Raw genomic sequence first — 144,179 nt, forward strand, 5'->3', positions numbered from 1 at the left:
TATCGCAGAAACTCTTCAAATGCATATTGAAAGAATAACCTAAAAATATACGTAAATAATAGGTATACTTTTATTAGAAAAATAAAGGCGAATGAAGATCCGGAGTTTATCACAAGTTAAAAAGTAATCTTAACAACTAAGTTAATTTTTAATGGGAGAAATCGTAGCGCCTAAAATTATACTTTCTCAATGAACATGTAGTATATCTCAGTTCTTGTAATTAGAATTGTATTTAGTTTTTGTTTTGAAAGAATATTTTTTGAATTATTATTAAATAACAAAATCTTCACTTTGGTTTATTTTTGCGCTCGGGTAAATATATTGGTATATGATATACAATGATATAAATAAATTTATATACATATGTTCAATAGAGAGCAGGATGCCAAAGCTACACAAACATAATGACGATGATATACTTACATATATATGTATATAAGTATATTTCTAGAAAAATACAACATAGGGAGAGCATAAAATATTACGCCGGTTGAAAAGAGAACATACTTATTCATGCAAACGACAGATGGGAAGAGCTATTAGGAATATAAGCACTCACACACAGTTGGTTCGAATAGGGAATATTGATGAAATATTATTTATTAACAATTTCAGAGCAATTTTTGTTTCTATTAAATAAATTAAAATGCTGTTTATGTTAGCCAAGTAGTGTGTTGATCAAATTGATTATGATTAAAATAATGCATGCTCTCTGTTTTTGAGATTCCCTATATCTTCTCTACCACAAAATTTTCTGAGATAATTGATACTCTATGTAATCTCTGCAAACATAATAACGGGGCATCTCGACAGGATAAAAATTATAGCATACTAACTGTCAAACGCATTGCTACTGCCATTGCCAAATCTGTATATGGGCATTTGCTATCATAATATAGTATAATCATTTGCCCAAAGGCGTAGGGTAGGTAGGTTCGATCTGATGTAGCGCACGTTTTGAGCTCTTGAACTCCTTAAATCTTTTATGTGGAAAATAAAAAAAGGATAAAGATATTTTTTTCACAAATGTATTTCTGGGAAAAATAAGAAGTCATATTTTTGAACTACTATATAATAATTGCTATTGTACTATAAAATAATAAATTTAAAGTGAGCAATAATATCTTGATTTATGCTTTTATAAGTTTATTAAATACAAGACTTCGCTCATTCCCAACCCAATTTGCATAATTTTTCTGTAAATTAAAAATATTAAACAAAATATTAATTTTTTGGAAAAATGCTATTTTGAAAATGTACTTTATTTTTATAATATAACACAGCCGTCTTAATACTTGCTCTTCTAAATTTCATATTACCGAAAAGAAAATGCCGACGGCATATGTGCAAATGGAATATGTTACCTCTTCGAAATTTTCATAGAAATGAAAACTGCGCTGTCAAACTGCTGAAGTGACAGCTTATAGCTTACAATATATGGCAAACTAATTAGTATTCCATATACAGTAAGCAATAAGCAATGTGGAGTCTCCACAGGCAATAGGCACGGCAATACAGTTAGTATACTATAAATTTTATCCTGTCGAGATGCCCCGTACATCTAGATAGCCGAAAGAGAATATATGAATACACGAATATTATTCGATAAGATAAGGAATGTCATTGAAGATTGATATAGAGTATTATTTTGAGTAATTTCTGCTGAGGCCTAACTTAAGACCTAACGTCTTAGCATATATTATTTACAGAAGTTATCAGTAGCACAATAGAGCAAGATGAGAAGAAAACTCTATGGTGTACTTTTCATATATGTATGTATGTATGTACGTACATATATTGTTGACGGGCCTGGATTTAGATAAGACCGAAATGATAGTCGGCAACATAAGAAAACATTAATTATGTCATGTCTTTGGGCGCTACAACATCAAGAGTACTATATTTAGCCATATCCGTCTGTCCGTATATACGCGAATTAGTCCCTCAGTTTTGCGGTATCGATCTGAAAATTTTCGTACACGCTATTATCTCCTCAAGAGGGTGCTCATTTGTAGGAACCACTCTTATTGCACCACTAAAGTATATTGCTGTCATACAAACTGCACAATCCAATTCCAGTCCTTGTATGAGAGCTTTTTTATTTAGCTAGATATTTTCTCAAATTTTGACTTCAATTACCGCCCTACGATGCACGTTACTATTCTCCGAAAATTGCTCAGATCGGACCACTATTGCATAGCTGCCATACAAACTGTAGGATCAAAACCTTGTATGGCAAGCTTTTTTGTTTGACGAGATATCTTCAGTGGCACAATCTCCGAAAAAATTGTTCACATCGGTCTATGTATATATGTATATGTATGTATATTTACAAAATGACCGATCAAAATCAAAATAAAGTTCTCTTTATACCCTTTTATGCCATAAGAAATGCTCCTATGAAGGGTGAAGTTAACGTTTTTTCTTGCTTTTCATACAAATCTGTAGCTCATCTTCGCGTCGGGCAAGATGACTTCTATCAAACGCTCCCGTTTTTATTTTTTATGTACATATACTTACATGTACATATGTATGTTCATATATGTTTGGTTATGTATATATAATTGAGGTAGGTGTTGTTGTTGTTATATGCAAGGGAGAATACTCGTGCATGCTACTGATTCAGCAGCTGTTTTTATTGTGTCAGTGTCTTCTATTGTTAATCACACGTAATTTTAGTGCTATTTAACTTCAGTAATAGGCAAGCTTTTATTAAAAATCGTTCAATGAAAACGGCAGTCTCGTGTTGTGCAGCGAAAACGAAAGTTAATATTTAATGCCTGTACATAAAACTATAATTGGAATTGCAAATTCTAACGTAAAATTTAATTCGAAATAAAAAAGTACGCAAAATGTGACAGTTGAACAAATACAAAAAAAAAAAAACAAAACAAACCACCATAGGTCGCCCATAAGTCAACCCCTCTATGCATGATAAACAAACCCCTAAATGGATTTAGAAAAATACTCACAGTGTGCTCTCGGCGCTCTATCGCGACAAATAGCGTCGTTAGTGATGACTCTTTTCAGGGAGGTACTCAATCGCTTGACAACCCCAGCAAGCACATAGCCACCAGCGAAAGCATTGTGAGCGCGTCCAAATAGTACATTCGTTCCTGTCGCAGCTGCTGAATGTGCATGCAGGGCCAAGTAGGCTACTAGTCTCTGCCGGTGCTACTGCCGGTTGTGTGCTGAGGCTCGTTAGCGGCGGCCAACGCGAATGCGGGCGTGAGCAAAAGCGAATTGCCGAGTGAATAGTGCACATTAACGGTGTGCGCTTTTTGTTTTTATTTTAATCCCCAACTTTGCATGCAGGGCCAATGCGGTGCTAAACGCGATCATTCGTTCTTCTGTGACTAAGCAAGAGGAATTGATTAATTTGTTGCCTTTTTTCGCTACATTATTTTCTAAACAATAATGCTATTTGAGTTAAGTTGAAATATCGATGAAGTGGAAAGTGGCAGCTAAAGTGAATTCGAATGAAAATATTTGTGTATGCAAGATTAATAGGTGATAGTGGTGGCTGAAAATTATGAAACGTGTGTGGCGTATACACACATACATACATCCATACATATGCATGTATATATTTTCATAAATTATATGCATTAGAAGTGTAGGAAATGCAATGAAAACAGTCAACTGCAGAAACGTGTTAAAAATAAGTGCGTTCGGAGTTTATCGACATAGTATGTACATAAGTACATGTATGTATGTAATGTATATGCATGTATGAATGCAAATATTTCTATATAGTGAGTTGTAAAAAAAATGCAAATAAGCAAATATTGCGTGAGAAAAGTGCCAGTGGACTTTGAGTATAACGCGCTCTTAACGGTACCGTGAAAGTGTTGTGAAGGTGAATGAAAAGATTTACTTAGCTTTCCAGGAATTTATAAATATTGCAGATAAGGTGAGTTCTAATCGCAATAACAAAAATACACGTGTGCATAAAGAAGTCTTTCATAATTTTTTCTAATATCAAAAAGCATGGCATTAAATGCAGTGAGTAAGCATTTTTGCAAACTCAAAAATTCTTCGAAAAGTCGGAAAATTATTTGCAGACAAAACAATAACAATAACGTACATATGTGGTTGCTATACCAATCGCTCTCTTTACTCTTTCTACTCCTTGCCAAAGTTAATATTAGATTCTCTCACAACTATTACCCTGCTCTCTTCACTCTATTGTTTGTATGTGTGATGTGCTGTCAAATTGGTTTTCTCAATTGAGTGTCAAATTATTTGTTGTGTTTACAGTTTATAGAGAAACTGAGTTTAACGCAGTTTATAAGTAATAAAAAAATTATCAAAAACCATACGAAAAAGGAGACCCTAGCTCACGTTATGGTGACTCAACTGTCGATAAAAGTCAATTTGTGAGACATCGGTATACATCTTAGAACAATAATAATAATCGATTAAAACAATTGATAAGAAAATAAAAATGAAGGGATTTACCTAACGGCTGAATAAAAGAAAAACAAGTAAAAACATGTGCTTGCGGCGAAGCTATAATACCCTCTACAAATACAAAAGATTTTATAGAAGAACTTGATTTTGACCCTATAATACCCTTTACAAATACAAAAGATTCTATAGAAGAACTTGATTTTGACCGATCAGTTTGGTTGAAAGCTTAATACCATGTTCAGACCGAAAATTTAAAAGATTAGAGTATATTTAAGCATTTCATGACCCAACAGTGTTCTCACTGCCGTTAGAAAAAACAGCTGTTATTGTCATTCAAGAATTCACATCGCTTAATATTTATCAAAAGAAAAGATTGTCATATAGTATTTTGAAATAAAAAGACGGTTTTTTTTTTTAATATTTTCCATATAATAGAAATAATGGATGCATTTTTTCATTTCAGTCGATTTTCAGATGAAATTAGGTTCATTGCTTTAAAAAAAATTTGTTTGTTTACATTTTTTTCCTTTGTAGTGTCTAAATCAGCTGTGATAATGTAACAGATTTCCAGTGCTGACAAGTAGATTGCGCAAAATCAGAGTCGCACAGAGAGATTTAACGTGGATCAGTTTCAAATCATTTCAATGAAGTGATTTGGAACTGTCATTTTTGTATGGCGAAATCTTGATAAATTTTTAAGATTAGTGGGATAATCCATTTAACAGCCGAAATCGTGTGATTAAGTGTCGGTCTGAACATGGTATTACTCTACCATAAAGTGATCCGATCTTCGAGGATTGTATAGTTGCCTTGAATAACAATCTTTGTCAAATTTCATGATATATTTTATAGGGCCTCCGACGATTCTTTGTGAGTGTTACAAATTTTGTGGCTAAGTTAATATACCCTGTTCAGGGTAAAAAAGATACAATTTGCTGACCAACAAATTCAGGTAAAACGCTATCAACGTTATATACATACATACGTTAAATATTGTAGTCCATATACAGTTTAATATCATAAATTCAAATTGACCTTCTAATATAAAATCGTCATACTCTATGTATAATACTGTAGTCTGTTCGTGTATTGAATAGAAAAATTTTACAAATCAAACGATGTGGGCCAAGTTTTGAGAATCTTTAGAGAACTTCTTTTGCAGTGATTTCAGTGTCATGATGCGTGTACAGCAACGTTAGACCGATCAATCTATTTTAAAGCAAGTTCGTCCTCAGCCATGATTTCATGCGGCGAAGTGGCGAAAAAAAAAGGGTTCAGAGCTCGCATTCGTCACAGGAAGTGTGCGAAGAAAACTATGTATTATGGGGTATAGGTCTACATCGCAGTTCTTCAACGTTTCCAATGCAGTAGCCGCTAAATTTTTGCCTTTTGACTTTTGATTCTGCCGCCAATGGCACTGTCGGTGATCAAGTTCACCTTTGACCTTCAAAAGTCAAACGACGTTGTCATTATCCAAAAGGCCTTTGAATCTATCTAAAGAGCAAGCAATAACATTTTCCATTCCTTTAGTTTTCAAAGCAAATAGAAGCAAACTCACTTGAAATTCATCCAATACTTCTCTAGAAAAGCGCGTCTTCAAATCTTCGCCGATTGTTTGCAATAGAGGAATGTACACTGAGAGCCTGTAGTATTCTTCGCAAGTTCTTACGCAGAAATTTTCGCGTTTTGTTTTCCCCATTTTCCCCTCTTTCCGCCATGGTTGCCATACAAACTGAAAGATCATGTGAAATGAAGTTCTTGTATGGAAAAACGAGTAATCTTCATGAAATTTGACATCGATAAGGCTACCAAAGCAAACTATATCCGAACATATTATTCAGATCGGACTACATATAAACAGGCGGATCCAAATCTAGTTTTTGTATGGAAAACTGTTTTATTTGTGAAGGGTATTATAGCATCAGTACAACCAAAGTTAATGTTTTTTTCTTGTTTTTCAAATTATCATATTCGGCTAGCTTAATATGGTATATACATACATACACACATACTTGTATATACCATACACTAACAAGAAGTACTGCAATATAGCATTTCAATGCCTTAGAAATATTTTCACTCGATTTGATTTTGCTATAATTTAGTTGCGAATTGTTGACGTAAACAAAGTAAAACAATGTACCTACTATTTTCATAACAAAATGTAACTGTTTTCTAAAATTAGTTTCAATTATTTCGTAACTATAAATGTACATATGTATATAACATACAGTCTATCTATGAATGTTATTTATAACAAAACAAAAATAAACAAAATAATTAAATATACATATGTATTTTAGAAGTAAATATGTATGTACAGATTTCATATACATATAAAGGAAATATAGCTAAAAATTACTGATAATTTGGTTTAATCAAATACTTTTTTGCAAATGTGTGAGTGATGACATAAGTATGTATTTGGGTACATACAAGAGTACCTGAGCGGCTAAGGCATCATCTAGTTCTTATCAACGTGTATTATTTATATATTATCAATGTCATTTTGATGATTAATTAACTTAAGTTTAAAAATACTTATCTATAGGTACATAGACATATGTATGTACATATGTGCATAATTCTACATAGGGACGTTCATATACATTTTGATAGATATCTGGTTCATATTCTGTTCACATTTTAATTAAAAATTCAAACATATCTCTTATACTACATACATATGTATATCGGTAGGTATGTAAATAGATTGAGTGTCTGACGACGGACCTAGGCCTTTGGGAGGCCAATTATGAAGCTACTAGGACTAAAATCCTTTTACACGGTTATGTCATCTCTGAATCATCTTGGGCTTCTGAAGAAGTTCATCATTACAAAAAGTCTCATCTGTGTAATCTCCGAAGCATCGTCAAAAAACGTTCGACCGATAGTGCGATTCTTTTCCTATATAAAGTTGTGTATTCGCCTAGAAGATATTTTATAGTCTCCTCTTCTTTTACCTCTTGACAGTCATTGTATGGTGTTCCCAGTCATGTCTGCCAATTAGGCAGTAGCCTGTAAGTACTATTACTAGAGTCATTCCTATTGAATATTAAGAGTCGGCCCATATTTCATTCTTACCACGTTTACCTGCTTGTTGAACAAGCTAGGGACTGATTCCACCGAGACTCAGCTGTATTTACAACATGTCTGTCTATTAAACATCTACAAACCTATTCAAATACATCTAAATTTCCTTTTTTCAGAGTCTAATTGTAGGGCGGTGCCTGCTCTAGGTAGTTCAACTACTTCACCAACGAGCTGTGAAATAGGATGATAGATCCGCCAAGAAATCAAGGCGTTCTTTCACTATCTTTAATTAAACTCTGAAAGACTTTAGTGATTTCAAAGCCGTTTAGCTACTTGTATACCATATACTAACATATATGTAAATATATTTCTTATTGTGAGCGCACTCTGGTCTGTTAGTCGGAAGGCGTTTTTCTAAATTTACTGAAAGACACCACGTCCCACTCAATTATCTAGTTTGGTTCTATCTTTATATAGATAATTATTCCTGTGTCCCATTCTTCTCTGGAAGGAAAGGCAATATTAGGGTGGGTACCGATTTCAAAAATCATTGGGAAAAAACTTACTAAGTATCTTATGGTATGGTAAGATTATTATTGTATTCTTGGCATTTTCCATTACTAAAAATAATTTGTGACCACATTTTTCTAGAATAGATCTTTTCTCAAGATAGTACTAAATCGGTAGAGGGCAACGTTGAAGAGTGTATTATCATAAATACCTGTCTCATCAGTATACGATTTCTCTTTCATAAATCTCGGTTTGTTTCGAAAATCAATTTAGTAAAGACAAAACTCACAGTTTGATTGCTTGCACTCATTGAGTTCGTAGATGGGCGTAATCGGACTACTGCCATGTCCACAAATCGCCATTAACCGAAAACATATGTATGTATGAAGTGCCATAACTAAGCACTGAATTAAGATATCAAGCTGTAATTTCGTACGGAGGATCGCAGTAGCAAGGGGCACCTGTGGACAACAATTTTCGAAAAAGAAGGCGTGGCCTCGCCCTCTAACATTTTTAATCTGCCACAGGCATTAAACTTTACTACCGAGATGGTATGAGAGAGCTTTATGGGAGCCGGTGTGAAAAATGGACAATGGGGGTGGCACCGCCCACTTTTTGTTGAAATCTACTCTGCACCCGACCAACCGATTTCAATTTTTAAAATTTTGTACGTGGCATTCTTGTTATATTCTTATGTCACATTGTGAAAATGGACGAAATCCGACAGCAACCACGCCTACTCCTCATATACATACATATGTAAGACAATTTTAAATTCCACTTGATTCGTTCAGTTTCCTGTACACAAATCAAGAAACAATTAATATAACGGCATAAAACTTTGCACGTATTATGTATTAAGTGTGTTCCACCTCATGGCCAAAAATTGTTTAAATCCATTAAAAACTGTTCAAGCCTTTAAGCACTGAACATTTAGACTCCGATGCCTATTGTTGATTTTTGTTCGAAAATGTGGGTCAATGTGTGATATAAATATATACTGAAATTAAGGGATAATTCTTCTCTTATAATTGAATGTCTTTATGTCAAAAATGGTTTGAATCGGACCAATACTTCCCTTAGCCCTAGTATACTTAATATAAAGATTTTTGAACTTCGGGGTTACTTTGTACCACATACATATATCGGCCAATATGTGAGTTATTCCAATGAAAATATGAGAACGTGTTTTACTCATAATAGTGTATCTTTGTGCCTAAAATAGATAAATTAGAGCGAAAACTTGGCCTAGCCACTATATAACTGATAACAGGATTTTCGAACATTCGGCTGACTTTATTCTATATGATTGGTTTTACACCTTACATTATTTCCCTGGCTTTGATTCTTGCAAGTTACAAGAGTATAAAATGTTCGGTTGCACCCGAACTTAGCCCTTCCTTACTTGTTGACGTTTACGATTTTTTATAGAGATATTAGGTGTAAGTTTTACTTATTGTGTAAACAAGTCAATGGTAGTTAACCTTAATATCACCATGATTAGGATCTTCTGTAAGAGTGGGTCGAAACCGTGATGGCATATAATTCAAATCGAAATCAGGGAGTAACTAGAAATTGTTTCAAGTGAATATGGAGTGTATTTTAACAATTTTAAGGTAACAATACGTCGAAATTACGTACTCATTTTAGCTTACACTCTCAGACTTTCATTTGAATTCAAAGTTCAAACTTCGAACGCGCATTTGCTCAGTCTCTTTATGTCTTTACTTAATATGCACCTCGTAAGGCTAAAAATGAATGAAATAAACAATCTGAGTTCAAAATACATTTCGACGTAACGCCATATTTCCAGTGCTATAAAATAGCGTTATCTTTCTAGGGTTAAATAACGCTATATTATTTACGTTATACTTAATCATATGCAAATGTTTTGATGTTTATTTCGTAGTTGTGTGACTCCACTAATTGCGCTTAATCGACCAAATACAAAATATACAATTTGCGGCTGAAAATACTATTGGTTTCAAATTTCTAATCACTTTTTTTTTTAATTTTTCTGATTCAATGTGCAGTCGAACGAAATTTTATAGCACCTTAATTTGTTTGCTGATTTGTCGTGTGCATCGGATGCAAATAAATAAAAATGTGCGCAAGTATCAAATTAAACACGCGAGCAACGAAGCTTCTATGTACACATGTATGTACATTAGGGTGTGTCAAAAGAAACCTTAAGGTGCTTTGTTTAAAGCACCTAGATCAAAACAATGCGTTGATCAGCGCCCTAAATAATATCTGGTTTTTGAAATTGGTCAGGTGGAAGGGACACCTTTTCCACTTTGGTCGGGTTCGACGCCGATTTAATACTTCTGCCGTGCTGTGGATCCGGCCGCCGGCCGCTGTGCGACTGCACACTGCATTGAGTTCTTCAATTCTAACTGCCTTTATTTTAAAACCATAGCCACCACGAATCTTCCGAAAGGACCAAACTCAATGAGCAGATTGGAGCGAACTCCTCTGGCGCACTGCTCCCGTGGTACCTGATTTAAGTCTCCGGTCAGACTTTGTTTCTCTTGCTACTACCAGTTTAGCACCCATCAAACTCAATGACTGGTGACATTTGTCGCTTGAACTTCAAATGTCTTTTCAGTAGAAGGAAACTCATTCAAAGTATTATAGCCACTATTTCTGTTAAGACTATGAAATTTCAAAGCAAGTCAAAAAATACAGACATAGTGCATATTGGATTTTAGTCGCCTCTTACGATAGGCAAACCTTACCGCAGGTAAATTCTACCCCCTGCCAGCTGGGGGATGTACTTTAATACAATCATAGGTTTCTAAATTGGAGATTTTAAATTAGAGATGATTTTTGTGGATTGATCTCTTTATTTGAAAATGAATAGATCTAATAAGCTGTCACATGTCATGTTAAAAATAAAATATTTTTAAAATGAAATTAGTTTATTTTTAGCTTTTTCGTCTTTAAGTTGCTTACAAAATATAAAAAAGGCAATCGATTAATATCTATGATGATAATAGGATAGATATAAGTCAGTATATTTAAGAGGTCTTTTTAGTTTTGTGACCTGCTAACTATCAGGTGACTAATTTGAGACAATATTTTTTGACTAAAGATTAGAGATTGTATTGTAAATAGTCACAAATTGAGACTTTACTTTAAATAGTTTCAAATAGTGACTAGTGCTTACTGAATTGCGCTATATGAGCTTTCAGCAAATTAAAATGAACTTTTTTCGTTGAACTATAAAAGTCTTTAACAAATATTTGCCTTAAAATAATTAAACTTTAACCGTTAATATTTTTTAAACGGCTATGACACGAGATATTTTTTTGGTAGTTAGAAGTGAGATTTGAATTTTGCTTCCTGATAATGTGGAAAAAATATAAAACTGCAATGACGACCTTCCCGTTACATTTAATAGCTCATACTTGGAGGGACTTTCCTAAGGAAGATATCTTTAAAGATGTCTAAGTAGCTATTTATCAGATTACCAAGCGAACAAAATATTGGTTTTTGACCCACTTTAATGTACATATTTTTATGAAGGTAGGTCGGTATGGTACATTAGAGCAGAACTTTCGGAACGAAGTTTTTAACTATTGTGGAACTCACATATATATTTAACTATTTAAAAGAATAAAAAACTATATTATAACATATTGTAGGCATAGTCGATTTAGGGTTATTAGCTTCCAAAACGAACATGTTTGAACTTTGTATAAATAAGTAATATTCTCTTGTTTTTAGGTAAGTGGTTACATGGGTTTACGGGTTCCAAGAAATCGAACTTTTTTATTATATTATTAAATTATACAACACCTCTAGAGTATTGACCTAAATTTTGAAGTTGATCCAAGTAATAGTTTCGTAGATACAGCCTCGCGAACTTGTGCGCTCGAGGCGAGCTAGACTAAGTGCGCCGTCTTTAAATGCGTTTTTCTCGAAACTGTGTTTTTGAAGTCGTTTGGCAAGATAGAAAATCATGAAATTTTACACAGGTCCTTGAGATAGAAATTTTAAAGACTTGGGAAGGACTTTTTTTCGAACACAGCTATTTGGATTTTTTTATCCTAGGAAACCCATGTATCCCCTTAAGCTGATCGACTGTCTCGAAGTCGATCACGATCTACATATTACTTTACATTACGTAGTCTAAAAATAGCTGCCCTCAATTCCTCATAATTTACAAAGTGGCAAATCGAACAAATAGCTGTATAAAACACATAAAATAAAGATAGAATAGCAGTTTTATAACTTTAATACGAAATATACTTAGACTCCTTTATCGAATTTAACTAACTGTTGTTTTTTTTTTACAAAAAATTTAACCAGGAAGTAGAGCTCTTCCTTCATTTGCGAAGTTGGAGAAGTACTTAGTCGAAGTCGGCTCTTGTATACTTTCAACTAAGGAAAAGTAAGTTTACCGAATCGAACCAAATAACGAATGGTATTTGCCGAAGTTCCTACAGTAGATTAAACTTGAATGTCAAAATAAGTAATATAATACGTATAATTTGACCAAGAAATTTCAAACATTTAAAAACACCCTGTACTAAATTATGGATTCTCCGAAACTTATGTTGGAATCTAAACGTTTATATATATTCCATCTAGATCTTAATCATAGTTGGAAGTAACGGTGTAATATTTTGATAATTAGAACCTCTAACTTATAATGTATCTATGTATGTAGAATGTACCTATTTCGAGCAAAAATTTTAATTAAAATTTACTGAAAACTACTGGATATACTTACATATGTGTATGGTACATCTACTATGTATGTAGTCCAAAAGAAACATTATTAAGTGGACTTTCCAAATAAATTAAAGATGTTAAGAATGGGAAGCTTTGGTTTCTTTTTTTAAGGTTTTGGGATGTTGATCTGCAATTTCGCACACGTTTTTTCCTCTCAAAGTTGCTGCTCATTTGTCGGAACGTCCAATATCGGAGCATTATATCGATGAGTTATAATCGATAAAAATTAAGTTCTGGCATCTGGCCAATGTTATGCGGTTAAAAAGTCAAAATCAAAACCGAAACGATCTGCCGAAAGAGACTAGAAGAGAACAACTGGTTCGCTAGTGGAATCGAAACTCTCGCCTTAGAAGTTCAACAAAAATCGCTTTACGACCTGGAGAAAGTTATGAGTTTTGGGAGCAATAATAATACTACGTATAATATATAGCAAGAATGAAATTCATAAATTCATGAAAGAAGTGTTCTTATAGTTTGAACCCACTTCGTACACATTCATTTGAACATAATCTCTCACTTTTGTCGGCCGGAAGTTTGGTGACTGCTTACGTTTATCATTTTAAATATATAGAGCGAAAATCATAAACGTACTTGTAGAGAAAAAATCGCAACACATGAATTGAATTAATATGTATGTAGATTAAAATAAAATTACTCACATTCAAGTATAACGCTACAATTAAAGCACGTATTAAATAAAGCGCACAATTAGCTGCTAAGTATCTACATAAAGAAATATATGTTGGTATGTATGTATGTGCGGATATAAATAATAACCACAAGTAAGGTAAGCTGAAGCTCGGATGGAACCTCACACCATACTATATTCACTGGTATGTTCAGTATGGGTATGAATATGAGAGACACGCAGTTGATGCAAAGTTCGAAGATTTCTAATTAATTAGATGCCAATTGAGATATACTCGTATATACGTGTTTTTGGGTGAATCAGAATTCAACAAATCACACATTATCCAAGTACAGCCGCTCTGGAGTTATAAATGGATATATATGTAGATATAGACACAAATGCATCGAGGCTAATGATGTACGGCTGTCATCTGAAAACCTGACATTGGTGAACCCATGCATTGTCTGTAAGACAACCTGAACGGGTGTATAGACAGGAAAATCAAAACTCAATGCAACGATTTACCGGGGAAAAATTGTAAAAGTCATGTAAAAAGCGGTAGATCAGAAATGCACAAAGCTCCTGCTGGCAGTCGAGAGAAGGAACTGTAGTAACATAGTTGGAAAGCTCACCGGTCACAGTCTGGTGGTGGCGTACGTCTGTAGAACGGATCTAACATATTGAGAAGGCAGCAGGAAATATCATGAGCAAGGTACCAGTAAAATAATAGGGCACATCTTGTTTACTTCACACACTTCTTCTTCTTCTTTACTGGCGTAGACACCGCTTACGCGATTATAGCCGAGTTAACAACAGCGCGCCAGCCGTTTCTTCTTTTCGCTACGTGGCGCCAATTGGATTTTCCAAGCGAAGCCAGGTCCTTCTCCACTTGGTCCTTCCGACGGAGTGGAGGTCTTCCTCTTTCTCTGTTTCCCCGGCGGGTACTGCGTCGAATACCTTCAGAGCTGGAGTGTTTTCGTCCATTCGGACAACATGACCTAGCGAGCGTAGCCGCTGTTTTTAATTCGCTGAACTATGTCAATGTCCTCATATATCTCATACAGCTCATCGTTCCATCGAATGCGATATTTGCCGTGGCCAACGCGCAAAAGACCATAAATCTTTCGCAGAACTTTTCTCTCGAAAACTCGCAACGTCGACTCATCAGTTGTTGTCATCGTCCAAGCCTCTGCACCATATAGCAGGACAGGAATTATGAGTGACTTATAGAGTTTGGTTTTTGTTCATCGAGAGAGGACTTTGCTTCTCAATTGCCTACTCAGTCCAAAGTAGCACCTGTTGGCAAGAGTTATCCTTGCGTTGGATTTCCAGGCTGACATTGTTGGTGGTGTTTATACTGGTTCCAAGGTATATGAAATTATCTACAACTTCAAAGTTGTGACTGTCAACAGTGACGTGAGAGCCAAGTCCCGAGTGCGACGACTGTTTGTTTGATGACAGGAGATATTTCGTCTTACCCTCGCTCACTGCCAGACCCATTTGGTTTGCTTCCAGTCTGGAGAAAGCAGAACTAACGGCGCGGGTGTTGAGGTCGATGATATCAATATCATCGGCATACGCCAGCAGCTGTACACTCTCATAAAAGTTTGTTCCTGCTCGATTAATTTCTGCAGCTCGAATTATTTTCTCCAGCAGCAGGTTGAAGTCGCACGTTAAGGAGTCGCCTTGTCTGAAACCTCGTTTGGTATCGAACGGCTCGGAGAGGTCCTTCCCGATCCTGACGGAGCTTCTGGTGCTGCTCAACGTTAGTTTATACAGCCGTATTAGTTTTGCGGGGATACCAAATTCAGACATCGCGGCATAAAGGCAGCTCCTTTTCGTGCTGTCGAAAGCAGCTTTGAAATCGACGAAGAGGTGGTGTGTGTCGATTCTCCTTTCACGGGTCTTTTCCAAGATTTAGCGCATGGAGAATATCTGGTCAGTTGTTGATTTGCCAGGTCTAAAGCCACATTGATAAGGTCCAATCAGTTTGTTGACGGTGGGCTTTAATATTTCACACAATACGCTCGATAGAACCTTATATGCGATGTTGAGGAGGCTTATCCCACGGTAGTTAGCGCAGATTGTGGGGTCTCCCTTTTTATGGATTGGGCAAAGCACACTTAAATTCCAATCGTTGGGCGTGCTTTCGTCCGACCATATTTTACAAAGAAGCTGATGCATGCTCCTTATCAGTTCTTCGCCGCCGTGTTTGAATAGCTCGGCCGGCAATCCATCGGCCCCCGCCGCTTTGTTGTTCTTTAGGCTGGTAATTGCTATTCGAAATTCTTCGTGGTCGGGAAATGGAACGTCTGCTCCATCGTCATCGATTGGGGAATCGGGTTCTCCTTCTCTTTGTGTTGCGCGTTCACTGCCATTTAGCAGGCTGGAGAAGTGTTCCCTCCATAATTTAAGTATGCTCTGGGCATCGGTGACTAGATCACCTTTGGGGGTTCTACACGAGTCTGCTCCGGTCATGAAACCTTCTGTAAGCCGCCACATCTTTTCGTAGAATTTTCGAGCATTACCCCTGTCGGCCAGCTTATCAAGCTCTTCATACTCACGCATTTCGGCCTCTTTCTTTTTCTGTCTGCAAATGCGTCTCGCTTCCCTCTTCAACACTCGATATCTATCCTATCCCGCACGTGTTGTGGTCGATGGCACACTAGTATCGTAAAAATTGACTACTCCTAATGAGCTACTTAACGGCATTCCAAAACTGGTCTCTGTGTTGCTTATTAACCTACAAGATTAACGTAATCGAATCTAACAGATGTAGAAAAAAATCGTCCTTTGCTTCAATACAAACTCGCAATCATTATTCGGCACATTCCGAGTACAGCTGAGCAGACGACGGGAATTTATATTTTGAGATATGGAATGTAGGCGTGGTCATGACTCATTTTTGACCTGTGAAACATTAGTACTATTTACAGATTTAAAGAGTTATTTCACTTTTAATGATTGGGAAATCGTTTCGTAACGGGATCTTAGAGGAAAAAGCTTTAGGGTGCCTGCAGAGCGGATGCTTCAAGCCGAGCCGAGCGCATTTTCCCAATTACACAACACGTGAATTTCCGCTCGGCTCGGCTTTAAGCGTTCACTCTGCTGGCACCCTTAGTGTGTTTGGAACCTTATCTGGCTTTCAAACATCCTCTATTCTCAGAGATAGATGGATAGACATTGCCGAAAGAATCCCTCTATCCATGTGATGTAGTTTGTTATAATCCTTTATCTAATCCATTAGATAAACACAACTGTTATACCCATTGTAAAATGTACGTAGGGCATAAAAGCAGCAATAATTCAATTTAAGCTTTTTATTGCCCAACGCGATTGATAAAAAGTATAGTTTATTCAAATATGTATGTATATATATGTACCAATCAGTATGTTGCTTTATTTTGCGAAAATTATCTTATAAGAAGAGAAATGCGAACATACAGAGAAACAGCGGAATCTCGTCTCCTCATACTTATGTCCAATGCTTAATGGACAAAAAGTTAGCGTCGTTAGCGATCAGCCGTTCTCAGTCAAGTACACACGTATGTATATCTATATAAATATATATGTCTAAGAAATGCGGATGTCTGTCTGTATGTGATGGACTCGCTGACAATCCCATTGAGATTCCACTTTGCGCGCTAAGCATTATTCATTTTCGTTGCGATTTGTATGCGATTCGTCGCCGACACTAATCTAGCATAGCTGACAGACAATGGGCCGCTTCATTGCTTTATCAGTGGCTTTTTGTCGAGGGAGCAATTGTTTGAGCCTACACACAGCATTCTTTTGAGGCAGTAATGTGTCTGATACATACATATATATTGTTACCCAGTAGACCAAAAATGTTGTATCTACTACAGAATTCTTTTAAGCTAAAATCGATTACTTTTCGTAGCTGATATTTTCGATCGGAATATGGGCACATGGGTCTGTTCCAAAGTAAACAGGACTTATAAAAAAAAAGAACAAATGGTTTTTCGGCAAAATCAATTTATTTTATTCAAAATAGTCTCCTTCTGCTTCAATACAGCTTTTTGCACGGTCCAAAAGCATGTCGAACGAGTATTTTAGCTTGTTGGCCGGTATGACCGCCAGTATGCCGGTGCAAGCATTTTGAATGACCTCTACGTCTGCATAATGCTTTCCTTTCATGGGCAAATGAATTTTTCCGAAAAGGAAGAAGTCGCACGGTGGTCAGGTGAATACGGGGAGTGGTCAAATAATCGGTCACAAAGCGTCGATCGATGAGACGGCGCATTATCTTCGCTATATTCGGCCCGAAAACGTCGAATACGGCGCACCAAACTCTTCAGAACTCCACCCGGATGAAACAAATTCTTTGTGGACAATACGCTTGGAATCATAACAACAAATCAGCATTGTCTTCACTTTTGATTTCTCCATGATTTTTTGAGTTTCGGCTCGTCCGGTGCCTTCCATTCAGCACTCTGCCGTTTCGTTTCGAGATCATATTGGAAACACCACGTTTCGTCACCAGTCACAACAGTGTAAATTAAGTTTTTGTCCTTCTTGACCTCTTTAACGATGTCCTTCAAATGTTGGATTCTGAGCAATTTTTGGTCGTCAGTCAATTTGTGCGGAACTCACCTTTCGTTAGCCCAAATGTTGGGTCAAAATGCGATAAATCGATGTTTTGGAGATGTTCAATTCCATTTCCATGAATTTCAATAATGATTTCGGCAGATTTTTGATGAATTCACTCACAGTTTCAATGGAATTTCGGTGATCACGGATTTTGATTGGCCCACATGTTGATCGTCATTTATGTCCTCACGACCACTTTGAAAACGTTGAAACTACTCGTGCACTCTGCTACGGGATAGGCAAACATCGCCATAAACTTGCTTCATTAATTGAAACGCTTCGGAAAAAGTTTTACCAATTTCAAAACAAAATTTAATGTTAACTCTTTGATCGAAGCTCATTTTCGCACCGATAACTCAAACATACTGACACTTAAAACGCAATAACTTCTCTTCCAATCAATGAAATGTCATGAAATTCTCACTGGACAATCGATAAAGATAACAGATTCTAACGCACGAATCGACATATAGGTGGCGCCATCAGGGGGCGCAAGATCCTGTTTACTTTGGTACGCATCTTGTATTTGTCTAATGTTTATAGAATTTTTTTATTTGATTTGGTTGGCTGGGAGTCGTGTGCATTTATATTTATTATTCTGGATACGTGAGTATTATGGATATGTGCATATGTGGGTATCTGAACATTTATGTATGTAATGACATATGCATGGATGTAAATATATTTGAATGCATATAATTTTATTCGTGCCTGCTTTTCAAATGCAACTGGGTGGAATGCCAATTTGAAATAAATCACAATTTGAAGGTTGTCGTTATCAACAATACAAATACATACATATGTATGTACTTATAAACATATTTGAATATACATATGTACATATGTATATATAAAAGTGCATACATTTCGTTGTTCAAAATTAAAAATAACTTTACTTTTATTGCGTGTTTTCAGTTAATTCCATTAAGTATTTTGTTGGCATGCCCTTATGTGGGAGTCCCTCATCGGCATGGTCTTTGCGGCGTTCCACTGATAATTGCCTGCAAATTCTTATTGCTTGTTAAATGAAGTGTTGAATTCCAACTCTTCTTCTTTATTTTGTAACTACATGCTGAATGATTTTAATTGAATAATTGCTAATTGCAAATACATATGTATGTATGTATTTATATGTATATATATGTGTGTATTTTATAATGCGTGATATATTTATGTTCTGAGCATATACATACATACATACTTACATATGTATTATATGTATGTATATTTTGAAAATATTCATATGCACATCCATCTATATGAATTATATATTAATTATACACCAACGACTGTGTTTTCCGGGAAACTTTACACATACAATGGTGGGTATGTATGGGCTTGTACTGATGATGTTTATGTATTGTTTATAAAGATTACTGTTAGTGTTCACTCAGCTGAGTTTAATTTAATTCCATCGTCATTTAATGTTCGTTTATTTCCTTTATTTATTGATCTGATTAGTGAGTAAGCAACTAATATCATTCTCGTACATTTCCAGCTGTAACTTATTGGTGTACCTAAATAAAAGCGTATGGCGGCGCGCTAACGCCGAAATCCGAAAATAATTTGAATTTTTTTCGTTAATTACAACCACCTGTTTTGAGTCAACTGTTTTCTTACTGCAAATTACTGAAACGGTTAAAATGAAATCTTGCCAAAATAATAATTGAAATAGTTCAAAGCATATAGAGATTATTAACGGCATCACGTAAGATCACATATAAAAATTGTAAACCATTGGTTCTGCGATCCTCAGCGTGGCGGTATTACTTTTATATTTAAAATTTTGCAAACATCTATTATTTGAAATTCGAAAAGTTAGGTTAATGATCCATTTCCTTAATTAAAAAAAACACAGAAATTCGAAAGAACATTATTTGGCATTTATTTTTTGATGATTATCTCTTTCATCACGGCTACGTCTCAGATTATCCATCCGTTGAGTCCAATTTTCGTTTACTTGTTCGAGCATTTTGACTGTTAACTGGCGAATGACACGCGTGATGTTAGACTTTCAGGAATCAAATAGTGGCTTATCATGTCGCGATAACGGACGCCATTGAAGGTTACGTTCTTACCGGCATCATCTTTGAAGAAATATGGACCGTTCGTTCCACCGGCCCACAAACCACACCAAACCGTTGATTTTTTCTGGATGAAATGGCAGCTCTTGAATATCTTCAGGTTGCTCTTTGTCCAAAATGTGACAATTTCGCTTATTTACATAACCAGTGAAACAGAAATGGGCCCCACGCTGAATAAAATGTTGCTCGAAAACATCAGATCTTCTGGAAACTTTTAAAAGCTCATTTAAGCGAAGCGATGTCGCTTGGGAAGGTCAGTTCTTGTACAAGCTGTACGCTGAACGCTTTCAATTTAAGATCTCGATTATCCAATAATGAATGCTGGGTCTAAAGATGGGTTATGGTGCTGCGAATAGTACACTCAGTACGCCGATTACAGAACGTGACTTTTCGTAATAAAGTTGAACGATTTGTAAACGTTGTGCAGGCGTTAGTCTTTCCTTGTTTAAACACCAAACGATATTAAGCAAAAACAAGAAAAAACGTTAACTTCGGTTGCACCGAAGCTAATATACCCTTCACAGATTACATTGGTGCCTTAGAAAATAATTTATACCAAATTTCGTAAATATATCTTGTCAAATGTGAAAGTTTTCCATACAAGCATTTGATTCCGATCGTTCAGTTTGTATGGCAGCTATATGTTATAGTGGTCCGATATCGGCCGTTCCGACAAATGAGCAGCTTCTTGAAGAGAAAATGACGTTTGCCAAATTTCAAAACGATATCTTAAAAACTGAGGCACTAGTTCGTATATATACAGACAGACGGACAGACGGAAATGGCTAAATAGACTCAGCTCGACATACTGATCATTTATATATGTATATACTTTATTGGGTCTCCGACGATTCCTTCTGGGTGTTACAAACTTCGTGACAAACTTAATATACCCTGTTCAGGGTATAATAACATGACCGTGGTTTAGCTCGTTGGCCGGTATGGCCGCCAGTATGCCGGTGCAAGCCTTTTGAATGGCCTCTACGTCTGCATAACGCTTTCCTTAAATGGGAAAATGCATTTTTCCGAAAAGGAAGGAGTCGGTCGGTGCCATATCAGGTAAATACGAGGAGTGGTTAATGGTTAAAATGGGATTTTTGGTCAAATAATCGTCTTTCGAATGTTGGATTCTAGCAATTTTTGGTCGTCAGTCAATTTGTGCGGAACAAACCGTGCACACACCTTTCGTAAGCCCAAATGTTCGGTCAAAATACGATAAATCGATGTTTTGGAGATATTGAATTCCATTTACATGAATGTCAATGATGATTTCGGCTGATTTTTGATGAATTCACGCACAGTTTCGATGGAATTTCCGGTGATCAAGGATTTTGATTGACCCACATATTGATCGTCATTTATGTCCTCAAGGCCACTTTGAAAACGTTGAAACCACTCGTGCACTATGCTACGTGATAGGCAATTATCGCTATAAACTTGTTTCATCAATTGAAACGTTTCGGTAAAAGTTTTACCAATTTCAAAACAAAATTTAATGTTAACTCTTTGATCGAAGCTCATTTTCGCACCGATAACTCAAACATACTGACACTTAAAACGCAATAACTTCTCTTCCAATCAATGAAATGTCATGAAATTCTCACTGGACAATCGATAAAGATAGCAGATTCTAACGCACCATTCAAAAAGTTCTGTTTACTTTGGAACGCACGTTGTACATGTTGAAAAAGTATAAAAATTTAATTTTTGTTTAAGCTATTTAAATATTTTAGTAAATTGCGGTTTACAACTTTAGTAATTTGTGTGGCTTTTACGAATGTACTAATATACGATATTTATTATTCGAACTCATTTAAAGTGTAATTGCAATTTTTAGATTGCTGATATGAGCATAACCGTATGTATGTGTACAGTTGTGCGGAAATTAACAGCAATGACAAAGAAATTTTCACTAAATTCAAAAACATATTCTATAATTAAAAGTTTAAATACTGATGCTAATGGCAAAGAAAACATAGAAGGAAGAAAGGAGAATAGCTAATGACATAGAAGGTTTTACGGAAATTTCAAAATCCTAATCACTGAAAGACACATGGTTACTGGCTAATGTTTGAATGCCTGAAAGTAAATTATTAGAACTGAGTTTTCTACTCATCATATGAAGCAAACTGCCCAAAAAAATTTTACTGGAATGATTTTCTGAATAAGTGCACGTGATTGGTTTTCAATGAAGTTGCAGACCATTCAACATGTCCTAGCAAACTGAAATCGTACACCATAACTCATTCACTGTATTAAATTCATTTTGACGTCAAACTACATCAATGAACTCAAGCAAAACGATGAATAATTCCGAAAATACTTGCCATCAAAAAAGCCCGATAAGATGTGCCAAATACTCGCCATTTTGGCGTATGCTGATTGATAATTCTAATTCTACTGAAATATTTATAATTCAAAAAAGTAACGCGCCTGCTTTATGAACAAAGTAAGAAAAATTTAAAGTTTGCCATGATGTATGTAACACCTAACGGGAACGTCAGAGACCCTACAAGGTATATACATATATATATATATATATATATATATTAGGGTGTTTTTTTTAACTATAAATATTTTTCAATCCCGTCCTGAAATTTCCTTGGAAAAAATTCCCTGAAAATTTGAGCCCTTAATATTTTTTATCTTAGAATTTTTATAGATGGTAAGTATTAAAAAATCGATGAAAATTCCAAACATCTATTCAAATCTCAATATCTATTAAAATCTATTACCTATATCTATTAAAAATCTCAATATCTCGAGAGGTAGTAATGACAGCGATTTTGCCCTCGGACCTTTTTTGTATCACAAAAAAATTTCCTACAAGATTGTCATTTAGATTTTTTCGATAGCTCTGTCATTTACGAGATAATGGGTTGTCAAAAAAGTCTTGCGGTATTTTTATTGAATTTTTTTGTTTTATTGAAATTGAAATGAATTTTTGATGACTCATGCCCAGCTCTTGACCGATGCTACGGCTGCTACTATGCCGGTTTCTTTCGACCAATTCAGCGATTTTATCGCAATTTTCGACGACAGGCCTTCCGGAGCGTGGCGCATCTTCGACCATCGTTGTGCGGTGGAAATGGAAACTGTATCGGGTCCATAAACTGCACAAATTTTATTGGCGACTTGAGATGTATTTTTGCCTTTATCGTAGTAGTACTGTAAAATATGCCGTATTTTCTCTTTATTTTGCCCCATGTTTGCGACGCTATAACTCACGAACGACTTAGAAGAAACGACAATCAATCAAACACGTGTTAGCGCGTGAAATGAGCCTTCCAAAAAGGTATAGCATGACCCGATGCGACTAGAAACTAGAACTACGCGCTTTCAGCGCCAACTAGCGAAAATACCGCAAGACTTTTTTGACAACCGATTATATACAAAGAAAATGCGAAATTCGTGGAATAATCAGATTTAGACCCCCGTACTACTTCGCCTGTGTGCGTTTCGACTTTGTCGCAATGGGTACTTTTGTAGAGTGTTCAATTCTGAGGAATATGTGTCTAAAGTCAAAGCGATGCCATAAAATGCCTCTGAGCTATAGATATTTAAAAATGCAAAATCACGACTGTCGTGTATTTTCGATGGAAAATTTTGACATGCCTTGGTCCAGTTCTTAATGTTAATATTAAGGGCTCAAATTTTCAGGGAATTTTTTTTAGGGTATTTCCAAGGAAATTTTATGACGTGATTGAAAAAAATTAATAGTTAAAAAAAACACCCTAATATATATATATGTGCATATGTATTTATAAAAATTATCAGCATGATGAGCTGAGTCAATTTAGTCATGTCTTTCTGTCCAGCAGTCTCTCTTTATATCCATATGTATGCGAACTAATCGCTCAGTTTTTGAGAAAATGGTTCAATTCATTCAATTGCATTTTTGTTTTCTCACCAAGAAGTTGCTTTTTTGTCTTATATCGAGCCCCTAAAGCGTATAGCTAGCATAAAAATTGAACGATCGGAATCAAGGGCAAATTTGCGATGAATTATTGTCCAAAGCAACGCCGCACTTTCCGAAGAAATTTTTCAGATCAAGTCATTATGTAGATAACCGATTGCAGTTCTTATAAAGAATATTTTGTATTTGTTAAGATTATTGTATTATTATCGTTTGCACAAACGGTCGAAGAGCTCTCACAAGCAATGCTTAGCACAAAATCGCCTTCACGCACCAACGAGCAATTTGAGAATCTTTCTGAACAATTTGAAGAATTCAAACTGATAGCACATCAAACACTAACCCATATGTATGCCTATGTAATTAGCTATGTTTTAGGGAGTTCTCAATGTTTAATGGTTTGCCGGCGCTCAGACACGAGAGCATTAGTTACGAACTTCTTATCACTAATAGCTGCAGTCAAAAAGTCGACAGCGTGGAGTGTTGGTGCTCGCAGGAGATATCGCAGTAAGTCCTCAGGCATGGAAGTGATAACGACAGTTCTGCGCCATCAACACCGCTGTTGGAGAGAGTGGGGGCAAACGGCGCTGCTTTTCAAACTCAAAGTATATGACTTTGTTGTATAGTTTATCGCATATAAAGCGGGTATGAGTATGTAGCAAATACGTGGGTAACCACTTATGTATATAAAATTACTTTTGTCTGGGAAATTTATTGTACTGTTGGAAATAGGTCTAAAGACTTCTTGCCAAATTGGATGATCATTCAGAATTCAGTTGCATGTCATACAGTTACTATATATACATATATATAGCCGGACAAAGATTTGAATTGATCGGAAAACGTTTTACTAGTTCATTCTAAACACTTTGTTAAATATGTATAAACAACATAAAAGTCAAATCAAGGCTACTTAATAAAGAAAATATATCTCTCTTTTTCGACCTGATCAGTTTTTGCGGAAAGTTCTTATATCGAAACTTCTTTTATTTGACAAATTATCTGTAATATGTTGTTGTTTAAAGCAAGGATCAAGGTATGATAGATAATTTGTCAAATAAAAGAAGTTCCTACATAAGAACTTGATTTTGATCGTTAAGATTGTATGTGATAATTATATGCTATAGTATTTAGTACGATATTGGCGGTTCGAACAATGAATAAATTCTTGAGGAGCAAAAGACATGTGGAAAATTCCAAATTCATATTTCAAAAACTAAAGCATTAGATCGCATATCTGCTGAGAGGTTAGAAACTTCGTTGCAATCTTCAGATAACTTCAGATCTTATTTACGCTCTGTAAGTTTCAAAGAAATTCTACTTATCGAAACCCTAAATTTAAGTGATTACCCTCGTAAAGATTTGTTTTTTTTATTAACGGAATTTGAAAGCGAAAATAGAAATTACACATGTTTTTCAGTTCGTCCATAAAACACGATAAAGTGTGGCGTTATTTACTCGAGTTGTACGGCTAATCATTAGTTCGCTTTAGGGCTTCCCTCAGTTTGTTTTAGGCAACCGCAAGTTATCGGCTGTATTGTGTGAAACAAAAGTTACTTACTAGCACCAAAATAGTTACTAATGGAGTTATATAGTTCTATATAAAATTTTTGTATTATATTTCCATGTCTTGAAACATACATACATATGCCACATTGCATATCGTTTTGTCGTTTTGTAAGGGAAAAAACATGATTAAAATTGAAAGATAGTGTCATTGCAATAATATCTATCTTACTTGGTTTTTTTGCTTACCATTTTTTATGGAAAATACGTGTGTTTACCTATATATTTATTAGTCAGCGTCTCATTCAGCAAAATCGCTTCGGGGTGTTGAGAACTGCGTTTTTCGCAAAGTGATTCTTTTTTCGAGTGAATAACAAGTGAATTTAGTGCAATGCCCGAAATATAAAGTTATGCTATGCATTTTTATTGTTTATATAAGTAATTGCATACATTTTTATAAGAATAAAGTGACAAATTATAAATAAAACGTGGCGTTTGGCTAATTAATTGACAGAGAAGGAATAATTATACGAGTGCAACTGAAAAGCAAGTAAGTTCAAATGTGAGATTTCCGTAAAATACAATAACAAGAATAAACGCTACCTCCGTCTGCACTGAAGCTACGCAGGTTCAAGTTTTCCTTAAAAGAACTAGTTTGGATTGGTCAGTTTGTATGGCAGTTATATAATAAAGTCGTAAATGCTATCACGATCCGATATCGTGCGAACACGTGAAAATGAAATAAAAAAAAAACAAGAAAAAATGTTAACCTCGGCTGTAACGAAGCTGATATACCCTTCACAGGTGCATTTCTTTTAGCAACTATGTGTTCAGTTTATATGGCAGCTATATGCTGTAGTTAACCGATCTGAACAATTTCTTCGGAAATTACATTGTTGCCTTAGAAAATAATCTATACCAAATTTCGTGAATACATCTTTTCAAATGCAAAAGCTTTCCATACAAGAACTTTTTTCCGATCGTTCAGTTTGTAAGGCAGCTATATGCTATAGTTAGCCGATCTGAACAATTTCTTCGGAGATTACATTGTTGCCCTAGAAAATAACCTGTGCCAACTTTTGTGAAGATACATTGTCAAATGTGAAAGCTTTCCGTACAAGAACTTGATTCCGATCGTTCAGTTTGTATAGCACCTATATGTTATAGTGGACCGATATCGGCAGTTCCGACAAATGAGCAGCTTCTTTAAGGGAAAATGACGTTTGCAAAATTTCAAAACGATATCTTAAAAACTGAAGGACGAGTTCGTATATATACAGACAGACGGACAGATAGACAGACGGACTTGGCTAAAACGACTCATACATATATACTTTATAGGGTCAACGACGCTTCCTTCTGGGTGTTACAAACTAGGTGGCAGACTTAATATACCCTGTGCAGTGTATAAAAACAAATATTTTTGTATTATTAGTTTTCGTTGCATCTGGGTCCTACGAACAACCTTCTGTACGTCTGACTCTCCACTGGTTTTTCTAAAATGGTGGGATAAAGTAAGTCATGAAATCAAACGGATTTGGATAATATCTATAGAATCGTTAGGCCTCAATGTCCATTGTTCCGTTGTTCCTTGAAATAGGAATATTTCAATACGTAAATATGAAATGGGAATAATTTCTAGAACTAAAAATTAAAAAAAAATCTTCATTATTGTCGTGTTGTGGTCGGAAATATAGCCAATCTATGTAGTATATACATACATACCTATATTTCTGAAATACAAAGATAGTTATTGCAACCAGCCAAGATACTAAAATTCCATTAACGAGTATAAGTTTGCTTCTGAAACTCAGTGTCTTCTCAAGGTGGATCATCTTTTATGGCATACATTGCACCATCGAAATTTGATTCCGGATATCATATTCCCTGTCAGTCATTCGTGCAGCTATTTGAATATTTTCCTAGAGACGTGGTAATCATACGTTACTCTTTTGTAACAAAGCACTAAAACCTTTTATTATATGCTAACGACATACAATTTTTTAAATCGTATACTTCAACTAATTAAAGGTGTATGTTGCGAATAGACTAAAATAATTTGGTTGCTAAGTATGTGTGAAATGAAATGATTTCCATTTGAATCTCAAAAAAATTTAAGTCGGTGTGCTTTAAAACGGGTGATCCAAATAGCGATATTTTTTTCAATAGCATTTTTTGACAGATCTCCCGTGAGTCGTGTCAAGCTGTCATGTTATTTTTGTTCAGCATTGTTTGGTATTTCATCATGGAAAGACTTACGCCTGAACAGTTTTTACAAATCATTCTACTTTATTACGAAAATTCACCTTCTCTAAAGAGTGTGTTTCGCGCGCTTCACACAATTTGTGGTCAAGATAATCGGCCTGCTGAGCGCACTATATGCAACACCATCACCCAGATTGATATCCAGCATTCATTATTGGATAATTACCGACCAAGAAGACGACGTCCAGCACGCTGTGAAGAAAATTAAGTCGCCGTAGCTGAGAGGGTACACTAAGGCCCCGGAGAGTCGATTCGGCGCGGTTCGCATCAACTCGGACTGACGTATGGAACGACTGGCGCATTTGGCACGAAGAGAAACCTGAAGAGCTGCTATTTCGTCCAGAAAAAATAACAGTTTGGTGTGGTTTGAGGGCCATTGGAATCATCGGTCCACATTTCTTCAAAAATGACGGTGGGATGTCAATGGCGACCGTTATCGCGTCCTGATAACAATCAGAAATTAAAGTTGATCTCGGCGACATTTGGTTTTTAGACGGCGCCACTTTCGGACAAGCACCAATTAATGGATTTGTTGAGAGAACAACGTGTCATTATCCGCCAAGATGATTACTAAAGTCAAAATTTAGGCCAAGACATAACGTGTCATTCGAAAATTGAGTCACTCAATGGATGGACCATCTGAGACATAGCCGTGGCCAACATTTGAATAAGATAATCTCCAAAGAATAAATGTCAAAGAATGTTCCTCGAATGATAATAAACATTCTCCATTAAATTTGAAGTTTCTTTGCTCTTTCTATAAAAAAGTAGGGAACCTCGAAATGAATCACCCTTTAATAAAAAAGAACTCTAGAGGAAGTTTTTAACTTTGTGGATTTCGGATTTACTATGGACTCTAAGTTTAAGTTAAGTCTTCATATTAATACCATAGTTTTTAAGGCAAAAGGTGCTCTTAGTTTTGTTAAACGTTGGCCTAAAGAATCAGGAGATTGGTCTAAAGAATCAAATGATTAGACAGCTTTGGTTAGCTCCAATATTCGAATATGGCTCTGTGGTATGGAACATAGTTGCCAAATTCATTCTGGCAAGTTAAAGTCCGTTCGAAAACAATTTATAATTTTCGTAATAACCTTAACCTTTCCGTTGCATATGTCAAGATTTTAATATTCATTACTGCATTTTTGATTTATCTGACTTTACTTTTCACAATTAAAAAGTCCATATTGCTTTTTCGTAATACATAAAAGAGGAAAAATGTATTTAGGGGTTTCACAAGTCTTATAAAGTTATAAGTTATAACCATTCGAAAACATAGCATTGAGAATTGTAAATCTGTAAGCTCATTTTCGTATGAAATCCAACAACAATTTTTTTAAATAAGTGTAAAAATTTATAATTTTACGATTTTACGATGCTTTACGACGGGTTGTAAGTACCCCAATTATAACATAATTTAAAATCTTAATGGTTGAAATTTATATTTCTGTGTCTGAGCACTTTTGGATCTCGACGCTTAAAAACTAAAATTAGAGGAGGGGCTAATAGTTTGCTTCTGATTATTATTTTTGTAAATTGATGTTTTCAATGCATTTCAAACCAACTCATTATGTTTAATGTTTATGTACTGACATAAAGGTTTATGTATAACAATATTTTCTACAAAGTCAATATTGTTTCAAGAAATCGTTTAGTCGCAATTATATTTACGCAACAACTCTTCCCAGACCCCTTCACAAGTCTAATCTCAACAAATCTCAGTGCTCATTTTTGGTTCTTTATTATTCTAGTAACACATCTTCACCGTAATTTTAATAGCATCATAAAAAGATGTCATAATTGGTTTGTTTTGTTTGTTCCAAGAAATAATAAATTTCTTTACCGAAAAAAGAAGACAAAAGAATTCTTAACTAACAAGTTAGCGATCTATTTATCAAATTATTGTATTTTAGTCTTATCGGAAATTTTCGCCCTGATTGGCTTTCACTGCATTTCAGCGTGCGAAGTGGCAAAGTTATATTTTTTACCAACGGAAGTGTTTAAGAAACGATCGTATCATCACATGTACGTACATGTGTTCACCGATATTTGTACGTGTTAAAAATAATCAAATTATAAAGAGGTGTGTGACTGTCGGAAGGAAATGGATTGTTGTTTTTTATTTGAAGGCGATAAGTTTTTTTCTGATAAGAATGTTTCAAGTCTGCAGAACGCTTTGCTTAACATCTTTACGACTGTGTACTCCATTAAAACTTGCCATTTATGTGACAAAGTTGCAATAAAACTTGATAAAGTAAATGTTATTTGTATATATGTATTCTTATCTCGCATGCAATTAAAAGATTTACGCGTTAGGAAATACTATTCCTATTCCGCAATATGGAAATAAAATAATTTATAGCGCTTTTTATGCGGAAAGAAACTAAAATATGCGTTTGAGAAAGCTGGAAAACTCTTACTTGAAGGTGAAATTGTGTTATGAAGAAGTTAATGATTATGTTGATCTCTACAAAAGCCTTTGACTTTGAAAGTAGAATAGACTGCACAGTAGATGAAACAGAACGGGAGCGATTTTAACGTTAATGTTAATAAACGAAGAAAGAACTATTATAGTTATAAATTAATAAATAATATAAAAACAAGAAAAAATGTTAACTTCGGCTGCACCGAAGCTAATATACCCTTCACAGGTGCATTTCTTTTAGTAACTATGTGTTCAGTTTGTATGGAAGCTATATGGTATAGTAATCCGATCTACACATTTTTTCGGAGATTAAGCAGTAATCCATGTCAAATTTCGTGAAGATACCACGTCAAATGTGAAAGTTTTCCATACAAGAACTTGATTCCGATCGTTCAGTTTGCATGGCAGCTATATGCTATAGTTAACAGATCTGAACAATTTCTTCGGAGATTATATTATTACCTTAGAAAATAATCCGTGCCAACTTTTGTGAAGATACATTGTCAAATGTGAAAGTTTTTCATACAAGAACTTGATTCCGATCGTTCAGTTTGTATGGCAGCTTTATGTTATAGTGGTCCGATGTCGGCAGTTGCGACAAATGAGCAGCTTCTTGAAGGAAAAACGAACGATATCTTAAAAACTGAGAGACTAGTTCGTATATATACAGACAGACGGACGGACGGCTAAATCGACTTAGCTCAACACACTGATCATTTATATATATACTTTATAGGGTCTCCGACGCTTCCTTCTGGGTGTTACATTTAAGTGAATCAACTATATCGGGACGAGTCGAGCAAGAACACGTTTCATACCCAAAATATCCACCAAAATCAATCGAATGGACTCGCGAGAGATGCCGAGCTCTCTTGCCATCTCTCTAACACTTGCCTGTCAATGTTTACCTTCACTTCTTTAATATTTTCATTAGTTAGTTGAAGATCGTCCCGAACTAGACATGTCTTCAAAGATTTCTCGGGCGTTTTTGAAAGCTTTGTATCACTCGTAGGCTTGTGTTTTTGATAAAACTGAATCGCCGTAAGCCTTTTCCAACATTCGCAACGATTCCGCACACGAAATTTGATTAGAAATACAAAATTTGAGACAAATTCTTTGTTCGATATTTTTATTCATTGTAAAAATCGCAACGCACTACTGAAGTGTTGGCACTAAAAGCTCGGTATTTAAATTTTGTTTTGTGGTTTAGTAAAGCTTAACTAGTCTATTGACAGAATGTAAATAAATGTTATCTCATATTTGACACCTTTGATCTATATACTTGTCTGTTACCGTTCAGTATTTTATCAGAAAGCATTTGTTAACACTTGAGCTACACCCGAGATAACCTTAGATAACTTAACAATCCCGTTAGTTTTTTAACGCTTATCGTTATTTATTTTTATATACATATAATACATACATTTTTATTTAGCTCACAATACTTACAAGAGCTAAGAGTCGACTTTCACGAATTCATTGATAATAAATTTTGTTTGCAAACTTACATATATGTACTAGATACGTTATATGTAAGTAGTTCAATGTTTCATGCAATATCAGGCTATACAGTAAGAGAGTATATTGGTGACAAGTTTCTTGTATGTATCCATAGGATTTAATGGGTTTCAAAGTTTACCTTCAAAGACGTGTCTTCAACGAAAGAGCTTTATCAGAGACACATATTGATTTAGTTCAAAGCTCTAACTGTAATGTACAATCATAAATAAATACAGAAATATTTCTGGTTACGAAATTTGTATTGAAATCTATTTAATTTAATATTGTATGATATTTTATATATTTCCAAGAATATATGTCATGGCTAACAAACAGATTCTTGACCTAACCAAAGTTCAAACCTACAGTAAGTAATTGCGCATATTTTGACAATTATATACCGGGCTTTCCTATAGGGATGATAAGATTTCTAAGAATCGTTTCGACATTTTTTAATATGTCATGATCTGTATATTTTTTTCATTGTTTTCAGTAATGTTTACAATTTCATCATGGAAAGATATACACAAGAATAACGTTTACAAATTACTCAATTTTTAGTATCAAAATAATCGTCCTCCAATTGCAACTTTTCGTTCGCTTTTGTCATTTTATAGTCGTAATAATTGTCCACCTATGCTCGATATTCATCGAATTGTTATAAATTTTGACCGTTCATTTTCTTAACACAATGTTCTGTTGCCAATAAGACAAAGAACTGTTCGAAGTCGATTCCAAGATGCGGGAAATACACAAACTTAATTTTCTCATGCGAAAAAAAGAAGTTGACTTTGACAACATCTGGTTCCACAAAAACGTGCCACAAAACACTTGCACCAACCGAATTATTGCGAGAAAATTTTGAAGATTCATTCGATTATTTCAAGAAATTGTGGTATCGAATGGCCTCCAACAAGTTGTGATTTAACATCATTAGACTATTTATTGTGGGGTTATTTGAAGTCATTGGCCTTAAGCAATAAACCAGACTCTCTTTAAGCTCTAGAAGTGAATATTGAACGTGCTATTCATGACATACGACTTGATTTAGTACGAGTAGAAGAAGTACTCGAAAATTGCGATTATCAAATTCGTTCCTGCAAAAGAAGTCATGGAGGCCATTTGATTGTGGCCGAGCGATTACTTGTACTTCACAAAAAAAAAAGTTTGAAATTCCTTAACGATTATTGGTTTGTTTTTTTAAGAAATCATATCAGTCTAAGTGGAAAACCCGATATTTATACACTTTACAGCTGAAATTTGCTGAATATCGAAAAACGACACCTTGGATTTTTGAGTGAAATTGCAGCATTTAAAAAACGATCGAGCGATGCAGTAGCCAACATTTCCGAACAGAATTCCATCATGAAATTTTTCACATTATTGATAAATATCATGGCAAAAATATTCTTAAGTTTATACTGTTAAAAAATTGAAAGCATTAGAAAGGAAATTGTATAGATATCTACAGGTTTCCTTGATTTCAGTGGTGTAAAAGAACAATAATATTGATTCGATTTTTGAAACAGCTTTTAAAGGCTGTTTAATAAATTAATGGAAAGTCTTATCAAAATTACTGAAAATATATGCTTAACAACAGACCTTAGTGTTTTTGCAGCTGATTTTGTAAATTATTTTTATACAAATCTCGCGTCTATTACGAGTTGAGTAGTTCAATAACAGAACAAAATATACGATCAACTGAATCAGTCGATGTCAACATGAAGTTTCTGATATTTTATTTGTAGACGGGGTCACTGTTGTTATTGGCTCTGCGTATTCCTGGTGTTCTGGTGCACCGTGATAGTTTCGTCTAGATATGGTTAATCTTCAATGCTAGTAATTTTCATAATTGTGTGCTCTTTAGATATTCCAACTTGCTATCTAGAACCCGATCTGGGTTGGTCTGGATTGGATTGCAGAGGTAGCATCAGGTGGCACATACTTCAATAGTAGTAATCAGCGTTATGAAAACTTCTATTACTTTGGTTGTGGCGGAGGTGCAAACCAGTATTGTACGCAGGAAGCTTGTCGGCGACATTGCGGTGGCTTATCATGAATACGCAAATTCCTTGCTTTCTTGAGACTAATTAAAAAAAAAAGAAATAAAATGAATATTTTAAGGCAAGGCGATTTGGTCCAAAAACAGTTTTTTTATAGCTCAAGATAATATAAAAAATTAAATTTATTAAAAACAATGGTTGGGGAAAAATGTTTTTTTTTTGAGAAAACCTAAACATATTAATTTAGTTCTTTTTGGTATATTTCGTAGTGTTAAAGTACACTAGCCCCCTCTAAGTGGTTAATATGAGGACGAATTTTCGCCGCAAATCTTAATTATTGTGAGATCTTAATTATTTTAGAGTACATTCAATTGTTAGTATTACTTCATAATCAATACAATGCATCATTAACTATATTTATCAAATTTACTGTTCGTAAAGGCATCTGCAACAAAATGAAAATATTTAATAACTAAAAAATATAATAATTGTATTACAGCCTTTATAGTGTTTATTTGCTTGTTGGATTTAGTAAATATTTATCACTTTATTAACGCAATTTGCTTACATTTGAGTACAGATGGTTGATAAGTTATCAATTTCATTAATTTTCAGACAATTCACCATGATTTACTTTTGCTCTTATTCGATTTCATGTATGTATGTACATATATGTATGTATTTGCGCTACCTCAGTCGAACGAAGACTAACTACTGACAAACTTCTAAAGTACTCGTATAGCCAAGATGTCCATGGCAATTATGTAGTAGAAAAAGCTCAACAAATTATTTGGTAAAGGCAATCAATGTAAAATCTAGCGCTACAAAATGAAGTTGTAGATCGAAGTACACTTTTAGACTTTTGCATTATATTGCTATAGGTTTTTTCACCTAACCATAGTATACATATATGTATATACTATATGCGTATATATTAGGGTGTGTCATTCTGAGTCAACCTTTTTTTTCGATTGAAAAACAGGCTAAAAACTTTCGAAAATGTGAAACAAGAAAGTCACTCAAAAGATGAGCTCATAATATTAATATTAAGAGGTGCCTATTTCAAATTTTCTGTTTTCCATATAAATAACATAGAAAAAAAAAATTTTTTGTGGTGGTTATTGTGCGGAGGTTATTATACATATGTGCACGCGATGGCTGCCAGCAGGGATGGTAAACTCGATTTCGATTCTACTCGAGCATCGAGTTTTCTCGTAAAATAATCGATTTTTCGGAATCGATCTTCAGTAGTCGAAGTCGATTAAGAATCGATTCTTGACATTGAGGTTGACTCAGAATGACACACCCTAACATATATGTATGTACAGCTGTTGACAGCTAATTCTTCTTCTTAATTGGCGTAGACACCGCTTACGCGATTATAGCCGAGTTAACAACAGCGCGCCAGTCGTTTCTTCTTTTCGCTACGTGGCGCCAATTGGATATTCCAAGCGAAGCTAGGTCCTTCTCCACTTGGTCCTTCCAACGGAGTGGAGGTCTTCCTCTTCCTCTGCTCCCCACAGCTAATTAGAAACGCTTTATATTTTGAAGTAAATGATGTTATTTTCCAATAAATCACGTATTTATACTGTGTTTTCACTTATTTTATTAAAACCTATGTCAAAACTAAACTCTAATCGTAAAAATTTTGTTTAAAATTCGTTTTTGTTATGAAGATTTTAAGTAAAACAATTGGAATCAATGATTTGAGTGCGACAACTAATTGGAAACGAAAATATTTTATAAGCAAAAAGAATGATATTACAAAAATGTGCTTACTTTCAGCTAGTATTTTGTTGCTTAACCTTTATACTATAATATGACTCCACATCCAGTGCGAATTGACGTTATTAGACTCTGACAGCTTACCGCTGGTGTTGTTTGCTATGCCGCCCTTATTTTATCAAAAATAACATTAATATTTGGGATATTTTTGGTACTAATGGTTTTTTAACATCACGCCAGAAGTGTTCCAAGTCTGGGCTGGACGATGGCAACACCAAAACATTGATGGAATGGAATATTCATCAAAACACTTTTGTGTCAACTTCGCCGTATACTTTGGATCGTTGTTTTGTTGGAATTTCCATATAACAGGCAAATTTTCCTCAGTTCATGGCAACATGACATTTTTCAGGATGACGACCTATTTCCCCTTGTTTAAAATTCCATCAATTTAATGGAGTGTACCAACACAACATTAGGTAAAACATCCCCACACTTCGCGTGAAAGATAGCGTGGATCAAATTCTTGATTGATTGGACAGCGAACATACCTTCGACCATCAAAACTTTTGCGACTAATTTTTGTTACATCGCTCCATTGATTTGTTGTTCAAGACCAATTAGAGATGACAAAGTCTACGCGCCGTTTCCAATGAATTTTAGTCAGAAGTGGTTTCATGCGTGCTGCTCTGCCGTGAAGTCTAGATACGACCAAACACCGGGAAATTGTTTTCTTGGACATTTGGACATTGTATGCATTCATCTTGAATTTCTAATAGAATGTCAGTGCAACTCTTTTTTGAATCTCTTCGGGATATAATAGTAATTCTGCGATATATTTCTGTTGAAGTTCTGTGAGTTTGTTCTTTGCGTGTAATATTGAAATAGTTTTAAAGTTCTGTATATGCTTAAGGACATTCAAAACAATTTTTTATTGAGCCTTTGACGAAATTTCTTTGGACATCTTTCCCGATCAACAAAGGTCAAAAATGTAGCTGGAAAGTGTATGTGTACAGTTGCAGCTTTTCCTCATAAAAAAACTTGAATAAGACGTTTTATTATATTTTAAACCACAACTTTGAAACACACGCTTACTATAAATCAGTAATATTATTAATAAAATTTAACACCTTGAAGGAAGTTTAATTCTTTAAACAACTATTTCTAATTAGCTGTCGCACTTAATTCATCTTCTACATCGTAACGCATTTACTATTTGGGACAAAATTTACAGAACTTCAACTGCACAACTACAAAACAGAGTGAATTTAATAGTAAATAGAGTAACACAAACAATGCAAGGTTTTTTGGAATATAAATAACGGTATGTAAAACCATTTTAACATTATACTTATCAGCTTCTTATAAAAAGGAAGCGTTTCTAATTAGCTGTCAACAGCTGTTTAGGTTATCCCTTCCGCCTTTTTGTCTTTTGAATTTCACGGCTATGTATAAAGCTCTGCAGAGCTCGTATCTGGCAATACTTAAGACTGAAAGGTCTTGACATAACCTACAAAACGACGCTATGCATGATTAGTCTGGATATTGAGTTCAACAGTTATAGACGTGTAAACATGGAGTTCACTAACGCCGAAATTCGCGCTATTTTAAAATTTTCCTTCGTTAAAGGCAAGTCCGCTAGAGAAACGTTCCGTGACTTTAATGGTGTTTTAGGGGATGGTACTCTATCACTTCAAACTGCGGAGGGTGCAAAAAACCTTCTGGACCGAATCAACGCCTGCGATATGCTGCTGGAACGGGACGAACTCGAGCCATTTTTGAAGCGGATGGTTACTGGCGACGAAAAATGGATCACATACGACAATACCAAGTGAATATGGTCGTGGTCGAAGGCCGGTGAATCGTACAAATAGTGGCCAAGCCGGGATTGACTGCCAGGAAGGTTTTGCTGTGTATTTGGTGGGATTGGAAGGGAATCATCCATATGAGCTGCTTCCATATGGTCAGACGCTTAATTCTACCATCTACTGCGAACAACTGGACCGCTTAAAGCAGGCGATCGACCAGAAGCGTCCAGAATCGGCCAACAGGAAGGGTGCAGTGTTCCACCAGGACAACGCTAGACCACACTCCGTTGATGACTCGTCAAAAGCTACGGGAGCTCGGATGAGAGGTTTTATCGCATCCACCATATAGCCCGGATTACCACCTATGCCTGTCCATGGCGAACGCCCTTGTTGAAGTAAAGTTGAACTCAAAAGAGGCTTGTGAAAAGTGGCTGTCCGAGTTCTTCGCAAATAAGGAGGGGGTCTTCTACGAGGGGGGTATTACGAAGTTACCGTCTAGATAGAAACATACTATCGAACGAAACGGCGCATATTTGAACTAAATCCGATCACTTTAACACTTTTTATAAAGCATTGAATAATGAGCAGAAACACACTTCTTCTATTGTTTGCCGCAACTCAACCATTGTCGTGGATTTCTCTTTGCGCATTTTATTGTTTATTAGGGCATTCTGTAATGGATTGAGATCAGGCGCATAATCGCCAATCCAATGAAGTAATACCTAAATTTTCCCTTATTTTCCAATCTCAAATGTCAAAATTAATGAATTAACTTAATAAAATGATGGGAGTGAAAAATATTCATTATCTAGCTTACCGAGCAGAATTATCCTATAAAATTTGGCCATTTTTAAATTTCTCACCCTTCTAATATTAAAATTGATTCCGATTTGTACTTGCATCACCATACCATTATATGGTATAGGGCGAATGTTTCACAGTAGGAAGAATGCAATTTCCTGCGGATCGTTCACCACGCATGCTTGATAACCATCAGGTCCAATAAAGTTAAACTTTGACTTGTCAGAAAACATTACATATTTCCCTTTGGTTTGCAACTAATTAGGTTTATTTTTGACCTTACTTGACCACTTTTCTTTAATTTTTCTGGTCACGAGTGTTGTTGTTTATAGATTATGTTCTTAGTATTCCCATCTCGTTAAGCCGAAGCTAGTGTTTCTTTTTCGTCCTGAATCTCTCTTTCTCTCTAGTTCCTCAGTTTTACGATGTTTTTTAAAAAATACCTAATACCGTTTGCAAGAAATTTATAAAAAAAACCGTGCTGCGGCTTTTTTTGTTTCGTTGGGTGTATATTCGAGACTTTATTGCTTGCTGAAAAGGGGATCATGTTGGGTATAAATTCCTTGCTTGCTTGGAATGACCGATGTATTTGGGCATTATAAATCTCGGTGGTGTGGTGTTTAATTGAGCAGAGTGACTGACTATGTTGAGAACCCGACTAGTCAGTATCTAAAACCAAAATAGCCACTCAACTTCATAGAGATGTCTCACATATTGTCCCATATATGTATGTATATACCGATGTAAATCAAAAGAAATGGAGAACGGAACTATATTAGGTATGTGAGAGTTGTTGACCAGATTTATGTAAGATTGTAAGTGCTCGCTATTTTAATAATTATACTCTCGCAACAAAGTTGCTAAGGAGAGTATTATAGAGTTGTTCACATAACGGTTGTTTGTAAGTCCTAAAACTAAAAGAGTCAGACATAGGGTTATATATATCAAAGGGTGTCTGTCTGTCCGTCCGTCCGTCCGTGCAAGCTGTAACTTGAGTAAAAATTGAGATATCATGATGAAACTTGGTACACGTATTTCTTGGCTCCATAAGAAAGTTAAGTTCGAAGATGGGCAAAATCGGCCCACTGCCACGCCCACAAAATGGCGGAAACCGAAAACCTATAAAGTGTCATAACTAAGCCATAAATAAAGATATTAAAGTGAAATTTGGGATAATTTTTTTTGGAAAAGTGGGCGTGGCTCCGCCCCTACTAAGTTTTTTGTACATATCTCAGAAACTACTATAGCTATGTCAATCAAACTTTACCGAGTCGTTTCCTTCAGGCATTTCCATATACAGTTCAAAAATGGAAGAAATCGGATAATAACCACGCCCACCTCCCATACAAAGGTTATGTTGAAAATCACTAAAAGTGCGTTAACCGACTAACAAAAAACGTCAGAAACACCGAATTTTACGGAAGAAATGGCAGAAGGAAGCTGCACCCAGGCTTTGTTTAAAAATTGAAAATGGGCGTGGCGCGGCCACTTATGGACCAAAAACCATATCTCAGAAACTACTCAACCGATTTCAATGAAATTCGATACATAATATTTTCTTAACACCCTGATGACATGTACGAAATATGGGTGAAATCGGTTCACAACCACTCCTTCTTCCAATATAACGCTATTTTGAATTCCAGCTGATGCCTTCTCTGTACTATACATTGAGAAATGAAAATACAATTCAATGCTCAAAGTACACAAATTGATCTAATCTAATTAATTTTACAGCAAAATAAAAAAATATGTAAATGTCGGATAATGAAATCTAGATTATCACTTTATCATGCGAGAGTATAAAATGTTCGGTGACACCTGAACTTAGCCCTTCCGTACTTGTTTTTGAGTTATCTTTGTAAGCGACAATACCTGTATGCATAAGAAAACTGTGTTTATGCGAAGTGGATTTGGTTGTGGTTCGAATTAGTTCGTTTTCAAACTACTCGTATGCCTTACGAATCAAACTAGAATATTAAGAGCTCTTCTATTTACTAATGAAAAAACAGATGCACCGAAGCTAATATACCCTTCACAGGTGAATTTCTTTTAGTAACTAGGTGTTCAGTTTGTATGGAAGCTATATGCTATAGTAATCCGATCTAAACAATTTTTTGGAGATTATATTGTTATCTTAAGCAGTAATCCATGTCAAATTTCGTGAAGATATCTGGTCAAATGCAACAGTTTTCCATACAAGAACTTTTTTCCGATCGTTCAGTTTGTATGGCCGCTATATGCTATAGTTATCCGATCTGAACAATTTCTTCGGAGATTACATTGTTACTTTAGAAAATAATCTAAAATCCAAATTTGGTGAAGATACATCGTCAAATGTGAAAGTTTTCCATACAAGAACTTGATTCCGATCGTTCAGTTTATATGGCAGCTATATGTTATAGTGGTCCGATATCGGCCGTTCCGACAAATGAGCAGCTTCTTGAAGAGAAAATGACGTTTGCAAAATTTCAAAAGGATATCTTAAAAACTGAGGGACTAGTTCGTATATATACAGACAGACGGACGGACAGACAGACAGACGGGCATGGCTAAATCGACTCAGCTCAACATACTGATTATTTATATATACACTTTATAGGGTCTCCGACGCTTCCTTCTGGGTGTTACAAACTTCGTGACAAACTTAATATACCCTGTTCAGGGTATAAAAATACGTGTAGCTCTTCACAATTGCAAAAGATTCCTTACAAGAACTTTGCTCCGTCAGTTTGTATGGCAGCTATATGCCATTTGAACAATTTCTTCGTAGATTGCGCCGTTGTCTTGGACAATAATCCGATCTGAACAATTTCTTTCGAGATCACATTGTTGGCTTAGGCAGTAATACATTTCGAAATTCGTGAAAATATCTCGTTAAAAAGAGTTCTACATGCAATCACCCGATTCCGATAGTTCAGTGTGTATGGTAGCCATATGCTATATTAATCAGTTGTCCATTTCGAGAAATGAGTGGCTACTCAGGTGGGAAAGGAAGTGCGCAAAATTTCAGATCGATATCTCAAAAGCTTAGAGACTAGTTCGCATATAAACAGACAGACGTGGCTAAACCGAATCAACTCGTCACGCTGATCATTTATATACTCTCTGACATTTCCTTTTGTGTGTTCCAATTATCGTGGTAAATTTAATATACCCTGTTCAGGGTGTAATTATAGACGTGATGCTGCCTCAATATTTATATCAATTTCCCAACAAGTCTTAGTGTATCATTCATTGCCATTTTTGTTGTGGCACGTACTTTCGTGTTATTTTAAAACAGTTTTTGTAAATTCAGCATTATGTATGTAATAACGGTTCTGCTGTTTTAGAACCACTTTGTCACGATTTGAGTTTAAATAAGCGTTATTACAACAACCTTCATCACAAAATAGTAACCTTGCTTAAGTAAATGTTTGTAAAAAATGTAATTTGACATTCAAACAAACTTGGCTGCCAAGGTCTGTGACCATATTTTTGTTTTCTGACTTTTTAGAGAAGTTATTCAATTTACGTCCGATTCGAATCGATTTACTGCTATTAACATACATAATTAGACATATGTATTCGTAGACACGAGAGTCTGTTAAGCGGCAGTTAATATTTGTTAAACCTCGTTGCTTTTGACAAATAAAGATAATGTTGAAAGTCTGTGTTGGTAAATTCGGTTTCCGGTTTTCCGTGTTGATATTTATGATACAATATATGAATCTATGTACATATATGTCCAATGGTTCCAAGCCTTTGAATCTGGCTCCATAAATAATATGAAATAATACCCTATTCACAATATGCTTGAAAACATTAAAACTTATTTTACATATACAACATGCAGTCTGTCAAGTAAGAGCGTGGTCGTGTTAATTTATCGTTGTCCTCCTGCAAAATCCAATCTTCATTTTTTCTGATGAACCATCGTTTGGCAGATAGCAGTAAAGCCTTTTTGTAGATTTTTATCATTTTCTCGGCATTTAGGTTGCCAGTAAAGAGGTATAAAGTACCGAATCCCTGCTTTGAGAAGCAGCCCCAAAGATGCACCTTTATTCCATGTTTTACGATCCACTGAACAAGCCTATTGGTGGAAGTTGACCAGGCTCGCGTGGGAACAGAACGTGCCCATATAGAACATTCATCAGTAAAAATGACATTTTCAAAATCTCTATCGATATTCTCATGCGCCCAATCGAGTCGCTTTGTCACAAGTTTTTCAGTCAACAGAGGCTTCTTCATTGTGTTGCGCCATTTCAGATCATGAGTATGAAGAAGGGTTCGGATAGCTTCGTAAGATATATCTAAACCTTTTGTCATTAATTTTGCATGTCCTTGCCGCAGTGTTAAAGCAGGATTCGCGAAAACAGATTCACTATTCTTTTTTCATCTTTTTTGTTCACATTTTCTATCGAACCACGTTCTGGTAAATCATCGACATTTTTAGCCTCTATACATATGTATATCGCTGTATCCACTTCTGTACAAATGCCCTCGACTTTCTCATATAATAGGTTGTCAAAAAAGTCTTGCGGTTTTTTCGCTAGTTGGCGCTGAAAGCGCGTAGTTCTAGTTTTATTCGTCGCATCGGGCCATGCTATACCTTTTAGGAAAGCTCATTTCATGCGCTAACACGTGTTTGATTGATTATCGTTTCTTTTAAGTCGTTCGTGAGTTATAGCGCCGCAAACATGGAGCAAAATAAAGAGAAAATACGGCATATTTTACATTACTACTGTGATAAAGGCAAAAATGCATCTCAAGCCGCCAATAAAATTTGTGCAGTTTATAGACCCGATACAGTTTCCATTTCCACCGCACAACTATTGTTTCAACGTTTTCGTTCTGGTGTAAAGGTGGTCGAAGATGCGCCACGCTCCGGAAGGCCTGTCGTCGAAAATTGCGATAAAATCGCTGAATTGGTCGAAAGAGACCGGCATAGTAGCAGCCGTAGCATCGGTCAAGAGCTGCAAGACCTTTTACCGCAAGACTTTTTTGACAACCCATTATTTAGCAGCCGCTGATTGCGACATTTTGGAACCTTTCGGTTGGATGCAAAGGAACACAGCTTCGTAGCGCGACGCGTACTTAGCACTAATTGCGTTTAACGTGATTCTCTTTCAAAAGATTAACGACAACTGAACCTTTGTTGACGATGCATCAAGGACAAAACTTCCCTCTATCAGTTCGCGAAGGAATTAGAGCGAAATCTTTCATTAACTGTCGGTAAAGTCGACCACGCTCTTACTTGACAGACTGTACATAATCTATATTTCTATTTAAATTACTAGAAATTTTTGGGATTTTTAATACTGTATAATTCTAAATGCCGTTTTTTTATTATTTTCAGATAATGTGAACGCTTGAAACAGTATGTAGTCCACACAACCTAACCAAAGAGCCTACAAGTCGTTATTTATTAAGAAATCGTCGTGATACTTTTAGAATATAAGGGTACGCCGAAAATAAGCCGTATACATATATTATAGTTAAGGAAACACATTTTTAAGTCAAACAAATGACTGTCAACGGGCTGCTAGGACGCTCAGTGCTAACTGATGGTAAGCAAATTCTAATAAAATAAGAATGAACGATAACTTCGGCTGCACCGAAGCTCAATATCTTTGACAGATACATTTTTGTAGCATAAAAGGGTATAAAAATATCTAAATCTTAATTTTGATCGGTCAGTTTGAATGACAGTTATACTCGTATGCTACCTTGTTTTTTAACTGACAAATTCTTCTTCTTAATTGGCGTAGACACCGCTTACGCGATTATAGCCGAGTTAAGAACAGCGCGCCAGTCGTTCCTTCTTTTCGCTACGTGGCGCCAATTGGATATTCCAAGCGAAGCCAGGTCCTTCTCCACTTGGTCCTTCCAACGGAGTGGAGGTCTTCCTCTTCCTCTGCTTCCCCCGGCGGGTACTGCGTCGAATACTTTCAGAGCTGGAGTGTTTTCGTCCATCCGGACAACATGACCTAGCCAGCGTAGCCGCTGTCTTTTAATTCGCTGAACTATGTCAATGTCGTCGTATATCTCGAACAGCTCATCGTTCCATCGAATGCGGTATTCGCCGTGGCCAAATGACTGACAAATTATCTTCACTAAATTTGGCACGGATTGTTCTGCCCAAGACACTTGCAGTTTTCTACAATATCCGAATATCAAGATAAAATATCGTTTTTTCTTAATAAATAACCAAAATTCACCCGGAAAATTGTTTATAACAAAAAAAATATAGTTTCAAAGAACTAGCAAAAGGTCGGTTACGATATAAGATAAATACTTATCTCCCTTCCGCTTTTTTGCTCTTTATTCAATGCTTAAAAAAGGGTTACAGTGATCGGATTTAGTTCAAATATGCGCGGTTTGTTCGATAATCTGTTTCCATCTAGACGGCGACTTCATAATACCCCTGTCGTAGAAGCCCCCTCCTTACTTACGAAGAACTCGGACAGCCGCTTTTCACATGCCTCTTTTGAGTTCAACTTTACACCAACAAGGACGTTCGCCATGGACATGAACATGGTGGTAATCACTTGGCGCTACATCCGTTCTATATGGCGGATGCGATAAAACCTCCCATCCGAGCCCCATTAGCTTCTGACGAGTCATCAAAGTAGTCTGTGGTCTGGCGATGTCCTGGTGGAACACTACACCCTTCCTGATGGCCTTCCTGGCCGCCAATCCCGGCTTGGCCACTGTTTGGGACGATTCGCCGGCCTTCGACCACGACTGTTTTCGCTTGATATTGTCGTATAGTATGTGATCCATTCGTCGCCAGTAACCATCCGCTTCAAAAATGGGTCGAGTTCGTTCCGTTTCAGCAGCATATCGCAGGCGTTGATTCGGTCCAGAAGGTTTTTTTGCTTGACGCAAATGCGGCACCCAAACATCAAGCTTTTTTGTGTATCCAGCCTTCTGCAGATGGTTTAAAATGCTTTATTGACTAACTCGATGTTTTCCACGATTTGATCGGTATACGTCGTCACAGGTCTTCCGCTGACTGGCTTATCCGCAGTTCGTAGTGATAGAGTACCATCCCCCAAACCACCATTAATCTCACGGAATGTTTCTCTAGCGGATTTGCCTTTAACGAAGGTAAACTTTAAAATAGCGCAAATTTCGGCGTTAGTGAACTCCATGTTTACACGTCTATAACTGTTGAACGCAATATCCAAACTAATCATGCATAGCGTCGTTTTGTAGGTTATGTTAAGACCTTTCAAAGATGTATAGTACTGCCAGGTACGAGCTCTGTAGCGTATGTATAAAGATAAATAGCCGCGAAATTCAAAAGACAAAACGGCCGAACGGAGATATTTGACTACCTAATAGTTGCTATAAGAAATCCTACAGTGAATGGTATTATAGCTTCGGTGCAGCCAAAGTTAAAGTTTTTTGTTTTCCATATTTTGAAACATAATCTAATAAACGGTCTATAATTTCAATTTTCCCCGAAACAACAATATGATATTGTAATACGTTAGCGCATTTTTATAAGGTACTTTTTAGAGGTAGCAATGCGGAACAGCTGTCAAAACAACTGTCGACAAAAATAATGGTTTAAACATTTATGCTAATTATAACGACGAGCGTGGATTTTGCAGAATCATGAAATATAAGAGATGATTTCTCGACTCCTATTAAGAGAGGCTAGTACAGTTTGGTTTTAATGCTTCTCAAGTCAATAAAGTCTAAATGTCAAATAGTTCTAATCTGATGATAACACGTCATACAGCGGTTCAAGATTTTAAGGCCCAATTATATTTCATGAAATCGGCCTGTTAAAGGTTAGTAATTCAAAGTTGGCTACAATTGACCAGTTAGAAACGAATATTCGGTGTTTTGTGGAAGAAATAAGGTTTGCTATGCTGAAAGAATTTATGCGAAATTTAACCGATACATTTGTATAAAAAATTCTTCATATGACCAGTTTCGTTGGTCGTATACCTGATACTAAAATACTTGTTATTTCTCTCCTTAAGTATCTGTGCTTATTTAAAATAAAATTTAAATATGGATATTCTAAAAATAGCCTGTATATATGCTCATTAGAACCAGGTCAATTTGTTTTTGCATTATTGCGATAAATTTAAATAAATATATACTTCTCTCACCCAAACAAATTTGCAAATTAGAGATCACTTTTCAAAATACGTAAATTATGTGCTATTTGGGTCAAAACACTCTTACGTTTTTATTTTGTGCAAACAAATGTTCGTATTTATTTAATTTTATCTCGACAAAGACATCATATTTGTTGAAATTGTGCTGTCTGAGAATACGACATCAATTTGGATTTGCACTCAATCCAACCTTTTTTATTTTTTTCAAGTGAAACTTCTAAGATGTGTATATTCAATATAATCACTAAAACTATTCTTTAAAATGACGTGTAAATTTAAAATATAAATATTTCGATTTTTTAGTTCCGAAATTTTTGGAGATCTCATTATGGAATACCTATAACCCAGTACTATTTAAGGGTTTCTATATTCTTTGTTATATCCGGAAATACTTGTATGGGTGTTATTTGAAAAACCTTACTGAGTTTCTACTATTCAAATAATGTAAATAGCTTAACAAATTATTATCTTGATAAAAGTACGTCGTATAGTCTTGTTTTTAAGTCGCTTATTGCCGAAGTATAAAATCGGATTCCTAATATCTCTGGATGTTTTCACGACCGATTAATAAATGATATTTGAGAAACTATGCGGTGGTGTGCTAGAGCAAAAATATATTTTTGGCTAATAATAAAAAACAACGTTCTCCAAGAAGAAACTAGTATTACCAGGATACCTAAAAAGTTTCTGTAAATCCTTAAATTTGGCTATACCCCTTTGATTTTTCATCCTTCAGCGTCGACTCCAAGATACGCTCTTTTTTATGGGAACCTGTTTATGGCAGGTAACCTTTGACACTGCCGTCGTAAGGCGACGGAAATGCTAAGGGAAAACATTATTTTTTCGGCAAAATAATTTGTTACGCACGAATTTAGTCCGCTCTTATTTGTCACTTATGACTTTATTGTTTAATTGTCTGTTATTTAATGTCTAATAAAATGAAATATGCTTTGAACAAACCGTTTTTGGATTGCACTATTTTTTTGGCTGTGGACACAAGTGTTAACACGCTTTTTTATATAATTGTTTATTTGATATACTAGCATTATTTGCCTTATACAATATTTCTTATTTAAAAGTTTAATAGACCACTGAATAATCTGGGAATTCGTTTTCAAAAAGTTTTATTACCAATTTGGCATTTGCTAGAACATGTCACAGATATAAAAACAATTTGAAGTTAAAATAAAATTTTCGTTTGTGCCATGAATTCGACAGTTGGTAAAATATATTTTAAGGAGTAGCTGAAAAATCCACATAAACAAACATTTCTATTTATTTGAACTCTTTTCAATAGGATCTCGATCGAATCGACGCTCCTTGGTTTCCCTCATCGTGGGCCTTGTCGTTGGTTTTTGTCTCGCTGAAATGTTTATACTATCGACACCGGCGCGCCACGACTATCTGCCATATGCGGGTCATCAGCATGGCGATGCCAACGATGCACACAACAGCCACGACATGCTTGGCGCGGAGGGGCCGGAAGCGGATATTGGCGCACACCAACATGCATATGAAAATTCAAGCATAGCGATGAAAATGCACAATGAGGTGCGTGTATTATGTTGGATTATGACAAACCCGAAGAATCACAAAGCAAAAGCGCGTCATGTAAAACGAACATGGGGCAAACGCTGCAATAAGCTGGTGTTTATGAGCTCTGAGAAGGATGAAGAATTGGGTTCGGTGGCGTTGCCAGTGCAGGAGGGACGCAACAATTTGTGGGCGAAAACAAAGGAGGCATTCAAATATATTCATGCTCATCATTTGGACGATGCGGATTGGTTCTTCAAAGCAGACGATGACACGTAAGTTAGATTTTGGAGTTGGCTTTATAATAAAAAAATATATTTGTTTGGTATTTTTATGCTTTGCAGCTATGCTGTTATGGAAAATATGCGGTATATGCTGTATCCTTACTCACCGGAGACACCCATATACTTTGGCTGCAAATTCAAACCATTTGTGAAACAGGTAAGAATACCAATAAATCAGTATGAATCGGTTTAAGTCGTTAGTCGTTGGATCTCGTGCCGTCGTTATCAAGTTTCTGTTTACCAAATCTTATAGTGGTAGTTAAATTTATGTTTATCTACAAGTGTTCTAAAGCGCCCGTAAGATCTATATTGTTCATATAGTTTTTAAATGATCCACCTAAGAAAATTTTGTAGACCTTAGACTTTTTCGAGTTGTCCATTCATGGCGAATCTCGTGAATTATTCGGTTACTGACAATATATTATTATTAAATTCAAGCCAATATCTATGTCTAGAAGTTTTTTGATATCGACCTCCCAACATAGCTCTAAATAACATAGTGGTAGGTCGTAGAGTTGATATTGGCCCTAAAGGAGACACAGGAGCTTTGAGACTACCACAAGTTTGTTAAGGTGCCTAATATCAATTCCAGCAACTTCGCCAGATCCGCGAAAATGTAAATAATGAAATGATTTTAAGCTCAGTCTATCCAAAGCTGAATTGATAAGAAGGATCCATATGGTTCCATGTTATCTTCTTCCATGCGGCTTTGGCAATTCGCGTCCAACAAGATATGTAACCTCATCGTATGTAAGCTTAATGAACAGTGTCCGGTCAAAATTCCTTTCATGACGGCGATATGAACTTGGCTAAGAACAAGTAGTTCAGAGCACCTCTTTTGTTAGACTTTGGGCAGAAGAAACTTGCAGCCGCACAATTCTTTGTTATTGATCAGTATTTCCCACTCGGAAAGTCCATGGTTCCAGCACTAGAGCGCAAGAAGACAACGGAGTACAAACTAGTTGCTAATCTGATGAAATAGGGGTAAGGGTACCCTATCAAGCATGCTTATGTAGTAGTACCAAGTTATCAGGGATGCAATCGAATATTTCAGAATATCTCTTCTTCAGCTTCCCTGAGTTTTATGGGAGCCTTAGGCACATTACACCTGCCAGAAATATCTACAGTGGAAGTTTGTTGGTTTTGTCTTTAATGCATCATACAATACATACCAATGAGAGATGCTCTTTGAACACATTCCAGTTGCTTACCACTTTAGGTAAGAGACCACACCTCATTTCATTTGCTTATCTTCAGCAATATAAGGCTATCGATGCCTTCCTCACTCTTTCCTCTATTTTTCGTCTCCACGAAGGCGTCCTATTCAGGATAAGCCTTAAAAAGTTCTCCTTGTGGCATACTAAATCTTTATTTAATAAAGGTTTGTCACCGAATGTGGTATTCAAAAATAGTATTAATATTGCAGAATCTTTGTGTGGACACAAGCTTTTGAGAAGAATTTTCTAATACCGGAGCCTTTCCTCGAAGGAGTGGTGTGTTATTCTGCTATGAAAAATCTTCTTCTAACTAACATTCTGCTGAAATGGTTCAAAACTTTCTAGATTTTGGTGCTTCGATGAAAAGTCTCTGTCAAATATTAAGAGAAGCTGTAGTTCAAAATGTTCAAAAATATCGACCCTACCATAGATCAATGTCAACGTCTAAATATACAATATACATACATATAACAATTTGCCGAAAACAAAAAGATCTTCGCGAGGAGTAAAACTCGAATAGATCGCATTGAGTGGCGAGAGGCGACATGAAATGAAACACCTATGAAAGAGTGAAATCAGTTTTGTTCTCTTTGAAAGCCGAGTGATCTAAGTATAGTTATGTATTTTCAGGGAAATGTCTTTTCAGTTGAGTTTCCTTATGGGGCGCTTGCACTTCACCTAGTTTCATATGTTAAACCTCTGATAACCGTTTCAGCATGGAAAATTATCAAATATAATACCATTACCCATTTAAAGAGGTCCAGATAAGATCAAGGCAAACCGTTATTTAATATACATACATATAATCATTGTTAACTGTCCTCCAGGGTTATATGTCCGGTGGCGCTGGCTACGTACTCAGTAAGGAGGCGGTTCGCCGATTTGTCGAGAAAGCCATACCGAATAAGGATTTCTGCAAACAGGACAACACCGGCGCTGAAGATGCTGAAATCGGCAAATGCTTGGCGAAGGTAGACGTAATCGCTGGCGATTCACGTGACGAACACGCGCGTGGCCGTTTCTTCCCATTTGTGCCAGAGCATCATTTAATACCATCACATACGAATAAAGATTTCTGGTACTGGCGTTATATCTACTACAAAACTGATGAGGTGACACCACAGTTATCTATTATCGTCTATTTTTTATTTCTAATATTTGATCATCTTTTTCTTCGTGTACAGGGTTTAGATTGCTGTTCTGATAGGGCGATATCCTTCCATTACGTATCGCCAAATCAAATGTACGTTTTGGACTATTTGATCTATCATTTACGACCGTACGGTATTATCAACACGCCCGAATCGCTGCCCGAACGTCTGAAAGTGGGCGAGACGATGCCTCCGCCAGTGGAGCAGACAACCGCCGCTATTGAAGCTGAGAAGGCGAGCGAGGCCACAACATGAGCGAGCGTTTAGTTAGGTATTGGTATATAAATATGGAAGGAATATGTATATTTACAGTTATGTTGACAGCTTTGTAAATATTGGTTTCCCCTCTGTGTTTACTAATTCAAGTATCTACGTAAGTACGTATTTGCCATAGCCAGTAGCTGCTACATTAATATTTTTTGCCAAAAACATATGCGTTGCTATGCGTTCGATCTGTACAAAGGAAAGAACTCTCAAAATAATTCCAAGTTGTATTATTTAGGTAGATTTGCGATAAAATTAAGTCTGTATAAGTAAAATAGTTTTATTATTATTAATTTTTATAAGAATATACTATACTATTTTATAAAATATTTATAAACAATGGCTTTATAAAATATGCATTTCATAATAGTACTGAAAATATTGTAGTTAAAACATAAATATTTAAATAAGAAATATGCGGGTTGAATAGAGAAATCTTAAACCTTAAGAAAAGGTTGGCAAAAATGTTTAAGTTTAATTTTAAGTTTACATATTTGAATTGCATTTCCAAATACGTCAAGTGTTTTAGAAAACATATGCTCAGACCATGATTAAAACAGAAGTGTTAAATTGAAAAAAAGTGTATATAATTTCAGTTGATATACATACATACATATGTATATCTGAAAGGAATTTTCGCTAGAAAATAAACAGAAAGCTCAAAATACAAAAAAGGCAAACAAATACATATATTAATATTAAAATAGAAATACATCTCTGAACTGTAGGGCAAAAAACCAAAGAATGTATGTATGTATCATTAAAAAGAATACGTATTAGAAACAACTAAATGTAAAATACTACTTAGCGCCCACAAAAAAAAAAAAAATAATTTAATTAATAACTTGAAAATTATAATTATTTTTGTTATTTTTTACAATAATTTTATTTTTTCTTTCATAATTTTACAAAAACTATTCCTGGTAAAATGTGGGCAAATTTTTAAATACTACTTATACATAAGTAAATCTTAAATAGTTGCCATTTTCATATACTTAATATTGGTATAAATGAAATGCGAGCGAAAAGACAAGCACAAAATGCGCAAACACTAAATTAATATAGTGAAATTGAAAACCTATTAAAATAAACGGAGATATGAATATATTAAAAGACTCTCTATTTGTTATGAGGGGTAAATTAAAGAAACAGGTTATATCCGACGATTCTCATGAGAAACGTCAGATTACAATCGAGAAAACGTTGGTCCTCGGAACAACATCACGAATAGAACACGCATCACAAATATTCTTTGTGGTAGTTTGAATGTTTGATACTTGAAAAGCCTCCTTCCAGCTGTGATCCCACCTTACTACAACTAGATAAGAATGTAATCAGCAGAATGCAGATGTATGAGAACGCTGAAATGCTACATCACTACCGAAAACAAATTGATCTAAATTAGCCAGTTGTTGAAGGTGCGAGAGCAAAAAGAGCCGGGAAATTACTAATGAGTTAGACCAGTCTAGTATTTTCAAAATCAGCTTTTTTACCATAATAGTATATATTATGGTCATAAAAATATTAAGTATTTGGAATAGTCTCCTTCACCATGTACGAGTACAACTTTAAACGCGTTTTTTTGGAAACTATAATTTTCCAATCTGGCGATGATGGTGCTCGGAGATTGTTAGGCGTATCACATTGAAATTATAACTTTAGCTTCTTTAGATTCTCAGAGACCACTAAATTATACATATATATATAAATGATCAGCGTGACGAGCTGAGTCGAATTAGCCAGTATTATTACATCCACGAACTACTTGCTCACTTTTTGAGATATCGATCTTGCACATGTCCTTTCCTCACCAAGAAGCTGCGCGTTTGTTGGACCGATACGATATCAGACTACTTTACATATATGTAGCTGCCATACAAACTGAACTGAGTGGCATAAAGTGCTTTATCATTTGAGTAGATATCTTCAAGAAATTTTGCATGGATTATTGCCTAAGCAATGATTCAACCTCCGAGAAAATTGCTCAGATCGGATCAGTACAGCATAAACTGATATATAAACTGGACGATCGGATCGGCAGCTTTATTATTTCAAGAGATATCCTTATCAAATTTGGCATGTATTATTTTTTAAGGTAACAGTACAATCTTCGAAGAAATTTTTCAGATCGTGTCGCTATAGCTTATAGCCTCCGTACAAACGGATCGATCAAAGTTTTTTACGTGATTGGTTGTATTTGCGAAAGGTATTATAGGGTTGTTATAGGAAGTTAACATTTTTTCATGTGCCAAGATAGACGAAATTATCTACGACTTCGAAGTTATGACTGTCAACAGTGACCTGGAAGCCTAGTCGCGAGTGCGACGACTGTTTGTTTGATGACAGTAGATACTTCGTCTTGCTTTTCACTCTAAATCATGTAACGCACTGGAAATTTGTTTCTGGTTATCACATTATCACAATACTTTTGAGCAATTCTTCCTGTGGTCACCTCCGAACGTACTGGTTTTCATCGAACTGATTCACATTCATTTCCATTCTTCAATGAAGATACAATTTTTTCAATCATCTAGAACTCAATTTAGATGTTCTCGGTAGAAAATCAGGCGTGCCGTGTGCATTTTTAGCTTTAGAAGAGATTTTTTCCTTGAACTTTTCTCTTTGAAGCCCATATTTTAGAGCCCTCTGTGAAGTGCTTAACACATAAAAAGAACAAAAATTTGTAAATATTTAAATAAAAGTATAGTTGGAATTCAGCAATATAGAATTTTCAGGTGTGGTAACATTTATTGGTCATTTCGCCTTTTTGTCTTTTGAAATTCTCGGCTATGTGCATATAAAGCGCTACAGAGCTCGTATCTGGCAATACTATACATCTTTGAAAGGCCTTGACACAACATTTTTGAAGCGGATGATGACTGGCGACGAAAAATGGATCACATACGACAATATCAAGCGAAATGGTCGAAGGCCGGTGAATCGTCTCAAACAGTGGCCAAGCCAGGATTGACGGCCAGGAAGGTTTTGTTGTGTGTTTGGTGGGATTGAAAGGGAATCATCCACTATGAGCTGCTCCCATATGCCTAGCTAATTAATTGTACCATCTACTGCGAACAACTGGACCACTTGAAGCAGTCGATTGACCAGAAGCGTTCAGAATTGGCCAACAGGAAGGGTGTAGTGTTCCACAAGGATAACGTCAGACCCCACACTTCGTTGATGACTCGTCAGAAGCTACGGGAGCTCGAATGGGAGGTTTTATTGCATCCACCATATAGCCCGGACATACGGACATAGCGCTAAGTGATTACCACCTGTTCCTGTTCATGGCGAACGCCCTTGTTTGTGTAAAGTTGAACTCAAAAGAGGCTTGTGAAAAGTGGCTGCCCGAGTTCTTCGCAAATAAGGAGGGGGGCTTCTACGAAGTTGGTATTATGAAGTTGTTGTCTAGATGGAAACAGATTCTCGAACGAAACGGAGTATATTTGAACTAAATTCGATCACTGCAACACTTTTTTACATTGAATAAAGAGCAAAAAGGCGGAAGGGAGATATTTGACAACCTAATATATAATAGAACATACGAGTATGAAAAGGGACATTTTTTAAAGCTTTTAAGAGATGCAGGTATGCTCACAAATTTACGTCATAAGAGTATGACACTCATATTATAATTATTATATCTTAAAATATTAACAAAATAATGTGCAAGCCAGATGATGTAACAATCTGACAAAATAGGTCAAAGTCGGCTGAGTAAACAAGTTTGACATCAAATTTGCCCTATGTATGTGTTTTTAGACAGGAATTTTTAAAGTATACAACGGATATTATATAATTTTAAGCCCCTATTACGGTTTTTAATCCAACTTCATTTTGGTTGAAGTTTAGAAATTCGGCATTATCAATATCAACTCAATCCGGTAATCCAATAAGGGATCGTGGAAAGTGTTTCCAACAAATAGTCTATACAACCTATTATTCCTAGGAATATACTTTTTGTGTAAAAATAATATAAAATGACAAATGTGGTGTTCATAATATTGAAACCTCCTTAACAACCTTAGATATCGTAGTGTTTGAAAGCCTGACGTTAAAATTATTTTAACTGCATTTGTGATAACAACCTTCATCTCTTTTTGTGAAAAACAAAATGATTCCTTACTTTAACCCTTCTGTTACCTTAAGGTCATCTCGTGACCTTTTTATATTATTTTGCTTATATTTTCATAAAAGACACAAAATTTTGGGATTTCCTTTTACGAATTCCTGCATTGAAATGAAACGTAACCGAGCATCGGTGAGTATTTTGATTGAATTCGATGGAATATTATCTGATTCAGCAAATTTGTCGCCTGATAGAAACCCAAATACAGACAATAATGGAAGACATTGTGAATATTGATAAGTATAGTGATTTTGAGGACGATGCGAATGTATTGGAAGAATTGCCAGATGGCGAATCTTCTGAAAAGTATGGTACATTGCTAGTGAAGAAGAAGACAGTAAATGCTGAAGCTGATATAAGTAAAATTCCCGTGTACTTTTCACCTACAGCAACTAATAGCACTAGACCCAGAACAGAAAATATAATTCGACGACACCCCGGTTACAGTATATTCAGATCACCGAATATCAAATAAAAAAGGAACATTTGACCTGTGCTAGAGTTCACCAACATCGAGGGCGCTAAAAAATTGGAAAGAAATATAAACCAATTGATTAAATAGAATTTAATGGATTTTGGGGTATTTTGATATTAAGAGGTACTTCAAGTGGCATATTTATACAATATGTACTTGCTAAAATACATGTAATTTAGAAACAGGCGTTTATCTCTCGTACGGAATAAGTCTCCGCAGTCTTTGAGATGAAGTTCATGGTGGACTAATATTTTGTGTTGTGATGTCACTTACAAGGTTTTTGGAAGTAACTTGTGTGCTGAGGTTCGTTAACAGAGATAATCGCAGAGCGAGAGTATATGACAAACTTGCTCCAATTCGGGATTTTTAAGAGAAAAGGGTAGCTAACGTACCACTACTGTTTGTTCCCTATGAAAAAGTAACAGTCGATGAGCGTTTAATTTCTTCAAGAGGCAGATGCCCACTCTTAGCTTACATGCCAAGCAAGCCAAGTAAATATGGGATATGCGAACAAAATTTTGCATAAATTTTCAAATATATTTGGGAAAAGATTCCGCAGAACCGGAACGAAACTAAGACCAACGGGTAGGGTTGGATCTAGTAAGTGGGTATGAATGACGGAATATAACAAAAAGATAACTTTTTTACAATTCGAGATTTGGCATTACTTTTACTGAATATAATATGACATTGATGGGCACTATGAGAAATAATAAGACAATTAGCACTACTAAACAGTCGTTTCTTTTTTGATGGTTATCATCATTGTTCAATACATTCCTTAGAGTATACATATAAAATGGTTAGTCTTCATAACAAAAATCTTATTGAAAACCATCCCAAGAAGTTGCCGGAAATAAAAGTTTTTTATAATTCTACAAAATCTGGAGTAGACACAATTGACCAATTAGTAGAAACATATACGTGCAAGAGACAAACCAATCGTTGGCCAGCTGTCTTCTCGAATATTGTGGATGTTTCGGCGCTAAATGCCTAGGTTTTATGGACAGAAATTCATTCTAATTGGAATGCGTCAAAAACATATTAGCGCAAGATTTTCTCGAAAAACTTGGCTTATACCTTGTTCAGGGTGAAATAACTCGTAGAAAACGCGTACCTAAAAAACAGTTGTCGGCTGGTATTGTCAGGAATGTCTGGGCAGAAGCAGAATAGACAAGTTCTTCGGCGGATGTTGCTCTAAAAAAAGAAAAACAATTCAGCGAGCCACCTGCGCATTCATTTATATTAAAAAAATCTATGAAATGTTAAATTCAAACTTAATTTGCAGTCAGTACATAAAATTAAGAAATATTAGAAAAAAACTAAAATCATAAGGTTTTTATAGGATACCCTCACAAAACTCCGACCAGGTCATTCCGTGACCTTAACATCACATGTGCAACTTTTTATTAACATAACAGAAGGGTTAACGAAAATAACTTAATACAAGGTGCTTTCCATAGTAAACAGGACTTTTTGAATCTAGCGCCCCTGGTGGCGCTATCTATATGTCGACTGGAGCGTTAGAATCTACTATCTTTATTGGAAGTGAAGTTATTGCGTTTTAAGTGTCAGTATGTTTGTGTTATCGGTGCGAAAATGAGCTTCGAACAAAGAGTCACCATTAAGTTTTGTTTTAAAATTGTTAAAACTTTTACCGAAACGTTTCAATTGATGAAACAAGTTTATGGCGATAATTGCCTATCCTGTAGCAGAGTGCACGAGCGGTTTCAACGTCTTCAAAATGGTCGTAAGAACATAAATGACGATCAACATGTGGGCCAATCAAAATCCGTGATCACCGGGAATTCCATCGAAACTGTTCATCAAAAATCAGCCAAATCATCATTGAAATTCATGGAAATGAAATTGAACTTCTCCAAAACATCGATTTATCACATTTTGACCGAGCATTTGGGCTTACGAAAGGTGTGTGCACGGTTTGTTCCGCACAAATTGACTGACGACCAAAAATTGCTAGGATCCAACATTCGAAAGACGATTATTTGACCAAAAATCACATTTTAACCATTAACCACTCCTCGTATTTACCTGATATGGCACCGACCGACTTCTTCCTTTTCGGAAAAATGCATTTGCCCATGAAAGGAAAGCGTTATGCAGACGTAGAGGCCATTCAAAAGTCTTGCACCAGCATACTGGCGGCCATACGGGCCAACGAGCTAAAACACTCGTTCGACATGCTATTGGACCGTGCAAAAAGGTGTATTGAAGCAGAAGGAGACTGTTTTGAATAAAATAAATTGATTTTGTCGAAAAAACATTTGTTCTGTTTTTGTTAACGGTTCTGTTTACTTTGGAACGCCCCTTGTAATCTGCAACATAAAGTCGTTTAATTGTCAATAAAACTTCGGCTTACTTGGTGTTAGGAAGTTCCAATAAATTTGAGTGACCACAAAGGCTTTTTCGTAAATACAGCACATCAGTTTTGGACCCACCTTTTTTGATTTATAACACAAATCAAAACTAATATCCACTTTAATAATTATTCCCATTTTAATTAATTAGCTTAAAGATTTTGAGCTTTTTAATAATGAAAAAAAAAGATTTTGGTTGATCTGAAGTTGAATTCCATTAACTTCAATTCAACTGAGTGCAGAGGTTATTTCATATAATTATCCAAATTTTCTATGCAACATACATTCTATGTATAAAATACATATACAGATATTTCGTTAATGTGGCTTCTCATTTTTCGTAAACAATATTTTAAAACTAAATTGCGAATCTTCAAAAATATTGAATTAAATAGCATATTTTACATTTACATTTAAACTTATCACATTATATCACTTATATGTAGATTGATACATTTATAGATTATAATTTACGACACAGCACAAGTTCAGTGGCACCATTTAATGTCCAGTATGATTTAAAAACACACAGTTGATTTTTTAATAATAATTAAACTAATCTTATATGTAGACTAAAATATTTAAAAATATTTTCTATAACTTACATACACCCTATCCAGAAAGTATCGGGAATTCTTCATTTAAATTTCTCGTTTTTACAACTGTTCTTAATTATGATGAAAAATATTAGCGCGATCTGTCAACCAGTGTGCTTAAAGCACCTGTTTATGTCAGCCGAGCTCAGCTCTCGCGTCGAATTTGTTTTGATGTCTTCAATTAACTCAAAACGGTTTCCCCGGAGCGGTTCTTTGAGTTGCAAGAACAGCTAGAAGTCACATGGAGCTAAATCAGGTCAATGTGGTGCTTGCTCAATGATATTTGTTGAGTGTTTGGCCAAAATTTAACACAAATACGTTAAAAAATTTTGTAAAATTCGACTAACACTACTGAGGTCGACTGACATAAACAGCTGCTGTACCACACTGGTTGACAGATCACACTAATTTTTGGCATCATAATTAAGGACAGTTGTACCAATGTAAAAAAAAAATTTACCTGTCTTCCATATAAGCGGGAGATGAGAGGGGGAAATGAAGAATTCCCGATACTTTATTGACAGCGTGTAAATCAATAATCAATTTTGCCACAGTCTAGGTGTATAAAATAAATAATAATATAAGGCACTATAATGACAATAATGAAAGACATACATATGTACATATGTAAGTAAGTACGTCAACAAACTCCATCTCCAAATTTCTGCAAGTTCTATTCACTCTACTTCCGGATTTATTCTCAGATTTTTGAGAGATTTAGGTCGGATCTGTTAAATTCCTCTCTTGCTTACTAACTTTTGAAATTTACTTGAAAATTATTTACAACCGCATATATACTATCTGTGTAGACATACTTATAAAGGATTGTCAGACTCTTCCTTTCGCCACTTTTCCAACAAATCAGTCATATTTCGTTTCGCTGGCAGTGCTTCGATCTGTTTGAAAATTCCGAAAGGACGCAAGCTATATATAAGATAATCCAACACGTACATATAGGATGGTTGCACATAGTGAAAAGATATTGCATAATCTGAACAACAGTTGACACCCTAGAAATATTGTCAAGCAGCAATTACGTTATTATTTCACATCATATATGGTATGTTGGCTATATGGAACTCACATCTTCTGTTTTGTAAAATATATAACGCCAGTACCACGCCGATTTATTTTTTGGTATAATGTGTCCTTGTGGACCCGACGGAAAGAACCGACCACGTTTGTACTCATCACGTGAGTCACCAGCCACCACGCCAACATTCTGCAAGCAACTGCCCATTTCTTTATCCTCAGCACCACCGGAACGCTTGCGACAGATTTTCTCATTTGTATAGGCTTCCTCCATGAAGCGTTTAACAGCCTCTTTGCTCAATACATAACCGGCCCCACCGGACATGTAGCCCTGCAAGGAAGTAAGGGAAATTTAACAAGGAACACACATTTCCATTTTTAATGCACTTACTTGTCTCACAAATTTCTTGAATTTGCAACCGAAATAGATGGGAGATTTGCTGTCGAAAGGATATAAGAAGGCGCGTAAATTCTCCACAATGACATAACTGAAAATTTTAAATATTCAACCAAAAAAAATTAATAATAATCGAATAAGGAACCGACGGAAAAAATCTTACGTGTCATCGTCAGCCTTCAGGAACCAATCAGCTTCGTCAAAGTGATGGTCGTAGATGTACTTCATTGCCTCCCTCGTTTTGTGCCACAAATTCCCACGCCCCTCCTTGACCGGCAATTTCACGCTACCCAGTTCCTTGTCACTCTCCGAGCTCATGAATAGTATGCGATTGCAGCGCGCGCCCCATGTATTTTTGACATGGACGGCCTTTTTGGCATGATTGGCGGGACTAGTTAGCACCCAGCAAAGCACACGCGTTTCATTGTACAGCTGCGCCGCTAGCGTATTATTATCTGTGGTAGCAGTGACAGAACGTGCCAGCAGATCATCTGCTCCGGCCGGCAGTAGAGATATTGTATGACCTTCATACTCATCTTCTCTCGCTGAAAAGACACCACTGGGCAAGCTCAGTCGAAATGCGCAATTGTTGTTGCGCAGTTGCTGAGAGAATGAGAAGCCAATTATGAGTCCGGCGAACAGCATCAATAACGGGCGAATGTGATTCGAAATATTTCGACGCAGCATTTTGATTTTGGTTTGAATTGTAGAGAAATATTCGAAATGCGGCTCATCACCACGGATTTATTTATTTAGAGTTTGTAAGTAGCGAAATTCTGAAAAAAATAATACAAAATATTTTTGAATTAAGTACATATACTATACATCATACTTATTTCGTAGTGCTAACTGGTTTTTTGTGAACATTTTGGCAATAAATAATATCTGACAAAATTTTATGTTCAAATCTAAGTTGTTTTCAACGCTGAATGACTGGGAAAATTCTTGAATCCTGCACGATTTAGTAGCTACTACAGTTGTCACTAGTGTGACAGGGGCTGGCTAAATACCTCTTGCAGTTCGGAGGTATCCAGCTAAGGTCTGACTTTATACGTAGGTTGCCTTTTATATTTCGGGATTCGAGGACATAAACAAATTTTAATCATCGAAAATAGCTTTATTGCTTTTAAAAATACTTTCCATGCGTTTGCACTTATTGGAGAGCAATTTTGTCACTCCTGTTGAGGTATCTCCAAAACATGCATTTTGAACGAATCAACTGTCTCTTCAGGCGTTGAAAAACGTTTGACCTCTTACTAAATCTTTTTCGTATGGGAATAAAAAATCGATGTTTTGAGTGCTTAAAAATGCAGTTGTTCCAGTCGATGTATGAAAGCTAGCATCGTCGTGGTGAAGGGTGATCCGTTTTCGGCGGTTGTTTTTCCTGATTTCTTGAAAGACAGTTGTCACAAAGAAATAATTGTATACCACTCTTGGCTTGGAAGTGCTTCCTGCGCGAACAACTTTTGTTGGATTCGGCTCATCTTGGAACACCCATCCACACAGTCGACATAACATTAAATGTATGCTAGTCCTACTAATGCCTTAACCTCAGGATAGGTCACAATTCGATCTTGCAATATCAATTTGCGTATAGCATCACTAGTTTTCGCAACGGCAATTGAGCTATTCAAACACGGCGGCGAAGAACTGATAAGGAGCATGCATCAGCTTCTTTGTAAAATATGGTCGGACGAAAGCATGCTCAACGATTGGAATTTAAGTGTGCTTTGCCCAATCCATAAAAAAGGAGACCCCACAATCTGCGCCAACTACCGCGGGATTAGCCTCCTCAACATCGCATATAAGGTTCTATCGAGCGTATTGTGTGAAAGATTAAAGCCCACCGTCAACAAGCTGATTGGACCTTATCAGTGTGGCTTTAGACCTGGAAAATCAACAACCGACCAGATATTCACCATGCGCCAAGGCTTGGAAAAGACCCGTGAAACAAGAATCGACACACACCACCTCTTCGTCGATTTCAAAGCTGCTTTCGACAGCACGAAAAAAAGCTGCCTTTATGCCGCGATGTCTGAATTTGGTATCCCCGCAAAACTAATACGGCTGAGTAAACTGACGTTGAGTAACACGAAAAGCTCCGTCAGGATCGGGAAGGACCTCCCCGAGCCGTTCGATACCAAACGAGGTTTCAGACAAGGCGATTCCCTATCGTGCGATTTTTTCAACCTCCTTCTGGAGAAAATAGTTCGAGCTGCAGAACTAAATAGAGAAGGTACCATCTTTTATAAGAGTGTACAGCTGCTGGCGTATGCCAATGATATCGATATCATCGGCCTCAACACCCGCGCCGTTAGTTCTGCTTTCTCCAGACTGGACAAGGAGACAAAGGAAATGGGTCTGGCAGTGAACGAGGGCAAGACGAAATATCTCCTGTCATCAAACAAACAGTCGTCTCGCGACTCACGTCACTGTTGACAGTCATAACTTTGAAGTTGTAGATAATTTCGTCTATCTTGGAACCAGCGTAAACACCACCAACAATGTCAGCCTAGAAATCCAACGCAGGATTGCTCTTGCCAACAGGTGCTACTTCGGACTGAGTAGGCAATTGAGAAGCAAAGTCCTCTCTCGACAAACAAAAACCAAACTCTATAAATCACTCATAATTCCCGTCCTGCTATATGGTGCAGAGGCTTGGACGATGTCAACAACTGATGAGTCGACGTTGCGAGTTTTCGAGAGAAAAGTTCTGCGAAAGATTTATGGTCCTTTGCGCGTTGGCCACGGCGAATATCGCATTCGATGGAACGATGAGCTGTACGAGATATACGATGACATTGACATAGTTCAGCGAATTAAAAGACAGCGGCTACGCTGGCTAGGTCATGTTGTCCGAATGGACGAAAACACTCCAGCTCTGAAAGTATTCGACGCTGTACCCGCCGGGTTAAGCAGAGGAAGAGGAAGACCTCCACTCCGTTGGAAGGACCAGGTGGAGAAGGACCTGGCTACGCTTGGAATATCCAATTGGCGCCACGTAGCGAAAAGAAGAAACGACTGGCGCGCTGTTGTTAACTCGGCTATAATCGCGTAAGCGGTGTCTACGCCAATTAAGAAGAATTGATTTTGGACGATCTTGCCGAAATTCGCCCTGGAATGGTCTACGACCTTGATTGAATTCATCATACCATCAATAACCACTGGTCCTTGATGGCTGTTCATCATCAAAAATTGAATTAAGTTCATCTATGCACTCTTGATGAGTTAACCCACCTCGAAATGTCTAAAATATAAACGCGCGAAAATGTTTAATTCCATTTTTTGGTCGAGAAGAAAATGAAATTCATGTGGACTAAGCGTGTTCTTAACTATATCAAATATGTACTTAAATTTTAGCAGAAATAGAATTATTAAAATTAAGATACCTAAATAAATTTTGAAAACAAATCAAGAAAAAACGTTAATTTCGGTTGTACCGAACCTATAATACCCTTCAAATATATAAAAGATTCCTTACAAGATCTTTGATCGGCTAGATAGTATGGCAGTCATATGTTATTGTGATGACTCGATCTGAATAATATCTTCGGAGCTGGTACCGTTGCTTTTGGAAATATTCCATGCCATGATTGTTCAGTCTGTATGGTTATAATGATCCGATCTGAACAATTTCTTCGGATATAGCATCATTGCTTTAGACAATAACCCATGCTAAAGTGTTTTTGAAAATATCTCCTCACATGAGTTCATTATGCACACACTTGATTCCGATCGTTCAGTTTGCATAGCAGCTATATAGTGTAGTGATCCGATATCGGCCGTTCTGACAATTGGACACAAAAACACGGACGAACATGGCTAAATCGACTTAGCTCGCCTCTCAGATCATTTGCATGTGGTATATATTTTACAGGCAGTTCAAAGTGGGCAGCCACCGTGTAAACACGTCCCGTGGCCTTTTACCGCGTTCTCTTCCTCTTTGCGATCGACTACGATAGTCTAGCTGATTCAGTTACCGCAACTCCTTAAAGTTGTAGTTGTTAGTTTATTAGTGTTAACATAAAAAAAAACTCAGTGCCGTAGTTATCATTCGACACCATGAACGGGGCTGACCCCCCCGAAAGCACTAGGTTTCGGTTACTCGATCCCGATTTGCAACGTCCGAACAAACGACCAAAATTCAGTGACTTTGTACCACTTCCAGCGCCAAAACAAAATGACGACCATATCCCTCGGTTCTTAGTGGCAAGTGCCATCGGTCCAATTGCAGATGACAAAATCCGTCCATTATCATCATATAATGTCTTTCAAATCGAAAGGGGTTTAAAACACATTTGCGGCGATAACACCGTTGTAACGGAATTAAGATCCGGTGACCTCCTCCTAAATAAAAAAGTCGAAAATGCGAAATCGGCCGAAAAGTATATTAAAGCAACTCACATAGGCATTATACCTGTAAAAATTACCTCTCACAAAGGTCTTAACACCACACAAGGCAGAATATTTTCCAGAAACCTAATCAATCTCTCCGAAGAAGAATTAGTAGAAGGGCTAGGAAACCAAAAAGTGATCGAAGTCAAAAAAATCATGCGTAAAGATGGTGACGCACTAATCTCTACCGGTGCTGCAATTGTGACATTCGACCTAATCCGTAGACCAGAAATCCTTAAATTAGGATGGGAAAGGGTTCGTGTGCAAGAATTTATCCCAAATCCGATGCGGTGCAAAACCTGTCAAAGACTCGGTCATACCAAAAATAGATGTCGAAATATTGAGCTATGCAGCCAGTGTGCAACCTCTCCGCCACATAATCCATGCCCAAGAACATTCTGCATAAACTGCCAAATTGAAACCCATCCATCCAATGACCCTGGCTGTCCCACTTTCCTTAAACACAAGCCAGTAAATAAAATAAAAATAGAGCGCCGATGCACAATTAGAGATGCATGGAAAATCTTCAACAGCGACCCCAACACACATCAAATGCAACCCCCTCAAAAAAAAACAAGGGCGCCGTCCTTCGCACAAATTGTAAAAAACACCAGCAGTTTAATGACCAAACCAACAACTGTAAACACAGCACACGACTTGCAAACAACTCCAGCAAACAAACCCCATGTAGAAACTACAAACAATAACCCACAAGCAAATAACGGAGCATCCAAGAAAACATGTCATACTAAATTAATCACACAAACAACTTCAACCAGCACAACAACATCCCCAGTAAGACAACAAACAGCAACTAACGTCAGCACACCAGAAATAGCGACTACAAGTAAAAATGCAGAAAAAACCATCAACTACGGCATAGAAATCTATGGATTACACGCTAAACAAAACTTAAAGATGATCGCTGCTCCCTACCACGCCGCAGTGCGAAGATCCATACGCGCATTTCCAACGTCACCCATAAAAAATATTCTGGTCGAATCGGGTTTGCCGGCTCTTCACGACAACATGGAAGACAAAATATTCAGGCTCTATTCAAAGCTCACTCTAAGCCCCAATCCTCTTATCCACAAAGACTTCCAATCTGCCGCTTCACGGGTATCCACTCCTAAACAACCCTCTTCAATACACACCTGCTCCTTATTCGCGAATCAGGTTGAACTTCCGATCAAGCAGCACATTCCGCGGTACACTCATCACCCGCCCTGGGCGGGCAGCAATACATCCTTCATTAATGACCTAGCCTCCTTGCGGAAAGATAGCACACCAAACACCATTTATAAAGCCAAGTTTTCCGAAACAATCGCACATTATAAATCCAACGGCTGGCAATTGATTTTCGCTGATGGATCGAAGGCCTCACACACCTCCTATGCTGTGGTAAAGGAAAATCAAGAAGTTGTCGCGTACGGCCTCCTTTTTTCATTTTGCTCTATTTTCACCGCCGAAGCAACCGCTATATTCCACGCTGTTCAATACTCTGCCAAAAACAAGGATCAAAATCATGTGGATACCTGGACACTCCGGCATAAAGGGCAACACACTTGCAGATACCATCGCCAAAGATATTTCCATCACACCAACAATCACATCCGAAGTCATCCTACCTAGCAACATATACCGACTAATTCATAGTCAGAGGCAAACAAAGTTATTACGTGAATGGGCGGATTATAATCACCATTATTCGAACATTAACCCCAACCGAACAAAACCTGTATACACAACATCGATACCTACCAACCACATCACCCCCTACACACGTCTCCGAATTGGGCACACCATAATTACCAACGCGCACTTATTACAGGGCATTAGATCCAACACCTGCCCCTTCTGTCAAGCAACAGTCAGCGTGCAACACCTACTGGTATCCTGCCCAGAACTTGCTTCTCAAAGACTTCATCATTTCGACAACAAGAACCCTCTCCTATTGTTAATGGACGCCACAGAGGAAAATATTAGCAAAATTTACAAATTTCTAAAGGACACAGACCTATTCCGTCGTATCTGACCCAACCAGCCAGCCGAAAGCCTCTGCTGCTAGCGCTGCGTCTGCTTTAGTTTATATAATAATTAATTATTATGTAAGCTTTGTATAAATAAATAAATAAATATTTTACAGGGTCTCTGACGTTTCTTATTGGGTGTTACAAACATAGTGGCAAAAGTGATGTACCCCGTTCAGGGTATATCCAGCATAGAAGAATCACACCTTGAGAGTATTTGATTAAAAAGTTACCGCGAAAATTCACTTAAATTAAGTGAGTTTAGTTAAAAATTGAAGTTAAGTTGAGTTATTTCAGAACACTAAGAGGAATTAAAGAATAGCGCATTTGTATAGTTCAACTCCTTGAGACGTGTTTGGCTAAGAAAAAAAGAATATTAAAAAGGGTTTACTGAAATTAGCTGAAATGCTTTACGGCAAAAATTACAATGATTGGAAAAAGACGATGATACGAAAAGTTGGAGCAGACTCTGTACTCAATTGAAACAAGAAAACTATTTTGTTATTTTAGCAATACCAACCAATATACCTGGAGGTCACTTTCTGAGGAAAAATTTAGGAAAATTTAGTTGCAAGTTGCTTTCAAAGATCTTATACATATGTAGATATACACTCGTAGCCACGCAAACCTTACCACTATACTTTCTTAATTTTTTTCAGACTTTTCCGCTTGTTGGTTTTTTCAATTTTGTTTTTTTTTGTGTTTTTAGTCAGCATAAGTAAACTAAATTATATTGTCTAATTATAATTACAGTTTTTATTTTATTACGTTTAATTAGTAAAAGACAAATTAGCTTTTTTCTGCTTATACAAAAGCGGCGGATTTTATCGCTTTTAAAGTGATACACTGACTAAACTTCGTGTTTAAATTAAAAAAAAACATAAAAAAAAATATTAATTTAAATTATAGGGTAAATGAAATTAAATAAAAAAAAAATCATTTTTTCATCGCAGCTCATTTCGTAAAGCTCATTATATTTCAATTGATTTATCTATAGCTGAATGTGTTTTGTTTTTAATTTTTAATATTTTTTGTTATTAATCAAAACTTAACTTATTTCTTAATAAAAAGGTTTGCGTAGCCACGAGTGTATAAAGACAACGCGGGAGATACGGCCAATTGAATAAACGTCAGTATAACAAAACAAGGTTACTATTTCCCATAAATACAACATTTTTCCAACAAACGCTACCTACACTTTTGACAACGAAAACAATATTTTTTAACGCACTGTAATTTGATTACATTTGATGATTTGAAATTTTAGCTTTGATTTATGCTTTAGCAAATATTTAACTTATATTTTAATTTCAAAAACATTATAACAATATACATATAAGAATTTATAGATATGGAAATGGACCATTTTTTTAAATATCGCACAACCAATCCCATAGTATTCAATATTGAATGCACAATTATGTATGTATGTACATATGCCGGTAGTAGCGCTCGGCATTGTTGACATACCAATCAACACATGCACATGCAACAAGTGCTGCTATTCGGTTGCAGCGAGCCAAGACTTTGCTCAGGCTGGTTGTTCGTTTAGTGAGTCATGCGGTCACGTTGACGCAATAACATCAGCAAAACAAAAACAGCAAATAAAACACAGATGCTGAGAGACACTAATGACAAAAATACCAAACTCCACGATCATCAACAAAAAACCCACTACAACAACTATGTTTATGTATACAATACATAAATACATATGTATATACATAAATATGTGTGTATATGCAACCAACCTGTATATTCCTACACGATATACAGTGGTGAGAAAAGACATGGCCTGAAAGGTCTTGAACTATTTCCCTCCTAAACTTATTTACATAAATGGATAACTGGTCGCACAGTCTAAAAAACTTTACTGAATATTAGGTTGTCAAATATCCCCCCTCCGCTTTTTTGATCTTTATTCAATGCTTTATAAAAAGAGTTACAGTGATCGGATTTAGTTCAAATATGCGCCGTTTCGTTCGATATGTTTCCATCTAGACGGCAACTTCATAACACCCCCCTCGTAGAAGCCCCCCTCCTTATTTGCGAAGAACTCGGGCAGCCACTTTTCACAAGCCTCTTTTGAGTTCAACTTTACACCAACAAGGGCGTTCGCCATGAACAGGAAAATGTGGTAATCTCTTGGCGCTATGTCCGTTCTATATGGCGGATGCGATAAAACCTCCCATCCGAGCTCCCGTAGCTTCTGACGAGTCATCAACGAAGTGTGTGGCCTGGCGTTGTCCTGGTGGCCACCTTTCCTGATGGCCAATTCTGGACGCTTCTGGTCAATCGCCTGCTTCAAGCGGTCCAGTTGTTCGCAGTATATGGTAGAATTAGGTGTCTGGCCATATGGGATCAGCTTATAGTGGATGATTCCCTTCCAATCCCACCAAACACACAGCCGGCCGTCAATCCCGGCTTGGTCACTGTTTGTGACGATTAACCGGCCTTCGACCACGACCGCTTTCGCTTGATATTGTCGCATGTGATCCATTTTTCGTCGCTAATCACCATCTGCTTCAAAAATTAGGCGGTTCTGTTTCAGCAGCACATCGCAGGCGTTGATTTTTTGTGTAACCAGCCTTCTGCAGATGGTTTGAAATGGTTTGGTGACTAAATCCCATCTTCTGGGCGATATCACGAGATGTCACATGTCGGTCTAACTCAATGTTTTCCATGATTTGATCGGTATTCGTCGTCACATGTCTTCCGCCGGCTGGCTTATCCATGGTGTCGTTTTCACCCGCTCTGAATCGTCGAAACCATTCCTCCGCAGTTCGAAGTGATAGAGTACCATCCCCAAAACACCATTAATCTCACGGAATGTTTCTCTAGCGGATTTGCCTTTAAAGAGGGAAAACTTTAAAGTAGCACGAATTTCTGCGTTAGTGAAATCCATGTTTACACGGCTATAACTGTTGAACGCAATATCCAAACTAATCATAGTATCTAACCTAAATAATAGCGCCGTTTTGTAGGTTATGTCAAGACCTTTCAAAGATGTATAGTATTGCCAGATATGAGCTCTGTAGCGCTTTATACTTGTACATAGCCGTGAAATTCAAAAGACAAAAAGGCGGAAGGGAGATATTAGACGCTGTGTCTTAAGAAAAAAGATGTGACAATTTTGTGGACGTAATGGAAGCCATGGCTGTCTCACTGTCTGTATAAAACGTTCGCAGTTTCTAAGATATCGATCTGAAAATTTGGCACTTTCTCCCCAAGAAGCTGCTTATACATATGTCAGAGCCGCAGAAATCGGACAACTATAGCACATAGCTGTTTTTTCTTGTTTTTTTTTATTATTATCAAAAAATAAGCATTTTATGCAGTGGTTTGAATATGGTTTAGTAATAATCGTTAGTACTTAATTATACCACATATCTGCAGAACTAAAAATGCTTTAGTTTTGCTCATTACTGTATGTTCATTTGTTTATATTTACAGAGTCGCAATGAGCAAGCAAATAACAGCATCACTGTTGAATGAATAATTTTATTTGCCATTATATATGATTTTAATGCCGCCGTTGGCGTTGTCAGCGCGTTAAGCCCATTGTGGTAAAGTAAAAAGGAAGCGAGCGGAAAAATTGCTCAAAGTCTAAGAAATAAGCAAACGCTGCGTCGCGCAACCAACGAATTCACGCTAACTTGTTGCCAAAAATACTGTGCGCACGCGCCACTCCACTGTCACTACAAAGCGAATATTTATTGAGTATGTACATACATATTTACATAATGTACTTAAGCCAGTGAGTGCATGTGTGTTAAATGTTTGTAATTACTTGCTGACTGTTTGACTTGCGCGACGCTTGACAGACAGGGTCGTTACTTAGCGGCGCGCCTCATTGCGACTGCGCACTCAACGCCGACCGACCGCTTTGGTCCTCATCACGTCATTACAATTTGGTGAAAAATGAGTAAAAGAGTTATTTTGGTATTTTGTGGTGTTATTTTAGTTGATTTTCGGTACATTCCGCAATTATATGTGATTAACGTTTGCTCAAATCGACATACTCGCAAATATGTATATACATAGGTATGTATTTATGTCAATTAGGGGCATAACACTTAAGTGCGAATGTTTGAAATTGAGTGAGTGTGTCGATGTGTATGCACTCGTATGTTCAAGGTCAAATCGGAAGTATTATCAGTTAGCTTATTTTAGGTATGTATGTACATATGTAGTTTTAATTTTTATACTTTATTTTTACAAACTTTATTAATTAGTAAGTCGTACCCCTAATGGCAAATCAGAAACTGTTTGCCGACTAAGAGTCTTATGCTATGTGAGGAGTGAGCGTGTGTGTGCTGAATTCGCGATTTGTGAGTACGCGCGTCGCGTTGAATTACCGTCAAACGAGTGACTGATGATGCGAGATGCAGCACTGTGGGACCATTCCGAAAAAATTGCGATTAATATTCAACTAATAAAACAAAAGTGAAGTGTAGAAATTTAACAAATTGAAGAAACTTTCTTTAGAGATAAGAAACTATTCATTTTCAATAAGCTAACAGTCTACTTATTTATTTATTTATTGACAAATTTATATACTATATATACCAAAGTGGTGCCGCCTAGTTATTAAAACAAAAATATAAATTATAACGAAATATTCCAAAATGCATGGGTATCTAAAAATAATATATATAGTAATATAGTAATACTAATAATTGCAAAAAAGCGAAAGTGACACATCTGAAACGATTAACGAAGTCGTGAGCACCGTATATGCATATACATATGTATGTATGTATGTATGTATGTAAATAGTCACACTCGTATAAAAGTATTTTGCTTTAAATATGAAATAAATACATTAAGATAGTCACGATCAGGTCAATATTTTATTTTTCTTAACTTTTTTATTGCTTGAAGAAGCTTAAATGTTTATTTTTCATATTCGACACAAGAACCCCATAAGTCGAAATACACACAATATAATATAAATGCGAAGTTTGAAGTTTGAAATCGATTGCATACATTTGATGTCAAGTTAGCCTATACATACTTATGTATGTACATACATATGTACAGGATTTTTCCGGTAATAGAACTGAGTACCTCTGCTTTAACGAACGCTGCATTTTTGGCTTGCATCACCTACAGAAACATGTCGCGCGAAAATGTTTGTCTTGACTCTCCAGGTGCTCGGAGACAACTGACCAGCCGCTCGTTCGTTAGCTAGGAACACCCTCTACTGAATCCTGTCGATGCGCGCATGACGCGGCGGAAGAAAATCAGTCCTTTTGCTTTGCGGACAAACCCTGTATGTACCAAACTAAAGATATGCATTCATATTTCACCGGATAAAAAAATTATTACTTCGAATGTGCGAATTGGGTCAAATCGACTTGAAATGGAGTCTCCTTAAGTTGAACTTAAATAAGATTTTCTTTTGGGTATATCCATATTCGTGCACTTATTTATGTACAATGTGTATTGTATTATTAACATGCTTGCCCATCTGAAGCCGTAACTATTCCATTCTTTCTGCCAATCAATCTAAAAAGAACTGCGTCAGCTTGGCCGCCAAGAATTAATCTAGTAAATGTGAACCGTATTCGATCGAAATAAACGGCAGTCAGAAGAGTCAATGTCTCTAAGGCGCGTGTGGCAAAACTTCCAAGTCGCTATTTTCAAAATAGTTTTTAAGAGGTGTTGCAACTTGAGATCGAACGTTTTCATGATAGAAAATTATTACCTTGTGTCTAGTCGCAATTTCAAGGCGTTGTCTCTAGTGCTCTACAATAATAGAACACTTGGCTGAAGCTTATAATAAAGTATGCCTTTCTGATCGCATGAAATACAGAGCATTATTTTGTGGTCATGGATGTTCAGCTTAGCGGTTAATTTGGCTGGTTGTCCAGGTTGATTTGATTGATGACTTCTTTTTATAGCTTTCAGACAGCATTTCTGGCATGAAAATTAGTCGTTTAACGTTTCTTGTTTTCAATTCATATGGCATCCAATTTCCTTGTTTTCGAATGTATACGGCTGCTTTTAAACATTTTGAAATGATTGATTTAGTGACTCCCAAAGCTTTTGCGAGCTCATGTTGTGTCTTCATTGAGTTGTGCTTCAAACTTTTCATCTCGAAACTATTTTGGCCGTCCAGGACTCGCTACGACTTTCAAATTCACCACTCTCGTTCGCTCAGCTATGGCATTTTCAACATTAACTTTCACCAAAATAGATGATTTTCGGCTTTTTGGAGGGCCGGAAAGTCTACCATGAATTTGTTCCTCCTGGACAAACCGACAACGCCAAGTTTTACGTGGAAGTCTCCAAGAGACTCAAACGAAGGGTCAATCGGGGATCCAAGCAGCATGCACGTCGGCTCTCAAGACTATTCCGGAGAATGTCTTCCCTGACGCCTTCAATGCTTGGCAGCGCTATATCGACGCTGAAGGAGCCTATTTTGAAAGTTTTTAAAGAATTGTAACGATTGGTTCAATAACTTTTTTTAAATCGACTCAGTCCTCTTACTTTCCGGACAAACCCTGTATATTGTATCATTATGATAAAATTTAATCGAGATACCATTTAAAGCCATTACAAGCAACAATTCATTTATTTAAACTATTGTCATTATAACCCTTATATTCTATCAGGCAGAATGAGCTCTATTGTTGCTATTTAGATTTACTCAAGATCCTCTATTTTTAATAAAGTTAAGACGGCCATGAACAATAAGCAATGAACGTAATGTAGTGAATTGTTCGAGAAAAAAAGAATGAGAACTCCGGGCCCGGGAGTTCCCAAAATCCTCCGCTCTCTCTCCTTCACTGAGTATAAGTAACTCGAGCTTTAAATTGTTAGTAAAATTTTTAGCAAATAAGTCTATTCTTCCGAATAAGTTTAGTCCAATTGTGTTTTTCTGTGTGATAATTTTCGACCCACTGATTACTTTGTGACGCCACTTATGTCTATTATCGAAAAGTATTTCATATTTATACATACATACATACATATATCGTTCCGCTCTTCTGTCTTATAAATAATTTTTATCAAAATAATTAGGTGTCAGAATACTGAAGTCCGTTTCCGTTTAATTCAAATTTAATCAAATTAAAGAAATATTAAACGTTAATTAATAATCACTAAGATTACTAAGAGCTTGATAACCGCAATTTAATTGAAAATTAAATTTCGTAGAAAAAGTATGGTTATACGAGTATATGCACATACATATGTACTTATGTATATACTTGTATGCAATATACTATTGAATTTGGGCTGTGCATCAGTGAAATCATTCGAGTCAGCCTGGTGGACGGCATATTAAGAAACGGTTCTCAAGCGTGGAAAGACAAAAAATCGGCTGGCAAGGTTATAGCATCCGTCTTGCAATGCTTCGAAATTTCTGTATATCTCAAGTTTTAATAGACCTTTTTATCAACAGTTCAGTTATGCCGCAATTTTTTAATGCCAGATCTTTTGCAATTTTAAATTGCCTGTCAAGATACCCCCTCCAATAGTAAGCAGGTATGAAAAAAATGTTATAGCTACCCATAGATGTATTGAATCACCCAATTTATTACTTAAGAACGAACAACTCTGTCCACGTTATGAAAACTTGTCTACAGATGTCACGTTTTACTTTGGCATCGTTTTGTTTATTGCCGTTTACGCCAACTTAAGGTTTGAATACTGGATACTGCGATGGTAGCGGAACCTATCGGTCAAACATTCCAAAATTAGCAATTGATTACAAATGAAAAATTAATTTAAAAAAACATTTCCCAGTGGACCAAATTGTGATTCTAAACCATTCTTGAATCTCCTTGAACACACGCAAAAAATTTCATCAAAATCGGTCCAGCCGTTTAGGAGCAGTTCAATTACAAACACACGGTCAGATCATTTTATATATATAAAGATATTAAATGGAGTCTCAGACATTTCGTTCTGGGTTTTACAAACTTCATGACAAATTTATACTCTCTCCAGGTATAAAAAATTGTTGGTTGATTGACCTATGAGAGAAAGAGATATACGGATAAAGTTTAACAATGGTATTTCAGCAAAAAAAAGTAAAACAAGGTATAACTGACCGGATCTTTATAATTTCAACTTTTACGGTGACAGAGATTTATATTTAAGTTTTTCACGCATACGATCCCCGTGATAAATAATAAGACTAATTAAATGTTAGTTGGAGTTAATCAATAATAGGGAATTTCTCGACATATTATGCTTAACCGATAACTGTTAATTAGTTACGGTATTTCATTAGGTCGATTAATACCAGTAGGAACTTTCCTTCCGGAATCTCACTTCTAAGATAGAAGAAAATAGTGTCTGCGGGCTATAAGAGTGTTATCCGGGCTCTAGGCAAGCCAAAGCAATAATTTCTGAATTTCGCACAGGCCATATGAGAACCAACGAGGAGGAACCCAGCGACAGAGACATTTAGTGTGAAACGGTTTACATTTTACCACACCTTTACTTCGACACAATTTTCAATAAATTTGTTTCCATTAAAAACTGGGTCTTCTATTATTAGTTAAGTTTATAAAAAAAATATACAAGAAAAAAAGTTATCTTCGAAACTTGCAACAACCAGGAAAGGTCGGAGATCGTATAAAGTATGAATACTTTTTTTATGTGAAAAGAATATTATCCAAAGCAAAGGTACAATCTCCGAACAAATACATACTTATAATCTAATGATCAAAATTCAGATAAAGATGTTTTTAATTAAAAATGCACCTTAAAGCGTATTATATCAGTATGAGTAATAATATCAATTTCTTTGTACATAATTAATTTTATTATCTTTAAATATTTATTTTTTGTGTGTTTAATTTGCCATGAGTAGCTGTTTAAAGTCCTTGTCTGCGAAGACGCTCAAATATGCCACACATGTATACTCAGTGATAAGATTAAAAGTGGCATTGCGGTGAGCGCGTAATTTCAGATTAATGCCAAGCTTCGACTCGAAACTTGTTTAACTTAACAATGGACAATGGGACGCGCTTATCACTTACCGATCTTTTAATTAAGAAATTATTTTTTACGTTGCTCTGAAGATGTGTTTCTGACGTTGCTCCCAAACATACACACAAACACTAAAATATACATATGAGGCTTGTGCATACAATAAGCACAGTATAGTTATGTATGCGTATTTTTTGTTAACACTGTATATGATGACTATAAATGTGAATTACTGTTTTTGGCTTTTTTGTTCTATTTTTTATTGCTTATTTGCGTTTCAAGGCGACGTTATGAATGATTTTCCAATTGACTGGGTTCAATAGTTTTTGTGCATTGGAATAACCCTTGACATAATTTATTAATTTTTGTTTGTTAGTTTGTTGTTGTTACTGAAGATGCTTATTTAGTAAGCAATTTTTTCTAAAATCTGTTTTGATGCGCGTACTATTTATGATGCCGGTTGCTGCAAACATTTTAACTGCAATTCTTAATTATTTACCTTTAAACATATTTCTGCATACATATCAACACATTTTATATAAACATCTGCGATATGTATCTGATAATTAACTTAGAAACTCTTTGCAAATTAATATTCAAACAAATTTCTTATGCACAAAACAAATATGTATCTATTTATATACATACATACATACATTAGTATGTAGTAAATAGCATGGTAATTGTTGATTCTCCACCGAACCCGTTAGATTTCACGTTCTTTATGGCTTCTGCGCGCTGACCGATGCAATATTTACATAATTCTTTCACTTTTCACTCTGCACTTAGCCCAGATGCACATACGAGTGTGTGTATTTTATTTAAATATTTAACTGTGTTTTGTTATTTGTCAATAAATGCAAGAAATACTGCTTCGGAGCAAACACAAAAATCACCACAACCGTTTAGCTGTCCGACGACAAATTCAAACACACCGTCAATCGTCAACGTTCCCCGTCGACTGGCGTCTGAGCGCGCCAGCCACACTCGGCGAGTCACAAGCGAAGGTAAACTGCCGCGAGTGGCCGGCGTCGGCGTAGTGTCTTCTTCATGCAGTCGCTGGCGTCGCCGACGTCAATATTCGTGCGCGGCATATCGTTTTTAGGCGCTCATACGGCAGTATGATATGTATGCGAGTGTAAACAGGTGTGTTTGTGTACATATGTTTGCAGTGGTATACTCATACATTTATTTAAAAAAACAGATTTTTATTTACACACGTATGTACATATGTATGTATGCAGCTACTATATAAAAATAAATACATTTGTATTGGTTTTGTTATTGTTATTGCCGGCTGTTTTTTGTCGTTTGCTGGCATGTTTGTTGTTTAGCCATAAGCATGCTTGGAATTTAAAAATCAACACCAATTTGAAAATAGCTAAAATCGTCGCTTTGAGAGACAAAACCACTGAATAAAACATCGATTCCTTACTGTGGTATTCCCGACATTTTTACGCTTACAAATACATGCATAACAAACTTACTAGCCTACATGCGGATATACATACATACATAAGTACATATGTACGTAAATATGTATATATTCTTTGTATGCATATTTCAAACGCCTAAAAACATTTGAACATTTGATATACATTTTATCGGTTACGCTGAATTGAGTTACTAACTTTGCTGCGCTCGCATAAATTAATTAAATTTAATGACACTCATTAAATGTTTATGTTTTTCAGCAACATGCATGTATACATGTACATACATACATATGTATGTACATATCCATATACTTAAGTATGCATATAAATACTAATAGGATTGTTATTTTAAGCGCAGTAGTTCTTTTCGCATCTAAATCGCATTCTTGTGTGTTGTTTTGAGGTATATTATATTCTTATAATATGTATGTAGTTTTGTTCACCTAACGGTCGGGTTATATATGTATATACGGTTGTCAAATATCTCCCTTCCGCAACTTCATAATACCCCCTCGTAGAATCCTCTCTCCATATTTGCGAAGAACTCAGACATCCACTATTCACAAGTCTCTTTTGAGTCCAACTTTACACCAACAAGGGCATGAACAGGAACAGGTGGTAATCACTTGGCGCTATGTCCGAGCTATATGGTGGATGCGATAAAACCTCCCATCCGAGCTCCCCCGTAGCTTCTGACGAGTCATTAACCAAGTGTGTGGTCTGGCATTGTCCTGGTGGAACACTACACCCTTCTGTTGGCCAATTCTGGACGCTTCTTGTCCATCGCTTGCTTCAAGAGGCTCAGTTGTTCGCGGTAGATGACAGATTTAAGCGTCTGGCCATATGGGAGCAGCTCATAGTGGATGATTCCATTCCAATCCCATCATCCGCTTCAAAAATGGGTCGAGTTCGTTCCGTTTCAGCAGCATATCGCAGGCGGTGATTCGGTTCTGAAGGTTTTTTTGCATCAAATCATGCGGCACCCAAACATCAAGCTTTTTTGTGCAACCAGCCTTCTGCAGATGGTTTAAAATGCTTTGGTGACTAACTCCCATCTTCTGGGCGAAGTCACGAGATGCTACATGCAGGTCTAACTCGATGTTTTCCATGATTTGATCGGTATTCGTCGTCACAGGTCTTCCGCCGGCTGGCTTATCCATGGTGTCGTTTTCACCCGCTCTGAATTGTCGGAACCATTGCTCCGCAGTTCGAAGTGATAGAGTACCATCCCCCAAAGCACCATTAATCTCACGGAACGTTTCTCTAGCGGATTTGCCTTTAACGAAGGAAAACTTTAAAATGGCGAGAATTTCTGCGTTAGTGAAATCCATGTTTACACGGCTATAACTGTTGAAGGCAATATCCAAACTAATAATGCATAGCCTAGTTTTGTAGGTTATATCAAGACCTTTCAAAAATGTATAGTATTGCCAGATATGAGCTCTGTAGCGCTTTATACTTGTACATAGCCGCGAAATTCAAAAGACAAAAATGCGGATGACAACTATGAAATATATATACATACATATATATAAATAATTAGGTTGATGAAAGGAGTTGGTCCGTCCGTCTGTACAAGCGATAACTTGAGTAAAAGTTAAGATATCTTGATAAAACATGGTACATACAAAAAAAAATCGTGGCCCGCCACATAATAGGCTTAATTTACATAACTCCTAAGCCACTAATGCTACAAGATTCAAATTCGCCTAGATCATATATTATATAGGGTTTTTCAATAGGGCTCTACAAAAGTAGACCGATAAGGACAGCAAATAACACCATATTTTTTACCGTTCTTTTGACATTTCTCTTCAATAAGGTTTGCCATTTCATCATGAAAAGATATACTATACGATCCAACAACAAGTCGGAATTATTAAAATTTACTATCGAAATTCGGATTCAGCGGCCTTAACTTTGGAATATCAACGAAATTCTTTATTTCATACTCCATGAGTCACTATTGCTTCACGAAAAAATTAAGGTTTGGTGCGGTTATTGGCCGGCGGCGTCAATGGGCCGTACTTCTTCCGTTATGATCAAGACCGGCACGTAACTGTGATTGGGAATCACTGCCGCTCAATGATAACCGAATATTTTTGATCCAAATTGGATGATATCGACTTGGACGGTATGTGGTTCCAACAGAACGGCGTCACAAGCCACACAGCGAAAATCACAATCGATTTATTGAAAACCAAGTTTGGTGAACGAAATGGCTCAGTCAATTGGCCGCCTCGGTCTTGCGATTTGACGACGTTACACTATTTCCTGCGGGGCTACGTCAAGCCAACGGCGATTGATGAACTTCATATGAATATATGAAAAAAAATTCGAAAATTGGGTTCAGGGTCTGGACTTCTGCATGCGTGCCCGTGCAAAAGAAATCGAGTTTCATATATAATGGCATATATTGTATTTTCACAGGAATAAAGAATTTATTTCATATCCAAACCAAACTTTTGTGCACTCTTATTGAAAACCCTATATTATAAGAACTCCTACCGACGGTGTAAAAATGGGTGAATAAGGTGAAATGGATGATAATCCCACTCACTCACCATGAAACGGTACGGTTAAAAACTAATAAATGTGGGATCTCAATACTAAATACGCCAAAGACATTACCCTGAGTTGGTATGGAAGGGCTTTAAAGGAGCCGGGGTCAAAGACGGACAATAATGGTGCAACCGCCGATATATGGCATACCAATGACATTCCTATGTTACAGTGTGAAGAAAGGCAAAATCGGACCACAACCACGCCTACTTCCCATAAAACAAAATTTTCAATTCAATTTGATTCTTTTACTTTCCTGTATACAAATCAAGAAGCAATTAAAATAACGAGATAAAACTTTGTATGAATAGTGCCTTTCCAGCATGTCACCATATGACCAAAAATTATCCAAATTGAACCAAAACTGTTCAATCCCCTTGGTCCGAATAGATCGTTGTCGATCTCAGTTGATTTTTTACCGAAAATATCGGTCAATATGTGAGTTAGCTTAATAAAATTGAAGTAGCGTGTTTTTATAATAATGGTTCATCTTTGTGCTTAGAATGCATAAAATTGGGTGAAAACTTGCCCTAGACCCTTATAACTAACAAGCCTTATGTACCTGAGGGTACATTTAACCGATGAAAGTTGCAAGAGTATGAAATATTCGGTCATACCCGAACTTAGCCTTTCCATATATTTTTTTTAATAAGTTAATAAAAATAAGAAAAAAATATTAACTTTGTATATTGAGTTGCCAAGAGCAAACAGCAAACATGAGACCCTACAAAATAAGAGTTGAGTCGAGTTAGCCATGTCTGTATGTTTGTGTATAACCAAAGTAGTCCTCCAGTTTTTGAGATATCTTTCTGAAATGTTTCTCCTACAGAAGCTGCTAATATATCGGAATCAAAGATAACGAACCACTTTTGCATATACATAGCTGCTATACAAACTGAACGATCGCAAGTTCAAGTTCTTTTAAGAAACCTATTAAACTTTGGTGCAAGCGAAGTTAATGTTAACGATCTAAAAAACATGTTCGGAGATTGTAGTGATACTACGAATATTAATCTATGCAAAATTTCGTGAAAATAGCTTGCAAAATAAGAAAGTTTTCACACAGAAACTTGATTTTGTTCGATCCGTTTTTATAAGAATAGTGGCATAACGATTTGTGCGATCTGAATAATTTCTGCGGAGTTTGTAACATTGTCTCGAACAACAATCCACGCCATTTTTCGTGGAGATACTCTTGTGAAATAAAAAAAAATTAAACAAGGACCTAGGTGATCGATCAGTTTGTATGGTAGTTATATCTTACAGTGGTCCGATATCCGAAATATTTCGTGTCATCAAACAAACAGTCGTCGCACTCGCGACTTGGCTCTCACGTCACTGTTGACAGTCATAACTTTGAAGTCGGAGATAATTTCGTCTATCTGGTAACCAGTAAAAACACCAACAATGTCAGCATGGAAAAGCGCAGAATAATGCCAACAGGTGTCGGACTCATTAAAGTCCTCTCTCCGTCTATAAGCTATATTCCCGTCCTGCTATATGGGGCAGAGGCATGGACGATGACAACAACTGATGAGTCGACGTTGCGAGTTTTCGAGAGAAAAGTTCTGCGAAAGATTTGTGGTCCTTTGGAAAGAAGAAGTCCCGATATCGGCGATATCGGCTTGTCAAATATATTATTGAAATTCGAAAAGAAATTTCTCCTGTATTGATCCTTGCAAGTTGCGAAAGTATAAAAAGTCTGGTTACTTCGACATGAAGATATTCCCCCGGCTAAAACTTGTTAAAAACGTGATATTGGTACCAACATATTATTAAAATAGATACATAAATGCAGGTAATAGACGAAGAAATTGTAAAAAATTTTAATTTTGACAAAATGGGGCTTCCCAAAAGATTTCGCGTATGCGAAACAAGAAATATATTTTATAGGACATTAAAAAATAATAATTAGTATCAAAAATCTTATTCATTTGAAAATTGCCTGACAAATAGTATATTTTAGAAGATTAGTTCAAAATTCATGTTTCATGTTGATCGGCTCAGCTGTTTCCGAGAAATTTTCGTCAATGACGCTGAATATTTCGTTTTGAAACAAACGTGTTTTAAGTTTTGGGAGCCGATTACACCAAGGTTCACCAAAGTTCTTACAAATACAGACGAATATTTTCATCCAATGTTAACCAGTGAGCTTGGAGTTCTTCTAATGGTCATACAGGCAGATGCTCTCAGCAGTTTTGATTCCAAATTGTTTTATGCTTTGAAAAAGATTATCATCAAATTTGATATGAGTATAGTACAAAATTAACCAGGGAAACGAAGATCTCTATATTAGGGTTAATGAAGAAGTACTGATAAAATTTTCTTCGATTGTAGGATACGATCACGTTATTTGCAAGGAAATTTAGACCGAGTGACATCGCTTTCTGATGAGAGTACAATCAATGAGTGAAACATCATCGCGCTACATTTCTAAGGGAGGTTTTAAGGGTATTTCAGAAAATATGTTTTTGCCGAAGTTACTTGCTATATGTCTATTATCATGTTTGCTTGAAATTTTAAGGTCTCTGTAACTTTTTTAATCATTTTATCTAAGTAATTTGGCATTTTGGCGAAATAGTATATAAGCAAGTAGTTCTTTCTCTGGTTTTAACTCTTATTTTATTATGTCTAACTAGCCTGGTACTAGCCTTCGTATTTTCGATGTTTTGTTTCTCTGAATGTCTTGGCTGTTGCCTTATAGTTCGTACAGTTAATCATTTCATGTGATAATTTTTGGTGTCAATATTTATTCGCTTTACAATTTCCTCAGATAAATGTATAGCTATTTAGTGCTATAAATGATTGCACAATCAATTTTACTCTTCAGACACAACCGAAGTCTGTTAACCTTTTGTGAATGGGTCTAATAATGATAAATTAATTTGAAAAGAGGTTTCCTACTCACTGAACAACATGAAATATGGTAATGGTATATAACTGTCTTTTAAGCTCTCTCACCGAAGAGCCCATAGTATTCAGGTTAAAATCTTTATACTTATATATGATTATTGTATTTTCATTAGTCTATATGCTTTTAAAGTTTATGTACATATATATTTTGTTACTTCTAACTTTACTTTTATACTGGTGTACGTACCATATGTATGTAGTTGACATATTAACTTTTACCGGTTTTATGGGCCCTTCTGTTGATCAACAGTTTAGTCAGGTAAACTTTCATTTCTTCTGCAAAAGTGATAAGGATTGAATACAAATGAGTTTCATGTTTCCTTTTAATTTGGTAGGAAATACTTTATATTATTTATATGTGTCAAAATGGGCAGAATAATGGGGAGAATTAATTTCCTTTTCTTTTAACTTCATCTGTCCGTGGAAAGGATATCTTGTTGAAATTCAATATACGTTGTAGTTGTTATAACCTCTGAAGAGGTTGGCATTGCAAATGGGCAAGCTCGGACCACTGACATGCCCATTAAACGATGTTACTTTAATATATGACACGTGACGTTTTTAATGTTTCCATCATTTTTGGCATGCTATTTATGAGATTGTGTAAAATGTTTGGACTTATATTTTGCCATGCCAGGAGGGTTAGCTCTCACAATTCATTACAGTCTTTTGAGCATCATTTTTGGCAAAATTTGCCTTTTTAAATAGCTCAAAAGTGCTCATTGTGGCACAAATGTTTGGACTCGGGCGACCACTTGACCAGTTTGATTTCTCTACTCCAAAACCACGATTTGGTTATTTTTGCGGTATGTTTCGGATCGTTATCCTATCTCCTTGCCCACGTTCGAGGCCGATTATATCCAGACTTGGTAGATATGAGTCTTCCAAAATATCAATATAATCTGTGGCACGCATTGTACCATAGATCTGCCAAAGTACACCCACCTCATTTCCGAGAAGACATTTCCAAGCCATCAGTGATCATCCACTTCTGAACCTCAATATTCGACATACAAGGTCTGTTGCAAAAGAAACAGGACTGTTAAAAAAACAACAAAAAATTAATATTTTTCAAAAGTTATATTTTTTTATTCAAAGTAGTTTCCTTGTGCTTCGATAAAGCGTTTAGCCCGTTCAATTAGCAGTTCAAATGAGTGTTTGAGGTCATTTTTCGGAATGCTCTTGAGAATATCGGTCGTCGCCTTTTGGATAGCTGAAATGTCCTGAAACCAGTGTCCTTTCATGGGCAAATGAAGTTTTCCAAATGGGTAAAAATCACAGGGTACCAGATCAGGTGAGTAGGGTGAGTGATTTAATGGTTAATATGGAGTTTTTTGTCAAAAAATCAGTGACAAGCGTCGACCGATGACACGGCGCATTATCGTGCAACAGGCGCCAGGACCCTGCCTCACGATATTGTGGTCGAGCACGACGAATGCGTGACAAAAGACGCTTCATAACACCAAGGTAAAACACAGCATTAATTGTTTGGCCAGGTGGGACGAACTCTCGGTGTACAAAACCCTCGGAATCGTAAAAACAAATCAGCATTGTTTTTATTTTTGAGGTCACAGAGGTCCTCACGACCTTCTTGGAATCGCTTAAGCCACTCATGCACATTACTACGGGAGAGGAACTGATCACCATAAACTTTTTTCATCATTTGAAATGTTTCAGTAAACGTTTTCCCAAGTTTACAACAAAATTTAATATTTGCTTTTTGCATTTTACGACCGATGACCAAAAGCTGCTGTCACGTTTTGATCGATAACATCGATTCTAGTTATCCAATTGTCTTAAAATTTTTACGAAATGTCAACAAGAGATCAAATTTTTTATTTCACATACCCACCAATAGATGGCGCCACCAGAAACAGTTATATTTAAAAGGTTCTGTTTCTTTTGCGACCGACCTTTTACACATGTTCCGATCCTGTACACCAATCCGTTTATCAGTCAATGTCCATGGGAGCCCATCTGATCTTATTCTATTAATTTTGGTTTTATCAGAACAAGTAACTTTGTTTCAATCATTGTTTGAGTTATCCCTATGATTACAGTACATGCTTTGCTTGTAACAGTACATATTTTTGACATCCGGTTGACTTTGTTCCATATGATTGGTGATTGTATGTGAGGTACCTTAATAATAATAGTTAATGGATAATATCGGATCGATACTAACCCAACTCCCTTATACTACTTAAAGGTTTACAACGAAAAACATCTTACTAAACTGATGTCCAATTTATGAATTAACAATCGAACATAAATTAGACGTATTCGTGAACCGTTTTGACCCTTACTGCCTCCGAATTTCAATTTTATTTATCACCTTTATAAGACTTTATTACTTTACCTGAGACTCCTGAGATATTCAAATTTTCCTTGTAATGAAAATAGTTTATGCACAAAAATTGGTTTAACAGTAATAAGTGAGCCTAAAAATATGCTTTAAAATGTTGTGCAGCCGTAACGGTATAACTAAATATTGAGCTGCAATATAAAATTTACAAAAAAACTAATTATTTTTAGTAGTTCAAACGTTGGTATGTAAATAAAATTATGCCAAAAATATAAAATATGAAGGTTTTGGTACTTAAATCTATGTCCTTTGCCCTGTTTTCTTGTCATGTCTAGACGTTACAATAATATGTTTTTTATTTAATAAATTTTGTGTTTTGATACCCTAAAGGGTTATATTAAGTGTCCCAATGACCCTATAAAATAAATACATATGTACATATGTATGTACATATATAAATGTTCAACATGAAAAGCTGAGTCGCTAAACCATGCCCGCCTCCCCGTGTATACGCAAACTATTCTAATAATTATTTAGATATCGATCTGAAATTTTGCACAGGTCCTTTCTCAGCTGTTCATTTGTCTAAACCGCCGGCATCGAATCACTGAAACATAAGCTGCCATACAATCTGAACTATCAAAATCAACTATATCGTATAGCTACCAAACAAACCGATCAAAAACAAATTCTTGTATGAAAGCTTTTTACATTCTTGCAACCTATTGCTAAAGAGTATAATAGTTTTTTCATCTAATGCTTGCATGTATCACCTAAAACTAAGCGAGATAGATATAGAGTTATGTATATAAATGATCAGGATGATGAGAAAAGTTGAAATCCGGTTTGAATAGATATACGCAAAGACTTTTTCGACTACCCAATATACACAACAATAAGGGGTTAAGTCAGCCGGACGTTTCAAAATCGTAATTACCAGTTATATGGAGGCTAAGGAAAGTTTTCACCCGATTTCATCAATTTTAAGGCCAAAGATCCATTATTCTCTCATTTTCATTGAGATAACTGACATATTGGCCGATATAAGCGTTATAAAGTAAACCGATAATTCGAAAATCTTTATGTTAGGTATATGGAGGCTAAGGGAAATATTAATCCGATTCAATCCATTTTTTGGCACAAGATTAAATTATTATTATTACAATTAGAGGGCGGGCCCACGCCAGTATTTTCAAAATTCTAAGCCCCATCCTAGCTATTGCTCTACCTTGTAAAAAATTACATTTTTCTACCTTAATTTAGTGCTTAGTTAAGGCATTTTATAGGTTTTCGATTAATAGTGTTTTGTGGGAATAATCCGATTACACCCATTTTCAAACGCGGAAAGAAACACGTGTACCAAGTTTCATTAAGATATCACAATTTTTACTAAAAAATCAATTCGTCTCTGTATCGATTAGTTTTAGGTAATACAAAACCCAGGTGAACAAAAAATTACACTCTACAGCAGCATGTTGCACGAGTATAAAAGTGTTGCGAAAGGATTCAACATTCATTGTTGGAGGAAATCGTGGATGGATTACAATCTTATTTGGTACTTTCTCTCATTTTTAATTATATTGCTATATTTTAGATAAGAAAAAATGCTTCTTCAGCCTAACACTTGTTAGAATGACGAAAATGGTTATAAGCAGCATAAGGGAGTTTTATATATTTTTGCCAATATTATATACAAATAACATGCCACGGACTAATGAAATTCCCCCAGGGTTTCATTAAGGGACCTCATATATAATCATATGGAGTAAAGTCAGCCGAATGTCCAAAAATCCTGGTATTAGTTTTGATAATTGGGAGCTAAGTCAAGTTTTCACTCAATTGTATCTACTTTAGGCACACTTATTCATTGTTAAGAGTAAAACACGTTCTCTTATTTCATTGAGATAATTTTTATACTCGTATTGCTTTATGTATATATTGCTGTGGGCAAAAAATAATAAAACTTTTGAATTTAATTTTCGCGCGAAAACCCATTCGTTGAAATATCTATGTGCCAAATCTCACATCAAAATAATCAATAGTGTTTAGTATAAGCTTGTCTTTCTGAAGTATATAAAGTGCATTCGGCGATTTTTACGATTAGTGAAATTATTCAACAAAGAAGTTTCATTAAATTTTGGGTGCGGAATCAAATATCTGGTGGCGAAACGTTAAGAATATTGGAAAAGGCTTTCGGTGATCATTGTTTTTCACCAGCAAGTATTTTTGATTGGTACAAATTATTTAAAGAGGGTCGAGAACGCGGTGACGACGTCCATGTCCAGGACGGCTATCTACATCAACTGATATAATTCGTAAGTTTTGCGGCAAACTTGCAGCCAGTATCGCACCGCAACCACCGCATTCGCCTGATTTAGCTCCGTGTAACTTCTGGCTATTCTGCAAACTCAAACGACCGCTCCGGTGAAACCGTTTTGAGTCAATTGAAGATATTAAAATGAATCTCTAATCGCATTGAAGACTATTCCGGAAATTGATTTTAACAACTGTTTCGAGGATTGGAAAAAACGTGTATGGTGTATAAAGTCAGCCGTAAGTTGGAAAATTGTTATATTAAGTAAAACAAGAAAAAACCTTAACTTCGGCGGCACCGAAGCTAATATTCCCTTCGCAGGTGCATTTCTTTTAGTAATTATGTGTTCAGTTTATAATATATGCTATAGTAACCGATCTGACCAATTTCTACGGAGATTACTTTAGAAAATAAGTACCAAATTTATGAAGTTCAGTCCATACAAGAACTTGATTCCGATCGTTCAGTTTATATGGAAGCTATATGCTATAGTTCCGACAAATCCTTGAAGAGAGAAAATGCAATAAAATTTCAAAAGGATATCTAAAACCAGTATATATTATACGACAGACAGACGGACATGGTTAAATCGACTCAGCTCAACATACTGATCATTTAGTATACATATACTTTATAGGGTCTCCGTCGCTTCTTTCTGGGTGTTACAAACATCGTGACAAACTTAATATACCCTGTTCAGGGTATAATTAGGTAATGGAGGCTAAGGGAAGTATTGTAATAGTATTGGTCTGATTAACCCTTTTTGAAAGTTTTCCATACATATATATTTTGATTCCGATTTTCGTAAAAAATCAAATATTGTATGGTAGCTATATAGGGGTTTAAACAGTTTTGGTTAGTTTTAACGATTTTTCTAAACAATTTCTTCGTACAATGACTGTATTAACTGATGCTTTATTCATATATGTACTGAAATCTGAAAGAATCAGGTGGAGTTTAAAATTGTGATTTTAATCCGATTTCCCCATATTAAAATAATGTTATGCACCGAAATTGATTGAAATCGTTCGAGGATGTCTGAGATATGTGATTTCACCTAAAAGTGGCGAATGCCATTTCCATTGTCCGATTTGGACACCGGCTCTTATAAACTATTTTTGGATGTAAAATGTCCTGCATGTAAAATTTAATGTTTTAGTAGTTTGCCGTTATATGGGAAGTGGGCGAGGCTATCAACCCGTTTGACTTATTTTCAGACTGTAGTTTTTTTAAGATTTTCTTGTGGCAGGTTGTTAGGAAAACTTTTTTATTTGATTTATTAAGGTTTTTGTTCGCTATGATGGGCACAATAGACCAATGGTCGCAGTGTACTTCCTCTCACAACTATCTATCTACTCGTTATGAGAGGTTTCCATAAATCGTTCTCTTTTCTTAAGGGACAAATTCCTTTGTCAGAACTAAACCTATTTTGGACTCAAGTTCGGTGCACGTTTAACAACATGATATGTTCATAATTTGAGGTTAATTATCGGATATCAGTATTAAATATGGTTTGAAGGAAACAAAAGTTATTTTGGCTAACAAAACTTAAATTTAACTTGGTTTATTGAGTGTATAATAAAAAAATTCAATCGACTACAAAGAAATTAACAAGTATGTAACAGAGAATGAGCGCAAAAAGCAGCAAGCTCTTACGGGTAAGGCCCTTTACCGTCACGGGAATCGACTGGGGGCGCCAAGTAACTGTCATGTGGTTGTACTGGTAATTCAGTACCTACTGTATCAATTGCTTTCTGCTCTGCAGCCGAGGAGGATGATGCTGAAACTGCCGAAGATTCTGTTAGCGAAATGTCATTGCTAAGTGGCAACTCTGCTAGCTTAGTAACGGGTGCGACAGAGGAAGCTGGCGCGCTCAGAGCGATTGTACGCGCGGCTTTGATGGCATATGGCACACGATTAACGACGGCATTGAACCCACTAGGCCCATCCACCGTGTAAGTAACGGTGCGCTGGAAACCATCTGGATCGACCACACTGTACGAGCCTTGCACGAAGTAGCCATCGCGGGCTTCAGCATGGGACTTAATGTCACCGGTCTCGTCATCATGCACATTGTAGCTGTAATCGTATTTGGCGGGTGGATTGTATTCCTCCACTGGTGCTGCGGTAGGTGCGGCGCGGTGGTGAGCTTGTGAGTTGAAGGATGTCTCAAGTTTGGTGAAAGTAGCATCAGATTCCGAGGCCGAAGCAGAAGCCGACGATGATGACGTGAGACCGGCAAAGTTTTGTGGGCTGTAGTCGTAGCCAGCCGGTGTGGGTACGGAGTTAGGGAGCTGCTTTTGGGCTGCGCCGTTGTTGAAATCATAGTTGCTCTGTCTCGCTGACTGCCCTTGTTGGTTCTCTGGTTGCTGTTGAGCTGCGTTGTTGTTATAATTATTCGGGTTGTAATTATAACCATTGGAATTTGGTTGTTGCTGCTGTTGTTGTTGTTGTGGTGGCGCTGGCGCATTACCGTTAAAGGCGTTGAGGGCTGCCAATGGCGCATTGTAACTGTTGGCCGGCTGCTTGACATTATCGTTGTAGCTATTTATATTATACACGCCGTTGTTTTGGTTGTTATTGCTATTGTTGCCATTATATAGATCGGGATTGTAGTTGAATTCAGCGGTAACGATTCCCTGCGTTGCTGCTGCTACGCAAATGAGGAGCACAAACTGTAACGGTAATGGAAAAGAGTTAGGAATCCTTATGAAATCGCTTAAAATTTGTATTACCTTGAAAGCCATATTTGTTAAATATATCCACTGAATGAATTACGGTTATTACAAACTGAGCGCTGACAACTCGCTCTGATTGGATGCTGTGTGTAACTGTGATCTTTCAACGAAGCACGTGAAGTATTTATAATGCAAGGGTGGCCAATAATGAAGTGGGGAATTTTCGGTCGGTCAACCAAATAAAAATAACAACAATAATAACATTAACAATGAAAACAATAACAATATATCACCGGCTACTTACATTGAACATTGTTCAATAGCAAAGAGCCTATGCGACAAAAAATTGGTTTAGTCATTGTATTACAACAATTTACTAATGTACTCCAAATATTGGTTGTTTGCTTGTAACATCAATACCAAAACTTTAGTAAAAAGAAAGAAATTCATAACCGAAATGTGTCGAAAAATCAAGTGTGCATGATAGTTACTTATGGCCCCTGCAGCTTACGTATCAATTATTTTAGGGCATTTCTTACACTTTCGGTTTCTAGTTAGTGTGAAGTTATTATGTACGAACATATGTATGTATGTACGTATGAGCTTTTGTCTATGTACCAACGTGTACTATAAATACACTAGTCAGCGTTACGCGTTTTCTTGCAGCCTATTATAAAAAAGGTGACATAGTAGAAAAAATGCTATTGAAATAATATGGGCCTTCAAATTTCCCATAAAAGAGTAAGCAAAATTCAAAGTTCGGATTTATCTATTATCAATATATATGTAAATACAACAAAGTTATTCTGAAGAGGAACCAAAATGCCACAGAAAGAGCGTCTAGTTAGTGAAGATTTTGACCTTGACTTTTCGAACACAGGAGCAACTAGAGACAGCCCGTTAAACGGCTCAGTTGACGATAAAACATTTTCTAAAAGCAACGAGCTGAACTTCGACGCGCGGGAAGAACTGCTTCAAGATATGATTTGCATCCAACAGTTTTGGCATCTTCTTAACTATATTATGTGTCATAGACTCACTTCATATCATGATTGGATTTAGATTCGAGTTCGCGATATTTATATTAAAATCAACATATTTAACTCAACTAGATCATCAAAATGGCACATCAAGTGTTAATTGAGCCCGATAGGGCGGCACTCCTATCTACCAACTAGATATTTGTAAATGATATAAACTCAACCAAAGAGGTTAAACATATAATGTTTCTTTTTTATAACATCAAGAAGTCACTCAAGAAGCGGCAATCATCAGGTATGTAAGACTTAGAGCAAATGTCTAGTTTAATTTCAATCGTGTTCAGCACTAAACCACAAATGTCAGAGATTGATACTAACATAAATGGCTTAAAAGTAGCTAGAAAGTCGGAAATGACTATTAAGGGTAATTGGGGGTTAGAGGATGGTCTGAACTGGTTGTATTAAGTTTAAGCATTACTCAAACATACTTGCGAACATGTATCCACGACAGTTTATGAAAGTAACTCCCACACTGACCGACATATTGGGCACAAAGTTAATTAGAAGAACAACACGAAAATCTTTAAATGTATATGGGACCTTGCGTAATTCATGGATCAATTTCACACATTTTCGGAATGAAGCAATAGTATGTACATATATCAAATATTATACGGTAATTTAATTAACCTATGATATCTTAGTTATTGTCCGATCCATAAGGTATAAAATCACCCGCAGGATGGAAAATCTTTATTATGGGTGATCAAAGTAGAGGTACATTTTTCAACCGCTTTTTTTTTTGCAGACCACTCGTGAGTCGTGTCAAATTGTCATTTTTTTATTCAGTATTGTTTGGCATTTCATCATGGAGAGACTTACGCCTGAACAACGTTTACAAAATTTTATTACGAATATTCACGTTCTGCAAAGAACGTGTTTCGCGCGCTTCGCTCAACTTATGGTCAACATAATCGTTCTTCTGTGTGTACTATGCGCATCACCACCAACCATCTTGAGACCCAGCATTCATTATTGAATAATATTCGATGGAGTAGACCACGTGTACATGAAGACCATGGAGAGTCGATTTGACTGCGTTCGCAGTAACTTGGACTGACATATGGAACGACTTGGCGCGTTTTCGCTTCGCTCTATGGGCTCTTGAAAAGTTCCAAGAAGATCTGACGTTTTTGAGTCAAAATTTGGGCAGCGGTGAGGCCCATTTCTGGCTCAGTTTGTATATAAACAAGCAAAATTGGTGCATTTGGGACGAAGAGCAACCTGAAGATATTCAAGAGAAGCCATTTCGTCTAGAAAAAACAACGGTTTGGTGTGGTTTGTGTGTCGGTAAAATCATCGGTCCATATTTCTTCAAAAATGATGCCGGGGCGAACGTAACCATCAATGATGACTGTTATCGCGACATGAGAGCGTACTAATGTTTCTCCAAATTTCGGTAACATGGCTCACAGATTTACCGATATTTTAGGTAGAAAGTGAAATAAGTCACTATATAGTTCATATATTTGGAAATTGTTGGAAAAAATTGTATTCTGTATATAGCGTCTAAGGAAAGAGTTAATTTTTGATAGGTCTGTTTTTATGAAAAGAACTGAGGTATGGAGAATACTATCAAAGTTCGAAAATTGTGCAGCGATTTGAGGGCTGGAAAATTTCTTATGAAAGTGACAAAGCTCTCTGTTATTTCTGTGGTAAACCTTTATCTATATTCTGAATTGTTAAGTGTTAGTATTTATGTAGTAGGTAGCGTGGTTATGTTTGGATTTTGTGAAAGTGACTCAACCGACCAGATATTCACCATGCGCCAAATCTTGGAAAAGACCCGTGAAAGGAGAATCAACACACACCACCTCTTCGTCGATTTCGCAAAACTAATACGGCTGTGTAAACTGACGTTGAGCAACACGAAGAGCTCCGTCAGAATCGGGAAGGACCTCTCCGAGCCGTTCGATACCAAACGAGGTTTCAGACAAGGCGATTCCCTATCGTGTGACTTTTTCAACCTGCTTCTGGAGAAGGTACCATCTTTTATAAGAGTGTACAGCTGCTGGCGTATGCTGATGATATTGATATCATCGGCCTTAACACCCGCGCCGTTAGTTCTGCTTTCTCCAGACTAGACAAGGAAGCAAAACAAATGGGTCTGGCAGTGAATGAGGGCAAGACGAAATATCTCCTGTCATCAAACAAACAGTCGTCGCACTCGTGACTTGGCACTCACGTCACTGTTGACTCTCATAACTTTGAAGTCGTAGATAATTTCGTCTATTTAGGAACCAGCATTAACACCACCAACAATGTCAGCCTGGAAATCCAACGCAGGATTGCTCTTGCCAACAGGTGCTACTTCGGACTGAGTAGGCAATTGAAAAGTAAAGTCCTCTCTCGACGAACAAAAGCTAAACTCTATAAGTCGCTCATAATTCCCGTCCTGCCATATGGTGCAGAGGCTTGGACGATGTCAACAACTGATGAGTCGACGTTACGAGTTTTCGAGAGAAAAATTCTGCGAAAGATTTATGGTCCTTTGCGCATTAGCCACGGCGAATATCGCATTCGATGGAACGATGAGCTGTACGAGATATACGACGACATTGACATAGTTCAGCGAATTAAAAGACAGCGGCTACGCTGGCTAGGTCATGTTGTCCGAATGGACGAAAACACTCCAGCTCTGAAAGTATTCGAAGAACTCCGTTGGAAGGACCAAGTGGAGAAGGACCTGGCTTTGCTTGGAATATCCAATTGGCGCCACGTAGCGAAAAGGAGAAACGACTGGCGCGCTGTTGTTAACTCGGCTATAATCGCGTAAGCGGTGTCTACGCCAATTAAGAAGAAGAAGAAGACTTAGAAATAATAAATCATTAAGGGTTTTCACATATCACATATATAGTAGTATATATATACCGCCTTAAATGCATTTTTAATTCATAGGTACAGCACCGGTGTAATTTGTGCTGGTATCCTGAAGGTAATATGTAACCATTTTATAACCAAACTTAAATTTTGTTTCAATATTAGTCCTTGCTATTATATTATTTTTCCTTCGCCTCTAAACTTGTGAAAAATGATGCTACGTTATTTTGCATTTTAGGTGACGAAATATTTATGTATATCGTATATATTTCAAGCTAGAAACTGAAAATTGACTCATGTTACAAGACTTGCTTTTAAGATTGTTTTATGCACTAATAATCAACGCGTGAAAAGGAAGTCAAAACTATAAGAAATTAAAAGTTTTTCAAATTAAACTGCAAAGACCATGATTTTTTGACTTTCATATTTCAACATGCAATTTTTTGTTAACTAATGTAATATTACCTAACTTATTCATTCCCAAATCAAAAAGGGGAAAAATGATGTACATCAAAGAAAGAAATAGTTTATAAAAAAATTGAGTGTCAGCGCCTATTAGCTGAATCATCATAATTCGGAGTCTTTTTGTCACCTTGTTTCTCATACTTCACCTGCCTGCCTTAACGGTCGCCGCTATTTACTAAAGTAGAGCAGAAAATCGGATTTGAAATTCGAGTGTGTGCAGTTAAGTAATTTAATTATGCAGTTGTTATTAATTTTTGTTACAACCCTTCTTCTTTTCAGACATACCTCCTTAAGAATTTTGCGGAATAGAAATTACGGTCGAGGATGGAGTCATGTGTAGAAGTTCACGCAAGTGAGGAAAGTTATCTGATCGCCATTCACTTGGGAGTGGCCAGAAACGATTCTTTTACACATGGCTCAAGCAGCTCACTACTTCCGGTCTTTGACCAAGTATCCTCTGGGTAGCCTAAAAACATCCGTTCGAAGGCGAGCTAAAGTGAGAACGCGAAACATCCCCTACATAGGGTTGTGCGCTGGGTTTGGGACCCGCTACGTAAAAATCAGAGTACCAATGACAAAGAAAACACAGTCTCGGATGAGAGTCCCCCCTTTTGATGACGACCATGGCAAACGAAAAAAGGACTACGATTTGAGGGCATGCACCTGGAATGTCCGGACCCTTAATTGGGAAGGTGCCGCTGCCCAGTTGGTTGATGTCCTCGCAAAAATAAAGGCTGACATCACCGCCGTCCAAGAAATGCGATGGACGGGACAAGGACAGAGACGAGTAGGTCCTTGTGACATTTAATACAGTGGCCATATAAAGGAGCGCAAGTTTGGTGTTGAATTCGTGGTGGGAGAGAGACTCCGTCGCCGAGTACTATCATTCACTCCGGTGAATGAACGTCTAGCGTCAATCCGCATCAAAGCGAGGTTCTTCAACATATCGCTGATTTACGCCCACGCCCCGACGGAAGAGAAGAACGATGTGACTAAAGATGTCTTTTATGAGTGCTTGGAGCGCACTTATGAGAGCTGCCCCCGCCACGATGTCAAAATCGTGCTTGGCGACTTTAACGCCAGGGTGGGTAAAGAAGGTAACTTTGGCTCTACGGTCGGTACATTCAGCCTCCACGACGAAACATCCCCAAATGGGTTGAGGCTGATCGACTTCGCCGGGGCCCGAAATATGGTTATCTGTAGTACTAGATTTCAGCATAAAAAAATTCATCAAGCTACCTGGCTGTCTCCGGATCGAAAAACTGCCAACCAGATCGATCATGTTGTGATAGACGGAAGACACGTCTCCAGTGTTTTAGATGTGCGTGCGCTCCGAGGTCCTAACATCGACTCGGATCACTATCTTGTTGCAGCCAAGATTCGCACCCGCCTCTGTGCAGCAAAAAACACACGTCTACAAACACAAGGAAGGTTCGACGTCGAGAAGCTGCAATCACAACAGACAGCCGAACGATTTTCTACTCGGCTTGCAGTCCTGCTCTCTGAGAGCACTCGTCAACAATCCGGTATAAGGGAACTGTGGGACGGCATTTTACATTCCTTACGTACAGCTGCAACCGAAACCCATTGGTTTTCGGAAAGTGCAAAAGAACAGCTGGTACGACGGGGAGAGAAAACAGGCTGCCTACCTCGCAACGTTACGATGGACGGGATAGATACCGAGAGTTGAAAAGGCTGAAATGCGTGAGTACGAAGAGCTTGATAAGCTGGCCGACAGGGGTAATCGAAAATTCTCGAAAAAATGCGGCGGCTTACAGAGGGTTTCAAGACCGGAGCATACTCTTGTAGAACCCCCAAAGGTGATCTAGTGATCGATGCCCATAGCATACTTAAATTATGGAGGGAACACTTCTCCAGCCTGCTGAATGGCAGTGAATGCACAACGCCAGGAGAAGGCGAACCCGATTCCCCAATCGATGACGATGGAGCAGACGTTCCATTGCCCGACCGTGAAGAAGTTCGAATGGCAATCGCCCGCCTGAAGAACAACAAAGCGGCAGGGGCCGACGGATTGCCGGCCGAGCTATTCAAACACGGCGGCGAAGAACTGATAAGGAGCATGCATCAGCTTTTTTGTAAAATATGGTCGGACGAAAGCATGCCCAACGATTGGAATTTAAGTGTGCTATGCCCAATCCATAAAAAAGGAGACCCCACAATCTGCGCCAACTACCGTGGGATTAGCCTCCTCAACATCGCATATAAGGTTCTATCGAGCGTATTGTGTGAAAGATTAAAGCCCACCGTCAACAAACTGATTGGACCTTATCAGTGTGGCTTCAGGACCTGGAAAATCAACAACCGACCAGATATTCACCATGCGCCAAATTTTGGAAAAGACCCGTGAAAGGAGAATCGACACACACTACCTCTTCGTCGATTTCAAAGCTGCTTTCGACAGCTCGAAAAGGAGCTGCCTTTATGCGGCGATGTCTGAATTTGGTATCCCCTCAAATCTAATACGGCTGTGTAAATTGACGTTGAACAACACCATAAGCTCCGTCAGGATCGGGAAGAACCTCTCCGAGCCGTTCGATACCAAACGAGGTTTCAGACAAGGCGATTCCCTATCGTGCGACTTTTTCAACCTGCTTCTGGAGAAAATAGTTCGAGCTGCAGAACTTAGTAGAGAAGGTACCGTCTTCTATTAGAGTGTACAGCTGCTGGCGTATGCTGATGATATTGATATCATCGGCCTTAACACCCGCGCCGTTAGTTCTGCTTTCTCCAGACTAGACAAGGAAGCAAAACAAATGGGTCTGGCAGTGAACGAGGGCAAGACGAAATATCTCCTGTCATCAAACAAACAGTCGTCGCACTCGCGACTTGGCACTCACGTCACTGTTGACAGTCATAACTTTGAAGTTGTAGATAATTTCGTCTATTTAGGAACCAGCATTAACACCACAAACAATGTCAGCCTGGAAATCCAACGCAGGATTGCTCTTGTCAACAGGTGCTACTTCGGACTGAGTAGGCAATTGAAAAGTAAAGTCCTCTCTCGACGAACAAAAGCTAAACTCTATAAGTCGCTCATAATTCCCGTCCTGCTATATGGTGCAGAGGATTGGACGATGTCAACAACTGATGAGTCGACGTTGCGAGTTTTCGAGAGAAAAGTTCTGCGAAAGATTTATGGTCCTGTGCGCGTTGGCCACGGCGAATATCGCATTCGATGGAACGATGAGCTGTACGAGATATACGACGACATTGACATAGTTCAGCGAATTAAAAGACAGCGGCTACGCTGGCTAGGTCATGTTGTCTGGATGGACGAAAACACTCAATCTCTGAAAATATTCGACGAAGTACCCGCCGGGGGGAGCAGAGGAAGAGGAAGACCTCCACTCCGTTTTTCGCTTGGAATATCCAATTGGCGCCACGTAGCGAAAAGAAGAAACGACTGGCGCGCTGTTGTTAACTCGGCTATAATCGCGTAAGCGGTTTCTACGCCAATTAAGAAGAGAAGAAGAAGAAATTACGGTCATCCAAAATTATTTTATGGATTTTTTTTGATGTTTTCGTCGGTAACAACGTCGTTTGGGCGTCCACTGCGTTCACCGTTTTCGGTGTTCATTTTACCACTTCTTAACTTAACATACCAATCTTTTGATTGTTGATTTTCCTAGAGCAGTGTCCGCAAACTCCTCTTCAAGCCAAGTTTTTGTTTAAACAGTTTTTTTGCCCTCAAAAAGAGCGAAATTCCTGATTACATTTTTTCACAATAACAAAAGTTGTTTCACTCAAAATGGTATTACCCACAAAGTAATGATCCAAAATTTGAACACGCCTTTTGAAGGTTTAGGCAAACTGAAAATCGTATGGATTTAATACTAGTAGCGCCATCTATGAGTCAGACTTTTTACCTTTCTGCCTAAAATGGATAGATTTGGGAAAAAAATTGACCCGGCCCCCCTATAACTAATATCAGGGTTTTTGAACATCCAGCTGACTTTATTGAATACAGGATTGTATTTGAGGTGTTCTAGTGAAACCCTGGGACAATTTTATTAGTCTAAGGCATGTTAATTGTGTGGTTAATAAACATGTACTTGAAATATGAAGATTATAATATGAAATATACTAGTTTTATACAGTTTAATATCAAGGTGAAAAAATTTTAAATCAACTTTCTTATATCAAATCCTACTAAACTGAAGAAATACATTATAAATCGTACACGTGCGCGTAACATTCTTTATTGCAATGTTTAATACAGTAGTCAATTCATGTATTGAATAGAAAATTTTCACAAAACAAAACGATATGGGCCAAGTTTTGAGAATCTCTCGAGAACTTCTTTTGCAGTGACTTCAGTGTCATGATGCTTGTGCAGCAACGCCAGGCCGATCAATCTATCGTGAAGCATGTTCGTCCTCAGCCATGTTTTCATGCACCGCAGTGTCGAAAAAGAGCGTTCAGAGCTTGAATTCGTCACAGAAAGCGTGCAGAATATGCGAAGAAAACTATGAATTATGGGGCATAGTCTAGTCGGTAACTTTTTGCCCTTTGCTTCTGCCCCCAATGGCACTGCCAGTGATCAAGTTCACCTTTAAGTTTCAAACGTCGCACGACGTTGTCGTTATCCAAAAGGCCTTTGAATCTATATATCAAACAGTCAGTAAGATTTTCCATTCCTTTGGTTTTCAAAGCACATACTTTTTCTGGTAGCAGCAAATTCAGTTGAAATTCATCCAATACTTCTCTAGAAGTCGCACGTCTTCAAATCTTCGCCTCTTGTATCCAACAGAGGAATGTACACTGAGACCCCGTAGTATTCTTCGCAAGTTTTCACGCAGAAATTTTCGCGTTTTGTTTGTCGGCTGCAGATTCTTGGTTTTCTTTCGCCAAATTTCACTTCTGCCGCCATTTTTTCGTGGCTGAATAAATTAATCGAAAATGTTCCTCAGCTTTTTGTCTTCGATTTCGGAACGTTACAAGCAGTGTATCTATCTTATTTGATGCCTTTGCCAGATCGATCGATTCTTTCTGAAGAATCACGAAGAGCGAATGAGTTAGAGATAGAATATCACAAAAAATACCAATTAAAAAGTGAAATTTGTACATGGCTGGGATGACTATCGTTGCTTTTCCCGCTGTTTCCTTATTTTGGAGTTACTAATTTTTGTCAGATATTAGATAACTGCATCGTGCCGTTGGGAGGGGAAATGTCCTCCATTTCCCCCTCTGAATCCGCCACTGGTATTTTAATGAATAACTCAAAAAATGTGCTTTTAAATTTGCGTCACTTGAATAGATACAGTAATCTCAATATAAGAATATTTTTAAATTAACCATCGAAATTAAAGGACGCAAAATGAAAGTCCTTCCGTTGGGCATTTAGAGGTGGTTTTGTTTCGAAGGTTTTAGAGTACCGATTGCTCATAACTTCTTCTCACAGTGGAAACACTGGCACTGGAACCACTTTTATCCTTTATTTTTTTGTTGCAGAGTCACTTTTGAAATATTTTCCAAATATCTTTCTGATTTTGTTGTCGCCTTTTTTGTCTTCCTTTCATATTTTTTCCATATGACGACGAATTCCGTTAAAAATTGTAGACGACATTTGCATTTCTATTAATTTTGGAAACAATAGCTCGCGCAGAAAGGCCTTGATCTACAAAATCGTCAATTTTGGGCTTTTCCCCTTGGAATGATTTCCATCTTTCTACCTGTATTTAAACCGTTCAGGTTGGTCGAAATGTGTGATATTTTATTGAAACTAAATGGATCACTTTTTTAATTTATGTTATTTAGCGCCGTGCTCGTTTGCATATACGCGAACTAGTCTCTTAACTTGAGAGATATTGGTCTGAAATTGTAAAGACATCCTTTCCTCACCAAAAAACTGCTCAATTGTCAGAATTGCTGATATCGGACAACTATAGCATACATTGTGACAAAAATGTACCCGGAAATATTGAACAAAACGCAAAATATTTACTTATTTATCAATATTTATTTTGTCGCTTTCAAATTAATCTACCCCAGTTGTAGTACACTTATGCCAATGATTTCTCAGTCCTCGAAACACTTTGCATAAGCACTTTTTGGGATGGCGTTCAGCTCCTTCAGCGAATTTTGTTTTATCTTTTCGATCGACTGAAAACAGTTCACAAGGAGCGACCATTTCAGTTTAGGGAACAAGAAAGATTCACATGGAACCAAATCTGGTGAATACGGTGGTTGATCGATATTCATTGTGTTTTTGGCTTTAAATTCGGTCACAATTGTAGTCGATTAAAATCCATGAATTGTTCTTCCACAAATCCGGCCGCTTTCGACGAATGTTCTTACGTAAACACCTCGATACGGCTTTATCGAGACGAAACGAGAAAGAACGCGTTTCATACCAAAAATATACACTAAAATCATCTTGTGAGAGATGTCGAGCTCTCTTGGCATCTGTCTAACATTTGTCAAATAATTTTCAAGCGCTATATCCTTCACTTTTTTAATATTTTCGTAGGTCGTCAAGAACGAGGCATGTCTTTAACGTTATTTACCGCCTTCGAAGGCCTTGTACCACTCGTAGGCTTGTGTTTTTGATTAAACTGAATCACCGTAGGCCTTTTTCATCATTCGCAATGATTTCGCACACGAAACTTGGTTAGTAATACACAATTTTAGACAAATTCTTTCTTCGATATTTTTAGTTAGAATTCTTACTTTTGACGGGAATCGGATAAACTCTTTTTAGTCCTTAAAAATTCACCCACGCTTCTCCGACCTCTGACGTAAATTATTGTTGCTTTAATGTTTGTTCTTATATCTTTCTTTTCTATATATTTTTTTGGTTTTTACCACTGATCTACTAAAAGTAAAAGCTTGCATGAATACTTTTGCTAATTTTTTTTGTTTCTGAGTATTTCATACTTTTGTGTAAGTTCGCTAAATTAAAAGTACGGATTACGTCAGTTGGAATTATATTTGTCTTGCTATAAAGCCATCATACTTTTTCTATTATTTTGTACTTTTTATTGCCTTTGAATCGTAAATATCGAGAGATTTTTGCAACAATAAAAAAACTCCCTTGCCAGCATATCACAACAGTGGTGAGCAAAAATGTGGACCACATACTGAGTCTATGTTTACATTTACACAAGCCCACGTAACATAGTCTTTAAAACAACACTACATACATCTATGCGGGAGATCTTTAAGAATTAGTAGCACAACGAACAAACGGTTTATTTTGCTTTGCCAAAAAAAAGACATGCAGATAAGTGGTCGTAAACCGGTCGTTTAAACACTTGACAATGCTACAGGCAAAGCAGCCACCGACCGCTGGAGATGTACGAGTGCATGTGGAAGACTTAAACGCGGCGATTGAGTATAATGCTACATATACGAAGCGCAAGCGATGAGTTGCTTTCAGCACAAAGAGCAGTTAAGACGCGTTAGCCCAAAGCGCGGCGCTTAGTTTAAGCGGTGGCAATCCAGTATACTCAGCGCTTGCATTTATTTTTTAATTTGCTTCCGTCACAAAGACGATGAATCGTTTGCTGGAACTGCAGCGCGTATGCGCGACCGCCAACAAGGACGCAAAGTCAACAGAAAGTGAGTACAATGAAGCTATAAATCATAAATCATTTGAAACACGCGACGCAATTTAACTAGCTAAAAGCAAGTAAATAAATCATGCTATAAAAATATCTACAAGATCTAGAAATAATTATTGTGCGCTGTTATATTCAAAATAAATGCAAAATCTGCTTTCCCTCTTTACTTTTTCAGAGTCTTTACTGCCTTTCAGAAAACAGTTGCAATTTCTCTACGGCTACGTGCTCGGCTTCCTGATGGCGCTCACCACATTGCTCTGCTATGATCGCTTCCTGCTGCAGACGGCGCAGCTGCGACAACACAGCACGGCCACTGAGAATTGGCAGACGGGCTATCAAACCGCCTTGCAACAGCTGAAAAGCGATGCAAACACACTGCAGCAACAGCTAGCGGCGGAAGTGCGCGTGCTTTGCATGGTGTTGACCACACCGGCGCAGCACGAAACGCGCGCCGCACACGTGAAAGCTACTTGGGGCAAGCGCTGCACGCGCCTCATCTTCCTCAGCAGCGCCGCGGATGTTGAATTGGGCGCTGTGCCGGTGGTGGACAGTGCCTCCGATAAGTACGATCTGTTGTGGCATAAAGTGCATCAAGGATTTCGTTACGTATACGCCCGGCATTACGCGGATTACGATTGGTTTCTGAAGGCGGACGATGATACGTGAGTGAGTGTGCATAAATAAGAAAATAAGAAAGTGAAATGCAGTCTTTTGTGAGAAGTTGTTTATTGTAAAAGAAGTGGTAAAAAATTGTTGTTATTATTTGCTGCGTAGCGTTGGAAAATGCCACGGTGTCGCATTTGAATTTTGGCATAAATTTGTTTGCCCATTCTTCGAAAAGTTATGTAACCTTCAAACTTAAGGAACACACTTGGCGACAGCGGTGAATGACCGCTATCTAAACTAACTATGCAAATCGAAATTTGAATTGTAAAATGTGTAAAAGCGAAATGATTTTTGATTCTGCATAAACTTGTTCGAATGCTATTTTATCTCAGCAAGTATAATTAAAGAATGTGCTGCTATATGTGGCTAGCAAAATATTGATAACAAAACAAACAGAAAAACAATTTAAAATAAAAGTAGCATAATTAAAAAGAAAGAAGTCGAGAAATGTGAAACAAGTTTCTGGCTAAGCAAACAGCAAAACTGTACTAGTTCATTAGACAAAGCGTTCAAATGCGGTTTATTTTTATCTCTTTACCGCCAACGTTCAGTCAGATCATTTTATTTATGACAAAAATATTCAAAAGGAACAGAAAAATACAAATAAAAACAAGTTTTTTAGAACAAAATTGTTGCTAAAAACAAAGTGAAGAATAAAATACTTTCTAACTGTTGTAATAGAACGTGAAATGAAGTGGAATATGAAAATGTCAACAGAAACTAAAATAACTGGCACACAAATGGTATGAAGTGAGATGCTACTGAAACGATTAGGAGTAATAAAAAGCGTGGAATAAGTTATTTGTGATAGGATGCTCGAAGAAAGTGAAAAATATTTAGATGCGGTGCAGAATACAACTCTATCAGCGTTATTATTTAATAACACAACAACTATAAATTAATTCAAATTTCTTTTATTTTCATTATTCGGTTATTTTAAAGACCAAAATAAATGGACAATAATTAACGATTGACTATTAACTCCAAATCAATTATACTATGCAACACTTTAGATTTTTTGATATACTCGCTTGTGGGATTGCAGTAATTCTATTGCAACTAAATCGAAAAATAACTAATCTGGTTTTGTATAGCAAACCCAGTATTAACCAGAAGAGAATTGTTGATTATTAAATTATATAATTTCTTTAATTTTATCCTCAACGGGGTATTTTAAGTTTGCCCCGATGCCTATTACATTCAAAACGAAACGCAGGGACCTTAGAAAATATGTATTTAAATTATCAGCAGGACGAGCTGAGTTTCTTTAGCAATGTCCGTCTGTCTTTCTACCCGTCTGTCTGTATATACGCGAACTAGTCCTTCAGATTTTTTGATATGGACCAGAAACGTCGTACACGTTCTTTTCTCCCCAAGAAGCTGTTTACTGTAACATAAAACTGCCAATCTAACTCACCTACCCAAATCAAGTTCTTGTTAGAAATCTTTAGTATTTTCGTTGCAACCAAAGTTAAAGTTTTATCTTGTTTGCAAACTATTCTCTAGTGAATTTTCATTTTGGATATCATTCCACACTAGAATTCGATTAGAGAACTCACCTTTTCTCGATTGGAGAAAAATTTATTGGATCTATAACCATATACATTCGTTTTTTGTCTTCAAAAATTGACTGTTTATTTAAGTAAAATATAAACAGAAGTATTATTCCAAGTATTCCTCGCCCGAAGCTATAACATTTTCTCATCTTTTTAGCAATTTGTGTATTCTATCCCAAAAGATTTGAGGCGGCTGACGGCTAAGAATAAATCGAATCAATTTTTGATACTCTCTTCTGGTCTGTGAACCGTGTTCCAGTGAGGGTGTTCTTCTTCGATCGGAACAAATAGTGGTTAAAATAGGAAAGACCCAAGCTATAAGGCGGTCTTCCCAGGTACTATTTTTTAAATAGCTTTTAATATAATAGTATTGCAACATGAGTCTGGGTGTTATTATGATGGAAAGTAATTTGCTTGTTTTCAGTCGCAAATTCCGGGAGTTTTTCGGCAAACGTTCGTTTCCATCTGGTGAATTGCTGTCGGTGGCGTTCCTCACTGATGATTTAACCCGGTTTTAGAAGCTTATACTACAATACGCTCTTCTCATCACACCAAATACGGAGCATTTCCTTGGAGTTATGGATATGCGGCTTTGCTGTTTGTCTAGTTGATCACGTTTCAAATATGTTCTTTTGAGCTTTTTCATAACCTGTCACGATCCGCTGCAAAAACGTCTTATCTTTGTAGCATTGAAGCAGTATTTCTGACATAAAAAAAATCGTCTTTAATATAATAATACATATAATTGCTTGGATTCTGATCCTCTGGTTTACGGTTTGCACCTTAAGGTATTTCCCAGGCTTTGATTCTTGAAGTTGCAAGAGTATAAAATGATAGCCCTTCCTTACTTGTTTGTATTAGAACCCTATCCCTCGCCTTGAATCTCAAGTACGTTAATAAAAATTATTGCATCAGCTATATATCTAATTATTCTTCAGGTTCTAGGGAACTTAATTTCTGAGTTTAGCATGAGTTAATCATGACGTCACGAACCATTGTATTCCCTTAGCAAACGCACTCCAAAATGAGTAATTGGATGAAACCGTCGTAAACACTATCGCTATTATTCTTGGTTTGCTGCTAGCATTCAAATTTATAGTAAGTTCTATGTAATCGGTATATATATTTCTACTAAAGGCGAGCTTAATTTTAATTGCTTAGAAGTGTGTATTCCTTTTCTCTAACAATAAAACTGGATAATAATAATAATTGGAATTAGAGCACATACATATGTACGTTAAACTTTTGGACGCTTTTTACAGAGCGCAAATAGACCAAACGTGATTCGTAAAAAATTCAATCGGAATTCCTCACTGTTTTAATGAGAATATGTTTATGGTTTATAATATATTTGAGGTGTGTGATATTTTGAACGAAAAGAATACTAAACAAAACAAAGAAAGAAATTGAAATTGCTCCACTTTTTTCTGCTCTAGTTGTATCTCACTTCTTGCGGTATATTTGCTTATCTCTTTGCAATTTAATTTATGAAATTTCGTTCAAGATGCTGTGTTACGTGCTTTCTGTGAGAAAGATTACGGATGAGTCAATTATGCCAGTGTTTAGCGTAGTTCCAGTTGAAAATATTATTTGTGTGTTTTGTTTGATAATCTCGCAGCACGGAATAAATTAGAAGTGGAAACAGTTGTTTTCGTAAACAAAAATAATATATTATAATTACGCATCCAGGCTTTTAAAAAGAAAATTTAACTAACCGACTCGATCAAACGGAACAAAAGTATTTAAAGCTAAGCGTGCTGAAATCCAGTTGGAGGAACAACCGATCTACATCTAAGAGGGTTGTTGTCAATTTTCTTCGCCACATCTTCCAAGTCATGGTCTTGTCATACTTCCCCTATACTTTTTAAGTAATTTTTGACAAAATGTTAGAAGATGATATTTTTGTGAAATACACGAGGCCATAATGGATGTTGAATGATGATTTCTCTGAATAAATTAACTTCTTTTTATGTTTGGACAAAGATTTTGTAATTTTTAATTTTCTTAAATATTTCACTTAATTTTTACTTTTAAAGTTTTTCTTTTGTGCGATTAATTTGCGGAAAACTTGTGATCATCGAGTAATAAAATAAGAAAAATTAGTGCGCATTTAAGAAACGATTTGAACCAGCCTTTCTAACGAAGCAGTCTTAATGTCCCAAATAGACTAATAAAAAAACTGCAAAGTTTTTAAATCTTTATCTTCTTTGTTGGCGTAGACATCGCTTACGCGGTTATAGCCGAGTTTACAACAACGGCTTTTTCGTTGTTCGGCGCCAATTGGAGATCCGAAGTGTAACCAGGTTCTTCTCCACCTGGTCTTTCCAACGGAGGGAAGGTCTGCCCCTTCCTTTGCTTCCTCGAATGCGCAAATCTCCATAAATCAATAAATCTTTCTCAGAACCTTTCTCTCGAAAACTCGACGTCGTAGTAGCTGTTGGCAAGAGCTTTTCTGCGTTGGAATCCGAGGCGAAGATTGTTGTTAGTGTTAATGCTGGTTTCAAGATACTAAAAGAAATTATCTACAACCTCGAAGTTATGACTGTCAGCAGTGGCGTGAGAACCAAGTCGGCAATGCGACGACTGTTTGCTTCATGAAGACTATACCTTCTCTATTCAGCTCTCGAATTATTTTCTCCAGCAGTAGATTGAAGAAGTCACACAATTGGGAGTTGCCTTGTCTGAAACCTTCCCGATCCTAACAGAGCTTTTGGTATTGTTCAACGTCGGTTTACACAGCTGTATTAGTTTTGCGGGGATGATGTAGTCTTTAAATTGCATATTTGTGAAGAGGCGCTCAAACCATTTCGGTGAAACTAGAAACGTAGATGAAAAGCCATGAAGAAGAAGAAAGCACAGGTTAGTCTGATGGAAACTAAGCGAATGTTCATTAATGTAGAATTAGATACACCTCTAACGAGACTTCAGAGTTCTGGTATCAATAGTACTGTAATCAAACCTCTTCTTGAAAAAGGTTGTATTGGACTCACCCGTGAGTGTAGTAATGTAATACTAACAGAATGTCAACTTTTGTATTGTTCAACCCTCTGAGAAGTGTTTCGCTAAGGAAAGAACAAACATTTAATCAAGGGCAATGGATATTTCTCTGCTCATCCCTGAAAACCTGTTCACCGTTAGAATGATATATTTATAAAAATAGGATTTACTGAAGTTATCTGATATGCTTTACGTCAAGAATCACCATGATTGGATACTGAAAGAAGACAATGATCTGAAACACACAAGAAGACCCTGTACTCAATGGAAACTTGATAACTATATAGTTACTTTGATTGGTCATCACAGTCACAAGAAGCATATAGAACATGTTCAGAGAATTCAATAAAAGCAAAACATAAAGAAAATATTTAGCGACAACAAAATATTTTATGCGGCTACTCCAACATACCTGGAAGTCGCTTTATTTGAAAAAATTGTGGGGAAAATTTAATTGAACGTTGCCATCAAACATGAGAGGCTATTATATTATTAAACAAGGATGATTGAAGGAAGTAATGAGCAAACGTCAGCTAAAACAAAACAATGTATTTTCTAAAATTACAATATTTTTCCAAATGTATCATAACCCCCACTCCTTGTCAATCCGAATTAATTTCGTACCAAATTGAAAAATATTTTGAATATAATATTGCATCGCAAAATAGGAAAAACGGAATCATATAATTTGATATTTTAAAACCCAGCACTCTAAACAGGACTTTTTGAAACTGGCGCCCCTTGGTGCATTTTGGCCGAACATTTGGGCTTACGAAAGGTGTGCGCACGGTTTGTTCCGCACAAATTGACTGACGACCAAAAATTGCTCAGATCCAACATTCGAAAGACGATTATTTGACCAGAAATCACATTTTAACCATTAACCACACCTCGTATTTACCTGATATGGCCATTAAAGGAAAGCGTTATGCAGACGTAGAGGCCATTCAAAAGGCTTGCACCGGCATATGGCGGCCATACCGGCCAACGAGCTAAAACACTCGTTCGTCATGCTTTTGGACCGTGCAAGAAGCTATATTGAAACAGAAGAAGACTATTTTGAATAAACTAAATTGATTTTACCGAAAAAGCCATTTGTTCTGTTTTTTTTTAAGTTCTGTTCAATTTGGAATACACCTTGCACATACATACATACATATGTACTCTATTACAACACTTCTATTGCTGCTTTTGAAATAATAGTAACTACATTTTTTTGGAAGTACTGCCAACGCATTATACCAATTTTAACTTACAGAAAAAACCCTTAATTTATCAGTTTTTTAAGATTTTATAATTTTTTCTTTACAACAGCTACGTAATCATGGAAAACTTACGTTATTCCCTCTATGCTTATGACCCCGAAATGCCAGTTTTCTTTGGTTACGAGTTGGTGCAACTAAATGTGGTAAGTTTTTAAGCGTATAAATGTTAAAATATCATACTTAATTTTGAAAAAACTGCCAACATTTGTATATAAACATATATATTTGGTAAGTCTTCGCATAAATTATCTTTATGGTACATAAAGTCATTAAGACGTCATTAAATTGGCTCGATTAACGGCGTGCAAAAAAGCTTGTCTGCTAATATTTTGCATGCAAATTTATGTAAGTCGGCACTGCAAACATATAAACTATAGATATATATATATTTTTGCTTATATGCTACTATGTTTTATAGATAAGCGTCAATCATTTGATGTTCCAATAAATTATTCATTCATGGTTTGAAAAATTGTCATTTATTTTGGCTTTTTTTGTATCATTAAGAGAATAGGTGGTTAGGAAGTGTTTCTTGTGCATATATATTTGTATACATCAGGTCGTATCTTGAAAGAAAATGTTTGCCTAAACTTTTAAAATAAGGAATTTTTTACTTGTTTATAAGATTTAATTAAAAAATTCGGTTACACCGAAGATATAGTATAATATCTTTCATAAATGCAAAAATTTCATTACAAGAACTTGATTCCGATTGTTCAATTTGTATGGCAGCTACATACATACTATATATCCCATAACTGTCCGAACTGAACACTTTCTTCAGAGACTATTTAATGCTTTTGTCAAATTTCGCGAAGATAACTCGTCCACTGGAAGAGTTTTTCTTAAATTTTCCAATCGATCAAATAGGGTTTGAGCGAAGGCATATAAATTAACATAAAAGTGTTGATTAAAAGTATTGAAATAAGCATAACAACACTTCTGTACGCAAATTGGAGGATAAAAATCCGAGACTGTTCCAACCACGTAGACCTGATTGTGTCTTCATCACACTTGTTTACTACTTCACCGTTCATTTCTCATAGCAGGATAATTCTGTGAGAAAGTGAATAGATTTTGTAGCAAAGATATCATTACCCAGTGTTCGAGAAGCTGTTGAAAACGCATTTTTAGTACAATAGAGATCTGGTGTGAGTTCTTTAAAAAAAAATTTAATGTATGGTCTCAAGCTATATGGTTTAGTTGTTATTTCCCAATAAATTATCATCGCTCTCAGTTGTATAACATAACTATAACACTGCCTCAGTGGTATTTATTGATCGTCTCGAATCGAAATCGCACTGATTTGCCACGACTATATTCGAATCGTTCATGGTATGTTTCCGTAATAAATTGATAATATATATCTACAAAAAGATTTTGAAAAAGGCATTCCCATAGAGCTAGTCCACAAAAACAATGAAATCTTATACAGTGAAAAATGCCAAGATTTGCCTTTCTTTACAGACCTACATGTCCGGTGGCGCTGGCTATGTTCTCAGCAAAGAAGCGTTCTCCCGCGTAGTTACAACGGGTTTTAATAACGAAACGCTTTGCCCACCAACTAAATACGCGCTGCCCGAGGATTACTGTATGAGTATTTGTTTGCAAAATGTGGGCGCATTGCCCGTGGACGGACGCTTCATTCGGTCTAGCGAAAACAAACAAACATTTTTCCCACTGCAATTGACTGATTTTATGGATAGCAATGAAACCTTGTCCAGTGGAGACTGGATAGAGCGCATGACGCCATATACAGTGGATTGGGTAAATCTTCCTTAGCTTTTAGATTTATCCGCACAATTAATTACTTTTTCTTTTTAATTTTTAGGGCCTTAACTGCTGTTCCAATTATTCCATTTCGTTTCACTACACAGATCCCGCTATAATGTATTTATATGAGTTTTTTATTTACCATCTGCGCGCAGTCGGGCTTCCACAGGCCCACGTCATATTGCCTGATAAAATCGATTACGCAGAACTTTTAAATCGATTTTCTAATGATCGAAATACAACGGACCCGTGGATGCCCCTTAAGTGGGTGAAAGTGCCGTGAGAGGAATGCGTCTATATATGTATATATTGTATATATTTATTTTAAGTGTTTGTATCTAACTCTATAAAAGTATTCCAAATATATTTCGTAAGTAGTTTATACATTTTTATATATCTCTGCATGTTCATTTCACCTTCTATAATAAAAAGTAAATAAATAGTACAATTCCTGGTATGGGAACTATTTCACTCGTAAAAAATAATTTCCCAAAATTATGAAAGAATAAAAATTAGCATAAAAATACTTCAAAAAACGCCTTGGTTTGAACACCTTTTCTACCATTTATAGAAGAATAGAATAAGATAACATTTTCCCTATAGAAGCCTGATATTTATTTGCAGATAAGCAATTTAATAATAATTTGTTGAGGTGTTCATTCTAAATTTTTGAATAATATTGAAAAAATAGATGATATGTACAACGATTGTGCCGGAGAGAAAACTGATTGGGAATGTCTAGAATAGGACGAGGGTTCAGACAAGGCGACCCCTTATCGAGCAATTTCTTAAATATAATACCGCGCTGCAAACCTTAATCGTACTGTTACTTTCTTTTTCAAGACTCACTAGTTATTGGTCAATGCCGATGATATCGACATAGTCGGTATGGGAGACCACGCAACTGTGGATAGTTATAACTTCGAGGTAATGTAAGATTGCGTATCTAGGATAAAGCATAAATTACAACAATGAATTCAGCCATGGAATCAATCGGAACGCTACCCTAGGCAACAGGTACTATCATGGGTTCAGTAAGCAATTGAAAAGCAGAGCCCGCTCTCGCAAAGCCAAACTAACCATTATATTATCCTCCCTGTTGAATGGTGCGGAAGCAGGCACGATGACGAACAGCAATGAATAATTTCAATTAGCCTTATACTTTGACAAAGGGAAGCACTGGATCCGATTGAGTGGTAAGCTTTATGATTTCTTCGGTGATATGGATATAGTACGTCTCATAAAAATACAGCTGGCTTGGCTATGTTGCCCGAATGGAAAAAAAGAATCCAGCTTGCAAATATGATTTGATGCCTCTGGTGGCCGGCAAAGGGAAGGGTCAATTGAATGTAGATCTGGTGGCATTTGAGATTTCCAAACGCCCGTGCGTAATGCAGAGACGACTGACGAACTTGTAGTGTCAGCCTGAAAATTATTATCATTTAATTAAAAATTTTTACTTTTCTAATTATAATACGAATAGGTTTTTACTAGTTTTTGGTTTAATTATGTACTAAGGGTGTTAAAAAATATCTACAAATTTAGTTGAAAATAAACAGAAAAAATAAGACATTTTATTGAAACTTATGAACTTTTCAGAGTGAAGCCCAAACTTTTTACAAAAAATCTTATGTTACCACATGGAAATGCATATATCCATATCTCAGTGACAAGCGTTCGACATATACATTTATTTTTTTACTTAATACATAAACTTACGTCTATTTCGGCAAATGTCTGTAAGTAAATACAAATCCCATTGTTTTTATAATCAATGCGATGGCTTCCCAATAGTTATGGCCGTTACTGTATGTTAAAAGTGGAGTATCATATTATTGTAGCATACTTTTAGATGCGCTTCATAATTAACATAATGTCATAAGGCAATGAAACTTATGAATAGATACAAATATTTACGAAAGGGTGTTGAAATAATTGCTGAATACAAATTATGCAAATTAGGTAACACCCCTGTTGCCCTACTATAAAATTTAAATAGTTTTTGTTGATATTAAAATACTTAATAAAGTTTCATGCATCGATGTGAGATTGCGAATGGTGACAAATTCCGGTAAATGTATGGTATTTTATTGGTGACGGCGCAGATGGAGTAGATGTACACTGCAGGGTCCCCATTGCTTCCCCACTAAAAGAGCTTTTTAATAGCATTTCAGGATTTTATTAAACCCAATAGACATGATGCATCTGATAGGACTCAGGACTGATTATAACTATTTCCCAATAAATTCTGCATATCAGTGACGACGAAAGAAAAACTGATTCAAAGATTATTTCCCGGATTTTCAAAAGGAACTATTAGGATCGCGGTTGGATATGTGAGTGCGTTATCTTTGCTACGCGAAAAGTTCATCATTAAACATATTACATACATACCATGTTGAGGTACTTTCGCTTTACTTATGACACTTTTCGGCTCACGTTCAAATGCTTCTATCTAATCTCTGAATATACATCAACTTAATTCTTAAGGAAAACGTGATTCTGATCTGAATTTGATGGCACCGTTATAAAGAACGAAAACTTGTTTAATGTTCAAAAAGAAAAATGTACCTTAAAATAAGAAAGGAAGGGCTAAGCTCGGGTGCAACCGAAAATTTTATTCTCTTACAACTTGCCGGAATCAAAGCCAGGGAAATACCTTAAGGTGCAAAACGTCATCCAGAGGATCGAAATAGAAGCAATTTTATACATGGTGTCGAAAAAGTTAATAAAATGAAAAAAAAATTATTTATCAATATTTATTTTGTCGCCTTCAAAAAAGTCCCCACCAGATACTTATGCCAACGATTTTTCAAGTCCTCGAAACACTTTTCATAAGCACTTTTTGGGTTGGCCTTCAGCGCCTTCAGCGAATTTTGCTTTTAGCGAATTTTGTTTTATCTCTTCGGGTTCCACGAAGCGACAATTTCAGTTCGGAGAAGTTCGGAGGAGTTTTTGGCTTTAAATTCAGTAACAATCGTGTCTCGATGCGATGGAGCATTATCATCGTGTAAATCCATGAATTGTTCTTCCACAACTCCTGCCCTTTTGGACGGATGTCGAACGGCCATATAGAACTCGCCTTAGCTAGATCAAGTCCATCAAAATATCATGACTTTCGGCTGAGCTTTTCGTGCATATTAAAGAAATGAAGAGGAGCTCTACGAAGAAACTCCTTTTCATGCACAAAGTTTGACATATTTAAGGGAAAAAAATTTGTTATTTACGCTTCAAGCGAATGCATGCGAGTATACTAAAACGGGCAGACAAGGACTGTAGCTTTCCAACTCATTACTCCAATGGAATAATAATCAAGTTGTGCAATCTCGTGTCAATTTGTAAGAATATAGTTGAGCAAATATATAAAGTTGGGCAGTTGGGCCCAACATAAGCAATAAGAGACGTGGAAATGTTTGTATTAAAAACATTGAATTTAACATTTCTTATTAGATAATTGCGTCCATGTAACGAAAATGAACAATAAGAATAGAGATCACAGTATTCACCACTTAAACATGTGGAATGGATGATCAATATGTATTTGCATGAAGACTTAAGGAAGCTTGGTATAAAAAAATGGAAAAATCGAGCAAATAATCTGCAGGCCAAAGCTCACAAGGAGCTGTAACACCAAAAGATGCGAATGATGGTGAGATAATACTGTTAATAGATCACAATCAACCAGAAGAACAGAGGTGGAAACTATTTTGTTAGGTATATGGGGGTTAGACCAAAGTTATTATCGATTTCATCTTTATTCGACGGTAGGGAAAATAAGTATGTATATTTAGTTTGTTTAAAATATCTTACATCTTTCGCTAATTTTAAAGGCAAACATAATGTTGTCAATATATTGTTGATCACTAAATTTAGTTAAAATTTTCATTCCATAATAATTTGATGAAATAAAGGAATTACTACAACATGGGTATCAGAACTAGTATGTTTAATGATTTTTAAGAGTGAAACTCTCTTGGATTTTTTCTTAAAGGGTCAGTAGGGTAATCTGGCCTGTTTTTTGGCATTTTTTTAATAGAAATTTTTATTCTACAATAGAACTTTTTTCAGATATCATGAGGTATATTGTGGAGTATATAAACACATTTTTTCATAACTTTTTGATGACTTCTGTCGGAGAAATGGATGCGTTTTTTCACTGGCGGACACGATTTCTCATGTTAGGATCATCTGAAACACAAAACCCCAATTTATTCTTAAAAAGAACGTGAATGTCATGAAAAAATGTTCATAAATAAAAAAGTAATAAACGTTTTTTTTTTAATTTTTCCCTATGTTTTTTTACATAAATTTTGTCATAACATTGACATTATAATAAATTATGAATCTAGTAGGGACGATAGCCATGCATTTTGTGAACATTTTAAAAAGAAATTAAGCAAATCGGTTGGGTAGTTCGACTGTAATCATGTCCGCATTTTTAAAAAAGTGTGTGTTTGAGAAAAACGCGTTTAAAGTTTGAGGTGTGCACTCCGAGCGCTCCGAACGTCGAGCGGTATTATTATTTTTGGGCCTTTTTCGAAACCTTCCGCTGGTAAAGAGGGTTTCTACATTAATTCTAAGGGTATAAGGGAACAAGCAAATGCAAAAAAAAAATTTTTTTGAAAGAAGATTACCCTACTGTCCCCTTAACCTATAAGTCTTCATCTGCTAAGCAAGACCAAATGTTTGTTTTTGTATTACTAAACTAATAATATAATACTGTACAGTGTTATTAGTGAACAACAGTCTAAACTACAAGTAGTTCTAGACAACTGTTTCTTTCAGGTTTCAGTTTTGATGACATCCGTCTGTCAGCACTTTTATGAAGGATTTCCAGTGTAAATATTTCGTCACCAGAAAATATTACTTGATTGGTGAATTACTATTTGGCGACAATAACAACTCGCTGACACACTTTTTGCCGACAGTACATTGCTATGAATTCTATGCCACTAGATTGGTCAATCTTTGATATTTAGAAAACAAAACGAAACGCACGCTTGTAATTCTATCTACGTCTGTCAGCTAATGTCACTTTTCGCACATAACCAACAACAATGGATGACCGGCCGCCAACTAATTTGATGCAGCGGCAAACGTTTGACAACAGCATAAACATGAGCATAAAATCATTTGAAGCCTCCACCTTTTTGCAAATTTTTTGCGTTTTGCATCATTTACTTGCCTGGCCGACACACCTTGGAAGATTAAGTCGCGGACACACTTAGCTGCCTACTGTAATTTACGTAAACAACGAAAATATTGAGTGACAAAAAATTAAAAGCGAAAACAATGGCAACAGCAATGAAGATATTGTAATCAGAAAACATAAAAAAACACACGTCTTCTGTTAAAACAACAAAAACCAATGGACACGAACGCACGACTTAAAAGAATCTCAAATCAAAGTAAAATAAAAAAATTAAATTTTTTTTCAAAAACCAGTCAAACATAGGTCAGCGCTCAGTGGCAACATACAACAGCCGTAACCATCTCACCAACCGTTGCTGACACATCATTGCAAAAGCCCAGCTGACTCTGCGGCGCACAGTAGTGTGTGTAGAGAAACTACGTGAAAATATTTTATAGAAAATGAATTCGGACAAGTCATCGCCTTCCAGCCGAAAGACCAAATTTTCGACTTCTTTTTTACTGTATTTCAGCAATATTTGCTTTCAAGGCGTCAATCATCTCGATCTTTTCACCGTTGACAAGCAATTTCACATAATCCCTCAAAAAATAGTCCAATGATGTAAAATCGCACGATCGTGAAGGCCACGCCAAAGGCTTACCAAAAGTTCTCCCTCAAAAAATGTATTGTATCGTTGGCTGTAAGGCATGTAGCGCCAGCTAGTTTGAACCAGAGGTCGTCAACATCCACGTCCCCTCTTTTAGACACATGACTCTCAACAATGGCTTGTGGATTATAACCCATTCAACAAAAAATGAATACAATTTTCTTGCTAACATCGCGATCGGTGGGCATATCGCTTTGGGTCCATTCACCGAACATCCGACGCGCTCAATTTCAATTATTACACGATTTGGATTGCGTCAACCCGCAAATGAAAATTCTTCCGGAATATCATCCATAAAGTGGATAGGAACAGGTCCAATTGTTGCACACGATGGCGTATGGACACATTCGCGTCTAATCCATGTCACCAAAGCGTCCTGGGTGCGCACTGTACGCCGACTCTGAAGATTCGCATTATTCACTAGAGTAAAAGTGAAAGCCATCAACTCTAAGAATAAGAAATAAAACCTATATAACTTAGTGCTTCAGCAGCATTTTTAACCAGGTTTTGACATATATACATATCTGCTCCAAAGAGGGCTGAGCCTAGTACAACCGAGACAGAATCGAGTGCCACAAACAACCAGCTTTTTAGATTAGACTGTGGAAAAATATGCTACTAATTTTTCTTCTCGTCTTTACAAAATCTAGTCATAGTTCCTTGAACGGATAAGAGTCGAAATACTAAATACCTTGATAGAATTTTATTTACTCGATATTTGTGGATCTATTATAATGTGTGTAATATTTATGTAATATTTTTGGCTATATAGAACAGTGGAACAGTATATCAAATTTTTATCTGTTTCCTCAACTGTGGAGCATGCATAATTCAATGGTATGTATATTGACAAAGTATTTCATATCTAAATGTAGATCCCATAATTTCAGGAACAGACTTTGAACCTTGTTGATAGTGATTGCGAACGATAGTCGACAGTAGCCACTATGAACTAACCACGATACCTATAGTTGTTTGGAATATCCATGAATTCTCTTAGGATTAATTCATGTTTCAATGTGACTAAATTTTAGAATTTTTGGGCAATGTAATTATATTTTTTACGGTTGAATATTATCGCGTGATTATTATTCAATAGTAGTTGGTTTATACGAAGTATAACATATCTCTAGGTTGAAAATATTCTCATCTATAACTTTATATCCGTACATGTTCGCGGTCTTGCGTTTTCTCGGAAGATATAATATATGTAATAGGTGTGGTACTACGCCAATGCTATTTTAATAAAAATCCGGTGTAGTTCGAAATCAATACATAAGAAATGAATTTTTACAATTCTTAAAATTTTTATGCTACTATATATGTAAATATATATATTAGGTTGTCAAATATCTCTCTTCCGCCTTTTTGTCTTTTGAATTTCGCGGCTATGTATCTTTATACATACGCTACAGAGCTCGTATCTGGCAATACTATACATCTTTGAAAGTTCTTGATATAACCTACAAAACGACTCTATGCATGATTAGTTTGGATATTGCGTTCAACAGTTATAGCCGTGTAAACATGGAGTTCACTAACGTCGAAATTCGCGCTATTTTAAAGCTTTTCTTCGCCAAAAGCGAATCCGCTAGAGAAACGTTCCGTGAGATTAATGGTGTTTTGGGGGATGGTACTCTATCACTTCGAACTACGGAGGAATGGTTTCGACGATTCAGAGCTGGTGAAAACGACACCATGGATAAACCAGCCGGCGGAAGACCTGTGACGACGAATACCGATCAAATCATGGAAAACATCGAATTAGACCGGTATATGACATCTCGTTACATCGCCTAGAAGATGGGAGTTAGTCACCTAACCATTTTAAACCATCTGCAGAAGGCTGGATACACAAAAAAGCTTGATGTTTGGGTGCCGCATGATTTGACGCAAAAAACCTTCTGGATTGAATCAACGCCTGCGATATGCTGCTGAAACGGAACGAACTCGATCCATTTTTGAAGCGGATAGTGACTGGTGACGAAAAATGGATCACATGCGACAATATCAAGCGAAAGCGGTCGTGGTCGAAGGCCGGTGAATCGTCCCAAACAGTGGCCAAGCCGGGATTGACGGCCAGGAAGGTTTTGCTGTGTGTTTGGTGGGATTGGAAGGGAATCATCCACTATGAGCTGCTCCCATATGGCCAGACGCTTAATTCTACCATCTACTGCGAACAACCGGACCGCTTGAGGCAGGCGATCGACCAGAAACGTCTAGAATTTGCCAACAGGAAGGGTGTAGTGTTCCACGAGGACAACGCCAGACCACACACTTCGTTGATGACTCGTCAGAAGTTACGGGAGCTCGGATGAGAGGTTTTATCGTATTCACTATATAGCTCGGACATAGCGCCAAGTGATTACTACTTGTTCCTATCCATGGGAAATGCCCTTGTTGGTGTAAAGTTGAATTCAAAAGAGGCTTGTGAATAGTGGCTGCCCGAGTTCTTCGCAAATAAAGAGGGGGGCTTCTACGGGGGGGTATTATGAAGCTGCCGTCTAGATGAAAGCAGATTTTCGAACGAAACGGCGCATATTTGAACTAAATGCGATCACTGTAACATTTTTTATAAAGCATTGAATAAAGAGCAAACAAGAAAAAATGGTAACTTCGGCTGCACCGAAGCTAATATACATTTCACAGGTGCATTTCTTTTAGTAACTATGTGTTCACTTTGTTTGTATGGAAGCTATATGCTTTAGTAATCCGATCTGAAAATTTTTTTGGGAGATTATATTATTATCTCAAGCAGTAATCCATGCAAAATGGCGTGAAGATACCACGACAAATGTGAAAGTTTTCCATACAAGAACTTGATTCCGATCGTTCAGTTTGTATGGCAGCTATATGTTATGGTGAGCCGATCTGAACAATTTCTCCTGATATTACATTATTTCTATGAACAATAACTCATACCAAATAACTCATACCAAAGATATGATCGTAAAGATATATCGTCAAATGAGGAAGTTTCCCATGCATGCATTTGATTCCGATCATTCAGTTTGTATGGTAGCTATATGTTATATTGGGCCGATATCGGCAGTTCCGACGAATGAGCAGCTTCTTGAAGAGAAAATGACGTTTGCATATTTCAAAACGGTATCTTAAAAACTGAGGGACTAGTTCGTATATATACAGACGGACAGACAGACAGACGGTCATGGCTAAATCGACTCAGCTCAACATACTGATCATTTATTTATATACTTTATAGGGTCTCCGACGCTTCCTTCTGGGTGTTACAAACTTCGTGGCAAACTTAATATACCCTGTTCAGGGTATAAAAAGCGGAGGGGAGATATTTGCCAACCTTATATATAACTGATCAAGATGACGAGTAGAATTCCGAGTGACTGTCTGTCTGTCCGATTTTAATGAAACTTGTTACACGTGTTTTTCGGCCAAAAAGTGAGGACGAGTTCGTGTATGGACATTATCGGACTACTGCCACACCCACAAAACGCAATAAATTTCCACCCTTTTAAAGGTTTAATGTTCATATCCAATAAATAGGTAAAGCTGTATTAACCAAATTCGCGTATGACAATTCCCTTTAGTAGCCCTACCGACAGTGCAAAATGAATTCAGTGGGATGATAACCCCGCTTACTCCCCATATAATGGTTTTGTTAAAAACTACCAAATGCGCGATAAATGAAATAATGCGTCAGAGACATTAAATTTTACACTCAAGATTACACGAGAGGGTTTTATAGGAGTCGGTGTCAAAAATGGGCGATGGACGTAGCAGCGCCTACATTTAGGAGAAAAGCAATAACTCAGGACCTGCTCTACCGATAATGCCTTTGGTGTGTGCCAGTTACATATAGCTAAAAAAAAATTTTTCTAACTTCCGACTGGCTTTATACCGGAAATATCGGATTATCTTAAGGTCAGTAGAGATACATTGCGTAGACAATTTTTCAATAACATTTTTGCTTATAAGATAGTCATCCAAATGAGTTTTTCAAAACTACACATTGCACCGTCAAATGCCCTGAATAAATATTCTTAAATATTTGTCGTTTTTTGTAGCAATAAACCATTGAATTGAAACACTGTACAATAGTTGCGTTGCTTACAATAAAGCCGAATGAAACGTTCTGCACCGAGCAGTGTGAAGCTCATCATTTAGTCGGTCATCGGCGATACGCGTGCGTAGTAAGACTATTTAGCAATTAGCGCGCAGCATGAGTAGCTCCGCGTATTATAACGGAGGACGATCATTAGTGCTTGAGTAAAGTCGCGTAATATGAATTCGTATGTCAATTAGAAGGCGTATTAGCGCATGCGCGTTGTGAAATAATGTGAATATCGGTAAAAAAAGAAGGTGAAAAGGTTGAAAGTAATAATTATCAATATAATACAGCATAACAAAAGGTGTTTATGTTCTGACAGCATAATATTTTAGTGCTTAAACTTTATTACCGCTATAACTACGTACATCGAGAACAAGTTTTATAAAATAATGAGTTTTACGTTACTACCGACTAACGCCTACCATGTACGCCCCATGTGCTCGCCGTTTCGTGTGCAGTTGTACATACTATTTGGATTTGTGTTGGGCTTTCTGATGGCGCTAGGCACACTACTATTGTATAATCATTATCAAATGGAGAGCGTGCAACAGCGGCAACACACTACTGCCACCGAGTACTGGCAAACGGGTTATATGACGGCCTTGCAGGAGGTGGCCACCGAGGCCGATACGTTGCAACAACAGCTCAACGAGCGGGTGCGTGTGCTATGCATGGTGTTGACATCGCCCAACCAGCATGCGAGTCATGCGCAGCACGTGAAAGCCACTTGGGGCAAACGTTGCACGCGTTTGATATTTTTAAGCAGCGAGGAAGATGAGGAGTTGGGCGCTGTGGCGGTGGTGGAAGCTGAGGCGGACACCTATGATGATTTGTGGAATAAGACACGCGAGGGATTTCGCTATGTGTACGAACATTATTTTGACGACTATGACTGGTTCGTCAAGGCGGACGATGATACGTGAGTGAGTTTAAATTTGGCGTTACATATATAGTATGTCAAAACCGAGCTTTGTTTTACTCTGCCCTTAAGAATACTAGCGGTTGAAGTAATATTTTCAATTTTAATCACAAAAAATATGTTTATTCATTTGTTTTTAAGCAAAAAGGAAGAATTATTTTTTGGCGGGTACACATTTTTAATAATATTGAGAGAAAACTTTAAAATATATACTTCAAATAATCCAAAATGATAATTTCATCGACCAGAGTTTTACAGAGAACAAGCCCTTTAAGTATTGGCAAAAGTAACAAGGGAGGTAATTGACAGGATATACAAAATATCAAGGACTTGAGAAAAGTGATATTAAGATTTAAATAAACAATTAGTTCAAAAAGAGTCCGCAGATGTTGAATTAAAAATTTCACCGAAATCAGTTTTTTCCAAACACCTAATAAGGTTGCAACATTTAAATAAAATTCCGAAGTTTGTTTACGAAGTGACATATTTAATGACAATTGTCGTCAAATCGTTGAACGCAGCTAGCTTAACACATAGGCTGCAGATAGTTAAATTTGTACTTCTTAGTCAAGTTGTAATAAAGTCTCACCACAGTTGAAATTGAGAGTTGGTTGCCATTTAAGTATTTTCCTCGTTATAGTGGAGAGTCATGGTATGATTGTCAATTTAGCTGAAATTTTTTTCATAGAGTCTAAGTTGGAGTGACTATAATAGAAAACAACTAAGGAAGAACTAAGTTCGCATGTAACCAAACTCTTGCAACTTGGAAGGAAAAAAGCCGGGGAAATACTTACATATATATAAAAGTTGGCTAAACTTTACATTAAATTAGCAAACTTGCCGATATTCTTATGTTATGAGATATAAAGTTAACTGGATGTTCGAAAAATATGCATTAAGTATATGGGGGCTAAAGGAAGTATTGATCCGATTAAGCCCATTCTTTAAACAAGGGTATATTTATATCAAAAAAACATTTTCCCAAATTTTAGTTGTATGAAAATCTCACTTATTGACCGATATTTTCGAGAAAATGTCAGCCATACGCACTGGAGTCCACAGTTCTGGCGTCCGGGTCCCTAAAAAGTTATAGTATGATTTCGACAGTTTTTGGGTGTCGGGTGTTATAACTTGAGGTTAGGTTAGGTCGTAGGATTGAAGCGCTATAAATAGATATGCCTTTGACGTATATTAGTCCTTTGTGCTACCCATACACTCTTTAAAAGTTTGGGTTTTGGGCTCGTCACAAAATTATAAGACGATTAATGTCAATAAATGGAACTTCGCTAAGTTCGCCTAAGATGTTTCTACCGAAATATTTCAATTTAAATCTGGCAAACTGCACAATAGAAGGGAAAGTGACTTCTTCCTCTGGCTCTAGCTCTGGCAAAGAGCAGCCGACAAAATATTTATTGATTGGCTTAGTTAAGAGCCAGCAATTCGACATCTTGCTTCTGTGCCGTAAGGACCTATCAGTCTCACAATTTCTGGTTTACGACCAGCGTTTGCTAAGCTCCCTCGACGTCCAAGGTTCCAGTCCCAGAATGCAAGAAGACATCGAAAAGCCGACTCGCTCACAATCAGATGAAATTGGGGAAAGGATACCAACTAGCAAGCTCATAGGCTTTGTAGTTTTCGGCGATTTCGCTGAGACCGGGCACCCATACAAGTATAATATGGAATAAGCTCGATGCTATTTCTAATGAGGTCGTGCACTCTTTGCTTAGTTTTGTGCTTATAGTCAGTGAGCTCAAAGGCAGTATAGCCGCTCGACAATCGGAGTGAAAGCACACCTCTCTAAAGGAAGTACAGCTACCGCTACCTTGATAGCAGCCATCTCTGCTTAAAAGACGCTACAGTGGTCTGGTAGTCTTACACTAGACTTGATGGAGAGCTCTCGTCAAAAGCCTCCGCCATCTACTTTCCCTCTGAACCTCGCTTGATTTAACCATGTCCGTCTGTCTGTATATGTGTACAAGAACTAGTCCCTCAGTTTTTGAGATATCGATCTGAAATTTGTCCCTTTCCCCCCAAAAGTTGCTTATTTGTCGGAACCGCCGATATCGCACGACTATAGCTGTAGAATACATGCCGACCGATAAAAATTCAGTTATTGTATGGAAAACTTTGTTATTTGATCAGAGCAGTTTGGCATATAGCTGCCATTTCAACCGACCGATCGAAATTAACATAAAAATTTTTATAAAGTAGCTATAGCAAGCGGTTTATATCAAACTGCGTTGTTGGAAAGCACTAGCAAATGGTTCTATCTTCACCAAATTTAGCATGGAATATTTTGCAAAAACTATACATAGACAAATATTCGAAGAAATTTTCGAGATCGGATAGTTTTATCGAAACTTCTTTATTTGTAAGTGTATTTTCGCTCCGGTGCAACCGAAATTAACTTTTTCTTGTTTAAATGATATTTAGTAGATTTACCTGTGTCGAACACAAATTACTATAAATATTATATAATATTTGATATACGATAACTACTATCACTTTTTGATAAGAAAATTAAGTAACTTTCTTCACAATCCAATTTTATTACAGTTATATGGTCATGGAAAACTTGCGTTACATGCTATACGCATATTCGCCGGACATTCCAATCTATTTCGGCTATCAGCTGGTGCGCTATGGTGTGGTAAGTATATACCAATGTCTGTAGTAAACACCAATTAGTAAAAAAAAAATGTGGATTTCCACGAAATGTATAAAAATGCATTATTACTACCATTTAACTGTCTTTAATTAACTCATTCGACGTGCAAACTGCTGCTATGCGTTGAATTTGGTTACGCATGCGCATATTAACGAGACAATTATGTCCAAACAGAGCTGGCTAAACATTTGTATGCCTTAGGCGGATGCTTATCAAGTGTTCAAAATAAAATTTCAATAATAAATTTATGCAAACAAGCAATAAAATTGAATGCTTAACTGTCACACATGATTAATAGATAGTGAGCGCCCCAAAGATTTGGCGGCAAAAATGCAAAATGCTTTAAAGTTGAATTTCACAAACAATGTTGAAAACATGCGCTGATGTTACTCAGAACTTATCATATTTTTGGAAACAACTTCAGTGATTAACAGCAGCTTAAGTCATCACTGGTTGTTTCTAAGTGTCGATATTACAAATATTTACAGACGCATTTGCTAAACTAGTTAGCAAGAAAAGCAACAAATTGTAAATTAAAATATTTTTCAATCCAAAATACACATGTATATGTCTGTGTTAACGTTGTTATTTATGCTTATCTTAAATTGTTGCTACTAATCGTTTTTTATTCACACCACCTACTGCGAGAAGCATAAACAAAATCCACTAAAACTTTGAATAGTTAGACATATGTATGTGTGTGAGTGTATGCTTGTATCTGTGCTGAAAAAATTTAATAATTAATTTTAATCAGAAAAACCACGTTGAACTTGTCGACGAGTGTTTGGCAGCTGTCTTCATTTGTGAAGCCTCACTTCCTTCAGCGGTTGATAGGTATGTTCGCATGTAATTAATAATTCTTAGTGGGTTTTATTAATTTTTGCAGCTCTAAACAAATACAAATATTTAAAAGTTTTGTCATCGATTTAATAAGCAGTCTATATACCGTTGATTTTTATGGCAATTAATAAGTGACTTGTTAACACTGAGAAGTTGGCGAAAAGAATTAGCGGAATTAACGGTAATAGCAACAGGATTAACAAGTTCTTGAGATAAGTATACGCATCACTGTTTATTCAAGAGAAATTCAAAGAATGTATGAATATACAACAAAAATGTACAGGTATATTTCTTTCATTTTGTGAAGAGTCAAACGTTACCAGAACTCGTACCTTACTCGTGACTGTATTTTTGTACATTATTCTTCAATACTTTGTAAAATGAGCATCTTATATACATATGTACAGCCCGAGCTAAGCATTAGATATAATCTAATATCTGTACTGGTTGCCCCAGTTGAAACCAATCAGTAAAAATTCGTGCAGCAATTTGCAGTTAATGCAAATTATTTGTTGCAATTAACGAACCTACTAGAAAAGCTCAACTTTTAAGAGCAGGAGCTGTAAGACAAACGAAAGTGTGAATTCAATTCACCTTAAAATCTATTTACACCCGTGGCCACGCAAACCTTACCATTCAAAATTTTCAAGTATTGTGCATATTTGACTACACTTTATAGCGGTGCTTTTTGCGGTATAGGCATTTTTTTATTTAGAAATAAGTTAATGACATGTTATTAATGAAAAATATTAAAAATTAAAAACAAAACACTTTCAGCTATAGACAAAACAATTGAAAGATAGTGAGCTTTACAAAATGAGCTCGGAAGGTAAGACACTGACATGCGATGAAAAAATTATATTTTTTAATTTTTTAATTTAATTTCATAAACACTATAATTCAAATTAATATTTTTTTAATTTTTTTGATTGAAATACGAAGTTTAGTCGGTTTAAAAACAATAAAATCGGCCGCTTTTGTATAAGCAAAGAAAAGTTAATTTCTGTTTTACTCATTAAACGTAATAAATTAAAAACTATAATTATAATTAGATAATATAATTTAATTTGCTTCTGCCTACTAAAAATTTAACAAAAACCAAAATTGAAGAAAATCCTGAACAAAAAGGCCTAAACAAATTTGAGAAAGTATTGTGGTAAGGTTTGCGTAGCCACGAGTGTATAAATGTAAGTGTGTATGGTTTAAGGCCTATTTTCTCTAAATAATGGATGAAAGTTTTCGCCTGTTTTTTCTGTCTGGATAATTTTTGTCGCTGGTGTGATATCTCAGCTTTTGTAAAGCGAAAGTTTTTTTCTATTAAACCGATTTTTCTGCTCAGTTCTTAAAAAGAATATTGTAGGTGAGCAGGTATGTCCAAAAATTAATCAAACTTTTTGGAATAAAATAAAATGCTAATTATATTATCTTAAAGAGTTATTATTTATTCAAAAGTTCAGCCAGCGCATTCAAAGATTTTTTGTAAATTATTTTTTGTAATTATAGGAATGTTCTTCAGCACCTCGGTTGCGGCTGCTTGGATGGCTGGGATAACCTCACAAAATGCTCCTGTTTTCATTGTTTTCAGTTTCGAAAATAGAAAATAGTCATATAGTGATAGATGATCGCATACATAGGGTGATTGATGAACGAAATCCTTTTTATCCAAAAGTCTTTGGTCTTCATTTACCTTTCGCTTACCCAAATCTTCAGTTAAAATTCTCCGAATAGTGTTGACTATGAGTGATTAACTCTTCTCTAAATTGTGGAAGTAAAAATTTCTAAAATTTCCTTAGATACCAATAATTTCCAAAACTCAGCTCGATTACTTGATTGTGGTATACCTGGCCTTTCATCGTTATATAAATTCAAACGACCAACAGGTATAATTATCATCATAAACTTTTTCACGAATTCGATTGCCTCAACGAACTTTTTTATGTTTAATAGAAAAGTTTATATTTGTTCTTTGTATAAATGCAACTATTGGACACTTTGTCTTTTATTGAAATGGCTTAATTTAACCGCTGCCATCCGGTTTTCTAAAGTTAGATGGATTTAAAAGAGGATGATGGTATTATTTTTAAACTGCAATACTTTTCAATAGAATCGCTGTACATATACATATAATATTTATATTAATCTCACCTTTCCAACACTATATGGTATGACACATCCAATGACTCCAACGACATCTATTGACAAAATACGAAAAGAAACGAAAAGACTTTTTCGACTACCCAATATAATTTACATAATATTATTCAATCGTTACTTAAGCATATCTACAAACTGCTCCGTATTCTTTAGAATAATTGCATAGCTAAATGGTGTTTTTTAACGCTGTTAGATTGGCACATTTGGCAGCTTAATATAATCAAGATAACATACTATCATAATTCTAACTTGGTTTTATTCCCTTAGATATAAGATCGCTTTTGGATATATTTGAGCTCACAACTCTTAACATGAAAGTGATTTTTAAATCTTTACTTTAATTTTACATTAAAAAGCAGAAAACATGAAACAAAATAACATATACATATATTTATTATGTCAGTTTCTTTTTGAAAAATAAAGATGCATCGAAGTAAACAAAGAGACATAAGTTGAAAACATACGTTATATCTCAATAAAATGCATATTCCAGGTTTTTCCTTAACAGTTTTCCAGCGGAAAATCTCTTTTTAATGATCATCAATAATCTGCAATAATCGAACGGTTCTATCAATCTTAACACCTTTCTTGAATCACTTTTAGATCACAGTAGAAATGCTCTCTCTGTTTCTCACTCTTATAATTAATCGAAAATATTTTCAAATAATTGCGAACATCGCTTAACTTGATACTCATATATTCCCCTTGAATCTTTAAGTTTGTCAGCTTATTTTACAAAATTACTTCTTAATTTGGTGCCTTATAGTTATCTAAAAAATGTATATTTTATATAATTTTCCAAGCTTCACTTTCCGGAATAGTCATAACTGGATTTTTGATAAATTGCCGTATTTGAAGACCAACAAATAGTCCATATTTTATTAATTTCATACCAATCTTCGGAAATTTTCTATAAATGTAATTAAAACAATATTTTTCCACATCAAATACTTTGACAAATAGCTTTATCATTCCTAAATTAATCACTAAATTAAATTCGGTAGAGATCTTGAAAGTTGAAATTACGTGAAGCTTGTATGCATGAAAATTAAAATTTTATTATTAGTAAATCTACAAGAAACGCAAATATCATAAAAACAGGAGCACATTCAATGCTTTCATGAATGAAATTGTAATATGGATACTTAAAACCATCTAAATTTGCTAAATATACGTGTCCAGAGCAACAAAAAATTATAGTTTTTTGTAGAGCTGTATAATACAGTAAGTGTAATTCGACAAATTTCAAACATAAAGAGGAAATTTCAGAAGCTTGTCTAATCATTATTTAAATAATCGAACAAATTAAACATTAATCAATCATTGTTTGAAAATTTTTTTGCCTTATCTATAAAAATGTTGAATGGAGACTGCTTTGTACAAATTTGCATTTTCTATCTTAACAATTTAAGCATAAGTTATATACAGTAGCGAGCAGAGTAACAGGTTTTCCTCTTGAACTATTCTGCCACAAAATTGCCTCTGATGAACTATTACCAATATTAACTTGTTTTTGCTTGTTAGTAATAAAAAAACATTAACCAAACATAATTTATACTGTCAGTTCACCGTTAGCTGCAATATCTATAGTGGTCCATTTACCTATTGCCTCATTCTAGCTTTTCGCTAAAATATTTCCTAAGTGATAATCGTTACTTCTTGAGTGTACTGTTGTACTACATAATGGTATGGTAAGCAAACCAAGTTAGTAACACTTTAAAGGAAATGTCAGAGACCCTATAAAGTGAATAAATTAGGTTATCAAATATCCGCCTTTTTGTCTTTTGAATTTCGCGGCTATGTAAAAAGCGCTACAGAGCTCGTATCTGGCAATACTATATAGTACATCTTTGAAAAGTCGTCACATAACCTACAAAATGACGCTATGCATGATTAGTTTGCATATTGCGTTCAACAGTTGTAGACGTGTAAACATGGAGTTCACTAACGCCGAAATTCATGCTATTTTAGAGTTTTCCTTCGTTAAAGGCAAATCCGGTAGAGAAACGTTCCGTGAGATTAATAGTATTTTGGGAGATGGTAGTCTATCATTTCGAACTACGGAGGAATGGTTTCGACGATTCAGAGCTGGTGAAAACGACTTATCAGCCGGCGGAGACCTGTGACGACGAATACCGATCAAATCATGGAAAACATCGAGTTAGACCGGCATGTGGCATCTCGTGACATCGTCCAGAAGATGGAAGTTAGTCATCAAACCATTTTAAACCATCTGCAGAAGGCTGGATACACAAAAAGCTTGATGTTTGTGTGCCGCATGTTTTTGATATGCTACAGAAACGGAACGAACTCGACCCATTTTTGAAGAGCATAGTGACTGGCGACGAAAAATGCATCACATGCGATAATATCAAGCGAAAACGGTCGTGGTCGAAGGCCGGTGAATCGCCCCAAACAGTGGCCAAGCCGGGATTGACGGCCAGGAAGGTTTTGCTGTGTGTTTGGTGGGATTGGAAGGGAATCATCCATTATGAGCTGCTCCCATATGGTCAGACGCTTAATTCTACCATCTGCTGCGAACAACCGGACCGCTTGAGGCAGGCGATCGACCAGAAACGTCTAGAATTGGCCAACAGGTAGGGTGTAGTGTTCCACGAGGACAACGCCAGACCACACACTTCTGACTCGTCAGAAGTTACGGGAGCTCGGATGAGAGGTTTTATCGTATCCACTATATAGCCCGGACATAGCGCCAAGTAATTACCACCTATGCCTGTCCATGGCGAACGCCCTTGTTGGTGTAAAGTTGAACTCAAAAGAGGCTTGTGAAAAGTGGCTGCCCGAGTTCTTCGCAAATAAGGAGGGGGTCTTCTACGAGGGTGGTATTATGAAATTGCCGTCTAGATGAAAACAGATTATCGAACGAAACGGCGCATATTTGAATTAAATCCGATCACTGTAACACTTTTTATAAAGCATTGAAATAGTGCTTAATAAATGATTAGCGTGATGAACTGAGTCGATTTAGCCACGTCCGTCTGTCCGTACGTTTGTCTGAATATATGCGAACTAGTCCTTCAGCGTTTGATATATCGATCTGAAATTTTGAGCATGTCTTTTTCTCACAAAGAAGTTGCTCATTTGTCGGAACGATATCAATATTGGACTACTTGTTTATTCATAAAAATTGCAAAATTATTTTAAATATATACTGTCGCCCAGTATAGATGCATCAAAAAATTGTTGCGTGTATTATTTGAGCAACATCGCCGTCACTTTTTAAGCAACAGTAAAAATAATACTTGTTAAGCAAACAAAATGCTTGTAATTTAAGAAATCAACCGGCTTTTGTTTAGGAATAAGTAAAGTCAGTTTCGGTCATTTAAAAAATAATAATCTAGGCAAAAATCACAAGAGGTAGTGCTACTAGAGCACTGTGGTGTTTAGAGGTAGTTACTTTTGCGATGTTATTAGAACTTTCGCACACCACTGTACATAACCACCTACTCGACTTGTTTTAGCCTTCGTCAATGTCTGACAATATTTAATTTATTGCTGTCTAGTACAATAGATAACATAAAATATATAATTACTTTGAAATTAAACGTTGGTAGTTACTTACAAAAAATAGCAGAGGATAGTAAAGCATTGTAATGGTTGCCATGCAGTGCATTGTGATGATGTAAGAAATTTGCATATTCATAAAAAATTATGCAGCATATTGGAAGTAATTAGATATAGATACAAAATATAAATTCTTAAAAAAAATAACCCGAACAAGTAAGGAAGGGCTAAGTTCGGGTGTCACCGAACATTTTATACTCTCGCATGGTAAAGTGATAATCGAGATTTCATTATTCGTCATTTACATATTTTCCAAATACCGTATTTTGTAAAGTTTTATTCCGCTATCATCATTAGTTCCTAATGTATATATTATACAGAGAAGGCATCAGATGGAATTCAAAATAGCGTTATATTGGAAGAAGGCGTGGTTGTGAACCGATTTCACCCATATTTCGTACATGTCATTAGGGTGTTAAGAAAATATTATATACCGAATTTCATTAAAATCGGTGAAGTAGTTCCTGAGATATGGTTTTTGGTCCATAAGTGGGCGAGGCCACGCCCATTTTCAATTTTAAAAAAAAGCCTGGGTGCAGCATCCTTCTGCCATTTCTTAGGTAAAATTTAGTGTTTCTGACGTTTTTTGTTAGTCGGTTAACGCACTTTTATTGATTTTCAACATAACCTTTGTATGGGAGGTGGGCGTGATTATTATCCGATTTCTTCCATTTTTGAACTGTATATGGAAATGCCTAAAGAAAACCACTCTGTAGAGTTTGGTTGACATAGCTATAGTAGTTTCCGAGATATGTACAAAACACTTCGTAGAGGGTGGGGCCACGCCCACTTTTCCAAAAAAAAATACGTCCAAATATGCCCCTCCCTAATGCGATCCTTTGTGCCAAATTTCATTTTAATATCTTTATTTATGGCTTAGTTATGACACTTTATAGGTTTTCGGTTTTCGCCATTTTGTGGGCGTGGCAGTGCGCCGATTTTGCCCATCTTCGAACTTAACCTTCTTATGGAGCCAAGAAATACATGTACCAAGTTTCGTAGTGATATCTCAATTTTTACTCAAGTTACAGCTTGCAGGGACGGACGGACGGACAGACGGACGGACGGACATACAGACATCCCTTATCACTTTGGTATATATAACCCTATATCTGACTCTTTTAGTTTTAGGACTTATAAACAACCGTTATGTGAACAAAACTATCTATAATACTCTCCTTAGCAACTTTGTTGCGAGAGTATAAAAACATTAAACTAACATATTTGCAGTTAAAGCTACAACAATCGTTACACCTCCAAATCCATTGTAATGTCCTACAATGTGTTCATGAAACTTGCAGTAAATCCTTGAAATCGGTTTCATTTGTTTTAATAAAATTTCGAGAAACATATCATAGTTTCAAGAATACACCGCACATATTTTTTATCCGTTGATTACAACCGGAATTGTGCTCAAACGTGATCAAAAGCTTGACAACCAAAAATTGAAATATTTTGTGGACTTGTTCCGCTTATTAACTGAGTTCATATTCGGCCCAAAAATCTTCCATCTAAAAGGCACAATCGAAATATTTTTTAAAGTTAATTTTCCTTTCGACTTAATTAGAATAATGAATTTTCAATTGTTCACCATAACTGTCATTAAACTTGGCGCAAAGAAACCCGAACATAATACAGGCGCTTCACCAATAGATGTAATACACCAAATCAACAATTTTTAGAGTCCTCGAAACACTTTTCATAAGCACTTTTTGGGATGGCATTCAGCTCATTTTGTGAATTTTGTTTTATCCCTTCGATGGACTACAAACGGGTTCTTCGGGCGGCAATTTTAGATTGGGGAAGTAGAAAAAATCACGAATCAGTTGAATACGGTGGTTGATCGATGGTATTCATTGCGTTTTTGGTTTTAAATTCATAATCGTGGCTCGATGCGACGGCAATGATAATGCGTAAAATCCATGACTTGTTCTTCCACAATTTCTGCCATTTTCCACAAATTTTCGCGCACATACGCCTCAATATGGCCGAATAGAACTTCTTTTTGACCATCTGTCCCTCCGGAACAATTCACGATCCACCAAACCACGAATACCGAAAAAAACAATGAGCATCACCTTGATTTTTGAGCGGCTTTGGCGTGTTTTTTTTTTGGTTTCGGTTAATTTTTCCTTCCATTCCGATTATTGCTAGCTCGTTTGCATGTCAAACTCATAAACCCATGTTTCACCGGCAGTTATATTGCTCTCCATGAATGTGGGATCGGAATTCGCACGATCAAGCATTTCCAAAGAGACTTGTTTACGGTACTCTTTTTTAAGAAAATTCTGCTTTATCGGGGCGAGTCGAGCAAGAACGCTTTTCACATCCAAAATACCCATCAAAATTATTCGAGCGTACTCGCGAGAGATGTCGAGCTCTTTGGCAATCTCTCTAACACTTGCCTGATGATTTTCGGGCTTCATATCCTTCACTTTTTTAATATTTTCATCAGTTGAAGAGGTCGAAGTTCGTCCAGAACGTGGCATGTCTTCAGCGATTTGCTATTTCTATGAGAACTGGTAATTATGGGCGTTTACTTTTTGCGTTTTTGAAATTTATTGCATGTATCATCCAATGTTGTATGCAATTAATAATGATTATAGCCATTATGCAGAAAAAAAGCCGCGGCTTTTAGAAAACACAAATCTTTTTAAATTGCATTATTTTTTCATCACTTGCGGCAACTAGTCAACAATATCAGAGAAGCTATTTAAAATTATGCATGGGTAAGCTGTAGCGCTATTTTTGTGCTCAAACGTAATTCTAGGTTCAATAGCGAAATAGCGGTATGTCGGTATGTCGGTACCTTCACCGTTAGCGATGAGGTAAATATTTATTTACAATTTTGTTTGTGTATAATTTTTGCTATCGCGTTTGCCCACAATAATCTAAACCGCTAATTGAAACAAGAATAAATTTCGTTGAATAAAAGTAATTCAGAAAAGAAAACCAAACCGCATTTGGGACATTTTGCGGTTAGATGGAAGCATCACGTAAATGGTTATCTTCAATTAATATGCATATTAAATGAATTAATAAATTTGGAGAAATTCACATATTGCATAATATCATTCATAATGAAGTAATAATTGAGAATTTTGGGAAATTTGGTACAACCTGTTGATGTGCCGTTTTTATTATGCCAAATTCGGTGACAGTAGTAGTCAAGATAATAAGAACACAAATAAGCAAATTCGGTTAAAATGACAGCTCTCTCTCATTTGATTTTTCTCGATGCAATGTAAATTTTTTTTGAAGATGGCGCTTAACTAAAGTAACATAAGACCATAAATTCGATTAAAATATCCATTATAAAACTGAATGTACAGAAATCAGTTTGCTCGCGGTTTACTTTATAATATTTATAAACTTACTTGATAACTCAATCAATTGCATTGTCGTACGAACTGCTTTCCTGAACTAATGTAGTATACACTAAAGATCAAATTTGATCCGGACTGGTCCATTTAAACAACGCGCAAACCGAATCGTTACAATATTTTACTAAATTAGTGAACGACACGCTGGCGATTTTTGCCATGCAAAAATATGTATTAACAAATTTGCTTGACAACGGCTAAGGAACCCCTGAAAATGTTGCGGAAGTACTTCGAGGAGCCTAGTTTATCGCGAGCACAAGCATTTGAATGGCACGAAGTATTGAGTAGAGATCGCGAAGTCACCGAAAACTTGCCGCATGCGAGTCGTCAATCCTCCTCTGTTGAAGACACTAACATCTTTAAAGGAAGGTGGATCTCGACAATTCTTATTGTTTGACTCTACATAGTTTGATTACTGTTTTTGGTATGAAGCGTATCTCAAACAAATAACTACCAAAAACACTCTAATTGACATATGGACAACAAACTTTATATAAACATTAAAAAGAGTTGTACCGATCGATTTTCATTGATAGTCTCGCGATTAAGGTTGGGAATGTTATTTATCGGCTACATGAATTTAAAGTGCTTTTAGAAAGAGCAACATTTGCTTATCCAAATGAGGGCGTTTTGCTTTGACATGTAATCGATCAAATCAATCAATCAATCAATCAATCGATCAATAAACAGTGCCTTATTGGTTGTTCTGACATGTTCAAGGTAGCCGTATAAAATTACGATTAATAGCTTCTGACGAGTCATCAACGAAGTGTGTGGTCTGGCGTTGTCCTGGTGGAACACTAAACCCTTCCTGTTGGCCAATTCTGGACGCTTCTGGTCCATCGTTTACTTCAAGTGGTTCAGTTGTTCGCAGAAGATGGTAGAATTAAGCGTCTAGCCATATGGGAGCAGCTCATAGTGGATGATTCCCTTCCAATTCCACCAAACACACAGCAAAACCTTCCTGGTCAATCCCGGCTTGGCCACTGCTTTAAAAATGGGTCGAGTTCGTTCCGTTTCAGCAGCATATCGCAGGCGTTGATTCGAAGAAGGTTTTTTTGCACCCAAACATCAAGCTTTTTTGTGTATTCAGCCTTCTGCAGATGGTTTAAAATGGGTTGGTGACTAACTCCCATCTTCTGGGCGATGTTACGAGATGCCACATGCCGGTCTAACTCGATGTTTTCCATGATTTGATCGGTATTCGTCGTCACAGGTCTTTTAAATAGCATGAATTTCGACGTTAGTGAAATCCATGTTTACACGTCTATAACTGTTGAACGCAATATGCAAGCTAATCATGCATGGCGTTGTTTTTTAGGTTGTGTCAAGACCTTTAAAAGATGTATAGTAGATACGAGCTCTGTAGGACTTTATAAATTGCCGCAAAATTCAAAAGACAAAAAGGCGGAAAGGACAACGTTATAATTCAAAGTGAACCCCAAAAAATACTGGTTTAAATTATCCTAGACGAGAGTTGTGTTTTGTGGACGAGTTTTAGCAAGCATCACCATTAACGACTTGTAAAAAAGACGTAAGAAGATTTTAGAAAAATACGTAAAGCAATTTATACAATAAAGTACAACAATCGAAATATAATATTCGATATGTACTAAACACAATTCGATTTGAATTTCTCAATTTAATAGAGGGAAAGGGGTTCATTTAAAAAATCCTTCTAGTTATTTTGCAGAGAGTAGGTCTGTTCAATCAGTTCGTAAAGTTCATGTCAGTTCAAATATGTACATACTAAAAAAAGAGCCTATGCGATTACTCGCAAACCGATAAGTAGGTTGTAATTACTAATCTGACGCAAATCTAGAAATATACAAATATTTTGCGACCACAAAGTCAAGACAGGTATTGCTAATAAACTCGTAGATTTCTTACAAGGTTCATATCATTGCTTTTTATAACACAAGATTAAGAAATTTGCAATGTAAACACACAAATCTTAAGTCTACTTCAAGGTTTGTTGTGAAGTTGAGCAATCAAATAATTATAGAAGTTTTGCAAACAAAGTGAGTAATTTTATAAAATATTAAGTACAAATATTATAATGTGCGCACAAAATACATACGGATTTTACTACAACCCGAAGTCTAACGAAACTACCAAAAACTAAGGCTAGTAATTAATTTGTAAATCTTATCAACATTTCACAACAACTTTTAAGCCTATTAGACACCGAATAAATTTGAAAAAATTAAAAAATATATTTTTCTTTGTGTTGACTCTTTATTATAGCATATCAGCCAGTACCAAATCGCATCTCTGATCTCACTAACAAATCTGTTTATAAATTTCACTGGTGTTTTTTGCATCAAGACATTAATCAAATTCAATTATTAGTCGCGAGAAGTCAAGGCGTAAAAATGTAATTAAATTCAGCGCTGAAGCTGCGATATGCTTAAACTCGTATGTTGAGGTGTTTAAAAGTATCCATAGATATAAATATGTATGATATTGCTATTAAGTCGCTGAAATTTTTTTTTAGAATTTTTCATCGAAAAGTTGCTTTAATATTAACTCTGCGGTTATTTGAAACCCACACACCAATTAGCTAAACATAACCTCTGATAGCTGGGTTGGGCATTGAATGGTGTATGAAAATTAAGTCCTCAAAGAAAATCATACAAAATGATTATGCTTAATATTCATAAATATGATGTTAATTTTTTTCAAAATTTTAATAATTTATTTTTCTGGCTATCAAACATAGCCTCACATATTTGAATCTGTGACCATAAGATATACATTAGGGTGTTTTTTTTTATTATATAATTTATTTTTTTCAGTCCCGTCACGAAATTTCCTTGGAAATACCCATAGAAAATACACTACAATTCTGATTTTTTATCTTTAAATTCCTACAGATCAGAGGTATTTTATGGCATCGCTTTGACTTTAGACGCATATTTCTCAGAATTGTTCACTCTACAAAAGTTCCCAGTGCAACAAAGTCGTAACTCACACCGGCGAGGTAGTACGGGGCTCTAAACCTGATTTTTCCATGAAATTCGTATTTTTTTGCATATATCTCGTAAATGACAAGAGGTATAGAAAAAATATAAATGACAAACATGTAGGAAATTTTATTTGCTACAAAAAAGGTTCGAAGTAAAAATCGCTATCATTAACACTTCTCGAGATATTCGGCTTTTTAAGTAAGGCTGTATGGAATTTTCATAGCTTTTTACATACCTTATTACATACCATCTATGAAAATTCTATAAAGCCTTACTTAAAAAGCCGAATATCTCGAGAAGTATTAATGATAGCGATTTTGACCTCGGAACTTTTTTGTAGAGTGAACAATTCTGAGAAATATCATATATAAAAAATCACGATTGTAGTGTATTTTCTATGGAAAATTTTTACATGCCTTGGTCCAGTTCTAAATCTTAATTTTAAGGGCTAAAATTTTCAGGGAATTTTTTTATGGTATTTCCAAGGAAATTTCGTGACGTGACTGAAAAAAAATAAATAGCTCAAAAAACACCCTACTACCTTAATATACACATACATATGTATTTTAGTTGATCAAGCTCAACACGGAAAGTGTCATTGATTTGAAATTTACATCTGTTCGAAAAAACGTGTTTACTTTTTTAGTTTTTGCCAAAGGTTCTAATAGGCGTAACCAAACGCAGGTGATGTTTTTTTCATTAACGTTTCGTTTAATTAAATCACACATATTAACATATTAAAACATATTGGCGCAGATAAATGATAATATGCCTTCAGAATATAAGCACTTACGACGAAGCGACTGATATTTTGTTGCTTAGGTTTGAAATATGAATTAATTAAGAAATTGACTAATAGAAATTTTGAAGATTACGCTTCAAGAATTTAATTTTATTTTACTTTAGAATAAATATATATACATCATCGTTGTCTTAGTCGATATTTTTGCCTGATTAGGGAGATAAAACTTTTTCTAAATTATTGGAATTTATTTTTCTTTTGCTTATTGTAAATTATTTAAATTTGCTTTTCTTTTGGCTAATTACTTATAAATTGAATATATCAATATTTCTGAAGTTTTAAGCTTTTGTTTCATTAAAATTTTATTTTGAATCATTTATATATGTGTTTGAATAATAGTATCTCCGAGTGCTACAAATTTAATTTCAAAACTTCTATAACACCTTTGACCTTCTTAAGCGCCATCGGCTCGCTCTACGGGCTCTTGCAAAGTTCCAAAAAGATCTGACGTTTTCGAGCCAAATTTTGTTCAGCGATGAGACCTATTTCTAGCTCAGTGGGTATGTAAACAAGCAAAATTGCCACATTTGGGATAAACTCCGGTTTGGTGTGGTTTGTGGGCTAGTTTAATCATCGGTATATATTTCTTCAAATATGTTGCCGATGAAAACGTAACCGTCTATTTGATGTCTGAAATTGAAGCTGGTGATCTCGGTGACATTTGGTTTCAATAAGACGGCACCACTTCCCACTCATCCCATCGATTAATGGGTTTATTGAGAGAACAGTTCGAAGAGCCGGTAATTTCACGTTTTGGTCCGGTTGATTGAAGGGTAAAATCTAAAGTCTATGCGGACAATCACGCTTCGATTCAGGCCGAAATGCTCGAACGACTCATCGAAAATGGGATTCAATGGATGGACCATCTGGAAAACAAGGTTGACTGTGACAGTCAATGAAATTGTCGTAATATATGAGTACTGATATTTAAAATCCAACGCAGGATTGCTCTTGCCAACATGTGCTACTTCGGACTGAGTAGGGAATTGAAAAGTAAAGTCCTCTCTCGACGAACAAAAGTCAAACTCTATAAGTCGCTCATAATTCCTGTCCTGCTATATGGTGCAGAGGACTGGACGATGACAACAACTGATGAGTCGACGTTGCGAGTTTTCGAGAGAAAAGTTCAGCGACAGATTTATGGTCCTTTGCGCGTTGGCCACGGCGAATATCGCATTCGATGGAACGATGAGCTGTATGAGATATATGACGACATTGACATAGTTCAGCGAATTAAAAGACAGCGGCTACGCTGGCTAGGTCATGTTGTCCGAATGGATGAAAACACTCCAGCTCTGAAAGTATTCGACGCTGTACCCGCCGGGGGAAGCAGAGGAAGAGGAAGACCTCCACTCCGTTGGAAGGACCAAGTGGAGAAAGACCTGGCTTCGCTTGGAATATCCAATTGGCGCCACGTAGCGAAAAGAAGAAAGGACTGGCGCGCTGTTGTTAACTCGGCTATAATCGTGTAAGCGGTGTCTACGCCAATAAGGAAGAAGAAGATATTTAAAATGCATTAGAGGAAAAAGTAATCACACGGTTTATACATCTTCATGTCATATATAATGTGATGGTTAATGAATGTCGTTACTATTTCTGGCTTAAGGTTCCCTTTTTTTATATAGACTGAACTTCAATCATAGTGAAATATAACCCTAAAACCAGGGGAATGTATTAAGAGTTTATCTTAATTATAGTAAGTAATATTTATCGTTCCACAAATAACTGGCAAATCAGTGGCACAGTCACAAAGTTTGTGTGAACACATTTTTAATTCTCTCATTTCACGTTATTCACTAATTCAACTGAAAGACTCTTAACAGAGGTCGTCGGTGAGCGAAAGAGAGTGCAATGAGAACTTCTCAGTTCATATTGATCAATGAATTTTTCCAGCGTTAAAGTACGTAGTAATAGACGTAAATCGTCCGAAAATGTTGAATGAAAATTTTTGTTGGTGTGCTTATACTGGTGTAGATATGTATATAGTAAACATTTTCAAAGCCTAAAAACTAAGTAAATAACAACAATTTATTATTATTTCTCATTTCATTTCCAGCCCTATATGTCCGGTGGCGCCGCCTATGTGCTCAGCAAAGAAGCACTGCGACGCTTCACGACTATGGCTTATCACAACTCCACGCTCTGCCCGCGTGCACAGAAATTTGGCATTGAGGACTTTTATATGGGTGTTTGCTTGCAAAATATAGGCGTACATCTCGCCGATGCACGATTCGCATTGAGCGTCGACGATAAACCGAAATTCATTCCGCTTGATTTGCAAACCTACATGGCCACAGACAACACAACGGAGATCTCCGAATGGCTGCTTACCATGACGCCGCACCCAGTTGAGCGTGTAAGTTACTCATGAAGTTACGCAATGCAATAATACAATAAAAGCGGCTTCAAATAATTAATTGCATTTTAGGGCTTGCATTGTTGTTCGAACTACTCGATTGCCTTCCACTATACCAGTCCCTGGGCCATGTATATGTATGAGTACTTCATTTATCATTTTCGTGCCTTTGGTTTACAACAACATCAGGTGAGCATGCTACCGGTCAATTTGTCGCTGGAGGAAGTGAAGCGCTTATTTCCCAGCAATTACACCGCCGAGGAGGGACCGTTAGTAGACTTAGCCACACAAGGTCTACCAGATAATTTTTAGTTGTATCTCTTAAATTGTGATATTATTCAAAGTGTGTATGAGGTTGATGCTGAGCTCCTATCAATTATTTATTAAGTGAATATATGTATTTATTAAGATTTAAAGTTGTTATAAACATATATACAAAGCGTCTAAACATATGTATATGTATGTATATATTGCATATGGTTCTTTGTTTTTAGTTATGTAGGAAATTAAATAAATATGAAGAGATCAGTTTGTTAACAAAAAATTTCATTTATATTGATATCACTGGCTAGTCCTCCCCCTTAGATTCAATTAATGTACATAATTTAATTTAATTTAATTTATTGAATATATAGTATGCTAGTCCCACAAATGACAATAGTTGTCACAGTCGCACTGTACTTGACGTCATGTTGACGATCTTGCAATACTAGTTTGCACGCAGCTTCGATGCTTTCCGGAACAACAACTGATTTTGAACGACCTTCCCGAAATTCGTCTTGGAGTAATCTACGACCTTGATTGAATTCACTATGCCATCGTTAATTACGGGTCCTTGATGAAGCTTTATCGTCAAAAATTTATTTGAGTTTATCTATACACTCTTGATGAATTAATCCACGTCATTTAATGGCCAACTACCCTGACATAAATATCCTTATTAATGGATTTTGTCCTGAAATTATTTTACTCCAAGAAACCCATACCTTTGGTGTTAAAATATTTCTCGAGCTTTTTTAGCGTCAAATTCGTACTTTGGGAAAAATACACAAAAATTTTCTAACACTGATCTGTGGTCAAGAAAGCGGCTTTTCAAATGAGCAATGTAAGTACCAAGAAAGGGAATATAAAATGCAATGCGATAGTATGCCCCAGCGTCGTTCGTTTTCAAATTGATTAAATTTGAATTTGAAATATTAAGGGAGAGCTTTTGTGGTATTTATACATATCTTGTTTCGTTCTACTTTAATCTCCCTACAATTGCTGTTATCAGTGGTTGGCAGAGTTATTTGATTTTTTTTTCAACAAAAGGATTTGCATATGTTTTTGTGTGCTGAAAAATGTTTTGCTCTTTGCGATTATTCAGTTCCATTTTTCTAAATTAATCAATTTTTGTGTCTTTGCAAACAGCAATTATGTTGCCGAGGGTCAATTGTGCAAATAATGCGCAGTATGTAATTACTATAAATTGGCACTTTACAGTGTCAGTAAACATCTTGTAAGAAAATCATGGTTTTCCTTATATGTGCTTTAAATGAAGAAGTTATTTTTTCGTTGCAGTTAATTCGCATCGAATTAAAGTTGTATTTGTAAGTAACGTTTCATCTTTCATAATCTTCCATATTTTAGTCAAGTTGCTAAAAATATTAGATAAAAATAAAGTAAATGAACACTCTCGACTGTTTGTTGTCGAGAGTTTTCATTTACGTTAATACGACAAGGCCAGTGGATATACAAACATAATAGTTAGATAAAAATAGTTTAACGACGTTTGAAATAATATTACGAAAGAAGCTTGGTTGCGAAAATATTCATCAACATGTTCTTTTTTAGTAATATATCATGCGCATTATTATGCACCCATGCGCACTATAACCTGCCCCTGCACACCATGCGCACTATAACCTTTACAAGCTCCTCATTATCACGTGCATAATTATTTGTCAAGTTGCATAATTAACTCATTCTTTTCAACAGTACAATATGAAAAAAAAAATACCCATTTTTGTGCACAAGACAAAACGTGTCCTATAATAACTGAATTTTCGCGAGGGAACTGCTATATTAAAAATATTTTGAGTAATAAAACTTTTCGCAAACCAACTACCCCCTCTACCTCCGGCCCCCTCCCCACGCCTCTCCCCCTAAAAAATTTTTCTGGATCCGCCACTGATTCTGCAGCTCATTTAACCATACCCTAAAATAACACCCAAAGGTTTACAGCAAAACTACCGTATTGCTCTAATCTGTTATTTATCTCAGAAATAGGAAAAAGGCTTTGTGGGCAACATTCAAACACAACAGAACTGACGCTAATTTAATTGAATATAAAAAAGCTAATGCTAACTTTAGAGAAAAGTTACGATTGGCTAAAAGGCACTCATTGGAAAAATTAACAGCCAATATAAACCCAACTACGAAGCCGAAACAAATATGGACCGATATAAAGATGCTAACAGGATCCACACACAGGTTTAGTATACCCCATATTAACACGTCTTCAGGGCCTAAGCAAACTTTCCTCCTACATTTAACGCAATTAATAAACGAATAGAAAATGAAACCTTCTCTAACTCGTCACCTTCTCCAGATTTACTTTATATTGAAGGCGATATTCACTTAACGAATTTGATACGACACTTTCGACCCTAAAAGGAAAACACCCGGTGTTGACAAAATGTATTATCCCATCTTAAAAAATCTCCCATACTCCCTTAAAGAGAGACTTGTGAACCTCTATAATAAAATACTAATTTCTGGTATACTAAATCCTCAACAATGGAAAGTTTCCGTAGTCATTCCCATCCCTAAACCTCATAAACCTTCTTCCTACTTTGAGAATTACAGATCCATTTCCCTTTTACTCTGTATGTCCAAGATTTTCGGTTTCCAAAAAGGATTGAGAGTAATAGACCCCTGTTACAATTTGAACACTTCGCTCCCACTAACTTGGCATCCCGTATTCATGTTTCAGTTCTAAGCCTGCATTTAAAAAAAGCTTTCGACAGGGTTGGAGCTCACATGGTACTCAGTGAACTTAAGCAATGGAAAATTGGACACAAAATGTTTAACATTATAAAATCTTTCTTATATCAAACGAAAATTTATCGTATGTGTCAATAAATGCCAATCACAGGTTTTCAAGTTGAACAATGGTATACCCTAGGCTTCACCACCCTCGGCAACTCTCTTCATCATTGCGTTTAATAAAGTCAGTTCCATAATTTATACAGAACATTGAAAATATATTCGATTAAACTTATTTCTAAGACTAAACATTATAAAGTACTTATCATCAAAAAGTTGTTTGTGTCACACAAACACTCTTATTAATGTGACAAGAGCATTATTGTTATCAAAAATTGACTACGGTCTTGTAATATGCGGGCACTGTGTCAAAACCCATATCAAACTCTTAAATGAACCCTACCATGTGGCAGCGAGAAGGAGTATTCGTGCCTTCCCAACATCACCAATCAAAGCTATTTTAAAAGAATTCGCGTTACCAAATATTCTGCAAAGAGCCACTCATAACACACTGCTACTCATTCCAAAGCTGCTTCTATGCAGAAACGAGTTAACACTCATCAATGTAACTAGCACTTTCCAATGTCCACGCAGATTCAACAAACACACAACCATAATGTGTTGCCTAACCATTTCCAAGCACCTCGGGATAATGACGAGCCCTACAGAGGTTGAACTTTCAACAATTCCGCCTTCCATGACATCATCTACAAGTTGTATCAGCGTTGCACAACAATATCGCCAGCAACATGGAATATGTTCAACTATATATAAAGAAACTATTCAACTTTATACAGATTATTGGGAGTTTATATTTACAGACGGATCTAAAAGTTATACCTCCACCTCATTTGCGTTGACAAACAACAACGGTGTCACCATAGCTACTTTTGTTTTGCCTTCGTACTGCTCGGCTGAAACAGCTGCAATATTGGAAGCGGTTCATTTTGCCGCTAAGAATGGAAGGAAAACTAATGGGTTGTCAAAAAAGTCTTGCGGTATTTTTATTGAATTTTTTTTTTTTGTTGAAATTGAAATGAATTTTTGATGACTCATGCCCAGCTCTTGACCGATGCTACGGCTGCTACTATGCCGGTCTCTTTCGACCAATTCAGCGATTTTATCGCAATTTTCGACGACAGGCCTTCCGGAGCGTGGCGCATCTTCGACCACCTCTACACCAGAACGAAAACGTTGAAACCATCGTTGTGCGGTGGAAATGGAAACTGTATCGGATCCATAAACTGCACAAATTTTATTGGCGGCTTGAGATGCATTTTTGCCTTTATCGCAGTAGTACTGTAAAATATGCCGTATTTTCTCTTTATTTTGCTCCATGTTTGCGACGCTATAACTCACGAACGACTAAAAGAAACGGTAATCAATCAAACACGTGTTAGCGCGTGAAATTAACTTTCCAAAAAGGTATAGCGATGCGACGAATAAGACTAGAAATCCGCGCTTTCAGCGCCAACAAGCGAAAATACCGCAAGACTTTTTTGACAACCAATATTATATTATTTGCAGCGACAGTAAATCCGCCATAGATGCCATTTTTAACCAATCAAACGACTCCCGGCTGATTACAAAAATAAAAAACCTTATTTCTCAACACAACAACATAATCACAATTATGTGGATACCTGGACACGCAGGGATTCAAGGAAACGAAATGGCTGACAAACGAGTGAAAGAAGCAACTTCAGCATACTTTACCACAAAGGATATTAAGAAATACGTTAAAGAACATATCTCGGACTGTTGTCTAAACGATTGGAGACACTATAATCACTACTATAAACTTTCTAATCCATTAGGCCAAAAACCACATTATTCCAATACCATCACCTGTAAAAATATAAAAACATTCACACGCATCAGGATTGGACATACACTTGCGACACATGGACACCTTTTGTATGGTAGAAGCTAACCCATATGCACTTTATGTGGTTCGGAAGATCTTATAATACCTCATATACTCGATGATTGCGCACACGTACAGCAACAAAAGATCTTTATTTTTGCTAACAACAAACCATCTGATTTACTCGTTCTTACAGATGACAATAACATTAACCTTTTTGTAAAATATATGCAAATATGCAAATCAAATATATAAGTAACTGGAGCACAAACTAATCTTTAATTTGCTTTAGACTTAAGTAATAAAAATGTAATAACTTAAATTGTAAATATTAATCAAGCGGAGGCCCTTGCAGCCACTGCTTTACATATATATATGTACATTCACTTTATTTATTTATTAACTTTCAAACTTGATACCTCCTCCGTTCAAT

At 36.4% G+C, this 144,179-nt stretch overlaps 5 protein-coding genes across 12 annotated transcripts; 3 read left to right on the top strand and 2 right to left on the bottom strand.

Moving 5' to 3' along the window:
* The first annotated feature begins 2,710 nt into the window (after nt 1–2,710).
* Nucleotides 2,711–51,650, top strand: LOC126752630 (glycoprotein-N-acetylgalactosamine 3-beta-galactosyltransferase 1). Of its 2 annotated transcripts, none has more exons than XM_050463570.1 (6): nt 2,711–3,913; nt 43,307–43,517; nt 47,386–47,896; nt 47,966–48,062; nt 49,950–50,234; nt 50,307–51,650. In XM_050463570.1, the coding sequence occupies exons 2-6, from the start codon at nt 43,475–43,477 to the stop codon at nt 50,526–50,528; spliced, it is 1,158 nt and encodes a 385-aa protein (XP_050319527.1). In that variant the 5' UTR covers nt 2,711–3,913; nt 43,307–43,474; the 3' UTR covers nt 50,529–51,650. The 2 variants fall into 2 exon arrangements, with proteins under 2 accessions (XP_050319527.1, XP_050319528.1); XM_050463571.1 differs by lacking the exon at nt 2,711–3,913 and adding an exon at nt 25,455–25,994.
* A 5,989-nt stretch (nt 51,651–57,639) lies between these two features.
* Nucleotides 57,640–75,899, bottom strand: LOC126752639 (glycoprotein-N-acetylgalactosamine 3-beta-galactosyltransferase 1-like). 7 transcript variants are annotated; one of them, XM_050463585.1, is made up of 6 exons: nt 75,622–75,899; nt 74,969–75,381; nt 59,708–60,320; nt 59,539–59,635; nt 59,200–59,478; nt 57,640–59,125 (listed from the first exon to the last, which is right to left on the bottom strand). In XM_050463585.1, exons 3-6 carry the CDS (start codon nt 60,229–60,231, stop codon nt 58,931–58,933), a joined length of 1,095 nt encoding a protein of 364 aa, XP_050319542.1. In that variant the 5' UTR covers nt 60,232–60,320; nt 74,969–75,381; nt 75,622–75,899; the 3' UTR covers nt 57,640–58,930. The 7 variants fall into 7 exon arrangements, with proteins under 7 accessions (XP_050319542.1, XP_050319541.1, XP_050319540.1 ...); XM_050463584.1 differs by having other exon boundaries at nt 74,969–75,396; XM_050463583.1 differs by having other exon boundaries at nt 74,969–75,404.
* Nucleotides 75,900–88,100: 12,201 nt separating this feature from the next.
* Nucleotides 88,101–89,195, bottom strand: LOC126752651 (cuticle protein). The gene is made up of 2 exons (XM_050463604.1): nt 89,184–89,195; nt 88,101–89,123 (listed from the first exon to the last, which is right to left on the bottom strand). Exons 1-2 carry the CDS (start codon nt 89,193–89,195, stop codon nt 88,101–88,103), a joined length of 1,035 nt encoding a protein of 344 aa, XP_050319561.1.
* An 11,770-nt stretch (nt 89,196–100,965) lies between these two features.
* LOC126752640 (glycoprotein-N-acetylgalactosamine 3-beta-galactosyltransferase 1-like) lies at nt 100,966–109,580 on the top strand. The gene is made up of 5 exons (XM_050463588.1): nt 100,966–101,032; nt 101,210–101,696; nt 107,568–107,661; nt 108,986–109,285; nt 109,350–109,580. Exons 1-5 carry the CDS (start codon nt 100,966–100,968, stop codon nt 109,572–109,574), a joined length of 1,173 nt encoding a protein of 390 aa, XP_050319545.1. The 3' UTR covers nt 109,575–109,580.
* A 9,666-nt stretch (nt 109,581–119,246) lies between these two features.
* On the top strand, nt 119,247–139,262 carry LOC126752627 (glycoprotein-N-acetylgalactosamine 3-beta-galactosyltransferase 1-like). The gene is made up of 4 exons (XM_050463565.1): nt 119,247–120,095; nt 122,652–122,745; nt 138,553–138,852; nt 138,925–139,262. The coding sequence occupies exons 1-4, from the start codon at nt 119,566–119,568 to the stop codon at nt 139,162–139,164; spliced, it is 1,164 nt and encodes a 387-aa protein (XP_050319522.1). The 5' UTR covers nt 119,247–119,565; the 3' UTR covers nt 139,165–139,262.
* The last annotated feature ends 4,917 nt before the right edge of the window (nt 139,263–144,179 follow it).

Source organism: Bactrocera neohumeralis, chromosome 3 (genome assembly GCF_024586455.1).
Source record: "Bactrocera neohumeralis isolate Rockhampton chromosome 3, APGP_CSIRO_Bneo_wtdbg2-racon-allhic-juicebox.fasta_v2, whole genome shotgun sequence".
Lineage (NCBI taxonomy): Eukaryota > Metazoa > Arthropoda > Insecta > Diptera > Tephritidae > Bactrocera > Bactrocera neohumeralis.

Coding starts and splice junctions, on each gene's coding strand:
- LOC126752639 (XM_050463585.1), bottom strand. CDS start 60,231: ATGCTGCGTCGAAATATTTCGAATCACATTCGCCCGTTATTGATGCTG. Junction 59,479..59,538: donor TCAAGAAATTTGTGAGACAA/GTAAGTGCATTA, acceptor ACTTCCTTGCAG/GGCTACATGTCCGGTGGGGC. Junction 59,126..59,199: donor TATTTTACAAAACAGAAGAT/GTGAGTTCCATA, acceptor CAATATTTCTAG/GGTGTCAACTGTTGTTCAGA.
- LOC126752627 (XM_050463565.1), top strand. CDS start 119,566: ATGAGTTTTACGTTACTACCGACTAACGCCTACCATGTACGCCCCATG. Junction 120,096..122,651: donor GTCAAGGCGGACGATGATAC/GTGAGTGAGTTT, acceptor ATTTTATTACAG/TTATATGGTCATGGAAAACT. Junction 122,746..138,552: donor AGCTGGTGCGCTATGGTGTG/GTAAGTATATAC, acceptor TTTCATTTCCAG/CCCTATATGTCCGGTGGCGC.
- LOC126752630 (XM_050463570.1), top strand. CDS start 43,475: ATGACTGTCAACGGGCTGCTAGGACGCTCAGTGCTAACTGATG. Junction 47,897..47,965: donor TTCAAAGCAGACGATGACAC/GTAAGTTAGATT, acceptor TATGCTTTGCAG/CTATGCTGTTATGGAAAATA. Junction 48,063..49,949: donor TCAAACCATTTGTGAAACAG/GTAAGAATACCA, acceptor ACTGTCCTCCAG/GGTTATATGTCCGGTGGCGC.
- LOC126752640 (XM_050463588.1), top strand. CDS start 100,966: ATGAATCGTTTGCTGGAACTGCAGCGCGTATGCGCGACCGCCAACAAG. Junction 101,033..101,209: donor GGACGCAAAGTCAACAGAAA/GTGAGTACAATG, acceptor TTACTTTTTCAG/AGTCTTTACTGCCTTTCAGA. Junction 101,697..107,567: donor CTGAAGGCGGACGATGATAC/GTGAGTGAGTGT, acceptor TCTTTACAACAG/CTACGTAATCATGGAAAACT.